The sequence below is a fragment of the Balaenoptera acutorostrata genome, chromosome 11 (genome assembly GCF_949987535.1).
Source record: "Balaenoptera acutorostrata chromosome 11, mBalAcu1.1, whole genome shotgun sequence".
In the NCBI taxonomy this organism is placed as follows: domain Eukaryota; kingdom Metazoa; phylum Chordata; class Mammalia; order Artiodactyla; family Balaenopteridae; genus Balaenoptera; species Balaenoptera acutorostrata.
In genome coordinates, this window is record NC_080074.1 from 16,712,585 (window position 1) to 16,846,988 (window position 134,404).

The window sequence follows — 134,404 nt, forward strand, 5'->3', positions numbered from 1 at the left end:
AGTACATTCCCTCTCAGAGCTTTGGTTTCTCATCTCTACAATACGGGTTAGAACGCATAACCTATCCTTATTGTAAGGATTCAGAGGTAAGTACTGAAATAACACCTGGTATGTAGTTAGTATTGAACAACAATCACCACAACAAAATATATCGTGTTATTGAGTTTGAGGGTACGAACATTTGGGACATTCTATAGGCTTTATAGGTCAAGGCATCTCTTGTTTACTCTTCCCAGCTGTCATCTCATTTCAGCTAACTCTGGGCCTGGGAAGATCTTAACTAGGCTCCTCTCTCTCTTCGTGTACCTAGGAACACCTCTCTGTGAGCCCATAGGGAAGGAAGTGGGCTTTGAGGTCTAATCTACAGAGAACCAAATTCTCTGCCCCCCAAACTGTCTCCCCAACTGGCCTCCCTTGGTGCCAATATCTTCACCATGACGGGGACTTCTCTGGCCCAGGGGCAAGAGCTCTGGCCTTACTACAAGAGGGTGCAGTCTGCAATCTGTCTCTGCCCTGGAAGGTCCCAGGAAGGAGCCTCTCTGAATCCAGCCTCCTCTAGCCTGCTGGAGCCAATGCTCCCTTCCTTCCCCCCAAAGTTGAGAGAAACCAAAGGGGTGCGCGTAGGCCCCACCGGCCCGTATCCTGTCAGTTGAGTCTGACGAGGTTTGGCTGCAGAATCCCTTCACCTGCTCAGGCACCCAGCCTTCCACTCAGGTCCAGCTGACTTTCACCCTGTAGAACTCTTCCCCAGCATCACCAGATCTTCTGATTTTTAAAAGATAAGCTCAAATATCTGGATTTAAAAACACAAAATAATCTCCCAAGTTTGAAATGTTAGCAAACACTTATTTTTCCTTCAAGACCCTTTCCAGCTCTCACCTCTTCTGGGGGGTCGTCCCTTGTCCTCCAGTCTCCTCTGTGCCACCCACGCCCTCTGCTTCTCTCCACCATCCTCATATCTCATCACCTTGTGTAACCTCTTGTGGGATGCTTCCCCGTCCATCTCTCACACTTGACCCTGAGTTATTGAGGGTGACCACCTGGTCTGACTCATTCACTTTCCCTGGGCCCAGCACAGGGCCACGTACAGAGAGATACTCAATAGACTTCTACAATGAATCGATGAGTCGGCGACTGATGAAGACCTGAAGCAAGCAGATGTTATCTTATGATGCAGAACTTGCAAACCCAAGGACCAGGTTGGTAGAAACAACAACAAAAATCCTTGAAGCTGGCTGCATTTAAGACAACAGGCACCTGGCTGTTTGTAACGTGAACCATCTACTTTCTGCCCTGTTATGTGGGTTAAGCACACTGCCCCACGAAACACACCGGGGGCTACTATTCTGCCATTCTGACACATCCCTATGTGACGATGGATTATACATTATGCTCTGTAAACCAGCTACGCTCAAGTGCAAAGCTGAGAAAAAGAAACAGTATACAAATGACATAGGTTGCTAGAGTAGCCAGGATATTGGTGATGTTCTTGCTATTAAAAATGTATTATGGGGACTTCCCTGGTGGTGCAGTGGTTAAGAATCCGCCTGCCAATGCAGGGGACATGGGGTCGATCCCTGGTCTGAGAAGATCCCACATGCCACAGAGCAACTAAGCCCGTGCACCACAACTACTGAGCCTGCGCTCTACAACTACTGAAGCCCGCGCGCCTAGAGCCCGTGCTCCACAACAAGAGAAGCCACTGCAATGAGAAGCCTGCACACTGCAACAAAGAGTAGGCCCTGCTCGCTGCAACTAGAGAAAGCCTGTGCGCAGCAACGAAGACACAACGCAGCCAAAAAGAAATAAATAAATAAATTTAAAAAATGAATTATGGTTATAATGAAAAGTTTGTTTAGTTGGAAAGAATTTTGATAGTGAAACATGCAGAAAGGTACAAAGAATATTACAACAAACATTCACGTAGCTGCCACTTTGAACTGCTGTTGACATTTTATCTTTTTTCCCTCAAATCTTTTTATATGAATGAAATTTTAAAATTACAGATACAGTGAAAATTCTCTTCTGCCTTCTTCCTTGGTCTACCTCCTCTACCTCCTTCTTCTCCCCACCTTACCCTCCTCACACACCACAGGCACCGATATCCCTCGTTTGGTGGGTCTCCTTCCCACCTTTTTTACAGTTGGCAATGTCGTTTAGAATAATAAATAAAAATGAGAGAACAAAATCATTTTGCCTTTCTCTGTCCAATCCCTATTCTTTTAGATACCAGGATGAGAGGCTTAAAAATCTCAGTTTTGGGGACTAGAATATTCTAGTAGACATCACTAGGAAGAGCATGGTTCTTAGACCTAAGAGGTGCTGTATAGGCAGTGTGGTATGTTCAATGGGATTAAATGTGTCCAGTGCAACCAGAGAAATGATGATATATTCAAAGTTTACAACATGGTGGGTACTTTACTATTTTTTATTATTTTTTATTTTTTTGTCTGCACCATGCAGCATACGGGATCTTAGTTCCCTGACCAGGGATCGAACCCATGCCCCTGCAGTGGAAGTGCAGAGTCCTAACCACAAAACCCCAGGTAAGTCCCTGGTGGGTACTTTAAATATGTAATCTCATTCAATCTTTCCAGAAGCCTGTGAGGAAAGTATTTCATCCCCATTTTACAGAGAAAGCCGAGGCTTAAGGATGTGACGAGATAGCCCATGCAACTCCACTAACAATCATAGCTGGATTTGAACCCAGGTCTGTCTGACTTTAATGCTCCTGTAGATGGCAGCTGAGTGACACAGGCTGTGAACGGATTCAGGCCTACTGGCCAAGGTTCTTGTTCTCATTAAATAGAACTTCCACTTGGTTCTCTGTTTTCTTTCACTCACTCAGAATTTTTCTGAAAATTTCTCTCCTTAGGGCAACATTTTCCATCACAGAAGGTGATTTGTTTTGGAAATATTCGAGTAAAAACAGCTCTGTATTTCTTGCTTTCCAGAGAATGGAAAAACACATGCTATTCAGTTGTGTTTTTAATAGCTACTTTGAGAAACAACACGCAGACATTCACATAAATTATTTCTTGTTTGTTAATCACCCCAAATGCCATCCACAATGTTTCCAATGAACAGCTGGGAATGTGAGTTAAGAAACTGAGTGATTTCTTAACATATTTACTTTCCTTATGAAATCTGTATCCTTTGCTTTAGAAAGATAAATGTGTTTGTGATTTCTCAACTTGGAGTTATTTAACATTTTCCAAGGACCATCGGACTTCCAGGTGATTTTGAGGGGCATTCAAGTAGACATGGGATCTTCAACTTAAAAATCTCATAAGACAGGCAGAGATATAGAAAAATATATGAACGAATAAATGGCTAGTATTCTGCAGTTAAGAAAGTGTTCACATACAGTATTTCGTCCATCATCCTGGAGGGTGGGGGAGCAGACACTTATTCCCATTTTACAGAAGAGGCAGGTGGGACGCTCAGAGCTTGAGTATCTGGATTAGGTAACGTGACTGGTGAGGGGCAGAATTACCCCTTCACCCAAGGTCTCCGGAGCCATGCTCATCCCCCAGGGAGACGGAGTGATGCGGTTTGAGTCTTGACTCTGATGCTTACCAGACAATGTGCTCTGAACTTCACGTCTTCAACTGTAGAAGGAAGAACTAGGAAGCCTATAACCAGAGGGATGGGAGAAGAGTCAGTGAGCTAAGGAGAGACTTGAAAGAAGATGTCTTAGGTCAGGCTCACCAAGTAGTCTAAGCAAAAGGGGGGTCAATAGGAGCATCCTGGGGTGTCTCATGAAAACCAAGTATGAGCTCTCTTTCTTTTTCTCTCCTCCTTCGTTGCTTTTCTTCAATCCCCAACCCTTCCCACCCCGATGGCTTCTCATCTCTGCTTTTCACTCTGCCAGTCTCTTTTCTTCTTCCTTTCCTCCCTTAGGCTTTCTTGGTTTCTCTGGACACGGGACATGCAGTAGCTACCTCAGCTCTTACCTGTCCTCTTGGTTCAAACACCAACAGAGAAGAACCAGAATTTCTGAGTACCACTTACACATTTTAAAAAGACAAGATCTAATTGGCTTAGCTGGGGTCAGGGTTCCTGGAGAGGAGCCATGGGGCCATGGGGCCATGGGTCAAGTGGTCAACAAGCATTTAATAATCGCTTAAGTACGGGCAGTGTGCTTACTGCCATGACCTGATCAGATTTTTAAAACCATTGTTAATCGAGTGTTTCTGTAAGTCAGGGATTGTGCCTTGCACCAATTTCATTTCATCGTCACAGCAACCCTTTGAGGGAGACATTATTACCCCCATTTTTTTTAACATATGAGGAAATTGAGGCTCAGAGAGATGGAACCATTTTCCTAAGACACGTAGGTAATAAGAGCCAGAGGTAAGATTTGAACTCAGGTCTATCTGACTCCAGAGTAGGCAAGTGTAACCACCAGGAAGTATTGCATGTAAGATATTTATTGCTTCCCTGAAGGTAAGGAATGACTGAAGGAATGAGTGACTCAATCACCATTATTTGAAAGATGTACTAGAACAGGGGAAGGTCATGTTTCCTTCCCAAGCTTTTGTGGAGGCTCGTATGCTCTGATTCACATAAGGGTCATTCTTGGGTCCCAGTGTAAAGTATTTTTTGAGCCTGTCATGGTACTTATCTGTTGGCTCTCCAACCTTCTCCTCTTTCAATCCCATCCCCAACTCAAGTAACAACCAGACCCCCGAAGGCACCCTGCCCTCCATCCTGCACTAAAGTTCCAACTTGCATCTTTTCCTCCTCAGTACAAAATAATTGACAATATAGGACTTACTAAACAGAACTAAGCCTTTCTCAGACCCTTGTATGATGGGAAGTCTTGGAGGTTTAGGTGAGACATTTGTTTCGTGACCACAGGGCAATCTAAATAGGCCTGGATGTTCATGGTTTCAGCTACTGAACCATCCCCAGACCCCTTTATGGAGCTTTGCTTGGGGCAGTAGCGGCAACCTGGTTTAAGCGGTAATAAAACCCTGGAGAAAACTCTTGTCTTAGTAGCTGATCAGAGAAGAATTCCTTTTGGGGAAAGGACCTATATATTTGTGAAAACTGATGAAACTACTTGGTGTGAGACCCCTTGAAGCTCATACCAAGATTATTAGGAACTCACCAAATTCAAGGGTGGCTCTCTTTTCCAGGCTGGGCCCAACATTTGGATCTTTTAAAATAAGTAACAAAGAAGAAGCTTCTGGACACTGGAAGATGTGACAACCGCTCAAAGATTGTTCTCCTGCCTGTCAGTATCAACTTGACCAACATTTGGCTATTACCATGCCACTTCAGTCCTCAGCTTGGGACGCATGTTCCTTTGTGACTTGTCTGAAGAAATGTCCCAGTCTGGGTAGGGGCATATCCAGAGTTTTTTCCACAAATGGATAGGTATCTGCTTCAAAGGGGGAGATGATATTTTTATAAAGTCTCCTGGGGAAAATACTATTGGAGGGATGATATCAGATAATAACTCCAAAGCCTCAATTGCGGTAGCATTAATGGTTCCCTCTTAGCCTTTTAAAATGAACATTAAACAAAAAGAATGGCCCAATGATTGAATGACTATTACTTGTAGGTGTGTTCCAAGTACTATATGTACCATTTCATTTGATAATGCAAAATATATTTTTCTGAGAAACATGCACACAGATCTTAGTGTGACTCACTGGAGGCAAAGGGAACTAGTTAAATATATTTTCTTTCCCCCCCCCCCCAAAAAAAATAGAAGGGAAAAAATCTTAAAATGTATGTTGAGTTTGAAGAGGTTCAGTCAGGAAATTAAAAAAACATGCTGGGTATTTCTAATACAGGGAATTTAATACAGGGTATTGTTATAAAGATCTTGAAAGGGCTAGAAAAACAGAAATGAGAAGGAGATGGGAAGGAGAAAAAAGGGAGGACACCTGGGCACCCAGAGTTGCTGGTGTCTTTGGCAGGAACCACTGCCTCCCTGGGGAGGTTGTTGCAGTGAGATCTAAGTCAGTTAAAGTGGTGCCTCCTTGGCCCGGGCTGGGACTGCTGAAATAGAGCTGCTTCTGCCAGAGTGGTTGAAGTCCAGACTCACCTAACTGCTGCAGCAATTCTACCTGTCAGGGTGCCAGAGCAGGAAGCTTCTCGCCAGAGCAATACCTCTCTCTTGACAAGGTGTTCTAAGTGAAGTGTTGGTTTTTATGTCTGGCTCCCCTAAGCTCACTTGAGCTCCTTGAAGGGATTGACTTCACTTTATTTGTGGTCTCATTCATTTTAGTAATTGAGTTTTTACCTGGGCACATGGCTGCCCAGAATAAAGACTTCATTTCCCAGTATTCCTTGCAGCAAATATGGCCATGTGATCAAGTTATTACCAATGGGATATGACTGGAAGTGAGAGGGGAGGTCTGCCTGCCTTCCCCTCCCTCTTTCCCCTTTCCACTGGCCAGAATGCGGACATGGTGGTAAACCATTTTGGACCATGTAGATGAAGACAACATCTCTGTATTAGTTTTCTGGAGCTGCTGTAACAAAGTACCCCAAGCTTAGTGGCTTAAGAAACAGAAATTTATGGTCTTGCCTTTCTGGAGGCTAGAAATCCAAAATCAAAGTGTCAGCAGAGTTAGTTTCTCCTGAGGGGTGTGAGAGAGGATCTATTTCATGTCTCTAGACTGGCTTCTGTTGGTTTGCTGGCAATCTTTGGCATTCCTTGTCTCGGAGAAGCATCACCCCAATCTTTGCCTTTGTGGCTTTCTCCCTGTGTGCATTTCTGTGTCCAAATTTCCCCTTTTTATAAGGACACCAGTCAAATTGGATTAGGGGCCCACCCTACTCTGGGATAAGCTCATCTAAACTTAACAAATTACATCTGCGATGACCCTATTTTTCCAAATAAAGTCACATTCTGAGGCACTGGGGGTGAGGACTTCCATGTATAAAATTTGGAGGGGACACAATTCAGCCCATAACCACCTCACAGTGGATGCTGTGCTGTGATTACCTTTTAGGACCGAAGGGTTTATACCCACAACTGCCAGCCCCTGGCTTTCAGCCCTTGCTGAGACGTGCCCTCAACTGAAGAGAGTCTTCTGCTCCAAGGTCACACACCTTCCCCGGGGGCAGACAGTAACCAATGACCAGTCTCTGTGTGTGTGTGTATAAAGGCCCAGCCCCATTACCTCAACTTGGACAACCCTGAAAAGCCATTGCAGCTACAGGGCACCGCAAAGGGTCGGCCGAGGCCTTGGTCGTGACTGTTTCACAGCCCCACTCCCCCCTCTGCTCATCCAGCCTTTTCCACAGGCGTTCATCCTGCATGCTAACCTCCATTTCTGAGTCTGTTTCCTGAAGAGTTCAAATGGCAACACACCCTAAAGAACCCAAAGCAGAGAAGAATCCTGTGTCCCTGGCCCCAGGAAGCAGCCCTATCAACCTCTACTGTTTACTGTGATATGAGAAAGAAAGAGACTGCTCCTTCATTTAATCCTGAGCTATTTGCAGCCTCTCTCACTGCAGCAGAACCTGTGTCCCAAGAACTTGTTGAGGCTCAGGGGGTGGTATGCACTGAGCAGGTGATTGTGCTTAGTGAGCTCTGATGATCTCTCCAGCCTGGAATTTCCAAGATCCCCAGATTCTGTGAACACTGCGGAGTGGGCAGTGGTCCACAAATCTGTGCATCGCACTGGAAATTAAAAAATGCTTGTTTTGGAGGTTGCCTCCAAGACCTCTAGCGTCTTTGCGGTGGGGCTCAGATGGTTGTGATGTTGCCAGCCGGGCAGCCATCTGCAGATGACATTTGGGGTGCACTGGTGTGGGGAAACTCATTGAGTTTTGCTTAGGGGACTTCTTCCAGCTCTGAGTGTCTCTCTTCCCAGCTCTGTTATTTTGCCGGGCTTCAATTTCTCCGTCTCTAGCACAGAACTGAGTTATTTGCAAGTCCCTTGCTCTGCCTACTTCAGAAGGTTGCACGAGGCCAAATTGAGACCAGATGAAGGACTTTGAAAGGTCAGTAGTGCTGTGCAAATACACAAGGTGAGATGATCATGATTGGTATTGACATTAAAAGGCTGTTTTTGGTCACAGGTTGTGCAAACCAATGCTTGACAGATGGTGTTCCGCTAATGCTCCCAGGAGTCTTGTTACTGGGGGATTTTCCACTGAATGCAGTTTTCTTTCAAAAGTTTTGTTTTGAAACCAGAGAGCCAGTGAGGAGCGTTGGTTAATCCTGGATGTGGGCTGAGCAACTCATGCTGAGCATGGGGCAGGCCCTTTAGCTAGGCCTGGACCTTTGCGTGACCTGGGAAGAGAAGCTCTTTCAGTCCCTAGGACAGCTGGCTGCGGTTGATCCAATGTGAGCTGCAGGCTTATTGCAGTTTCCAGAAGTCTCTGGGCTGAGTTGAGCCAAACTCTCTGCCTTTGTCTTTTTTTTTTTTTTTTTAATTGAAGTCTATTTGATTTACAATACCGTGTTAGTTTCAGGGGTACAGTGCAGTGATTCAGTTATATATATATTCTTTTTTTCAGATTCTTTTCCCTTATAGGTTATTACAAAATATTGAGTATAGTTCCCTGTGCTATACAGTAGGTCCTTGTTTGGTTATCTATTTTATATATAGTGGTGTGTATATGTTAATCCCAATCTCCTGTTTTATCCCTCCCCCCAACTCCCTCTCTGCCTTCGTCTTTTTTTTTTTAAATTATTTTTATTTATTTGTTTTTGGCTGCATTGGGAAGCTGTGTGGGGGCTTTCTCTAGTTGCGGCGAGGGGGGCTACTCTTCGTTGCGGTGCGTGGGCTTCTCATTGTGGTGGCTTCTCTTGTTGTGGAGCGCGGGCTCTAGGTGCACAGGCTTCAGTAGTTGCAGCCCATGGGCTCAGTAGTTGCAGCTCGTGGGCCCTAGAGCGCAGGTTCAGTCTTTGTGGTGCATGTGGGATCTTCCCAGACCAGGGCTTGAACCCATGTCCCCTGCATTGGCAGGCAGATTCTTAACCACTGCGCCACCAGGGAAGTCTCTCTGCTTTCGTTTTGATATGCATTCTTTGGGGCAAGGGTATGTGAGGGACAGGGGGACTGGGAGGGGGAGGGAGGGAAAAGAGAGGGAGATCATAGCACACTGGAGCTGGAGGGGACCTTAGAGCCATCTAATCCACTCTCTTCCTATTGCCCTGTCATGACACAAGGTTCAGAGAGGTTTATCTTGCCTAATAACGTCACACAGCAAATTAGGAGACAGCTGGGTGCAGAACACAGGATTTTAAACTTCTAGGCCTGGGGCTGTTCCCCACCCACAGAGACTGTTGACTGCAGCTTCCTGGAAGGTTCCGCAGAGCTGGGGAGTGGGGTGGAGTGCGGACTCATTTGCTTGGACCCAATTTCCCATCTCAATAGCTGGTTCCTACCTCTGATGTTGCTAGATCCTTGTTAGATTAGCTCCTCAGAAGCAGCCAAGGGCAGTGACCTGGCTGGCCCTGTTGACCCGACTTTGAAATGCAGTAGAAAGTTGATTATGGTCTGGTGCAAGGGCAGTGTGACACCTCCTGCTTCGCAACAGACTGCCCCAGCCACTGCCTGAAAGTGCTCCACTGAAAGGCCCTCTTTGGAGCCGCCTTTATAAGATTCCTCTATTTAAAATGTAAATACCCCTGGGAGGCAACACTTTTCCATCTGACCTGCTATTGTTGTCAGGGAGTCTCAGAGCTGGTCCCGAGAGAGAATTGAACTGGGTGTAGTGAGGGGGGTGGTAGGGTGACAGGCAGAATATGGAAGTGAGGACCGGGGCGTGGGAAACTCCTTTTTCTCACTGCACAGCTCTGGTGAGTGCTGGGCTTTTGGGCCCAGCCCCTGCCTGGGTGAGGGCCATTTGCCCTTCTTGCCCAGTGATCTTGACCTGACTCCCCAATTCTGAGGACTGCCTGGGAAGCCCGGGCTATCCTCAGAATTAGGCCCACCTTTGACTCCTCTCACAGGTGGGGAGCAGGGGATTTCAGGGTGGGCTCCACAGCTGAGCACAGGGGCTACAGGGGTACAAGGGCCCAGGCAGAGGGCTAGCGGACACTTCTGGCCACTTTGGGGGGCAAGGAAGGGGTCGTAATGGCCTTTCCTCTGCTCAAGGCCTCAAGGTACCCTTGGTGGGGAAGCAGGGGTGGGCTCAGAGCTCCATGATGGCCACGGGAAGTCTTGAGGAGGGGTCTTTGCAAAGGCAGGGGAGGTCCCTCTCTTCCTAGTGTTATTTCAGGGGAAACCAGAAGAAGCCCTGACCCCTAAATATATCCACACCCCGCCCCCCCACACCATTGGCTCTGCCTTCTCACCAATGGATCAGCATTTCTTTGAAAAAAGAAAGAACATTAAAAAAAAATTTGTCATGAATATCATAGAAAATCTAGAAATGCATAAAGAAAAAACAAAAACAATCATCTATAATCCTATTGCCCATAGACAAGCACCGTGAACATTTTGGCTTGTGTCCTCCCAGGATTTGGGCTGTGAGTGTGTGTGTGTGTGTGTGTTTGTGTGTGTGCATCTGTAAATATATGCGTATGCATGGGTGTATATGTATACATGCGTTGCGTGTATTCAAACGTGTGTGTAAATATGTCTCTATGTGTGTATGTGTATACACGTGGTTGTGTGCATGTGTATATATGTGTATGTGTGCGCGTGTGTGTAGGGTCCAATAGAAATAGCCCACTTCCCCATCTGACGTCTGAACTTCTTGGGAGAGTCTGAAGAGCTGGGACGGAAAGTCTATGAAGAGAAGAGAAGGGAGAATTACAGAGGTGTGGGCAGAGTTAAGGAGCAGACACGCAGTGGTGTGGCACTCTAAGGCTAGCAACAGCTGGAAGGACTTACCTCCCCTGTGGATGCCAGGAAGGCAGAGGGATTCCATTTAGAGAAGCTGTAGCCGTGGAGGGGGTTATAGGGCAGGATCCCTGGCCACAGAAGGATGCAGAAGTTGCTAGCCGTAGGGCACTTGTCATCCTCCGACACTTGCTGGTGCCTCCCAATGGCTGCGCCCAACTGAAAGCCAGAAGTCAAGGGGAGTCAGCCTCCCTGGGTGAGAGAGAGAACAGAATGGATAGGTGTTGAGTGGCAGGTGCAAACAATAGGCAACAGAAACTTCCTCCCCTGGGGAGGAGTGAGTGAGGAGTGGCCAGAGGCTGACTTTGATGGTGGAGCTACTTCATAAGCAAGTAAAAGTCAGGAATGGGGGAAAAAGTCCTTCTTCCTCCCCTTCCCCTCCCCCAACTGTCTGTCTGTCTGTCTCTCTCTATCTGTTTACCTATCTGTCATGTCTATCTGTCTCTAAATTCTTCTAGGAGAAAACTGTAGGTGGTATGAAGTAGCAGCTAAGTTCAGGCTTTGAAACCAGACCACTTGGGTTGGCGTGCTGGCTGGACCACTTAAGAGCAGTGGGGGAAAAAAAGGCAGTGAGAGTTTGAGCTGGTTATCTCACTGCTCTGAGGCTCACTTTCTGCATCTCTCAATGGGACCAGTAGGAGGATGAGATGAGTGAATACATGTAAAATGTTTAGAACAGTGCCTGGAATATAGTAGGTGTCAGTTAGTTTGTAGCTATGCCAACAGCCCATTGTATTAAGACCTAGTGAATAGTTGGGTAACGCTTCCTCATGCAAAGAAAAAAAAAGAGCCAGTCACCAGGTCATGGGAATGGGGGCGGGGCTGGGGTCGGCTTGCCCTGTCTCCAGTGTCTCACCCCACGTTAGATTCAGATTTCCCAGTCAGGGCCTCTAGAGGGTCTTTCTGGGCACTTCTATTCTAGTTCAAGCCTTTGAAAATGAAAATCCTCTGGGGGTAGGAGCTATTCTCACCGAGGTGCTAAGAGTTTCTCAGATCTTGGCAGGTAAGGAGGAGACATTAGTGGCTCAGACTGGAAAGGAGGAAAAGGGGAAGGGAAGGAGGAAAAGGAGGAGGAAAGTGCTGCAAAAGGCAGGAAGGAGCACGTGAGACGCCAAGACCAGCTCTTCTGGACCAGGGTGCACTGGGTCCCTGTCCCCTGACCCCACCAGGCTGCCTTCCCACGGGTCTGCCCTGCCTGACATGCAGTGGGGCTCAGCGGTCTCAGCCAGGCCTGCCTCAAGGCCCTCTCTGCCCTTCTTAGGTAGCAAGTCATGAAAGGAGCCTCCTCAGTTTCCTCACCTGTAAAATGGGAACAATAACCCTTCATTTGCTTGTAGTGAGGTTAACTGCAATACAATAATGCATCTGTGGAGCTTGCTTGAGTGCCTGGCACAAAACATGAAGGCAGCATATGGTCATGTAAAAGAAAACCAAAGGACCTGAATAGACATCTCCCCAAAGAAGGCATACAGATGAGCTATCAGCACATGAGAAGATGCTCAACATCATTATCATTAGGAAAATGCAAATTAAAACCACAATGAGATATCACCTCACACCCATTAGGATGGCTATTATTAGTATTACTTTTTTTGTGTGTGTGGCCGTACCGCGTTTCTTGTGGGATCCTAGTTCCCCGACCAGAGATGGAACCCATGCCCCCTGGAGTGGAAGCACAGAGTCCTAAGCACTGGACTGCCAGGGAATTCCCTAGGATGGCTATTATTTAAAAAATGGAAAATGATAACTGTTGATGAGGATGTGGAGAAAATAGAACTTGTGCCCTGACAGTAGGAATGTGAAATGGTGCAGCCACTGTGGAAAACAATATGGTGGTCCCTCAAAAAATTAAATGTAGAATTACCGTTTGATCCAGCAATTCCATTTGTTTTTTTTTTTTTTTAATTTATTTTTGGCTGCGTTGGGTCTTCGTTGCTGTGTGCGGGCTTTCTCTAGTTGCGGCGAGCAGGGGCTACTCTTCGTTGCGCTGCACGGGCTTCTCATTGTGGTGGCTTCTCTTGTTGTGGAGCATGGGCTCTAGGTGCACAGGCTTCAGTTGTTGTGGCTCTCGGGCTCAGTAGTTGTGGCACATGGGCTCAGTAGTTGTGGCTCGTGGGCTCTAGAGCGCAGGCTCAGTAGTTGTGGCGCACGGGCTTTGTTGCTCTGCGGCATGTGGGATCTTCCCGGACCAGGGCTCGAACCCGTGTCCCTTGCATTGGCAGGTGGATTCTTAACCACTGCACCACCAGGGACGCCCAGAAATTCCATTTCTGGGTACACACCCAAAAGAAATGAAAGCAGGATCACGAAGAGGTATTTGTACACTCATGCTCATAGTAACATTAGTCAAAATAGCCAAAATGTGGAAGCAACAAAGTGTCCAATGATGGATGAAGGGATAAACAAAATGTGGTACACACGTAAGATGGAACATTATTCAGCCTCAAAAAAAGAATGAAATTCTGACAAAAGCTATAATACAGGTGAACCTTGAAGACATTATGCTAAGTGAAATGAGCCAGTCACAAAAGGACAAATATTGTTTGATTCCGCTTTTACCAGGAGACTAGAGTAGTCAAAATCACAGACAAAACGTCGAATGGTGGTGGCTGGGGGGAGGGTGGAAGGGGAGTTAGTGTTTCATGGGTACAGAGTTTCAGTTTGGGAAGATGAAAACATTCTGGAGGTGGATGGTGGAATGATGGTTGCACAACAGTGTGAATGTACTTAATGCCACTGAACTGTACACTTAGAAATGATTAAAATGGTAAATGTCATGCTATGCATATTTCGCCACAAAAAAGTAACCAAACCAAACCAAACTAAGGAAGTTACAATAACAACGTTATTGTTAACAACAATTACTGTTATCTTTCTGAAAGTGGATCTTGTTTCTTAACACTCTTGTCTTTCCCAGCTCAGCACAGTTCCAGGCTCTAATGAACAAAACTATTGGTAGTTATAAGATCATCTCCTCCTCTTGGTCTTCCTTCTCCATTTCCTTCTTCTGGAGGGCAGGTCCTGGGTCTTTTCCCCATTTATTTCCAGAGCCTAGCACAGTGCCTGCTTACTAGAATTTTTTTTTTTCAATGAAAAAATGACAAAGGCTATTCCTAGGAAAAGACTTGTCTCTGTTCTCTCACTTATACTCCTAGAAATGCATCTTGAGGTTATTGATGTGGGTTATATAAAGGCAGCAGAGCCATTAAGAAGCTAATAAAATAGACAGTTCCTCTCTTCCAGAGGGATCAGAGCTATCTCAGTTTATTGAGATAGAACCTGATAGGTGAAAATCGAAAGCTTTGAGGCAGAGGAGCCAAGACTTGGTGAGAGAACAGCAAGGTTTCATCCCTTTATAGAAATGCTGAGTCCTTAATCACTAACCAGAAAAACAGACAAGTGTCCTTTCCAAGATTCAAGTCACTTCCAAAGAGACTGGCTTCATTCCCTCAGGAATAAGAGGCTTTCCTGGCACTTTGTTTTATTCATTGAACATTCCTTTGAAATGTTCTAATTTTGGGATACACAATAGTCATTTCTTGGTAGAGCAAGATTTATCTCAGGGTTTGAGAGCTAGTAGGTTAAAACCCTTGGAGACTGGAATGAAAGGCCTGTTTGCCTGTCTGGCTTATTTTCACAGAGTATTTGGAACCACTGTGGTCCTTTCTCATCTTGTAGACCATGTGACTCATCTTTGGAGTGAGAGGAAAAAAGGAAGAGGCAGAACTGGGGGTCTTTGACCTAATTGACAAGGGCAGCAGATGGGCCGCTTATTGCCTCACTTTGTCCTTAAGAGGGTCTGTGTGTGGTTACTGCAAATTTCACTACTCTTCTGTGCACACCAGGGTTGCCAATTGTGTTAGTTAGCTTTTGCTGTGTGACAAATGACTCTAAAACTTAGTGGTTTAAAACAATAGCCATTTATTCAGCTCCTGAGACTGGCTGTGACTGGCTGTTTCTCTTATCTAGGCCAGGTATGACTTACAGCTGTTGGGTTCACGCATCTGTGGTCAGCTGCGAGATGGCTTGGGGGCTGGCTGGTCTAGGGTGGCCACAGCTGGGCTGGCTCATCTCTGCTCCATTTGGCCTCCCATCCTCCAACAGGCTGGCCCAGCCCAGGCTTGTTCCTGTGGCAATTGTCCAAGGCCGAGAGAGAGATAGTAGAAATGGACAAGGTCCCTTGAGGTCCAGGCTTGGAATTGGCTGGACGTCACTTCCACTGCACTTTATTGGTCAGAGTGAACAATAAAGCCAGCCCAGATCCAAGGAGTGGGGAAATCGATTCAAGGAAGGGAATGATGGCAGGCCCGTTTTTTGTAAACACTCTATCATTCTAACTTTACAAGTTTGCTATCATCTGGGACATCAGGTGAATGGGAGAAATAATGACATAGCACTTAGCACAGTGCTTGCCATTAGTCATGCTCAGGAAATGCTGAATAAATAAATAAAAACATCTTATTAGGCAGAGAAGATAAAAGTAAGAATAAGATGCAGTCCTTGCCCTCAAGAATCTCAGAGCCAAGAGGGAAGACAGATGCATAAACAGATCATTCTGATACAGCATGGTCAATGTGGCCTTAGCAGTTTGGATGGAGTATTGCAGACACTAATAAGACACAGGTCCCCCTCATCCAGCCTGGGAGTGGGGTATGGGGAAGCCAGAGGCAGTGAAGTAGAGTGGTTAAGAGTATAGTTTCCAGCCATCTTGCCCAAGTTGAAATCCAGTTCTGATGCTGGATGTGACCTTGGGCAAGTCACTTGACCTCTCTATACCTCAGTTTCCTCATCTTTAACATGCAGATGTTAAAAGCAGTGCTTACTTCATGGTGTTTGCATGAGTTTTAAATGAACTAATATTTGAAAAGCACTTATAACAGTGACTAGCATATAATAAGCATTGTGTGTTAGCTATTATTACTATCAATTATTTTTAATAATTAGTAGGTATTAGCCAGATGGGGGCTTGCCAGAGGTCAGAGCATTCTAGATGTTGGGGGTCTGGTGAGACCCTACTGCATTCTCCTCCCTTTTAGCTGTGAACCAACTGAGAAATGAACACAGGAATCAGGTAGAGGTGAGAGGGTCAGTTTTATCCTGCTAAAGGTGAACGAGAGATCTCAGCTTGGCTTTGAGGATGGTGTGGTCTTCCTGGTCCTTTCTACAAAGCCGGCATATATTTAGTGTCCAACAGGTTATTATTTATGATTCCACCTTGATGTTAACTACTGGATTTCCTGGGCTATAACTGAATTTTGAATCTACTGGAAATAAAAATTCTGAGAACCTTTCTTGCTTGCCCCCCCCACCCCCCTTTTCTCTTTTTTTGTGCCTCCCTCCACAGAACCTGAATATGCCTGGCATTTGCTTTCCCAGCCTGCTTTGCAGCTAAATGTAACTATATGACAAAGTGCTGGTGGAGGGGGTGGGCTGGGAAGTATTTTCATCTCTCATAAAAGGAGAGACAGACATAGGAAGGGGCTTACACCACCCCAACGCTTCTTACTTTGAAAGCAATAGTATGAGAATGTGATGTCTGGAACTATGGCAGCCATATGCGACCATGAGGTAATAACCCAAGGAAATTAAAAACAGAAAACCAATAAACTAAGAATGGAAGAGAAGAAGAATTGAAAGAGCCTGTGTCCTTGATGTCTTTGTTGAACTGCTGAGCCAACTCTGGAACAATGTGCCTCCAGTCTTCTTGTCATGCAAGGTAATAACATGTCTTCATTGTTTGTCACTTTTACTTCGTTGTTTTGTTCCTTGTTGTTAAAAGCATTCTTATATAAATCCTCTCATTACAGGAGGAAGGTGCATTTTCACTAAGGCTGTTCAAAAGAATGTGCCACATACTAAAAGTTTCTTCCCAGAAAAGGTGCAGCAAGTGTACTCCCCCTTTATGGTGACTACTCTGAAATGGACACCATTCATTTTGGATTTATGTGTTTTAATGAATTAAAAAAAAATCAGTCTCATTTCTTTATAGTTACACACTTGGGTTTTAGCTCAGCTTATTTCAATATTTACTTAGCACCAATTGTATCAAGCATAGTAATAACACTAGTGACACACAATGAAAAAGAGACCCAGACCCTGCCCAGTCCAGGGGGGGAGGATAAACAGATAAACAGATAGTTTCAAAAAATAGAAATTTCAATGATGATATGAAAGTACAAAGGAGGGGAAGCAGCCACATGGTTGGGGGAGATGATGGGGGTAGCAAATCAAACCAGGAAAGAGAATATTTATAGATCACCTACTATGGGGTGTACAGAGTATATGAATGCGTGGCTTTTACCTTGAAGTCCCAGTTCTGGAATCCAGATCAGCTCATGAGAACTGCCTTCCTGCCTCATCTTTTCAACATCAGCAGATTAAGGTAGATTAATTTATGCCTCCATAAATGACAGAGAGATGGGTGGGGGAAGCACAACCAGCATGGGCGCTAATCAACATACCTAGGATCAACATATTAAGGTTTGCTTACCTGCATATAGCCGATCAGAGCAAAAGTGTGAACAGCAGCACTCCAGTGAAACCAATCACAGAAAAGGAGCCTGGGAACCATGAGCTTTCAAAGCTGGACGGCATTTGTTGACACGATGGGGGCTGTGCGGTGCCCCCCTGCATGCCCCTTCCCCACTGCCCTAAGGAACCCTTGGGAGACTTTCGTCAGAGGCTCTGAATCATGCTTTCATGAGAACTCTTGTACTGGATCCAGCCCACACTGATGGCTGAGACAATTGCTGAGGTGAGAGGGAGAACGTCCATTCTTACAGGTGAGTGATTCCTACAGGTACCTTCCTGGACATTAAGGCACCGATAAGGCCTTTTATCCCAAAGGAATATATGTGTTTGCATTAAGGTGAAGGTTTAGTCTAGACAGTTTAGATAATTTTATATTGGAAGATCTTTTAATGTTAAGTAATCTTGTGTGTGTGTTTGTGTTTGTGTGTGTGTGTGTGTAATCTGAAAAGCGTCCTCTGATGGGTTTCTACTTATGACAGAGCCAGTGCAATGAACAAAGCCCAGCTCGCTGTAGCCTTAAACCCCTGTAGCTCTGACAGGGTGCTTGTAAACGGGGACTATGCCAGATACTTCTAAAGTAATGAGGATGGAGTTTGTGGGGTCCACTGTCTCTGCCACTCTGTTTTTTATAGGTTTCACTCAAGAGGCCAGAGCCATAATCAAGGTTGGACTTTACAAATTCAGGAAAACATCCTTAGAGGACAAGATCACCCCTGGCCAACATTGCCACATGGGACTTATTTGCAAAAGGGAAGTTCTCCTTCACCTGCACTGACACTTCTTAAGCTCATCTGGCTATGCTTGAAATTCTGTAACTAGAGTTTCATTCTTTTGGCTAAAGTCAACCAGGCAATCTGCGCCTTGTTAAGTACATTGCTTGGAGAGTGAACCATTACATTTACTAGTCACAAAAGTGATGTTCTCATATTCCTTCCTCTCATTGGATGCCCTGAGCAACCCAGTAAGATAAGTTTGATGATTATACCTGTTTAATTGATGAGGAAACAGAAGCCCAAACAGAAGCCCAAATCTAAACCCTTGGCTTGAATTCCAAATTTCTATGGGTGACGTGGGCTCTTGGGTCTCACGTTGCTCATGTAAAACTTGGACACAATAATGCAATAACACAACTCTCCTGGACGTCATCAGGAAGACCAAATGAATCATGCTGCTCTTCCGCTTGTTAGTTCCTTCATTCACATTTAGCAGGTGGGCCTTCGTAGTTCTGATCTGAGGGGCAGAGGGCTACCAAGATGCATGAGGAGAAATTGCTGTCCTGTCCCAACAGTAAAAAATAACAATATCTCCCTTTAATTGAGTCCTTATTATGTGCCAGATGCAAGGCACACTTCAATATAATCCTCCCCAAATTATTTGTTAGGTATTGTTCCCATTTTGTAGATGCAGAAACTGAGGCCCAGAGAAACTAAGCAATTTGCCCAAGGTCACACAGCTAGCAATGGAGGGAGCTGGGATTTGACTCAGATCCAGAACTTTCGTTCTACATGTCCTACGTTGGACTTCCTCTGCTCTGTATTCCCTTCGGCATTGGCTGGGCTTGTTTCAGGTAGATGCAGCTGGCTGCTATGGAACAACACAGTCAAATGGAGCTCTGACCAGCAGGTAGACCCAGGACCCAAGTAATTTGGTGAGAGCTGCTGGGACATTTTAGGTACTGGGGGCCGAGACTCTGGATAATCACTGGATCTTTCTGTGGGTGGGTGTGATGAAGCCGGCTGCTCCCCAGCTCCTGCCTCACAGGAGACCCTTTCCTCTCTTCATGAACTTCCTGGGGAGCTACCCATGGTCCACTCTTTGTCAGTGTGGGGATCTAGTCCCTCGGGCCAGAGGCCACTCATCACCCGCCACGTCTGATAGGAGTGGCTGGTCCTACCGCTGAAGAGAAAGCCCGCTGGTAACGGGAGAAGGCCAGGGGTGAGAAGCAGAGTGTGAGTCTGGAAGGGAACTGACTGCTGGGTGAAAATACCCCAGGGACGCATTGACTTCCCTAAATGCCCTTCCAGCAAAGCGAAGGTGTGGAGAATCCCGTCAGCTGCTCTTTTCAGAGAACGTCAAGTCAAGGTGGCTGTACTTTTTAAATAAATTTATTTATTTTATTTATTTTTGGCGGCCTTGGGTCTTTGTTGCTGTGTGTGGGCTTCCTCTAGTTGCAGCAAGCAGGCGCTACTCTTCGTCACAGTGCACGGGCTTCTCATTGCAGTGGCTTCTCTTGTTGCGGAGCACGGGCTCTAGGCGCATGGGCTTCAGTAGTTGTGGCACGCAGGCTCAGTAGTTGTGGTGCACGGGCTTAGTTGCTCCGTGGTGTGTAGGATCTTCCTGGACCAGGGATCGAACCCATGTCCCCTGCATTGGCAGGGGGATTCTTAACCACTGTGCTACCAGGGAAGTCCGGAGGTGGTTGTTCTTTTTGAAAGAGCAGGAGGCCAAGCTGAAGCCAGGGAGGGGTTCTTTGTCCTGCCCTTTTTTTCTGGCTCACTGTACTCTAATCTGGAGGCTGAAAGCTCCGTGCATTCCATTTCCTTATAAAAACGACATCGAGACCCTGCAACGAACCACGTAGAAAGTATTTCACAAGTGACTTTCACAAACATGCCCCCCACGTTTATTTTTCATTTTGACAATGTCCCTACGATGGAGTATTGTTATCTCCCATTTTACAGGTCACACGGCTAGTGGCAGACCTGGTCCTTTAACTCCATCTTCTATTCGCTTTCCATCACATCACTTCTCCCTGGGTTCTTCAAGTTCTTCGAGTCTATCCTAGGAGCTCGTCAATTTTTCTGCCTGGTAGTATATATTTTAGGCTTTGATGATCATATGGCCTCTGTTGAAACTACTCAATTCCGCTCTTACAGCTCAAAAGCAGCCATAGACATACATAAATAAATGGGCATGGCTGTGTTCCAAGAAATCTTTATTTATGGCATTGAAATCTGAATTTCATATAATTTGCAGATATCATAAAGCACTGTTCTTATTTTATTTTTCCAACCACTTAATAATGTGAAAATCAGCCTTAGGTTGTGTAAGACACAAAAACAGGTGGTGCAGGTCCCTGCTCTATCTTTATTCGTAAAACTGGGGAGCACGCATGCCTCTCTCTTAGGCTTGTATGGATTAAATGAGATCATGCAGGGGATGCGCTTTGCACAGAGGACATCATCGCTCTTGTAACCCACCTGTAAGAGCATGAACTTCCCTGGGCTTCTGTTTCCTCATCTATAAAGAGGGAAGGGTTGGACACTTGCAGCCCTAGTAGTCTGTGAATTTCTGCCAAATTGCTTCTTAATTTTAAAAAAATTTTTGGCCGCACTGCACAGCGTACGGGATCTTAGTTCCCCCACTGGGGATCGAACCTGCACCCTCTGCAGTGGAAACACAGAGTCCTAACCATAGGACCCCCAGGGAAGTTCCCTAAATTGCTTCTTGATAAAGAGCTTTGACTGCCTGCCTTCTCCTGTTCCTGAGGACATCCATGCCTCCTGGATCGCCCCTGAATTTCTCCACTCCACTTCCATTTTTGCCAATTTTTTTTTTTTTTTTTTTCCTCAGTCCTGGTCATTAGGTATTTTGGTCTTGGCTTGCCCTGAAGTGAACTAGATTTCTTCGGCCTGTTTCATAGATATTTTCGTGGGTAGAGACTCAGCCACTTGGTGGTGCTGTGGGAAAATGTTTCTTCTCATAAAGCCACCTGGAAGTTTCTCCCAGAGTATTTCAGGTTTCAAGGGAGGAACACCAAAAATGGCACTTCTGGGGAAAAAGAGGTGTGGTTCATACCTGGGCATGAGTTTTCTGCCTTGATCCACATCCTGTTAATTTGGGCAGTCAGGGCTCTGAGTTCTGAGGTTTCAGGAATCCCGAGTGGGGTGCTTGCATTGGAGGGGCTATGGGAAGATAGATATGGGGAGACTCCCAATTCATCCGAATTCCTGGCTGTTTCCCAGATGTCCCCTCTTCTGTCTTGTTGGGGAGGGAGTCAGTCTCTCTCCTCTCCAAACAAAACATGCAATTCTCTTTGGAGCCATTCAAATGGCCTTTATCTTTCAGTGAGCTGACTTTTTGTGATTTTTATAGAACTGCTGTTTGCGAGATGTGATGTTGCTTGGATACTAGCTGTGGTGGAGCCAAAATACCTGAGTTTGAGTCCTGGCTCCCCATTTGTGAGCTGCCAGAACTTAGATAAGGCACTCAATCTCTTAGCACATCAAATGTACCTGGGGAAAGTAAAAATCTCTAATCCCAAGTAAAATATCGTTATGAGAATGAAAAGAAACCAGTCGTGTGAAGGCATTTTGTAAACTGTCAAGCAAGATACTGATGGGAGGTATTAGAAACTTCCCGAGGGCAGAGGACTCCATTGATTACTCTTGATCCCCAGTCCTGGCACAAGGAGTGCATCTTACAGATGCTCAAGGAACATTTGTTGCATGAATAAATGAAACCGGTGGATACAGAGATCATGAAGGGAAGGGGAGACTGGAAACGTGCCTGTTAAATTAAGGGTTTCAAAGGATGAGGCTGCAGGGGGAGCTGGAACAGCAGACCCTTGAGAGGAATTTGGGGCACCTGCCTCATCTGCTGGGAAGGCAGCTAACGCATCCCTCACCAGCTGGCTCCCTCGGCAGCCTGGCTCCGGTTGGGCCCAGCTGTCAGGCCCCGGGCTGTCTAAGGCCTGGGGAACTGCTCTAGAGCAGGTGGACCAAAGAACTTCTGCCATCACAGGCAGGCTGGTGACATGCCTGGAATGCCCTCCCTCTTGAGCCTGCTTTTAGAGCTTAAGTCCCTGGTGACAGTAAACATAATGGACGTAGGGCCTGACACTGAGCTGCCCTGGGTCTTGGTAGGGCAGAGCTGAGGGACCCATATCCCAGGGTTAGAAATACAAACAAAAACAGGACAGGTAAATATAGGCAATTATGTAGGATATCTAGAGCCCAGGACAATTTTTCCCTGACCTAACTTTTTTTGTTTGTTTGTTTGGGACAGAATTACTTGGGAAACTGTAATTGCTTTACATGGTTGTTATAGCTGATAGAATAAATTTAATAATATTATTAATTAAACAGTAAGATAGCAGCTCCCAGTTTGTCAGTGCTTACCACATGCCTATGTAGGTGTTATGCTTAAACACTTCATAGACATCATCTTATTTAGTCATATAAGGTAAGCATTAACCCTGCAGGATCACATCACACAACTCTAAAAGGTAAGTATTACTACGGTACCCATTTTACAGACGAGGAAACTGAGGTTTAATCTTTAATGACTTACCGGGGTCATGGAGCTAGCAGATGAAAGAGCTGGAACTCAAATTATTCTGACGACATATGGTGACCACGTGGGGGAAGGATGGCAGAAAGGAGACTGACTAAAGAGCTATAGTCCTTGCTTTGTAGCTCTTGTAGGCGTCTTTCCTTAGCCCTTGTCAGAGTCACCTCCCCTGTCCCTCTCCAAATCACTTCCCTCCCTCCTCAAGCCTATTTTCAGTACAGTGGTTGCAGGGAGACTTTTCAAACCCAAATCTGATTATGTCACTGCTCGCATCAGATTGGTCAATGGCTTCCTGCCTGACGCAGAATAAAACCCAAAGTCCTCCCACCACTCCACAAAGCCCTAGAGGGTTGGGTCCTCTGTTAAACTCTCCAGCCTCAACTCCTACTCCTCTCCTCCTGTTCCACTCTACTCGCAGTGACCTCCTCACTGTTCCATCAACATGCCAAGGATATTCCTGCCTCAGGGCCTTTGCACTTACTAGACCCCATGGCTGGGAGGGTCTTCCCCCTGATATCCATATCGTTCCCCAGAAACCCAGATGGTATATTCTCTCTCTTCCTTGGAGCCTCTGCTCAAATGTCACCTTATCAGAAAGTCTTTTCCTTACTGCCCTCATCATTCTCTACCTCCTTACCTTGCTTTATTCTTCTTGCTAGCCCTTACCGTTACCGGACATGTAATACATTTATTTGTCTATCTATAAACCGAACGAAGGCAGGGGCTTTATTTTTGTTCACTTCTGTATCCTGAGTACCTAGAATCATGGTGAGCCCATGGTAAGCACTTAGCTCACGTGACTGAGTGCATTCGCCCATGCAGGGAGCGAAACGTAGAGAATTCTTTGTATCTCCCCAACCTGCCCAAAACGCCCCATGTAACCTCAAGGAAACCCAAAGGCTCTTCCACTGTAGCCAGTTCTTCCCACAGGACCCCAGTGCATCCCTGCATGTGACACGTGTACTCTCTTGACCTTCTGGCAGCCACTCTTTCCAGGGTGGTATGGTATTGTTTGCTCCTGCTGGAGTCCTGCCAGTGTTTTCCCTGTTGATGGGGAATTTATCACATTTCAGTTTCTTTTTTCGATAACAGAACCTTCCAAAGAATCCCCGCTGTTGTATTCCCACAGGAAGCCAGTACCTTATTTTTCAGTATAAAGTTTAGGACAGAGAAAACAAAGCAAAAGGAGCTGCTGCCAATTGTCCACTTGCCCCCATTCTCTTCACACGTGCGTGAAGAAGGGAGGAAAAGAAGGAATGTGCCGGGAATGTAAAACTGAAATCTCCAAAAGGGATCGCAAATTGTCAGCCCCGAGGGGCATCTCGCCTGATGACAGGATTCCACAGAGAGGCGAAGGTACCTGCCCACAGTACCACCTCTGGGTACAGCAGGGGCCAGGAGCCCTGTCTCTTGTCCCGTTGGTTGTCTCCATACTCCGGTGGATACCCAGAGTGATGCTTTTTCCAACAGCACCCTTTTGTCCCCTCAGTCACCAAAGAGATGAGAAGAATGGAAAGTAGGATCTCAGTCTGGGTTATTTCAGTTGAATCCTTGTAATATCAATGGATTTTATTGAAAATTCTGTTTCCTGGTGTCATCTGTCAGCCCCCCTGAAAAGGTCTTCCCTTGTATCCTTTTATACACATAATGTAATACCAGTGGGAAGACGGCAAAAAATAATAACAGCCAACATTTATTGGATGCTATCTCGTGTCATCTTGTGTTGTTCTTAGTGACTATTTTTTTTTTTTTTGCATTAACTCAATCAATCCTCAACAGAAACCCTTTGAGCTAGGTATTATTAGTGTCCCATTTTAAAGATGGGGAAACTGAGAAACAAAGAAGTTGCCCAAGATCACACAGTTTGAAAGTGGTAGAGCCAGGATTTGAACTCAGCTGGTTCTGATTCTGGAGCCTACGCTCTTAACCACCATTTTTACTGTTTCTCTAGCCACTTAGCTGGGAGACAAACACAGCTTCTGTTTTGATTTATGAGGAAATTTTAGTTTTTATTTTAAGTATATATTCCACTTTCAAATAGCCTGGGCTCTCCCAAGAAGTTTGGTGGCTGGAGGTCAGTTGAATGCTGTAAATTGTGTTTATTACCCACAGACTAGAAACTTCAGGAAGATGAGACTAGGCCTGTCTCGTTACAGTGCGTTCTCAGCCCCAGATGCCTGGTATGTAGTGAGAAAAAAAGAAATATTGTTGAATGACTAAATATGTTTCTTACTAGTTTTATGACTATTGAATACTACTCTTGTTTGATCGCAGATACTTGTAACCTGGGAAAAATTAAAGGAAAAACTCCTGCTCCAAATAATAAGCTTTCTCCTTAAATAAGCAAGTGGACAGAGAACATAAAAGTGGCATTTTGGGTTCCAACTATTCAGATGGTTGTTATAATCTTCCATTTTGCTTTTTATATGTAAATACAGACAGTATAAGCTCTATGTATTAGTTAGGGTAGTACTAGCTGATGTAACAAAGAAACCCTCTAATTTCAGGGGCTTAACACAATAGAAGTTTACTTCTCACTCATGCACCAGTCTAATATTCTGGTCAGAGGGTGACTTTATTCTTCAAGGTGATGCAGGGACACAGGCTTCTTTCATTTGCTGACTCCACCATCTTCTGGGGCCTTGGAGTCCTCTGCTTCCAGCTAGGCAAAGTGGGGAAGGTATACCCATTTTTCAACACCCTGGTCTAGAAGTAATGCACATCACTTTTGCTTATATCTCACTAGAGATAACCAGTCATATGGCCACACTGGGATGCAAAGGAGGCTGGGAAATATATCCCCAGCGGAGCAGCTGTGGAAGAAGCATGAATATTTGGCGGGCATCTAGAAATCCGCCACTGTGAAGAATAAGCGCCTGCCTGGGTTGCTTTTTATTGTAGGACGTCTACCAGACAACATAAGTTAGAAATGTCACAACCTTAGGTAACATTCCAAAACCTCATCTAGAAAAATGGAAGACTCGTGTCAACCAAGGCATATGCATTCATTGACATGAGCTGGGATGTCAGGCAGTTTGGAACGGGGGTCAGAGCAAAGCCTGATCACAGGTAACTTAACTTCTTTGAGACTCAGCGTTAACAGCCAAGTGGGGGGATCGTAACAGCCAAGTGGGGATCATAACACCCATCTTGCGGTTTTATGATGATTAGAGGTAATACATATAAAGGTCGTGGCAGACAGTAGATAAACCGTAACTCGTATTACTATGTTTTCTGAACAAAAAGATTTCTCAACAGAGCAAACACTTTTTCTTTTAAATTGCTTTGAAAAGAGAAAGTGTAGTAAAGAACAAGTAGGGAGCCTTATGTAAATATAGGTTGTAGGACAGTGTGGATGTCATGCTTCCAACTGCTGATGTGACAACATTGGTCCCATATCCAGAATGAAGGCAGAAATCAGAGTCTAATCAGGCAGTATGATTAACCTGCTTGTAACTGCCTGAATTCTAGTAGGAGCCCTAAGAAGACGAAAAATAAGTATAATATTAATAGCCATGACTTATTGAGTGTGTACATTATGGCTCTTAATCCTCACACCAACCCCCTGGGACATACTGTTACCCCTGCCAATACCTCCTGTGTTATTACCATTGCCATTTTGCAGATGAGAGAACCGAGGGGCAGAGGAGGAAAAGAATTGTCCAAGATGCTCAGTTACGCGTGGTGGAACAGGGATTTGAACCCAGGCAGTCTGACTCCAGAACTCAAGTTCTTAACCAAGGAGCCTGGGATCTTGTTGGAGGAAATGCTTTATCTATGTGAACACACTTGAGCACAATGCATGAGAACATTGTGCTGAAGTGTGGTTCGAATTATAAATGCTATAGGAATTCAGTCTGGAGAGGAACTCCCTGTGCTTGGGCATGACTGTGTGCCAGGCATTGTACTGTTTCCATCTTTCCCATTTAAGGAGAGGTAGCACAGCATATGTGGAAGAAGAACATACACTTTGGAACTGGACAGGTAGTGTTTAAATCCCGGCACTGCTATTTACAGCCTGTGTAATCCCAGGCAAATTACTTAACCTTTCTGATATGGTTTCCTCAACCGAAAACAGGGTTTCCTGTCATAAAATAGGTTTGGCACATGGTCGGTGTTATTCATGCAACAAATACTGATTAAGTCCCAGGCACTCGGGAGCATCTCTATCAGCCAGAATAAGCAACGTTACGCTGCTATAATAAATAACCCCTGTATCTCCCTGGTTTAACATGTGTTTAATATTTGCTCACACTACTTTTCCAAGGCAGGTTAACTGGGACAGCTCTGCCATCTTTACAGAGGCCCAGGCTGGATGACGGAGGCCCTATCGCTGTACTTCATGGTTGTCACGATAAGATTGCCAAGACTGAACTTGCAGGATTGTCAAGACATGGGCATTTGCCCATTGGTCCTTAAAAGTTTCTACCTAAAAGCAATGCACATCACTTCTCTCATTCCATTGGCCCATGCAAGTCATAAGGCCAAATCTAATTTCAAGAGGATGGGGTAGTAGATTCTTACCATGTCCCTGGGAAGGGAAAGAAAGACTCAGAAAATATTTGGTTAACAGTTTTAATTACCGCTACAGTCACGATCTGTTTATCTGTAAAACAGATCCACTAATCTATACTTTAAGAAGAAGAAACTGAAGCTCTGAGAGATTGAGTCATTTGACCAAGGTCACATAGCCTATCCACTGGGAAGCCAGGCTCAACCTGCATGTTACTCACTCTGACTTTTTCATCTACATACACAATGTCTACAGACTTTGTATAAAAGCAGAATAGTTGCAGGATCGGGGCAGGGAGGCCCTGCAAGCGTGGAGGACAGAATAGGAATTGAATAAACACGGCCTTTGTGTTTGTATTAAGCGATAACCAGTGTGCTCCTGGGGAGGGCAAGAAGGGACAGCGGGGTTTATGTCAAGCATCAGTAGAAGAGAAGTTTGGACAGAGAAGAATACCAAGCACGGGAGTGTGGCACAGAGAGGATATGATGACTGCGGTGTTATAGGCCATGACTCTGGCAGCAGGGAGGGGGTTTGCGGGGAGGACATGCTGTTGCTGGAGTCCACGGTAAGGTGATAAGGGACAGACAGGAGCGAAGACAGCAGGAATGCAGAAGGGATGAACCTGAGAGCTGCAGAGGAAGGGCGAGCCCAGCTCACTGGTGAAAAAGTAAGAACCACCAAGCCATCTGCAGAACGCACCAGACATTCTTCATACCTCACTCTTCCCATCCTAGTCTGGTATACTGCACCATTTATAAAACAAATTACCTAAGGCTTCTTTTCCTCTTGCCTTCTTCTTCATTTCTCCTTGCTGCTTCTTAGAAGAACGGGGCAGTCTGGCTGCAGGCGTAGGCCCTTCCTGCCTGACCCTCGCTTGTGGGGGGTAGAGTGCCTGGTACCAGGTCCAGGATCTGGCCATTTCAGTTAAAGGAAATCTCTAAAGGCCCAAGGGGCCGAGAGGCCTGCAAGTCGCCTCTGGCTTCAGCAGGCCCCAGGCCCTGCTCCATTCGAGGCCCCTGGTTTGCCCACCTCCAAAGGCAGCCTTGGCGGGCAGGGTGGGCACCCAGCTCTCCTCCTCTGTCAGCCGTCGCCCTCCTCTCTCTGGATGGTGTCGGAGGGCGGCAGTGCGGCGGCGGGCCCCAGATTCAGCCTCCTAGCCTCCCTCCCTCCCCGACTCCGCCTTTCTTTGGGGAGGGCGCGGGGCCGGGCGCAGCGCGCCCCTCTTGGGGTTTTCGGGGGCGCGCAGCTGCCCCGGGCGAGCAGCCCTTCCGCTGCCACGGCGGGGGTCTGCGAGGCGGGGGTGCCAGCCCCGGCGGGGCGGAGGGGGTGCGCACCGCGGCTGGGCAGGGGTGGCCGTGACTCACCGCTTGTAACCCAACACCCGCGCTGCTCCCCTCCCCCAGCCTCTCCCCCGTCTCCGGCCTGGCGGCCGCGGCGGCACCCAAAAGAAAATGAAGGGGCGCCCGAGCCCGCGGCGCCCCCGGCCGGATCGCGAAAGGGCCCCGGCGGCCCTCGGCTCCGAGCGCTCTCGCCTGCCCGGCCCCGGGGCTCGGCGAGCCGCCGCCGCCAGGGCGCGAGCAGGAAGGGAGGCCGAGCGGCCGGAGCAGGAGCAGGAGTCGGAGGAGGCGGCGGCGGCGGCGGCGGCGGCGGCGGCGGAGGGCCCGCGGTAGTTGCGGCGGGCGAGCCCGGGGAGGGGGCGCCCAGGCTGGGAATCCCCCGTCTCCCTCCCGGCCGAGCGAGGACAAAGCCCGCCGGCCGCCGCCGCCGCGGCCTAAGCGGCGCGGCACAAAGGGCGAGTCGCGACACGCACCCATCCCCCTCCCAGCTCGGGGTGGCCCCGGGTCCCGGGAGGTGGGGGAAGCCCCGGACGCCCCGCCCCTCGCCCCCCTCCCCCGGGGCCGGCCCGCGCTCGCCGCCTCCGCCCCCGCCCCGTCTGCGCGTCCTCCCGGGGAGGGGTCCGGGGGCGCGGCGCCCCACATAACACTCCCCCTCCTGCGCTCGGAGCCACCCCTCTCCCCTCCCTCCTGCGAACACCACCGCCTCCCCCGCCACCGCCGCCACCTCGCCCGACGCGCCGCAGCTCGCCGCGGCTGGTGGGCGGTGCGCGGATCGTGCGCGCCGGGGGCGCCAGATGTGCGGTCCCCGCCGCCGCCAGTGACCCAGCCGCAGCCCGGGCGGGAGCCGGCCGCCTACCCAATGCTGCGGGGGCGACCTTGAGCGCGCCCAGGTTTCCCTCGGCGGGGACCCAGACACCGCGAGCGCCGTGCCCTGTCCTGCCCTCTCCGGCCCGGCTCGCCCCGCGTTCGGACATGGAGGGGGCCGCTGCGCCCGCGGCCGGGGACGGCCCGGACTTGGGGCCGGGGGCTCCGGGCTCTCCCCCGGAGGCGGGGGCGGGGGCGACAGCAGCCCCCGCGGCGGCGGCCCCGGAGCCCAGGAAGCCGCACGGGGTGAAGCGGCATCACCACAAGCACAACTTGAAACACCGCTACGAGCTGCAGGAGACCCTGGGCAAAGGCACCTACGGCAAAGTCAAGAGGGCCACCGAGAGGTTTTCGGGCCGAGTGGTGAGTTGGGGGGAAACCCGGGGGGCTCGGGCTAGACGCGGCTGGGGACCCAGCGCGCGCGCGGCGGGGTCTGGGGCGCAGAGGAAGGTCTCTTGTTCGAGAGGGGGCTTCCCGGGAACCCCCAGACAGATTCCTCACTCTCCCCCCAGCTCCCCGTGGCTCAGGCGTGTCTTTCTCCCGAAACACTTGTTACATCCTGTCTGCGCATATTTTGGGGGTTTTGATCCCAGCAGCAAAGTAGTGTTTATGATTTGCAAACACTTTGCAACGTCGGGACCGTTGGGGTCTCCCTCGCGGGCACGCATTCATTCTTTGGAATGCCTTATTGCTTTAACTCCAGACAGAACCACAAACTCAGCTCGGAGCTGGTCCCCCAAGCCCCATGTCCTGTAGATGAATGAGACCCCCCTCCCCTGCATCCTCCCACTCCCCGTTACCGCGATGCTGCTGTCACTGCAAGGGAGGACGGACTCCTGCCTGTTTTTAAGAGAGAAGGTTAGGGGACAAAAGTAAAGGCTGCTGCATGCCTGAGGGTTGTGACAGTTTGTTGCTGGCTTCTGGGAGGACTGAAATGCCTAGGGCATGGACAGCCATACGGACGTTCAGTTGCCGACTCAATTGCATTTCAGGCCCTGGCTGCAGGGCTACTACATTGCTTAAGGGGTCTGCCCCAGCCTCCCCACTCTTTGTGACAGCTGAAACCCTGCCAGGGTCCCAAGACCACTTACACAGCCCCAAGTAGCGCCTTGAGTGCCTTGGGGTCTCTGCATTGTCCCAACCTCGGTGTGTTGTCATTTTCCTTTCTGCAGAACTGGCCCTTGAAATCCACACTTTTTGTGGCTGGAGGTTTGGGTTCAAAGTGACTGACTGTTGCAGAAAGATTTTGTGTGGTGTGTGGCAGGAAATTAACGTGGTTCTTTGATTTGCAGCATATCAGATGGATTTTAATCAATTTGGGGCCAAAGTCAGGAACTAATTATGGGACTCCTTGTGTACACTTTTGGGGGCTGTTTCAGGGCCCAGGTTGCTTATAAACTTAACAAATGACCACAGGGAAAAAGCAAAATGGACTGTTGAATGAAGTGGTAGGTTAATGTCAGGATTTTTCTTTTGCATCTTTGCAGGGACAGTTCTGTGGACAAAATGGGGCATCAGTCAGAAAGTTCAGCCCCCAAATTCTCAAATATTTGGTTACCTGGATAACTCCCTCATTCTAGGCTTCACTCTTTGGGTTGATGCGGCTTTATCCTATAGCCTAAAAAAAGTCTGTTATAGGTTAGTTGGAAATTTGAGAGATTGTACCTTGTATTTTTAAGCTGTCGCCTATCAACAAATTCTATAGCAAGCAAGTCGTTGAGAGGGCAGGTGCCATTTTTGTAGGTTGAAAAATTTCAAGAGGAGATGGTCGTAAAGATGACCTTTGAGGAGCACACTTGCAGGTCTGTGGAGAGGAGGCTGAGAAACGTGCACTTCATTCATGCTTTTCGTCTGAGGTGATATTCCCCAGGCTGGATGTTGAATAAGCAAAAACTAAGCCTAGCTCCTTGCTCATGTTGTCTTAATAGCTGTTGAAGAATCGCGCTGGGAAGTTGGAAAGCGGAGTAATGAAAACCAGACGCAGTTGGAGCTGCAGGTTGAGGATGTGAGCTTGTGAGGGGTTGAGTGGTAAGGGTGTGTCTGGGACTTGTGAGGGGACAAAGATACCAGAAGCCTGGGGAGCTGCCACTAACTGCAAGAGTGAAAGCTTGTCTTATGGCAGACATCTTTCTGAGCTTCACTAGGGCCTCAGGTATTTGTCTTGCTGTCTGATCCACGGACTAGGTTAGAGTGAAAGGGATTGCATCAGTAGACGGGAGCCTGCCTTTCTCTTTTGGTGGGTGTCTTTCCCTTTATTTGCAGAAACTCTGAGCATTCCGTCGGGATTTAGTCGAGTGGCCACTAGGGGGCGCCCTGAGAACGGAAGAGGCTCATTTCACAGCCGCAAGATTTGAGTCCTGCTCTGGTATTGTCCAGCCCTAGTTCAGTTTCCCATTGTGCTATTCACTTCAGCTCCATCTCATGTTTTACTCAAAAATTATGCAAAGATTTTGAATCTGGTAGCATATCCACATCCAGAAACTGGCAATCCCCATACTGCTTTCTACTTGATAGATAAACTTAGGATGTTAGCAAAATCATCTGGTGAAAACCCTGCATTAAGCAGATGGGAAAACCGAGATTGGGTGAAGGGAAGGTCTTCCTTGGCCTCAAGTCCTTCCCCTGCTGAGCACACTGCTCACAGATGGTGTCAGAACTTAAGTGAGAAACAGGACTTGTCAGGTGGAAAATTCCCTGTGCCTGACTGGACAGAAAATAAAACAAACATCAAAAAAATTGGTCAGCAAGTTGTTCTTGCCTGTACAGTGCTTGGTGACTCAGAATCTGTCAAGAGCCGCAAGGAATTTTCATCTGAAGTGTGAACTTGGAGTTTTCTTCTGGTTCCAAGGATGCGCTAAACATCCACAATTTGCTTTCGGGGTGCAGTTTAGGAGAATTCAGAGCACGCTGTCTCAATTCTACCTTTTAGGTCTTTGGGTAGAATTGTGAAGTGATGTTTTATTTTCGTTTGTACCCACGCCCTTCAGAGCACTTCCCAAGAGGAGCTGTGACTTTCAGCTCCTTTGCCAATGCAAGTGGCGGAAATCGGGTGCTGGGTGTCAGGCTCCATGAGATGCTGTGAAATCAGCCCCCGCTGAGGCAGAGAAGTGTTTAAGAATAAGAATGTTGTGGCTTTTAATTGCACGTCTGCAAGGGCCTTCTGAATCAAACAAAATACCATGCAGCATCAGCGCTCAGTGAAAGGCAGTTCCGTACAGAGTTGCAGAATCTGGAACTTGGAGTCGGCTGGTCCAGCCCCTGCGTGGTCCAGGCATCTTCCCCTCTTCATCCCAAATGTAGTCTTGCTGCAGCTGCCTGAGCATGTCCGCGACAAAGGACTCAAAGTGGCTTCTTCCAGAGATTAACAAGCCCCACAAAGGAGGCACTCTTGCAGAAGGGCTAAGAGTCCTGGCTTACATTCAAGTCCTGACTGATCCCTGACTAGCCTTGTGACCTTGGGCAAGCTATGTAACTTTCAGAAACCTCCACTTCCTCATCTGTAAAATGGGCTAATATAGTACCAACTTCATGGACTAGTTGTGAGAATTGAATAAAATAACCTATAGAAAACCTCAAGAAGGGAAATTAGCAAATTTACTTTCCTCCTTTTTAGCAGATGTTTTTTCTCATATCATTTGGACTTTCATTTAGATTTTAAGACCATCAGAGAGGCATGATGCATTGGACAATTAACTCACTCAGAGAGAGGAAGGAGAAATCATCAACTTTTCAGGTTAATTAGGGAAGTGCACCCATAGGAAGGCACGACAGTCAGCCAGATTCTGATAGGATCTGAACACATTTCTAAGGCCTTGAATTTGGTCTTTGTTTATTGCACAACTTTTGTTTTGATACAGTTTCAGGCAGGGCTGTGTAGTGAGCCCCAATGTTATAACATGGCATTTTCTTTGAGCCAAACTCGCTGGACCCTCAGGCTGCACAGAGCATTGCCAAAAAATTCAAGGGCAAAAACAAACAACGTTCTGGGGAGAGGTGTTACGCGATCACCTCACCGTCAAGGGCTAAGTTCAGCTCTCCCTCTGCACCAGGTTAGCCCCTGTGAGCAGTACGTGACGTGGTGTGAGCAGGAAGCAGGTCTCCGGGAGGGGTCTGGCATGGGAGTGGCAGGGCTGGCGGGCAAATCGTGCCCCCAGTTTGCCGTGGTGTGTGGGTGATGGGGCATCCTTGCCCAGCAAAGGAACTGATTTGACTAAAAATGGGTGTTTTAAGCACTGGCCCAAAGTTATTGATAGCCTGGTGCTGGAAAATTGCAGATCAGGGGTGCCAATCAGTAAGCTGGCCTGCTGAGCCAGGGGTGCATTGCTGTCGTACGCATGGTGGCTGAGGTGCCACGTTGCAGCTAAGGCCCAAACCCCGTTTCAGGGAGTAAGGGACTTTGGCAGACACGTGGTCCAAACTTCCCATCCTTGAGGCGGGAAGAATAAGGTACAGAGTTGTTAAGTGACTTTTCTGAGGTTGCACAGCTGGTGAGTGATGGGCTGTGTCTAAGAAACCTGATTCTTGGTTTGGTATTTTTCCATCACTCATTTAATAAATCTTTACTGGAGCAAGACACGAGCCTCACTCTTAAAGAGCTTATAATCTAGTAGCAAAGAGGAAATGTACTTACAACTATTGAACTAATTCTGCTCAGTTTAACAAAGATTTATTACCATCTGCCATATGCTTCTCACCATGTTAAATTCTGGGACATACACATGGATAAGACCCGAAGAACTTACAGTCTGGTGGAAGAGACAGAGTGAGCAGTTGCTAGGCCATGGGTACCTCTTCTATACAGGAATTGATTACTTCTGGAGATTTTCAAGTTGGAGTGTAGCTCATTGAAGATCAGTTCATTAAATTGAGTTCCATGCTAGACGGGAGCACCCCCTCCTGTACTGCTGCTGCCGCCGCTGTTATCATTACCAGCAGATATTTTTGAGAGTTTGTGGTGTGTCACGCTGTGCTAAGTGCTTTACAGACATCTTCTATTGTTTGATCGTCACCACGATCCTAAGAGGTGCGCACTCTTGTTAGACCCATTTAACCAGTGGGGAAAACAATGCTTGGGGAGGTTAACTTGCCCAGGATCAAACAGCTAGGCAGTGTCAGACAAGTTTATCTATTTTGAGACCCATTGCTGCTGGTGAAATGGAAAACCTTCTTTTTGATGCACAGCAGGTGACCTCTGGATTTGGGTGCGGTGTTTCACTCATGTGCCAGAAGATTAGCCATGGGGAGATTCTTCTCCTGGGGGGGTTTCTTGTTGTTCAGGAAGGGTATAGAGAGAGGGGATACTGTAGGATTAGGGAGGGCAAGGGCTGTTGAAGATGACCCTTGATTTGGGTTTCCGAAGACTGAAATACGGAAGCTTTCGGGCAGAGGGCAGATTCCAGGGTGAGCAAGCCAGATCTCTTGGAATGCAGGGTGTATGCTGGGACATAGTGGGAGGCAAGGTTGGTGATATGGGATGGGGGGAATAATAATAACATTTAATAATAGTAATGATAATAATAGCGGCTAATTCTTCTTGAGTGCTTGTAACGTGCCAGGTACATTTAACTAATTTAATTCTCGTGACAATCCTGCAATCGTCTCATTTCCCAGATGAAGAGACAGAGTCACAGAGAGGTTCGCTAATTGCCAGGGTCACACGCAGCAGCAGAGCCAGGGTCTGGACCCAGGCAGCGTGAATGCAGAGACCTTGGCCAGCTCCCTTCCTCTAGGTGGGCTGAGCTGGGCTCTGATCGCAGCGGGGCTCCGAGCCCATGGGTCTGGTGTGCGGGCTTGGGGCAGGGAGCCAGCCTGGAGGTTTTCGCAGGAGTTGAGCTATGAGAAGATAAGGATCAGCCCGGTGCTGGGGGAGAGAGACCTCTGCTTGTTGGGCCACGGGTCTGTTTTAATGAAGCAGGTCAGGGAGCTCTCCTCCTGGGCACACACTTTGTTCTTTGTGCCTTCAGCAGCCTCAGGTTCTGGAATCCCTAGGGGGCCTCGGGAGGTCAGCTGGTTCACTTCCCGGCCCGCAGACAGAAATGCACCCACCCCACTCCAGGACGTCTGATCTCACTTCCTCCTGGGAAGCCGCAGGAGATAAGAATTGAGTTGAGGTGTCTTGTCTGCTGGGAAGCCCCGTTTAACCGTCTTGGACCTACTGTCTGTGCCTAGCAGTGTGCCGGACACATAGTAGGTCCTACGCAAAGGCTTGTAGGATGGCGCAGAAGGGAATACATTGAGCGAGGGACTGTTTTAGGAGGTGTGGAGGCTGGAGGTCACCACCCCTGACCTCAAGGAGCTTTCCGATTTGTGGGCAAGGAAAGACAATGGCTGGAAATGAATGGCGGGTTACGTAGCAGAGTCTGCAAAGCCAGGCAGACCCTTCCCTGCACGAATTCTCTTTCTGTTACATTTGCTCATGCGCTTGTTAGGGGGAGAGAGGCTTCCTGGCTGTGGCTTCCTGTCCTCAGTGGCTCCGGAGTCAGACAGCCTAAGTCTCATTTGTCTTTCCCACATGAAAGTCCTGGAGCATCTGTAAGTTATGATTTGTGAAGTATCTGCTTTAAAGCAGAATGCATTTATCATTCCGCTGGCCCAGACGCCACTGTACAGCGCAGGAATGAGAAGATCCCAGGCCCCGGCACAGGAGGGGCTGGGCCAGATGACCCACCGTGAGTGGAGTCTGGCTGTATTGATAAAATTCTCTGGAAGTGGTCCAGAAGCAGCCAGATGTTGACTTCACGGCGAGGCTCTCCGGTAAGCTGTTAACTGCATGTTAAACCGGGGCCGGGCTGAAGATTCCTCGTGATGAAGACACATCCTCCGCTGGGGTTGGTACCCCTTTTCCTTTCAATCTGGCAGTAAACCGGGTGTATTTCATGAGGGCTTCCTAAAGTGCCCAGGATAGTGGGAAGTTTCAGAGCAGAATATGACCTGCCATCGAGGTCCCAAGAACTTAGTTGGGGCGTGTGATGAACGCATCTGGAATAGTCTGAGAATGATGCAAGGGAGTATATAAATGAGGAGAAAGAAGTCAAGGCTGTACAATCAGGCAGGCTTGGGTTCCTGTGCCCCCCTGTGGATCGGCAGCTGGAGGATCCTGGGCAAGACGCACGTTTCCTCTGAGCTTTTGTTTTCTCATCTTGAAAATGCGGCGACCAATATCCGACCAAGTGGGATTGCCATGAGAAGTAGGATTTGGAAGCTTCCAATGCAGATCCTGTGCATAGTATCTTGAAAACCAGAGCTAGTATTACTACCTTGTTGAGAAGTACTAGCATCGAGCACCTGGTGGCCTTCTTATACCAGGTCGTGGCTGTCCCTGCTTTAAACCCTCCCATGGGTTGCTGGGGACTTAAACTCTGAATCTGCCACATCCTTCAGGTCCTGACTGGCTGTCCAAACTCCCATTCCCTTGTTCTCCTGTCTTGGCCCTGTGTCGGTTTCCTTCAGAGCTTGTGGGTTTGATGCTTTGTCTGTATACAGCCTCCCCTTCCTCCCCCGTTAGAAGGGAGGCAGGGTCACTGTCTGACCACGGCATCCTGGCCTGTAGCCGGGTGCCAGGCATACAGTAGGTGTTCAGTAAGAATGAATGAATGAATGGATAAATGAATGCATGAACGAACAGCTGCATCGAGAGTGCACCAGCAGTCCTGAGAAAGGGGGGAAGGCCCCTTGGGCCCCCATCCTCCTGCTCTGGGTCACCCCTCTCCTTACCACCAAGTGGACCGCGGTGGAGGGCCCAGCGCGGCCAGGTGCGTCTCCATTGAGGCTCTGAACGGCTGGAGGGAGGAGGAGGGAAGCGGGTTCCCACCCCTGGCGGCTGCTCCCCGCGGTTCTTTGGAGCTCTGTGGCCTCCTTGGGTCACTCCCGCACTTCCGGGAGTCACCCGCCCCCCATCTGAGAATCCCCGGTGATCAGCTCTGCAGAGTAGGCAAGCTGGAGACACAAAATGCATTTGCAAGATTTTCAAAACATTTTCTCCCTGGGCTGTAAATCAAGTACTTAAGGAATTGTAAACCGGCTGGAGTGCAGAGTTTAATGTATGTCTGGAAAAAACACCATCGTGATTTGCCTTTTAAACTCGAGAAAAGAATGCCACTTCGCTTACTTTCGTTAGAGGTATTGAGAGGCAGCTGGAGATTTCCAGTGGGAGGGTGCTAAGAGGCTGCTGCGGTAGGTTCCCTCCTTCCCTGGAAGGGGAGGGGAAGGGCGGTGTCCAGATGGCTCAGGGCGCAACTTGCAACTCTGTGGCCAAAGGGAGTTTAAAAAAAGGGAGCTGCTTCTTTGTCAGTGTTTCTTTAAGTCCCCAATTCCCTCTTGCTGGTGTCATGCTCCTTGTAGTTCACGTGGCTCGAAAGCCACGAAAGCAGCTGATGGGTGCAGGTTGGAAGGAATCCTTGCTGGCTGTTGTCACTTCATTGTGAGTTGGGCTCAGTTCATGTATGATTCACCCCAGCTGCCAGTGACACTCACAGGAAGGTGGAAGGGAAGTGGACGATCCAATCCAGGAATCCAAAAGGGAGTGTGGGGTGGTTCTGAGCCTGTCTCTGGAGCCAGGCGCCTGGGTTTGAGACCCTGCTGTAACCTCCTGTGTAAATTTGAGATGGCCAGCTTGACTCAGTTTCTCCATCTGTGAAATGGGAGTGGTTGTGAGGATAAATGAGTTGTATGTCAAGTTCTTAGAAAAGTGTGTGGCCCACAGAGAGTGTTATCCTTGGAAGGAGCCCTCTTGGGAAAGGCAGGATGGGGTCTCAGCTGTCTTTGTACCTTGGGCAGCCTGGGCACAGGGCATCACAGAGTAGGTGCCCAGGTGTTGAAGCCCCTTTCTTCACCTGTAAATCGAGGGGCCAAGACAAAATGCTCTCCGAGGTCCCTGCCAGCACATAGGAAGAGAATCCTGGGATTCGCTGAATGCAACTGGTGAAATGTAGACTTCATTTCCTACTGCCTGGTTTTTGGCAGGAGGTCCTGTTGCGGGAAGGGGAAGTATCGTCAGCTCCCAAAACCTTTTTCAGATTGTTAGGTGCAGGCTTTGTCAAGCGTAGGGAGAGTCGCATTTCCATTCAGCTCAAGGCAGACATTGCTTTTTAAGCATGTCTATGAAGTGAGTTCTGGCCTAGGCTCTATGTGAGTTAGACCATTCTCATTTTCAAAGAACCTAATCAGTTTTCTCATCTATAAAGTGGGATGATAATAGAACCTGCCTCCTGGGTTGTCAGGGACAGTGCCGAGAGCTGTGCCTGACATGCAGCCAGTTCTCAATAAAAATTAGCTGTTATTATTTGGGATTCAGAGGAAGGCAAACTCATATATTCTGCTGGGTTGCTTGGAGGGATCTTCACTCATTCCTTAGCTACTTCGAGTTTAGGGGACTTTGTTTTTGGTCCCAGTGAGGCTGGAGGCCTGCAGCTGCCTCTGCTGTCCATCGTGCATTTGGGTCTCCCAGTGCTTTTAGCAGCGACGGGGGGCGTTCAGCATCCAGGGAGCTCCTTCAACCTGGGGACAGGTGGATGGAGGCGAGACTCCGGGGAGGAGGAGAAGACTAAGCAGGGGGCCCTCTCCCCAGTGGAAGGCATGTTTTTGGCATCCTCACTTAAAAGGAAGAATTGACCAGTATGTTTACTAGTCTTTCATCCTTAAAGATGAAATCGCTCTATCAGGCTCACCTCTGTGGAGCACTTTATATTCACCCGGCCTTGGGGTGGGTGTGTTGCCTGCATCATCTCACTGAGTTCCGGGTCGTTCTTAGACGCCCCCCGTCCCAATGAGAGAGATGCTCTCACAACCCCCATCTTCCTGCAGAGGGAACTGAGGCCCCAGGGACACACTATTTGTGACCTGGGGATGATGGCAGGAATGAAACTCACGTCCGTCTGAGCTCTCGGCTACGACCCTAGACGGCTTCCAAGGAGGAGAAGAAATAGCTGTCATTTTTCCTTCTGCCTCTCCCAGGTTGCACGTTTAAACACATTTATTCAAATATTTGCTGAGCTCCACCGCTGTGCCAGGCCCTGTGTGGGCACCAGGGGGGTGGCGGGGTGGGGCTGGGCAACAGCAACAGGGAACAGCCTCTGCCCCGAAGGAGCTCAGCCACCTCTTGGTTCTAGAACGAGCAGCTACCCCTTGTCATTTCTGGATCCCCAGCCTCTGTGGTCCACGCTTACCCCTCCTTGCTGGTCCATTTAAGGACACTGATTCCCTATCGTATTTTTTTTTCTTGGTGTGCTTTAGTCTCTTAGAATTTCATCCCTTACATCAAGTACATTCATTATGCAGCCATGACTTTCTCAGTATCAATTAGAAGAGAAGACAGCAAACTTTGAGAAGCTCTCAGTGGTCCTTGATGTAACGCTACTACCTTGTCTAGCTCTTGGTAGATTAGAAAGTGAATTATTTCTCCAACTAGCAGAAGCTGTGGGAGGGAAGAGGCTGATACTCGGGGTGATCTGGTGAGCTCAGAGCCCAGCACGTGAATGTATTTGGGTGGAAAGGCAGGGCAGTGATGCACCTGCTCCAGGGAGAACCCCGCTTTGCATCTTCCTTGTGGTTAATTGATATCTGTTTCCCAGGCAGAATCAAATGGAATGCTTGCGGAAGGAACCAGTGTGTGAGTGGGTGTGCAGGCAGCTCGTGGCAGAAATCCTGGAGAGGGGAGGAATGAAGTGGAACTGTCCACTGAGTCGTATCCACCTTCTTGAATATGTAGGGAGGTCCAGAGCGGAAGGAGGATCCTTTCCCTAATGGTTGTAATAGCAAGAAACATTTATTGAGTGGCGCGTGTGAGCCAGGCACTATTCTAACTAACTACTTTACGTGCTGCCTCTCCTTTGAGCTTGTATTATTAGTACATTCATTTTGTAGACCAGGAAGGATAGGCTTAGAGAGGTCACAAGACTTGCCCGAAGTCACAGAGCTGGGATCTAGGGCTGGGCTGTCTGACTTCAGGGTCAAGTTTGTAATCATTGGGCTCCATGGCCTCTCATAGGCGTGGATCCTTGGAGACTTCTGCAGCTTCCTGCTTGGGTCCTTCACCCACATGCTGCGGGGTGGACTCCCACTGAACCCAGACTTACCGCTCAGAGAAGTTGTGTCCAGGCTTGTGAAAATAGCAATTGGAGGAACTTGGTTCCATGAAGCCAATTATTCCGTGTCTGACTCGTTTATGTCCCCCCTGTGCCTGGTTCTGTGCCCGGTGCACAAGAAGAAGGCACTTTGTGTTTGTGGAATGGCTGTGGAGTGTTATGAGTCTGGGGATGTTGTCAGGAGGCTTGCGGGCCAGTCCCACCATCGCCACAACTTGAGCTGTGTGACTTTGGGCGAATTACGTCCCTTCTGTGGCTTCAACTAATTTCTCTGTGAGATGAGAGCTCTGGGACTGATTTGGAGCTTACTTTCCAGCCCCATCCAGTTTCTGCATTTAGTGAGTCTTCAGGTCTTGTCCCCAAATTGCTTCAAAGTGGCAGTCACCAACTCTTCCCTTGTTTGTCCTCCTTCACTGGAAGGCAGGCTCTTCCAGGGCATGGATTTTCACCAGTTTTGTTTACTGGTGTTATCTCAAGTGCCTAGCATGGTGCCTGGCAAATCAGTATTGGTGACCTGCCTGCATGCATGCCTGAATGAATGATTGCAGTCTCTCTCTTGCTGATGAAATCTCAGCATAGAAAAAATTCTGGGGCTAAAGCCTAAGAAGAAAATTAAGGAGCAAAAGTACCATTTTCCAAGAAAAACACCATCTTTTATAAAGGCAAGATGCAGCCGAGACGGGGAAAGTTTATTATCTCTGCTAGCCGAGGGATTAGGGAGTCAGGCAGGATTCCTCGATTTTTCATCATCTGGTGATGCTTTTTGCAAACCACAGAGAAAACAAAACAAAAACAAAAACTCTCCCATTCCTTCCCCCCACCGCCCCAGTGCCTCCTTTAACTTCAAGCTGAAAAAGCACTTGCTGCTTGAAACAGCTCACGAAGGAAAAAATTATAACAAATATTTTGCATTTCTCTGGTGGCGGCACAGTCTGAATTCCTTTCAGCCCCACAATGAGTTCTAATTTTATGAAATGTTTGGATTAGCCACCAATTTTCCGGTGGAATTTAGGAGGCTTGTATCCGTACTTATGCTTGAAGCGAAGAAATCTTGTAAAATCCATGCAGGGCCCAGTGGGACGTTGTAGCCAAGGACAAAATGACCATCAGCGGAACGGTGGGGAAGAGAGAGATCTCTCTGGCAGCTGTGGGCAGGCTTTGTGGATGGTGGTGTGTTCTTGAACCACAGTCTCTGGGGCTTGGCCGGGCTGCATACCACTTCCAACTGATCATGGCCTATAAAAATTCCAGCCCAAGTACAATGCCTTGTACCTGACCTTGTTCTTTCAATTCCCAGAGCCAGAGAACGTTAGGGCATCTGGTAATTGGGTGAGAGGCATTTGATAACACATGGTGCTCTACCCGCCTTCCTCACCCTCATAGCACTGAGTGCCTTGTGTTATAATTTCCAGTCTACTAATCTCTTTCCGCCCCTAGACTTGTGTTGTCTCATGCGGACACACGTGCCTATTAAAGTTAATATTAATTACACTGAAATAAAATTAAAAACTTAAGTTCCTTGGGCATACTAGCCACATGTTAAGTTCTGGATAACCCTATGGGGCTAGTGGCAGCCATCGGACAATGCAGGAAAGATCATTTCCATCATCATAGAAAGTTCTAAAGGGTGGCGCTGCTCTAGAGGCCGAGTTTAATGACAGCAGGGACATGTGCCACCCGTTTCCTTGCTTTATTAGCTCCGTTCACAGGACTTGTCACCATCTTTAATTATCTCTAAGCAACCTCATTCATCATCTTCTCTGCATCTCCAGTGTCTAGAACAGTGCCTGGTATATAGTAAGCATGGTGAAGATATTTAGAATAAATGAATGAAGTTGTCTGTCTGATTTAGCATTGCTTTGCATGTGCCTGCCACCTTCAAAACAACTGACTGACTACTTATTGAGTTGTAAGTCTTGAATGGATTCATCTGATATTCGTTGAGCACGTACTATGTGCAAGCCTCTCAGGCTATGATGGTGGGCAAATGGACATGACCCTCTAGTTAAGGACCTTAGCCAGTCTAAGGGCTCTTAGATTTGTGGGGACATGGGAGTCTCCTGGGTGTGCCAGTTAAAATGCACCATCTTTGGCACCCACCCCAGAGAGCCTGGTCCAGCAGGGCTGGGGTGGGACTTAGGGAGACCTGGGAATCTTCAACATTTTAACCAGATAACACAAGGGAAGGTGATGGGGTTGGTCCATGGTCTGTCCTTGGGAAACACAGTAATGGAAAGCTCATTGTATTCATCTGAGGATATACCACCCCACTTTCTTCAGTCCACACCTTCTTTTGTGATAACTGGAGGGCCCTAAGACCCCCACGCCTTTATATTGGAGCCGTAGTTTGAGGTCTCTTTGCCTGTTATTTTCCCATGGAGTAATAATAATAGCAAACAGTTGCATAGCAGGAATCGTGCCAGGCGGTAGTCTAAGCACGTTGAGTCACTGACCTAATTCATCCTCATGGTAACCCTCAGAGAGGCACGGCACTGTCATCCCCATTTTACAGTGGATAAACTGAGGCACAGAAAATTAAGTCGCTGGCCCACGTTTGCACTACTTGAAGGGGAATGCCAACGTGGAAGTGCTGCAGGGCTGCTGCTGTCAGTCACTGGACCTTGAGCTGCTGCCCCCCAAATGCCGAACGTGCCTTTATATCCTTTTCTGCCAGGTGCTCAGAATCAGAGTCAGGTATATTTACGAAATGCCTGTTTAGGGGATTAACACGTGTGGGCCTTAGGAGCTCTGTTGATCTACAAATGCCCATCCCTGGCCTCAAAGAGCATAATTCATTCAGACATTCCCTTGGGCTTACTATGCCTCAACCCTGTGCTGCCAGGTGTAAGAGGCTTGCAGCTAACAGGAGAGACAGAGGCAGAGGCAGGGACTTCCCGAGAAAGTGCCACACCCAGGTTAGGTCTTCCTCTCGACAGGAAAAGCAAAGCAAATCTTACAAGCTAGGTGTTCCCTCATTTTGCTGCTTGTGACTCTCCATTCTTTGCATAGTTTTGCTGTAGAATAATATGCCTACTTCACCAGTAGGGGTTCTGAGTGTGTGTATTTTGTATGTGTGATGGAGGGGATCCAACATAAGGAAAGGTGTGCCTCCCTCCCGTCCTTTTCTTCCCCACCTAGCAAGGCAGGAAGACCCTTAGAGTTGGGAGACGCCCAGAACTCCTGACCCACTTGGGAGAACCTTGAAAGAAGGGGAGCGAAGGGAGAGGAGAGAACATTTGTAGAATAATCACCCTCCATGAGGCCGTTTACGTGCATCATCTTATGTCACAGCAGCTCTGTCATGAAAGGACCGTTATTCCCACTTTGCAGTTAAAAAGGTTGATGCTCAGAAAGGGTAACTGATTTGCTCAAGTAAGCAAGGTAGCGCCAGAGTTAAAAACTCAGGTCTGTCTGACCCCCCTGTGGGCTCTTTTGGCTACACCGCTTGTTCCCAGTCCCGGCGGAGCATTAGGATCACCTAGGGACCTTTTAGCAGCTCTCTGCGGATGGGGCCCGGGCAGCACCATCTTTTAAACAGACGCCTAGGTGCACGGCTGGAGCTGAGACCATGATGGAGCTTGCTGATGACAGAGGCCCAAGGGTCTGCACTCCTGAAGGTGTCCCATCCATGCCTGGTCCACCTGGGACCTTGCCCACAGCAAGGCGAGGCCCCTCCCCTACGTGACTCCCAGCGTGCTTCCTCCAGGGAGGGCTGGTGTGTCCAGAGCCATCCCACTGGACCTGAGCCGGGGACCTTTTGCTCTGTTGCATCAGAGGCTGCCTGTAAATCAGCAGCTGGCTTGTTTTCTTGTTAGGCTCCAGTTGTAGTGACTTTTGTGTGTCTGTTTATTTCAGGGAAATAATTCCATCCTGCAAAATCGATTCCCTGGGGGCTACAGAAGTACATTTGGAGGGACTTCTTTTACTGGGGTGACCCGAAATGTCCTCTTTCAAAAGAGGCTACAGCTGTTCCTTTTCTCCCAAGCCCTGTCTCACTTTGCCCTCTGACACCATCCTCTCAACCTCGTATTTTGAAGGTCTCACTGCAGGGTTCTTACTTACACACATTTCTGCATGTGGCCTATTTGTTAATAATAATAATTTTAAAAGGGGCTTTGCAGTATGTACTGTATATTGGACAGTATTGGGCATTTTTTGTATGTTGTCTCATTGCATTTTGCCTTTTCTTGGCAGTGATGAGAATAAACACGTCTGAAATCTGGGGATCTTTATCCTCAAATGGAGGAAGTTACAATTATACCATGATTTGCTGGCGTTTTGGGAGGATGAGGTGCTCCATGGACTGTAGAGGCTGCCATATTGGGGCAGTTGGCTTGGCTGGGATGGCGGTGGGGAGTTGGCTAGTAAAACAGAGGAGGGTGGGAGAAGCAGAGAGCAGCCCAGCGGCCCCTAGGGTTTAACGTGACATGAGCCCAGTCAAGAAAGTGGAGAATTCTTGTTAATCTGATGCATTGGGTAAGTGGAAATACTAAAAGGTTATAATAGAGAGCTCTAAATATAGTTTTCCAGGTAATTGACGCTCGCTTATTTACAAGCCAGTCTTTTAAAAAATTATAGCCATTTCTTATGGAAGTCTTTCTCAGTTGGATGCACACTTTCTTGCTTTCTTAAGACAAAGTACCTTGAAGGTAGTTAAACCTTTTCTCGAAGTCTTTTTGGGAACTTCTAAATGGTTCTCAGTACTGTATTTTGGAGTTCTCATGTCTGCTATTTATAGCTTGTCTATCTACTCCTTCATCAGCTTCCATGCCTTTTTGTGACCCTTTTTAAATGATAACATTTTTCTTTTCCCTCTAGCAAAAATAATGCATGCTCAATACTGAAAACTCACAAGACACAGAAAAGTTAAAGATGAAAGGTAAAAGCCAGTCGTCCTGTCTTGATTCCACCAGGGAGGCTGTCTCCAGTGGATTTCTAGTTCCGTATTTCCACTTCCCGACAGCTTTGCCATGACAAGCTTGTTAGAATTGTGTTAGCAGGAAAACATTGGGTGACCATCTTCAGGGGCTCAGTGGATGGATTCTATGCCATTTCTTGGGATGGCTTTTCTAAGAGTTCGTTTCCTTTCTCATACAGTCTTCAGAGCTGAATGGGCCCTGACAATGAATCTAATGAGATTCCGTTTTCTCTTGTAAAAGAATGAGCCATTTTGGGGAGAGTTGGCCTGGCCAGGCTCACTCAGTTAGTATGTGGTTGAGCTGAGTCTCTTGATTCAAGGTCTCATTGGGTGGGCGCATTTCCCATTTCGCCACATCTTCCCTGTGTTCCGGAGGGACAAGTGACTTTGGAATAAAGGAGCTATTGCTATATTTGGAAAACTAAAACCAAGAGAAAACCTACCTTCACCTCAATCATCTAGGTTGCTCAAGTGACAGATTTTTTAACTTCTTTTCTGAGGGAGTAAGAAACAGAATGTGGCCTCCTCTTCAGTATGCCAGGCAGACCCTCTGTCCTTTTGAACATCAGTCTTAGATTAATACCGAGATGGACTCAGAAACACACTTGAAAGCAACTTGCATTATTATCCGTACATAGCTTACATTTTATGACCTGCTTAAAGATGCAGGGAGCATAAATCTTGGGGAGGACCGTCTTATTTACTTGTTCTTCTTTTCTGCAGATGGGATGCTTGCATCAGAGCCTGGCTGGCTTCAGATGTCTGCTCCAGGATATTTTAGCTGAACTGTATGAGTCCATTAAACAAATGTAAGAGTTTTTGGGAAAGGAGGGCTGTGTCTCAAACCAAATGTTTTACATGGAGAACATCTGGGGAATATTGGTATTTGTGTGTACAGTACATCAGAAAGCAGCTTGGCGGGGTTCAGCTGGGATGTTTCTGGCCTGCGGTTGCTGGATTTGACAGTTGTGTTGTAAGGGAATGGTTCTTATGAAGTGTTGCCATAAATGCAAGGCTTGGTCCAGGAAGGGGTGTCCTCGTTTAGCCGTGCACTCAAATTGCTCTGATTAGCTCCCCAGCCAGATCGCCCACGACATTTGAATAGTCTGATATCTGAGCTAGTTTTCCCCAGGGTTTAAACAATGGAGAAAAGAAGCATCACAGTGCCAGGACTTGGGGTGTTTCTCCTTTACCCTGTGGTTGCATGGATTTCACGACACTTGGAAACAGGTGTGGCCCAGTGGAAGTAGTATTGGCCACAGAATCCAAGTACCTGGGTTGGAACTTGGGGTGTTGCCCTTATGACCTGTGGGGACTCGGAGAGTTCCTTTCTGCAGGATCAGTTTCTTTCTCCTGCAAAATAAATAGCTTGTCTCATGGGTGGTAGGGAGAGTAAAATAAAGTGAGATGGCACTGTATACACCGGGGGGGGGGGCGTCATTTACACACCTTGGTATTGCATACACGGGTTTGCGGTCTCACCCGCAAGTATAGAATCAACGTGGACCAGAGTGGAATTGGGAATCTGACATCAGCAACTTGTAGATTTTGGCCCAGATTGGTGGTAGTGGGTGGATGGGTGAGCATTCTTATAAAAATTATGACTGATGAGATTCAGCATGTTTGATTCAGTTCAACTCAACACATGTTTATTGAATGTCTGTTATGGGACCAGACTCTTCCCTAGTTGTTGGGGACGCAGGGATGCATGAGGGTTCCTATCCTGCCGTCTCTGCTTCCTATTCCTGGTATTGACCGTGAATGACTCTCCCTCTTGTTAGATTATGTGTTGACTGTGAGTTAGGTAGTACAGACAACGACTGGCATATTAGTCTGCTTGGGCTGCTGTAACAATACTATGGCCTACGTGGCTTAAATGACAGAAATTAGTTTTCTCACAGTTCTGGAGGCTGGAAGTCTAAGATCAAGGTGCTGGCAGGGTTGGTTTCTGGTGAGACCTCTCTTCCTGGCTTGCAAATGGCTGCCTTCTCCCTGTGGCCTCACATGGCTTTTCCTCAGTGAGCACGTGCTCCTGGGGTCTCTTCCTCTTCCTCCAAGGACTTCAGTCCTGTTGGATCAGGACCCCACCCTTATGACCTCATTCAACCTTAGTCATCTCCTTAAAGGCCCTGCCTCCAAATAGTCACATTGGGAGTTAGGGCTTCAACATTTGAATTTGCTGGGGGGAGGGGAAGACAATTCAGTTTATAACAACTGGTAATATTTTATAGGGTAGAACATTATTTGGCAGGGAATATCGTTGGACTTCCTGTACCTTTCTTGCAAGATCGGTCAAAACAACCTGACTGAACCCCCAATCAGTTAGAAAAAAAGGCCAAATTCCACAATAATTTACTATGTCTTTATTGGGGTGAGAGAGGAAATTATTGTAAGAATTAATCTGGATGGATCCTGAAGATGGTGTTTCAACGAGTACCAGTCAAGTGAAGTAGTCAGAGGCCCATCTTATGGAGGGGATGTTGGAGTGTAAGGCACATGACATGAGTGAGCAAAGAGGACAGGGGAGATTCTCTCCTGGCTCTTGTCAGGGATGGGAAAATTCATACTCTGGGCAAAGTGAGACTCAATTCTGCTCTTAGGAGCATGAGGGAGACTTGGGGGTGGAAATGGGGGAATGAGGCACGGAAGGACTTCTACATCAGTTTCTGCCTGTGATCTCACAAAAGAACACTTTGCTGGGAAGGGTCTCAGAGTCCTAGGAAGAACATCTCCTTGACCAAACTGTAGGTCATGTGTCTACCCATTGGCATGGGGAGGGTGAAGTATCTTGACTGGCAGTCTCTTTAACAGTGGGGTAGGGGTGGTCCCCAGTGCAACAATGTCAGGGCGCTCCTACTAGTAGAAGGACGAATGGGTGCAGGGCAGGGAGAGCCTGTCCATTGCCCTCTCCATGGGATTGTAAGCAACTTGAAGGGTAGGTCCATGATCTGCAGGACCTTGATCAGTACCTTATCTAGAGCAGATTTCCCAGGATTGCTTGCTGGAGATTTGGCTCACTGTTGCATCATTTTAGAGATGCGCTTCCCAGACCCTCTGGTCTGATTCTGCCTTTTGTTCAGCTGTGTTGCCTGGCCCCGAAGAGAGCAGCAAGGAACACCAGTGGATGTGCTTTTGAGGATGGGAGTGATTTGAATAAGAAAAGACTTAGGGTGGGGACAAGGCGGTGGAGTGTGGCTTCGGTGGCGCCTGCGTCTCCAGAGACTCTGATTCAGCCTTTTTTATAGACACCCACTAAATGCCAGGCACTGTGCTACTTGCTTTGTCAGTGTTGGTACCGAGCTTCAGAGTGTGGTCTTTGGGTTTAGCGAGACCCAGCTCTCCTGTGCATTAGTTGTGTGCCCTAGGGCAAGTTACTTTACCGTCCTCAGACTCAGTTTAAATTCACTGAGAAAGCAGAAATAATGTTTTAGTAAGAATTTCATGAATGAGCTGTTGAGAGGTTTAACAGGATGGTGCCCAGTGCCTGGCACACAGTAAGGGCTTGATAACTGGTAATTATCATGATTACCACTAGCTATTGTCGTGAATTCTCTCCCAGCCCTTCTGGAGTGGGCACTATTATTGCTCCATTTTAAAGATGAGCAAGTTCAGGCTCAATGATTTTGGGACAAGCAGGGATTCAACACTTGAGAGTTTAGCAAAGTCAAAGAAGACTCAGTGGCAGGGGGTTGGGGGCTAGGCTGGGTGGAATCAGATGCCCTATTATTGTTGTATGGTTTTATAAAGGTCCTTCTTAATACTTGGGGGCCATCCCAGCAACAGCTCTTTGGCATATACAGAACACCAGTTACCTGCTAGGCACTGGAGATGTTGCAGTGAATAAAACAGAAATGGTCTCTGTGTGAATGAAGCCTATAAGTAATGGTGAGCAAGGTTATGAAAGGGGACCTATATGTGCGTTTCGGGGGCTCATTGCAGGGGGGTGGGTGCGGAGGAGGGGGTCAGCTGGAGAAGTTAGTTGCAGACAGTAGGGTGTGGGGGGATCCGGGCAGAGGAAATGACAAGCACAAATGTCCAGGGGCATGGCCACACCCAGCCTGCTCCTTAAGTCCCTGTAATGACCACAGACCCCTGCCCCAGTCTCCCTGAAGGTAGGCATTGAGTGATGGGTGTGGGTGAGGCCCATGGAGGCAACCGGCCTGATGGCGTGGCAGGAAATGCCCACCTGGGACTGAGCATGCGCCTTGGGGGTTGGGCTGGCAGAGCTGGGTGGGGGCTGTGCCTTTGTAGCTGGAGGTGCTTCTGTGACAACATCCCTGGCAGCAGGTTGGTGGGGCGGTAATTAGCGGGCTGACAAGCATCCAAAGGGATTGTGGGGGGGGGGAGGGGGCAGGGGGAGGATGGGGGGAAGTGGAGGGGGAGGGGGGTCCAGCGGGGCAGGGGAGGGGCTGTGGAGCAGGGATAATGGACACTGAGAGCTGAGAGCTTCCCCTGGAAGGAAAAGAAGCTGCTGCTTGTGAGGAGATGATGAATGAGGCCTCTGGGGCGGGGGTGGGGTGGGGTGGGGGGGGGTGGCGGGGACAGACTGCATCCCGGGCTCTTATTCCTTCCCTGTCTGATCTATTTTTTTTTTTAACATCTTTATTAGAGTATAATTGCTTTACAATGGTGTGTCAGTTTCTGCTTTATAACAAAGTGAATCAGTTATACATATACATATGTCCCCATATCTCTTCCCTCTCTGATCCGTCTTTGCGCTCTAATTGCTATACGCCCGTTTTCCGCCTAAGAGGGATTCTGTCAGGATAAAAATAACCTCTGAGGACTCTTCTCTTTCACTTATCTTTAAAATCACCCATGGTTAAAATTTAAAATTTAAAGCCATGCCCTTTAATTTGTGTGTGTGTGTTATATGTATCCTACCATCTTAAGAAATTAAAAACTTTTTTTTTTTTCTTTGTTCTGCTCACCTGGCTCAGCTAAACTCAGTTGGCTAATTTCCTTTCCCTTTGGAAAGCTAATGTTTCTTTGGTCTTTTGTGTCCCTTTTTCATTGGTTCCCAAGGTCAGTGATTCAGTGGCCGCCTGAAGTTAATATTTAAAAGCAGTGTTTTCAGTGAATTAAGAAATAATGGGATAAGAACCACCCAGGTATGCCTACTCATGCGTGATATCAAATCAGGCTTTAGATATTGGAACAAGGTTCCGACTGAATTGGACTGAAAAGTGTCCCCAGCAGGTCTGTGTGAGGACAGCCCCCTGGCGTCAGATGGAAATGAAATCACACATCGTGCTGTGAAACGGGTCCTATATTGCCAGCACGCTTAGGAGTGGCCGTCACCTCTGCCCCACGCCCCCATCTCAGTTTATTAATAATGCAGCAGTTCTGGGGACTTTGCTGTGCTGGGCCCTGCCTCACATGTAGATGTGAATTTAAACCCTTTTTTTTTTGGTGGCAGTTTCAGTCCTGCTGCTAGCTGTGGTTTGGAATTTGGTTAGGAATCCCCACCCAGGGTATGATGTATCCAGGAGTGGAGTGGGAATCAGGACCCTTGTTGCCGTTCCTGTGCTGCTGTTAGCTTCGTGAACTTGGGCCTGTACTTTAATCTCCCTGGGACTCGGTTTCCTCATCTGTAAAACGAGGGGGCTGGCATAGAACATTCTGGGGCCCTTGTAGCTCTAACATCTGCCGGTGATAATGTTGCTGGTTATGCCTTCTCGCCCTTCATCATATACACAATCTGATACGATCCCCACAGCAACCTCGTGGGGTCGGTGCTCTTGTCACCTTATTTGCAGATGAGGAAACTGAGGCTGTGACATGTTTGTCCGAGTACCTCCCTGTGCAGGGGGCACCTGGGCCAAGTTCCTGTGACTGATGACAGGGCCAAGGGGCTGAGGCTGGCTTTCTTAGCAGTTCTGGCTGGGGCTCTGCTGGGCTTGGAGCTTGATAAATCAAAGTTGCACAATCCTAAGCTTATTCAAGCTGTGGTGTAAACAGTGTCAGGGTGATCAGATGCTACTACTTGAGGCTGTCCAACTTAGAAGTAACCTCAGCCCTCTGGTCTGGTCTGTCCTCTCCCCAGAACTATTGAAACCTGGAAGAAGAGCCGTTGAACTTTAGATTTCTGAGTTGGTGTTGCATTTGGCTTTCAGGAATGCGTGAGTCCAAAAATAAACCCCTGCTTGGCCACTCGAGTCCCAGCTGAACAAGCCTTGCGTTTTCAGTATTTTTGTGACGCTGGTGTTGCCTGTGTAGCATCTCTTGTGCTACTGGAGACCATTTCCTGCAGGGGGCCTTGGGATCGTTTCTTAGAGATTTCCAGCGGATCCCCGTAAGAGGGGGCTCCTCACAGCCCCGGCTAGACCCTCTCTCACAGAGCAGGCAGGATGGGGGGGCTCCAGAGCTCACTTCCTCTCTCCTCCTCTGGACATACTCACTTTGACCAGGCGTGGGAGCTCCAGGTGGCCTGCAGAGCATGAAGTAACCCATGAGCAGCCAGCTTCTGTGGCCTCCGGGCTTCCACAGGCCTGCCTCGGGCTAGGATGAGCCAGATGTCCTCTGGGAACAAACCTTCCCTTTCCCAGGGGCAAATTAATGCAGGTCACTGAGTCCCTTCAAGGAAGTAGCTTGTTTTAAATTTCCCTCTTTATAGATAGGCAGTTCATGAATTTTCCTTTATCATCTAGCATTTAATATGACTGCATAGTATTTAAGTTACGGGAGGAATGCCATCCCGGCCACATTGACTGTTGTTTAAGGTCAAACTTCAGGGTGCAGCAGAATCAGCGGGGAAGCTTGTAAAAAGTGCCCATCCCAGCTTGTCCTCATCCTCGAATTCAGTAGGTCTGGGGTGGGCCCTGGAATCTGCATTATGGCAGTCAGCATCCCCCTTTCCTCCCCAGACGGAGGATCTGATGCAGGTGGTACGCCAACCAGCCTTTGGCAAAGTGCTGTCTCCTGGAATCTAACTGCGTGCTCGGGGTGGGCTTGTCGCTTGCTCTATCGTTGCTGCTGGCGCTAACTTTCCATCGGTTCCTGCCCGGTCAGCCCTGGCCACTGTCTCCTGTTTACAAACCTCAGTGCCATACAGGGAGTGTAGATCTGCCTGCAGTTTCTTAGTCATTAATTCCACTTCCCTTGTGGCATCGACACATGCAATAATGACATTCTTCGCTCAGCCCTTGAAGGGGGCAGGTCCAGAACAAGGGATGACTGTATCTGTAGATAGAAACATCCCAGGCCCTTCTGAGGACCGCCTAAGTGGGCCCTGGCCCCGTCAAATAAAAATCTGCTTTGCTGTTTCAATTCTGGAGATAGAACACATTTTTCACGGCAGGAGAAAAAATAAATCAGGGTCATCTGAGGAAACACCATCTCTTATGGGGAGTTTTGGGAAATCGAGGCTTGAGAGCTGATTTACACAGGATTATATGTTCAGAACCTCTTACAAGGTTAAAAGGCTGGTGGTGGCGAATGGTAGGATGCTGTTCTTTGACGAAAAAGGTCTTTCTTCTGTATGCTGTGCTCGCTGGCATCAGGATGCCTCCCCTCAGAGCCTGCTGATACAACTCTTGGCTTCCAACCTGCTTCTGTCTGAAGAAACATTCATGCATCGACATGAATCAACAGGCCGGAGAGGAAGAGGCCCACGGGCCCCGCGGTGGAGCTGCCTTGGATTCCCATGGGGCTGGTGCATCATGGCAACTTGCTAGAGTGTTGTCCTGAGTTGGCCAGACTCCTCACAAAGAGCTGGGGGTCATTTAATGAATTAGGGGCTTTGGCTGCAAGGTGGCCTCCTGGCTGGTGTCACCGTGGTGATGGCCGGGCACAGCCTTTCTAAGTGAAAGCCGTCTGGTGATCCTGGGGAGCTTTGGACCCATGGGGCCCATGTGGAGCTGTGCCTTGCCTTGAACTCTGACCGTCAACCAGGCCAGAGCAGGAACGCCCTACGCTGGCCTCCAACTTGACTTGGCTAACCATTCATTTCCACTGCACGTGGCCTCTGGGCCCCTTGGTAAGTAAAGGTCCCCTGAGCTGCCTCTGACTCAGTGCCTTGCAGCTCCCGTGGAGCGGTGGAACGTGGCCGGGTGTGAGATCACACCTGTGAATGGCAGGGAAGCTTGCCAGCTCCTGTTGCCGGGATTAGAACTCAAACTTGTTCTCACTAAGTGATGCTAATGCCGTGTTTATGGCCCTGTTTCTTCCCTGCTGCTCAGTCCCCAGCTCCTGACCTCCCAGGACCTCACATGGGACCCTGTAAAAAACTTCATCTGCTTGGAGGGGGCCCATCACACTGGGCTTTGGAGACTGTTTGGGATCCTTTGAGAGATTCTGTCACCTGCCGTGTTTGCCGTCCGTCCCAACTTTATCCACAGCCTCAAGAATCAGCAGCCTCTGGGCTCAGCCTGCCTGGGTTCAAGTCCTCGCTCCATCTCTTACAGGCAACGTTTATCTCCTCGGTGCCTTGGTGCCCCTGTACAATGGGGTTGTAGTTAGGGCTAAATGAGATAAAGTCCACTGGCACCTGGTTAACACATAATAAATATTAGTTACTGTTATTATTAAGAATATCGCCGCTGCTTTAAAAATGTTGATATGTTAGGCCAAAGACAAAGCACTAAGATCTTGCTACTCAAAGTGTGGCCCCTGGGCTGACATCACTGGTGCATCACCTGGGTGTTTGCTAGAAATCCAGAATCCCAGGCCCCACCTTAGACCTTTGGATTCAGAATCTTCATTTTGACCAGATACCCAGGACCCCTTTGAGAGGCACTGTTCTGGAACCCTCTCTTTAGGCTGACAGATGTCAGTCAATGAGCATCATGGGAGGTGGCTGTGGAGGGAAGAGGGTAGTGATTCTTTTGGTTGGAGCCTCAAATACACACAGTCTGCCCGGAATTTTCTCCACTCCCCAAAGCAGCCCGGGAAGATGGCTGGCTGCCCTGCAGCGTGCAGGCTGGATATTAATTAATTTTAACCTGTTCTTGCCTCAGTACAAATGTGGGGACGGGGAGGATGTGTGTGGGACGAATGGGGAGGGGAGAGGCCCGTGTGATGATGTGCTGTGGGCTTGTCAACCCTTTAAATGTGGCCTAAGACCCTGTATCGCTGTGTCGTTCTGACAGGCCTCGTTATAGTCACTGCCGTTCAGTGAACACCTGAGGGCCGGGCACTGTACTTACTTCTCCTCCTTACAACAGCCCCAATAGGTAGGACTTGCTGACCCCATTTTACAGATGAGGAAACTGAGACCTGTGAGGTTCAGGTTTGCCTGAGGTCATCCAGCCAGCAAAAGCCTGAGCTTTCATCATACTGCTCTGCTCCCCATAGCCCTGCCTAGATCCCCGAGCTCTTAACATTCGCAACGGCCACTGTGGAAAAGGAAGCCCAGCAGGCTGCAGAGCAGGTAGTTTTGGGTGATTATTCAAAAAAGGAAAAACGACCACTGCAGAAGAGAAGGCTGTTATGTTTAACAAGGGATCAGCATTGGCTGGGCTGTTTGCCTCTTAAACAGTCAGACACCGCAGGGCAGAATTTGCAGGTCCACAGCCATAAGGTTTAATCATTAAACGATAGGGTGGCCTCATTTATAAGGCACACGGTGATGTCTAGACTTGGGAACACTTAGGAAAGGGGCTGGGCTGTGCGTCGGGCTTAAAACACCTGAGTTCCCAGCTTCAGTCATTTTGAAGGCAGAGTGAAATCTCTCCAACTCCTGCAGGAACAAACGACTTTTTTTTTGGAGGGTGTATGATTTCAGACATTTGGTAATCTCTTCCTGCTGGGCCCTTTCCTTACCTCTGTCTTTCTTTGTAGATGTGGGTGAAGATTGAGGAAAACTGGGGGGGAGGTTTGCTCCATAATATCGGGCATCTCTGTGTATCTCTTTGGTAGCCTTTGGCCACAAGGGTAATTACGTAATTATTGTGTGATTTTTGCTTATTGCCCTTGTCCCCTTGTTCCCCACCCCCCCCCCCCTTGAGAGCTGGGGCAGAATCATGTTGCATCATGGTATCTCAGCACTGTGCTTGGTACCAGGTGGGCGCTCAAAAGGATTAAGTCAATGAACAGTCAAAATCCAGAAAGGCTGAAGTGGATACCGTGAGTCAGACTTTTGTCTCTAAGTGGGAACATTTGATTCCCCTGTTCACCTGGCAACTATTGGAAGGAGAAAGGGGAAATGGTCCTGAGGTTGCTTTTCGGGTTCCAGTTGTTCGTCCTCCTGTCTGGTCTCAGACTCAGGAGCCACGGATGCACATGTGGGCTCAGCTGTTCTGAGCTTCCAGACAATTCTGATGAGGGTACAATTTAAAGACCCAGGAGAGAGATTCTCCTGCCCTTTTTGCACTTTGGGAACAAATGTGGTCTCCATTCCCTAGACCTTCACTTGCTACCCCACGAGGAAGCAGGAGGAATTCAAGTTTGTTCTCGGGTTGGAGAAAAGGAAGGAAGGCCCTATTTTTGGGGTATTCTCTCTGGGTTAAATGTGGCTGACATTTATTAAGCCCTTATCCTGGGCCAGCCATGTTCTAAGCCATTTAATCCTCATAGGGACCTGTGAGGCAGGTCCTATATTTTCCTGCTTGACAGATGAGGAAACTGGAGCACAGAGAGGTTTTGCAACCTGCTCAAGGACTCAAGGCCATGTCCTTAACCATCATGCCATGCTGCCTCACCGTGTGCTGGCTCAGTTTATCCTTCAACTTCACAAAGGAGGCACTGCATTACATTACAAGAGCTGCATTTATAGATCTCGTTCTCCTTTTTAAACAACTCTTCAAAAATGTGACAACCATTTTTAGCTATCTGGGTCCTATGGAAACATCCTGGGAACTGGATTTGGCCTCAGGCTGAATACGCAGCAAACAAAGAAGCAGGATAATTTCAGATGGTGTGGGAAAGGTATAGGGAGAGTATAAGGCCAGGAGTGTCCTTATCAGGTAGAGGGGTCAGGGAAGGCCTCCCTAAGGGACCGTGGAGCTGAAGCTTGAATGATAAGGATGTAAAGATCCGCGGTGTGTAAAGCACTTATCACAGTGTCTGTACCATATATTAAGTGCGTCGTGAATGCCGCTATTATTTCTATCCTTATTGCTTTCGTGGTTGGCCATTCATTGGATCTATGACCTTGGGTGAGTCATCTCCCGCTCTTGGGAGTTGAACTGAATGTCTTCCCTCTGGCCTTGACAGTTGCACAGTTCTAAGTGATTTCTAGCATTTGTCTCCCACCATGCCTTTGAAATAGGGGGCAGAATGAGCCCTCTTTTACACTTTCAATAGAAGATTCATTGTCGGAAGAGGGAAGCTTTTGTGGAGGGACAACCACCATGGCTATTAACATTTATGGAGCCCTTTTAGTTTCCTCAGTGCCGAGTGGGGTGTGATTAGAATGTGGGCACTTTCCTTTTCACACTGGGCTGGAAACATCCCTCTGGCAAATACACCGTGGGACCGTTGGCCTCTCGCTCCATGGTTGGGGGTACTGACAAGTCCACTTATTTTCTCACCCCCCAGAATGTCACTACCCTCCCCTGACATTGGATGGTGAAAGAATTTATTTCTATTGTCATTTGACAATAGGGCCTCCCCAAGGCCAAGTTCAGCCTGCTGTATAATCAAAGGGGTAGTTTCACCACTCAGCCCATCTTTAGTTCTTGGAGGAATGTAGGAGTTGGTCCAAGAGCCACCCACATCCTCCACGGTCCTCCAGAGCAAGCTCCCAGGATCGCAGGCCCTGCTCAGATAAAGTAAAGCCTTCAAGTCATGTCTTTACATTTGACGTAAGCAAAGGCAGGCATTTCTTGCTGCATCCTGAATGGGGCTGTCGTGAGGGCCTGGGGGAACTCGGGGGCCTGGCACCCTGGTGAAAGGGGGCCTTGAAGCTGGAAGCTCATTCATCTCTGTGCAGCCTCCTTGTCTCCAGCCACGTGGTCCACCCACACTCTAGGGAGGGTGCTACCTGCCCCTGGGTTTACAGCAGGGCGTCCTGTGTTTCCTGTTTGCTTTCCCCATTCCTCGATTGCCCGCGTTAAGTAGGATGCCAAAGAAATCCTAAGTCATCTTCTTGACGTGCCTGTCTTGGTGGTGCTGTTTGACTGGATTGGTCCCTCCGTTTTTGCTCCAATTCTACTATCACTTCCCTGGTCTGGCCTCTCATCCACCTAATAACATCAACCCCTGCCCCCCTGCCCTTCTTCCCTCCTTCCCCCTTCCCTCTCTATGTACCTGCCTCCCTGCCCACACCCAGTGTTTTCTCAGGCCTGCCACGCGCCAGGCATGGTTTTAAGCGCTGTAGAGAAAGCAGTGAACAAGATCCCCACTAGTGTAGGGTCAGGTAATGACACCAATACTGATTTAATGACAGCTGGGGAAAGGTCTGCAAAGGAGAAATCCGGGGACCTGCTAGTTGATTTAACCAGCAAAGAGCAAAATCAAGAATAATAAGAGCTTCCTAGGTCTTGTGGCGTCACAGATGGACTGGTTGTATTTTAGAAACATTTCCATGTGTAGCGCTGCACCGGGATCTGGTGCCCAGTCGGAAACTGCAGGTGCTCACAGGTGTGAGTGCGTTCCTGCTGCAGCCGCCCATGCTTGACCCTGCGATAGGCAAGGTGTGGCCCTGGGCTGCTGCTAACAAGGACTTTTTCCTCCAGAGCGCTTCGTGCCTTTGCAATCCGAGGGGTGGTTTTACTTCCTTTCATCCAGGAAAGGTTGCTAAGGTGAGGGTTGAGGTCACAAGAGGACCAGTTTGGAGGGAACTAAGCAGGCTTTCAGAGCTGGCAGCAAATCGATTGGCAGGTTTCCTTGTTACCCATGGATAACCCCCTCCGCCATCGTAGTTTTTGCCCCCCTTAGAGCCAAGGCGGATTAAATTACCAACCAACTTGTTTATGAGCGGAGATGAATTCATTGGCAAACATATTTCTTCCTTATTAGATTCCCATTGTCCTTTAATGTCTTTTTATTTATGTGTTTCTTTTGAGTAATTGCTCTGCGCCTTGGCCCTGGCAACTCTCTGCAGTTTGGATTTGCAGACAACATTGGCACGGAGCTTTTGGAATCAACTGGGGCTGGGCAGGGAGTCTAGCTTAACTTCCTTGGTTTTACTCTGATTTTTCTCAAGCAGGGCCTTTTGGTCGTATCACTTGCTATCAAAGGTGCCTTAGTGAGAGGAAGGATGTAGGAAGGATTTGGCTTCTGAGCAATTGCATCAGCATAGCATAAGCTGGAGTCTTAAAACCCAAGGTTTGAGCAGAACTGGCCTTGAGACAGGCCACTCAGTAAAGCCTTTTCTATCCATCACTGCGGCAGCTGCATGGTGGGGCTGAGTGATGCTAATTTCACCTCTCCATGTTTAGTCATCGACACCCTGTAAACCAAGCTCTCCTTTTTTCTTTTTTCAAAGGATCAGGATTCCTAGAGTAAATGAATCTGGCTTCGTGAAGCAGCCCTCTGCTTTGTGGAAAAAAAAAAAAAAAAAAAGCCACCATCCCAAACCCAGGCTGTTAAAACCTGATGTTTTCTGTTGTCTGGAGAAGGGTGTTTTTGCTATAAATGAAAGATGTGACGGGGGTATTTCGAAGCTTTGTTTTGGTTATTGTCGGTTCTGCCAACAAGTAACATCTGTATTTATTTTCCAAACTCTCCCAATGGCTGATTTGCATCTGTTTAGTTCTCTGAGTAACATTTCATTTCCTGACTTTATAGGTTGCTATAAAATCCATTCGTAAGGACAAAATTAAGGATGAACAAGACATGGTTCACATCAGACGAGAGATTGAGATCATGTCATCCCTCAACCATCCTCATATCATCAGTATTTATGAAGGTCAGTGATTTTTTTTTCACCCCCGTATCAGTTACCATTTCTCATACCATGGGGCCTGCCAAGATTTTTAGGTAATTGCCCTTCTGGGCAGGAGCCAAGTATTTTTCCTCATGATGCAAAAATAGCCGGGTGTTATCTCTTATTTGGTTACCTTGAGTGCAACCAGACACATGTAGCACAGCGCACTTTGGTCATAAAATAGCTCTGGCTGGTGCCTTCTTCTGTCTTCCCAGTTTCTTGGTGGTTGCTAAGCAACCCACCTTATTGAAAACCAGTATGTGAGACAGCCATGGTTTCTGGAAAATGGCAGTTTTCTGGGTGGCCAAGTAACGGTGGATCTATTGTAAATGTCATTCCCCAAAGCTGATGCTTCAGGGGTGGTGTCATGAGTTATTCAAAGTTAGCCTTTCTGAGTTAGGAATTAACTTCCAGCAGGTCCAAGAAATGCCAAGAAAGAAGAGGGATCTGTTGGTGTGACAGATTCTTTGCAAATGCAGTTCAAGTTGTTGGTGTTTGTAGAAGGACAGGGAGGGGAAAAGCTTATAAAGGTGCTCATGCTTCAACTCTTCAGTTCCTCGTGGGAAGAAATGGAGAGTATAAACTTCCCAGTCTATCATTTAAAAAAATATCCTTTAAAAAATTACACAAGCAACATGTATTTATTGCAGAAATGATTGAAATACAACTGTTAAAATTTTAAAAATAATTTCTGTTCTCTCAGTTTGATAAATGGCTCTTTATACATATTTATATTTCTAATCTACTTTTCTATATCTGTATGTGGTTTTTATCCAGAGTTAGATCATACTGTTTATACTGGGTTTTAGCTTGATTTTTTTTCATTTTTTATACCATGCATCTCTTCCTATATCAATAAATATTCCACTATAAGGACATTTTAAAAGGCTTTATAGTGTTCCATTTATGGACATACCATAATTTATTGGATCTATTTTCTTTTGTCAAATATATAAATTGTTTTAAATTTCTGGTTATTATAAACAGGGCTTTAAAGACTCTCCTTGTACATCATGTTTACATTCATTTCTGATTATTTTCTTATGAAAAATCCCTAGTCTTGGATTTACTGAGTCAAAACATTTCTGTAGAATATTTTTTAATAGATGGTTGAGTCAGAAAAATAAACCTATTTTTAATTTCTGGTCTGTTCATCATAACTTATACAGTAAGGGCTAAGAGGAAACCAGATGGTGACCCTAAAGTTTTTCTGATATTTCAGTTTTCCTTCTTCTGGATCCCTGCTGGTTTTTGCTATGCTTTTTTTCCACTGCTATTTCTATTTTTGCTCCTCATGTAGAAGTAAATGCTGGTAATATCTTTTATCTTGATTTTTCTAAAGCTCATTTTTGGGACCCTTGGAGATAGGATTTTTAAGGGAAATTTGCATTTATTCAGTCACTTATTCATTCCACAAACATCTCTTGCAGTGAATCTCAAACTGCAGTCCCTGGGCCAGCAGCATCACCATAAATTGGGATTGTTAGAAATGCAGAGTCCCAGGCCCTGCCCAGGACCTGCCGTAGATATGTAAACAATATATTCTGGGACCAAGGAGGCCCAAGCTTAGAAGTTTTCATGGAAATATATGGCATCCAAGCTGGGCCTTGAAGGAGTTTTTTAGAGGAAGAATTGACAAAAGTAGAATTCCAGGCTGATAAAACAAATCTGAATATGCCTGGTAGTTGAGGGGAATTTCCAGAAGTGAGAAGTGAGTGGAGATACAAAATGCAGGATGAGAGTGAATTTTGTTAAATGTGGAGTGGTTTTGCTCTGTGTGGCCCGGTTGCCATGGAAACCTGAAGGCCATCTTGCATGGTGTGGACCAGTGTGGGTCACGTGCTCTGTGTGCAGTTCTGTGAGATTTCTTAGCCTAGAGCTGGAGGCTTCTTTACCAGGAAGCAGAGTTTTAATCCAGCATGAAGTTTCCAGTTCTTTATTTGAGAGACGGTCTGTGGTCACAGAAGTCTGGCATCAAGAAGCCTACTTCTTTACTAGCATCATGCCCTCCTTGACCTTGGGAATCCTTCAGGCTGAATGGGGAACAGGAGTCTGTTCCCCTTCCAAGGGAAGGCCAGAGATGAACCTCAATGGAAGAACATCCTATTATCCAGGTCAAGGCCTTAGTCCAGCCCCTGCTGGAGGCTTCAAGAAGAGAAGCCCTTGCTTGTAACTTTAAACATGGGTATCAGCATGAATTAAAGTTCTTTGGGTGACTAGAAATAACTTTCACCAAGGCCTCAGGTGAGAGCTTGGGCTTCAATTCATAAAACCCTTAGAACTGGTTTTAGGGAGTCAGGGAAGAGCTTGAGTTCTCACACCAGACGTGAGAGTTTGAGCAGGATGGTGGGCCTTTCAGTGCCTCAATGGCTGCACCTATAAAATGGGGATAACAATTCTACCCCCTCCTAGGGTTTGTCAGTAGGATTAAATGAGATGATACATATACTGGTAAGCTCATAAAGGTCATTGTTATGAAGACTCCATAATCATCCTAAGTAGTTCTTAATCTGGGGTCCATTGACAGGATATTTCATGAGTGAGCTACAGGGGGTCTGTAAATCCTCTGAAATTAAGTATGTAACTATGTTGTCTAAGCCACTAGCTACAGATGGATATTAAAATTAATTGAAATAAAAATTCAGCTCCTCAGACACTTTAGCCACATTTCAAGTGGCTCAATGGCCACATTTGGCTAGTGTCTGCCATATTGGACAGCATCGTAGTTGTGGAAACTGAGGCTCTGGAAGGTTCATGACTCCCTGGGTGTGTTTGTTTGCTAGGGCTGCTACCACAGACTGGGGGGCTTAAACAATAGAAATTTATTTTTTCTTGGATTTGGAGGCTTGAAAGTCCAAGACTAAGGTGTCAGTAGAGTTGGTTTCTTCTAAGGCCTCTCTCCTTGGCTTGTAGATTGCCATCTTCTCCCTGTGTCTTCACATCTGTATGTGTCTGTGTCTAAATTTTTCCTTCTTAGAAGGACACTAATCGTTTTGGCTTAGGGCCCACCCTAATGACCTCATTTTAACTTGATTACGTCTTTAAAAACTGTCTCCAAATAGGATTGCATTCTGAGGAACTAGGTGTTAGGACTTCAACATAGGGTTTTTTGTTTTTTGTTTTTTTTGCAGTGGGACCAGGAATATTCAGCTTATAATACTGGGTATGCTGGCTAGTTGGTGGCCCTGGCACACAGGTCTTCTTACCCACTTGTTTTTTCCCTCTGCCAGGCCTCAGCCCTGTATTTCTGACCGTGTGTCTTGTTTTGCTGGCTCTGCAGCCCACCACTGTGCCCCAGGCATCCCCCTCAGCCTGGCCTTTTCCCTCCTTTTCAACCCTGGGGTGTGGCAGGGGCAGAGCAGAGGTAGCAATGGTGGTGGGAACTGAGTCTGTGAGTTAATACCCTGGTCCCTCTGTAGCTCACAAAGTGAAAGGCGAACCTTCTCCCTGGAAGCTGATTGGTCGTTTGATGGGCCAATCAGGAGCCTTAGCTGAGTGCAGAGATGTGTTAATTTTCTGAGTGAAAAATCAGTGCCCAGGCATCTAATTGGCTGTTTGGACATTAGCTAAGTGAACTTTACAATTTCTTCTTCAACAAGGACCTTTGTGATTTAAAACACACACACACACACACACACACACACACACACACATCCTAGCAAAAGCAGCAGTAGCAGTAACAATAATAGCAGCAACATGACAAAGCAATGTTGCACCTAACCCTGTACGTTTAGGCCCTTTGGGGTTTCCTGTGGGGAATGCACCATTTTGGACTGTACAATCAGGTGATATTGAAATAACTAGTTCCAGAGGAATAATTCATTCATTAAAAAAACTAAGTGCCTACTATGTGCCAGGCCCTGTTCTAGGTTCTAGGAATGCAAAGGTGAACAAGACAGGCTCTGGGCTGTGGAGCTGAAATTTAGTGAATAGACAAGCGAACAGATAAGTGACTTTTGAGCTGAGACCTGAATAGAATGAGAAGTGAGCCCTTCGAAGACCTGGGCATTCCAGGCAGAGGGAACAGTATGTGCAGATGCTCAGAGGAGGGAAGCAGCTTGTGTTGTGAGAAGTGACAGAGGGCCTGTGAGACCGAGGGACTGAATAGGGTGGCAGGAGAGAGGAAATTGGAGAGGGCCAGATTTTGACCACATTGGCTAAAGGAAAGAGTATGGATTTTTTACACCAGGAGTAGGGGGATGCCACTGGTTTTGAGGAGGGAAGTAACATTTTAAAATTAACACTTGAAAATAATACTAATAATAGCTTGGAGTTATTGAGTGTTTACCCTGTGCTAGGATATGTGTATGTATGATCTCATTTAATCCTTATATCCATGAAAGATGAATTGTTAAGATCCCTATTTTATGGTAAGGAAAATTCAGCTTGGTGGCTAAGTGCATTTTCCAAGGTTATACCAACTACTAGTAACTGGTAAATCGGAGAGTTGAACTTAGCAACACTCTGAAGCTTGTGCTGCTGATACTAACCAGGTATTTGGTGGTCTGCAGCGACCCCTAATTGGGGGCAAGCCTTGTCCTAAACCCTGTGATACAGATAATTCCTGGCCTTCATAGAGGTTACTGTCTTAAATATGTGAGAGTATTAAATCCCAGCTTGGTGGGTATTTTAGAGAATATTTCTGCATACATGTTAGGAAGAAGCTTGGGTCCCCAGTCCAGTAAATTCATAGGTCAAGTGTTTTCTAAGCTGCAGTTCATGGAAATGTGAGTTATTTGTATATCATTCACAGTACCTGCAGGCTCATAAAATCTGCAGCTTCACTGAATCAGTGCTGCTGTTCACCAGATCTCAAAAATAATTCCTTTTAAATGTTTCTTTCTCAAACCAGATCCTGGGGTTGCTCTCCTATTGACACGTAGGTGAAGGTGATTGACCCTCAAATTTGTCAACTCTGTGTAAACACACAAACCATAACTGGCTTCTAATGCTAAGTAAATAAAAGAGGATAGACATACACCTTCTAGCGTGTGATGCTAAGGGTAACCTAATCGAGAGAGAAAAGGAAGAAAGAAATCTCTGGCCCCATCTTGGGATGGACCCCTGTTTTCAGTCAAAGGAATTCCATTCTCTCAGCAGGGAGGTAATTGACAATAAGGAAAGAACAGCTGAAAAGGAAGTGCCCCGGAGCTTTCAACTTGGTTGCCTAGGATGGAAGAGATAAAAACGGTTTTTGCCTGGGGTTCTGATTTCAGGACCCAAGTTCAAACATCAAAGGCACATTGTCTCACCCCCATTTCCCCTTTGGAAGCCCAGGAGACTCAATCTGCAAAACCACGAACCAGCATCTTGCTGCACAACACTTAGGGAAACAGCACAGTCCAGCATGTAAAAGCAAAAAGGTGGGGAGTGGGCGAGATTGGGCCGGTGCCTTCACTTTTATGCTCTTGGTTTTTTTTGTTCCTGGAAATCTCTTTTCTTGGCCCTGCAAGATTACATCTCTCTATCTCGGCCCTTTTTTGCATTGTGATATGCTGGACTGGCCAGCCCTTTCATCACATCCCCTGTCTTAGGTAAGGGTGAGCCTGGCTTTCTGGGACAAAGTAGGATGGCTGTTTGGCATTTGTCAGCTGTGATCTCTTGCCTTTGGGAGAGTCTCTCAAACTTCAAAAACACAGTAGCAAGCAGATGTGTTTCTTTTAATAATCATGTGAGTTTCATGCCCTGGCTCCTTGAGCCTTAAACCTGCTGCCCATGAGAAGACGTAAAAGAGTCTATATTCTACTGAATTCTCTGAACTCCTACTGTGGAGACGTTTTGGATGAGTTTACTATCAGTTAAAAGCTCCTCCCAGCTTCTTAGAAGTATACATTACAATATACTTTTTTAAGCTACCTGTGCCTTATGAGATTCCGACAGATCTTTCTGGAAGGGGATATAGTTCTTGCCTCTAGGTGAAAATCACTGCTTTAAAAATCTAGGCTCTGGGGCTTCCCTGGTGGTGCAGTGGTTGAGAATCTGCCTGCCAATGCAGGGGACACGGGTTCGAGCCCTGGTCTGGGAAGATCCCACATGCCACGGAGCAACTGGGCCCGTGAGCCACAACTACTGAGCCTGCGCGTCTGGAGCCTGTGCCCCGCAATGGGAGGGGCCGCGATAGTGAAAGGCCCGCGCACCGCAATGAAGAGCGGCCCCCGCACCGCGATGAAGAGTGGCCCCCACTTGCCGCAACTAGAGAAAGCCCTCACACGAAAGAAATAAAAAAAAAAAAAAAAAAAAAAAAAAAAATCTAGGCTCTGATGACGGGCATTCCCGCCTTCTCCTCCCTTGCAACTTGTGGCCAGAGGCAATGGGGCCAGTGCAAGATGTTTCCACAGAACCCAGCAGAGGTCCTGGAGTGAGAAACTTTTGCTGCCCCTGGAAGAGAACCCCTTGAGGATGGCAGGATCCCGATAAACTGCCGAATAATACACTTGAGCGCGATTCTCAGAGGGTGACCCAGGACCAGCAGCGTCAGCATGTCCTGGGCCCCATCCCAGACCCACTGCATCAGAAAACCTGCAAGTGGACCTGATGTTCTGTGTGATAACCAGCCCTCCAGGTGACTCTGATGCACTCAAGTTTGAGAAGCACCATATTAGAAAAACCCCTGCTCAGTAAGTTAGAAGCTAAAGCAGGGCTTCATTGCGAGCATCAGTGATTTGGAAATACCTACAATGGAAGCAGTTAACATTTTTTTTCTCTGGCTCAAGTGACTTAATCCAGGGTTTTCAGGCAGCAGGCAAATCCTCATTTAGGCTCCGAAGCCAAGGGACAGCTGATTTGATCTAACAAGGTCTGTGGGTCACTAATACTACCCCGTGTTCTTATTCATTTGCTTACTTAATCATTCATTCATTCAGTCATTCATTTTACAAAGATGTATTGAGCACCTATACTCCAGATACTGGTCTAGCAGGGTGACTATGTATGCATTGTCCAAATGGGCTTAGATTTGAATGAATCAGTTGCTTTGCCAATTGCTACTGTGTGACCTTGGGGTAGTGACTTAACCTCTTTGAGGCTTGGTTCCCTTAGCTATAAAATGGGGTCAATAGCTAGCTACTTGATAGATAAGATTGTGAGGATTAATTAAGATAATGAATAAAATGGCTAAGCATGGTCCCAGGTACATGCTCAATAAACCATACTGATCATTCTTGATGTGATGTTAGTTAGAGATCCGAGAGGTCCTTACTGGCTGGAATAGAAACTTCTATTGGGAGGTGGTAGCAGAGAAGGTTGAGGCCAGATTGTCCATTTCAGTGATTCTGAACTCTGGATGCACATTAGAATCTCATGGGGGCGTTTGCAAGAAGAAATGCTGATGCCTGGGCCTCACCCCTAGGGATTTCAATTTAATTGGCCAGTCTGAGAAAGATGGGCTTGATCCTCCAACCAGGAGGAAGTGAGCCCTGCTCTAGAAACTTGTCTTGGTCTGATCGTTTGTCATCAGTGGATTCCAGAGCAGAACATGTGTCTGGCAGCTGTCACCAGTGAGCCGTGGGCGATACCTTTGGGCTTGGGTTTCCTTCCTCAGCCATTTGGTTGCTGCCCTCGTCAGGGACTCAGAGCCCCGTGAAACAGTTTGTTGAACTTGGCAAAGTGGTGTATTATGCTTGTGTTTACTCTCCTGAACCCATGGCGAATTGCTGAGCATTTTAACACACTCCCTCTGCTGTCAGATTCACAAGTTCCACATGAAGTCTCTTCAGACTGCATCCAAATGAAGGACCCACCCCCTGTTAATCACACAGCTCCAGAGAGTTTTCTTCACTTATAATCAGACAAACAAGCTCTTGGGCTGTGAATCTGTCCAGTCACGTTTCTAATGAGTTTCCTATGAAGTTAGCTATTTGACCTTCGAGTGTATTATTTTCATTGTTTTCATTTGATTACACCCAAGTCATTTTTCTAGAGGCTGGAGATTAGAAATAAAACAACCCAACACGAATGCTACTCCCTGGCTGTCCTGCCTCGCCCTCTTGGGTTTCCTGGAATTCAGTATTTTCTAGTGCCTCAAATAACACCACTTGTACTTGAAGCTAATTTTTAAAGAAAAAAAAAAAAAAAAAGGAACTGTATTACCATGTAACTTAGGGTCTTTTGAAATGAACTGGGATGGCTCTGTTAATTTGCCGAGGCTGCAAATTAGGAAGGCTCATGGAGTGTAGAAGGGGGGTCTCTACAATGACCATACCCTACAGAGGAGATTTGGATATTGAAAGGGGGATTGGAGTAGATGAACTATAACTTCTAACTTGCAGAGTTTGAGGTTTTTTTGATTTGGGAATTCGTGCTCCACCCCCTCCAGTGACTTCTGACAGTGGGTTCATCTGGTAGGTACGGCTCCAAGATTGACATCTTTGGAACACCACTGGGGACTGAAGAATGGACCGCAGTTAAGAGAACCAGGCTTGCGGAGTCCTTTGATGTCTTTGAGTGTTAGTTCACTCTTTCCTCTGTTCTCCTACCCCTCTCCCATCCCTCAAGGGCACAAATGCAATCTCAAGTGTGGATTCTGCCAATGCAGATCCACAATAATCCTGGATTTGATCCAGGCATGTCTTCGTTTGTTCTTCTTTCTTAAACTAAGATTTGCTGCCTAATAATAACAGCTGACACTTACATGTCTGCTTACTGCTGCGTGCCGGGGTAATCCTCACAATGAGGGTAGAAGCTTCATTTTAACAGATGAAGAAACTGAGGCAACAGAAAGGTTAAGTAACTTGCCAAGGTCACTCAGATGGGTAAATGGCAGGACCTGGATTTGCACCCAGGTAGCCTGGCTTCAAACCCAGGTAGCCTGGCTTCGAGAGTCAAGCTCTTAAGCTCTGCACTCTGTTGCCCAACGAAGCAGACTAGAATTTAGGGTTGACAAGATAGTCCTGAGCCATACCTCAGGGTCAAGCAGTGGCTAGAACCAGAGGTGTGATGACCACAAGTTTGTCTTTTCCACCCTAAGTGATAAGGGTGGGATGAAACCATATAACAAAGCCACCTGTGAGGATTTTCATGAGAGGGAGACTAAGGCTGTTTTCACAGAGGGTGGGATTTCTGTCCCTTCACTGTGCAAATTGGGGGAGCATGCTTTTTTCCAGAAGTTCACTGTGGAGGAGGGTGGAGTCCAATGGTTGGTCCTACATGGCGCCCTGATTCCTTCTCCCACACAGCCCCTCTATCCTGGTCATGTCCCCTGCCCTCCTAGTATTTGCTGTTGGTCTCCCCAGATAGCACTAATAAATGGTACTTGGCCAGCCTTTGACATCTGCTCTTCCTAGGGTAGCTTATACACTTTCTTTCATTTCGTCTGCCTTCTGTGGAGTCCACTGCTGGCAGTGGGTGGCCTGCTTGACTCTGGTTCTCCTTGGGCATGCCAACCGACATCCAGAAAGAGTTTTGGTTTAAGAAAAGACAATGAGTGAACTAAAGAGCCTTTCATTGTCCAAACCAGGAAACACATTGCATCAACTCTGACCAACTCACTGATGTTGGGAGAGCTGCCAGTCTAGGTTAATTTTCTCACTCTCACTGCCCTGGGCTTTCAGACTTAAGGGGTTAGAGGACCATTTTATGAAGCTCTGAGCCCATGAGGTGTCTGAAATTTAGTTCTGGGGAGGGAACTCTTAAAGTATGAATCTTGTATTGACTAAATGACCCAATTAGGCTGCAGACAATTCTTGCCAAGGAAAGATCACTCCATTTATGAAATGAAAAAGAAAATGACTTTCTGGGAGGATCCTCCTGAACTTTAATAAAGGAGCACCCTGAGGCGTAGAATGGTACTTCTATCTGAGGGTTTAGGAAAGTAATAAAAATGCTGCTAATGTGAGGAGGCCCTGCCATGGAGCGAATGGCAGCATCCTGGAACTGATTTAGGAGATGGAGTCGATGGAAGGCAAAGGCATGAAGAGAATTCTGACTGGTCCATTCTAGGCTCTTGGCCTTTCACTTAAAACCAGCAGACAAGTCTTCCTCTCTTGAGGTAACATGTTAAGCAGAAACAGAGCCTCCATTTTTTATAACCTGCTTCTCATGGAACGTCCTGTTAATTGATTCTCACCCTCTCCCTCCCCAAGCCCATTTTCTTCCTAAATGGCCTCGTATTTGGCTCTAAATGACCAGTGGATGGTTGAAATCCCAAGATCTCCTCACTCATCGGCGTCTCTCCCAGGTCAGGCCACTGTTTTTATCATATGCATTTTCTCAAGTTATACAAGTTGTGTTATTAACCCCAAGGGAGGGAATGGTTAGGAGTTGGGTAAGTAGCGTGGTTGTGAAAGCCAGACAATCAGAAGGCAGAACTGGACTGTCAAACTGAACATCTGATGAAATTCAGAATTAATTGGGAGAAGTAGCTGTTACTATAGCAGCCAATTCCAACTCTCCCTTGAAATGGAAAATAAATGGAAAACAAGAAGAATAATTCAAGTTGGTATCCGGGAAGAAGGCCCTTCTGCAGAACAGTAGAAGAAAAAGGAGAGAGTCTGGATAGTTTAGGATATGCCGAGACAACGGTAAAACCAGCTTGTGCGAACAGAACCCAAGGTGTTTTTGATGGTTCAGTTCCACGCCTGTTTTCTCTAGGAATCTCCTCAGGCCCACTCAGGCTGCCTCACCCATCGTTCTCGCTGCTCATCTGGGGACTTAAAGTCTGTATCCCACAGGTTAGCATTTGATTTATTTTATAAGTACTAGTTTTATACAACTAGATAGCAACTCCTTGAGAACAACGACCATCTTATGCTACATTTGTATCTCCTTTAACACATAGCAAAATGTTCAGATAAATGCTTCAGAGAGGCTGATAAACAAGCATTGTCAGAAAAGGGAGTGATGTTGGTTCTCTTTAATGAAGGAGAATCTTTACTGAGTATTAGGCAAGGAGAGTAAACCTATGATGGAGGAAAGTGGTGGGGAGTCATGGCAAGAACATAAGCTTTCAAGTCACCCACATTTGGGATCACATCCTTACTGGTTATCTGCCCAACAGACATGCATACAGAGGAGCGTCAAAAGACACACACAAGAACGTTCATAGCAGCATGATTCGTAATGACCCTCACCTGGAAACAACCCAAATGTCTCTCGCCAGTAGGATGGATAAGTAAGCATGCCACACTCACAAATTGGAGTACTCTACAGCAACGAGGATGGACGATCTTTGACTACATGGAATGGCATGGATTATTCTTACAAATATAATGTTGAACGAATGAAGCCAGATGCAAAAGAATATACTGTATGCTGCATGATTCCATTTTTAGAAAACTCAAAATCCAAAACGAATCTATGATACTGGCTTATATACGTATCCTTGGGGAGATGGTTAGTGACTGAAGAGGACGTGCGGGCCGCTGGCCACATTGTTTCTAGATCTGAGCGCTGGTCCTCTGTTTATGAAGTAGGGATGATGTTAATGTCTCACAGGATTGTTAGTAGTGGATGTGACAATGCATGGCATGCAGTAATTGCTCAGTAAGTGGTAACGACGGTGGTTATGAATCAGCCTTCTAGGAGAGGAGAGAGCACTGTCTGGGGAGGCTCTTGGGGTGATGCGAGCCCTGCACTCTTTCATGGGTCCAGGATCCTGGATGCTACCCTGTCCCTTGTTCCATCTGTTTATTGTTCTTGGCGACGTTTGGTCACGTGTCTGTCAAGCTCCTCGTGGGCGTTCAAGGCCTCTGTGTTTCGTTCCCAGTCTGTTGCTTCTTTCTCTTGTCTTAGTCCCTGGCACCTGCCCGCTCTGGTGGTCCTGCTAACGGCGCTCCTGTCCCCCCTTCACTCATGTTGCTCCTTCTGCCAGGCTGACCTTTCCTCCCCTTCTCACCCTGGTAAAGATTTCTTCCAGTATCCCCAGTGCCATGCACGTCATGGGTGCTTTGTAAAGTTTTTGTGGCTCTACTAAAAACCTGGGTATGCACCACATGGACCTGGCCCCTGCGCTGTGGGCTGACTCAAGTTGAGCTCAGTTTCTATTCAGGGGTTTAATCTTCCTGGTAGGCTTGGCATGTCAAGGGCCATAGTTTTCCCTACCATTCTGGAGCCACCGGGCTTCTGGGTAGAACTGTCTGGCCAAGAGACACAGGCTTTCATTTTTCAGAAAGGAAACCCTTCCCAACTGGTGGAAAATAAGCTTTTGCTTAGTGACTAATAACAAAAACACAGACAAGATTTCTGGGCTTATAAATAACCAGTTGTAAAAGTGCCCAAGGGAAGCAGCCCTTTTTGCCAGAAGAATGGCTGAGTGTTCCTGTCACCTGGCGGATAGGGACCTCACCGCGGGCAAGGAGTTGTGGGCCGGGGGTGCGGAAGCCGGTCATTCTTCAGGACGAATTCCCAAGGCCTTGCTGTTATACCTTATAAATCCTGGGCTATTCTGGAAAAATCATAGCTGATCTCTAAGGTTCTTCCTGCTCGAAAATCCTGTGATTCTGCGGAGCCAGAGCACGTTTTAAAGAGTGATGCCGGCCGGGAGAGGAAAGTCTTAGGGTTTCGTTGGCCAGAGCTGCCTAAGAGGCAGATGAAGTAATTATGAGAATAGCTCCCATTGATTGAGCAGTGGCCAGGGCACCGTGCTCAGGGTGCTAGGCCCATGAGCTCACTGAATCCCCCCATTACCGTGTGAGGAAGTTGTTAGCCTCATTTGACTGAGGAAGAGACTGAGCTTCAGAGGGGTTGATGTATATGGATAGCAGTATAGGGGCTAAGAGGGTGGAGGGTGCCATCGGACCGTGGGCCCAGGCCTCGAGCTTGCTTTGTGGCCGTGGCAGTTATTAACCTTGCTGTACCCGGGCTTTCTCATCTGTAGAACAGAGATACTCATAGGACCAAAGCCATATGAAATAATTCGTGCAAAATGCCATGGGTACAGTGCCTGCACGTAGTAGGCCTTCAGTAAATGCTGCTGTTATTAGGAAGGGCTCAGGAAGCTTCATGTATATTACCACATGGCCTCCTGGATGAATCACTGATGCCCCAAGTCTAGAAATGTTGTTTGCATTTAGCTAATTTAGGGTTGCAATCAGGGCCTTGACCCTGACTCCAGCTGCTTCCTGCTGGAGGACTGGGGGTGGGATCTCAGAGCCAGGCCTGGCCCCGTGGACAGTTCTCTTGCCCGGCTGCCCACCAGCCCTACCAGCAACAGTGAGGCTATCACCTCGTCCATCCATTGTTTCCCAAACTGGCTCCCGGTTAGTTCAGTAGGAGTACTGCAGTGGCCAAATCGCCCTGCAAAACTCAGAGTTAAAGAAACTAGGTTCTCCAAGGGGTGATCAAGTATTAGCATTTTCCAAACATTTTACCTATGTTTTACCATGGAACCCTTCTTTTCCTCCAGAATGTCTTGTGGGACTGGTGTTCCATGAAACATGCATTGGGAACTGTTCCCCAGCCCCCTCTCCAAATGCAGTCAGCAAAGAGGCAAGAGTGAACAGAGGGGAGATCATTCAGAAGGGGGTGGCCGGGGACGTGAGACAGGTGGACAGGGTCAGGCTCTGTTTTAGAGGTAGGACCAGCAGGACTTACTGATGGAGGCTGTTTAGTAAACTATTCGACATATTGAACTGTGTTGAACTGAATTGTGTTTACATCTCCTTGATACCAAGTTAGCGGGTTGGAAAGGGATACATCTGGTCACTGAAACGGTCCTTTTGTCTGCGTGCAGCCAGTGACCCACACCTTCTGATGGTCACTGAAGGGGCCAGTGGCTTTGACCTCCTTCAAGGATGCATCAGACCAGACTCTTTGGGGGTGTGAGGCTCCTTGTTTATTTCCCCGTCAAAGTACCTTCCCTCTTCCTCCTCCTCCCTGCCCCCACTGGTTTTTAAAATTAGAAAACCCGCTGCCCTCTCCAGGGCCTATCACTCTATCATTTTTAGAGGCTGAGCCGTGCATCTTGAGGCAGCTTTTCCAGTTTCCAAAGTTTATTGTTAATGAAAAGCGCACAACAGGCTGAAATCCCTGGCAAGAGCCAAAGCTGCAGGGTACACCGAGGCCAGCAGATGCAGGAGCAGCCAATTTTTATCTGGCTGTTCCCTCTCCTCCTCCTCCCTGCCCTCCTCCTTCTCCCTTCGTTTTATCAGAGAGGTTTGGCGGGACTTGAAGGAGCCAAAAAGGAACTGGAGGAGCCTGAGCTTCTAGCAGCCAGTGACAAGGTATGGGAGGACAGGGGACCCAGGCTGGGAGCACGTTCCAGTTCATCGAGTGTGTCTGGCTTAGTGCTAGGCCCTGGGGTCCCATAGTAGTGATACCAACAATAATAACTAACATTATTGAGTGTATGCCATAAGTACAAGCCTTGTTGTAAGCATTTAACATACCTGATATCAATAAATCCTCCCAACAATTCTAGGAAGTACTTACTGATATTATTCACATTTTACCATTGACTAAAGTGTGAGGCACAGAGAGGGTAAGCAACTCCCCCAGAGTCACACAGCAAGTAAGAGGGAGGTCTAGGAATCTACTTAGGAGTGTCTGATTCCAAAACTACAGTTTTTACCTCTCCAAGTCCAGGCTCACAGTCCCGGCAGAGGAAATAAATATGTAAATCAACAAATATATCCACACAGTTCGAAAGTGCTGTGTTGCAAGTATCCATTATGAGAGGTAGAAGGGAGGCAACATGGGCATCAGATTTGAGTTCATCCTTGACTGATGAGTTAGAGTGTCCCTGGCAGGTAAGACAGGTGGGAGTAAAGGCAGAGGGCAGAGCATGGAGGTGGGAAACAGCAGTGTGTTTGTGTGTGATTGGGAGAAACAGTGAACAGTCTGGCATCAGTGGGCATAGGGGGCCTGACAGGCTGTGGTAGAAGCCGACGAGATGGAGGGAGGTAGGTAGGGGTCCTTCAGGGAAGGAGGGTCTTGGGTACCCTACCAATGTTTTTATACCACATCCCTTGGAAGGATGGATTTCAACACAATTATTATTTTGTCTTTGCTCAAAGGACGTCTTATGTGACAGCCCCAACTATAAAGCAGATAGCAGTGGAGTGGCTTTGGCTGAGGTGGAGCTGAGGACCTAGAGCCCGTCCTTCATGATCTCCCCTGACCTAACCTACCCCCATGGGCATCTGCCTGGAGCTCCTAGGACTCAGTCGAGCAGAGTTTGAGCATTACTGCTAGAGAATATCAGGTCTGGGGAGACAGAAGCATTTAGTGCCATGTAGTTATTTAGTATAATGATCCAGAATGCATTTATGAAGTTTTGAATTCCCTCATTTAATAAATATTAATTGAGCCCCTTTGCCAAAAGGCATTGAGTGCTGGGGATACATCAGTGAATGAAATAAACCAACCCTCATTTAGATTCTAGTGAGGTAGACAGAATAAATGCACAGACTAGATATGTAATAGGGCTAAAAGGGGTCCATAGGACATGTAGGACCTGGTGGCCACATTTGGAACTTTGGGTTTTATTTTGAGTGAGATGGAAAGTCTGGAAGGTTTTGAGCAAAGAGACGACAAGTTTCGCCACCCGTTTTGGGGTCTGGGTAGCTGGTCCATATCAAATGGTTAATAGATGGTAGTCGTGTTTGTTGTTCCCCATCTACAGGGAGGCAGTTCTGGTGGGAGGGTCTTGCGAGAAATGAACCTGGTAAAGGGAGTAGCGGGGTCCTCAGAAGAGAGAGGCACGTTCCCCGTAATATTACAGACGCAAGTCCCGTAACAGCAGCGATGATGTCATTGCCCACCTGGCTGGGAAACTTGCCCATCTCCTCGTGGCGCTGTGGACTGATTTGTTTGTCCAGCGACATCTCTGTTGTCCCCTCTCGCACGGTCTGTAGTCATTAGTGAGCTTGTCAGTTGAACAGGGTGTTTGTGTATCGCCGTTTCCCCCCGCAGTGTTCGAGAACAAAGATAAGATTGTGATCATCATGGAGTACGCCAGCAAAGGGGAGCTGTACGACTACATCAGCGAGCGGCGGCGCCTTAGCGAGAGGGAGACCAGACACTTCTTCCGGCAGATCGTCTCCGCCGTGCACTATTGTCACAAGGTACGGCCGGCCCCACCACAGCTTTGGTCATGGACGGTTTTCATGGCATCACGTGATTCTGTTCATATTATGAAGGTGACATCTGTTCATAGCAGTATGTATGGAGAATTCATAAACGAGAAAGAAGAAAGTCACCATCACCCAGAATCCCAAAATCCAGGGATAACCCGCTATTGACATTTTTGTTTGTTGTCTTCCAATCTTCTTCCCCCTACTCCTCACATTTATTTTTCATTTAAATTTTTAATTTTGAATCATTTTAGATTTACAGCAGAGTTTCCGAGATAGTACAGAGAGTTCCCATGTACCTCTCGCTCAGTTTACCCTAATGCTAACATCTTACAGGACTGTAGTACACTTGCTAAAATGGAGACACCCACATTCGTTTATTGCTATTAACAAAACTCCAGATTTTACTCGGATTTCGCCAGTTTTACACCAGTGACCTTTCTCCCTTCCAGGATGCAATCCACATGCAATCAATGTGGTACACATTGCATTTATTTTTACATTTCTGTCTTGCTTTTTCACTTAGGATTTTAATCTAAACATTTTCCTATGTTACTAAAAAGTCTCTGGAATTATTGTGATTGTTGGACACTTAGGCTGGTTCTAATTTCTGGTTATTAGAAATAGCGATTGACATCTTTATACATTAACCTTTTCTCTCTCATTTGAATAATTTACTAAAGAGAAATTCCAGAAGTGCAATTAACGGGCCATAGGTTCTGAACCTTTCTATGCCCTGGTTTCTTTTCCTTGCATAGGTTATATCCACAGAGGTTACATACACACATGTACAATTTTATTGCAACACAACTAATGGGATGTGCTCTTAATCCAGCCAGTTTAGCTACCCTTGGTCTCTGGAGAAGGGAATGAAGTACACAGATAGTTCCAAGCCATACTTCAACCAATTATTATTTATCATTTTAGTACTGATTTCCATCCCATTCATACTTTCCCCCAGAACTGTCACACCTGGAACAGTCCTTCACTTTGAGGACAGTAGTGATTTGAATCCAACATGCCATCCAAAATAGAGTCAGCTTCTTCATTTAAATGATTGCAACACGGGGCCTTCTGGTTTGTTAAATATTCTGGTTAATTGAGAACGACTCTGGAATGATCATCTTCTAATTACTTACAATCTAAAACCCTTAACCCATGTGGACATTATTTGACTTCTCTCTGCTGACTCGAAAGGCACTGATGATTCAGGTCGTACAGTGTTTTGTATTTTATCATCAGGCATCATCATAAAGCACCACAGATCCTGTTTTCATTATTTGAAGTGTGTGAAACTTGGATTTTGTATGAAATGGGACTTTAGTAGGCTCATTCCATCTTATGAAAACTGGGAATGCAACAGTGTAAACCAAACTACTCCCAATATTTAAAATTAAACAAAATCAGCTACCTTGCATTCCGTATCTTTCCTCCAGGAGCCCTGGTTTGTGCATTACTGAATCCCTGAAGGTTTGGGTTAGAAACAGTGGTAGAAATACATGTTTTCACCTCTCCAGTCAGTGTTTTTAGAGATACTAGGAACTGTCAAATAGAAAGGAAAATAAGCAATAAAGTACCAGCTGTGAACATGCAGATTCTGAACTAAAGAAATCCTGAATGAAAGACAAAGAATTCCTAGCCAGTTGGTTTTCTTGAAAGGGCAGCTTCAATTGCCAAGGTCCTTTATGCTGAATGATGTTAAAAATGTCCTCCCAGCCCCAATAGCTGGTTCTTTCAGTTCCTCTTCCCCTGCTCACCCATCCCCTTAAAAGATCATTGGGTTTTAAAAAGAATTGAGCAGGACAGTTGTTACTGCTGTAGAGACCAACAGCCTATATTGGTTAAGGACTTCTTTTCACCATTCAGCTGGCTGTCTGCTTGTCACTGGGCTCATCTGCCAGCTCTGCCATCATTTGCTTGAATGGAAAGGTCCCGCAGTATGGCAGCGGCTTGCTTTGGTCTCAGTGGCCTCTCCCACCTTCACCCTTCACTCCACACTGAGTCCTGCCCAGCCGAGAGGAACCTTCCCTCCCAGCTGCTGAGGAAATAACCCTTGGGAATGCTTCTGTTATCCTCAGGACAGATGTGCATGGTTTCCTGGGTCAGAACAGATTGAGCCAGGCACTGGGGAGACAGGTAGACAGACAGACAAGCAAGGTCTGTGAGCCCCACATTCCGAGTCCCCAGCAGAGAAATCTGCTGCTTCCCTGGGAATCGCATCACAGACAGACAATGTTTGCCACTGCCTGGGACTATATGGCTTTCACACAGTGGAATTACATTCCGACAAAGAATCCCCCCGCTGTTTTACAGGCTCTGGGGGAGAATGGATTCCTGTCATTTTTCCCTTAACCACACAGCAAGTGACTAATGCTCTCCTGTCGCTGGTGCTGTGCTGGTCGCTGGCAGGGAGCTTCATGACAGTGAGAGAGGCCCTGAAGGATGGGGGCGAAGACCACCGGCGCTGACGCATTTCTTTAATCTGTCAAAGATTTCCCTTTGCTCACTCTCCTCCTTCCTCCCCCTCTCCCACTTTCTCTCATCCCAACTGCTCCCATTCAATTCCCTGCCTGTCTTCTCATTTCAGAATGGTGTGGTCCACCGGGACTTGAAGCTGGAAAATATACTGCTCGATGACAACTGTAATATTAAGGTAAAGCTCTTGCCTCATTGATTGATACGCCAGACCTGGGGATTACAGCTGGTTGAAGGCTTAAACTCTGCTCCAAGCTGCAGCCTACGAATAAGGCGGCCCCTTCCTTCCCGGCAGGCGGGTAGGGAGAATCACTGGGTTTGAGCCCTCAGTTCAGTTCCAACGGTTGAATTCATTCAACAAGCATTTATCGATCTCCAACTACATGCCAGACATTGTCCTAAAAGTTGGCTAGAATACAGTCCCTGTCCTCGGGAAGCTCAGAGTCTGTAATTAGCACCATCAAAATACTTACAACAATAACCTAGTGCATTTGTATTTCATAGCATCCTTGCCCGGTATCACTTAAATTCAATCTTCATAGCAATCATGAGATAGATACTGTTATTTACATCATTTCACAGATAGGGAAACTGAGGCACAGAGACATTAAGTAACTTTCCTGAGATAACACAGTGGTAGGTAGTGGAGCTGGGGTTTGAACCCATGTCTCTCTGACCCACTGAGCCCAAGTTTGAACCATTCTGCTGGAATTTGCCCGCAGGCCCGCAATTTATTATCTGTCCCTGCCACTTCTCTGTCACTTCCACCCCCTGTCTCCTACTTCTCCCTCCCAACTCCTCCCCGCCACCCCCCTCACCCCCCCAGCTGTGGAATTGGGAAGCCGACTGAAATGGTGGCGGTGGTGGCTTTTGGGAAAGAACATGCCAGCAAGTGATGGGGCTGACTCTCACGGGGAGTATTATTGCGGGCTGCTGACGGAGCTAGAGAAAGCTCTCCTGGCCGACAGGGTTCAAGTGCCTCCTGCAGAGCACTCCGAATGGCCTTTTGATCATGGCTGCAAAGTAAGCAAATACGGTTTCAAAATAAACTGGAGCTTGCCGCATGGGTTTCATTATGAAATGGCCTTAGTACTCCCAGCACCAGGGGTCCCTCTCATTGGCCGCTGGTGACGTTAGTGCCTCATCCCTGGCCCCTGGACCAAGCATGGGAGTGACCTTGCATCATCCCCTTTTTTTGTTGTTGTTGCTCTCAGTTGAGGGAGTGCATCACAGGGAGACTGTTTCCTTGCTGGGACGGATGGAGTTGCTTTGGTGTTTGGATACTGGTTGCAGATCATGGTGGCAACCATTAGTCACCATTGTCCTTTGAGAGGCCCCTGGAAGCCACATCCGGGTGACCTCTTGTTTTTTGTGAGTGGTTGACCGTGATCACATATTTCTCTGTAGCCCACAGAGTAAGGAGGAAACAGTCGGTCAAATTAGTCTTTTTAGGAACAGGAAGTGAAATCTCAGGGTCTCTCTGTTTCTGGCAAAGTGGTTGGATTATTCCAGAAGGAGCAGTGGCTGCAGAGTTAGAAAATTCCATCCTGTGTGGTTTACTAGCTGTTTGACATTGGGTGAGCCACTTAACCCTGTTTCCTCAGCCATAAAATGGGGAGAGGGTAATGCCCATGGGCTTGTTTTGAGGACTGAACAAGATGCTCTGCCTTTAGCTTTATCTGAGCACTGTGCAGTGAGTCAAGGTTAAGAGCAGTGGCTTTGGAGTTGCATGGCCTGGGTTTGAAGTGCAACCCTGCCCCTTACTAATGGCAGTGTTTCAGATTAATGATTCACATATCTAAGCCTCAGTTTCCTTATCTGTCTAGTACGGGTGCCAGCCCCGTTCTTTGGGGCTTGTTGTTTAGCTGTTCATTTTTAAATGAGTATTTGCTGAGTCGTTACTATGTGTCAGGCCCTGTGCCCAGTCCTGGACAGTCAGTGACAAACGTGAGGATTTTAGACAATATGTGGTCGAAGCACTTAGCACTTACCTATTAATATCCACGGCCCCAGCTGACAAGGCTGGCCGTTGGGGAGGGAATTGAACAGGAAGTGAGCTCTCTGAAGGTGCCGGGGCACGGTGGTCAGGCCACGGCTGGAGAATTAGGTTCTGGTCTGAGGGACACATTCTAAGAGTTTGTATCATCCACCCTGGTAACTTTCTCTGCAGATTCTTCCTGCCACCTGCCCCCGAACTCTCAAAACGAAATGTGGTCTTTACAAGGCCTGGAATGTGAGCCTCTCGCTTGGGGATCGGGTTCTGTGGTACAGCTTGACCTCATGGTCCCATGATGTAGTCCCAGAAGTGATAAGGCACATAGCTTCCTACAGAGTCATAGAATTCTCCGATGGAGGAGAAGAATGGTCACCATTCTGAAAGCAATTGTGCCAGGAACAATGGGCAGGAGCCTGGGAGAACGGCTCATTTGCATAAAGCAAAAGGGCAGTCATGTGGGGCCTCCCAGCTCCCAGGACCAAGTCCTTCATCCCAGGGTCCCTAACCATTAGGTAGGGAAATAACAGGTACATAGAACATTATAAAAAGTAAGGTTTTGGTCCTTTTTCCTTAGGATTCTTAATCCTTAAGAATGTCTACTCCTGGTGTTTACCAAGGTAAAAACACACACACACACACCCATCCACCCAAACCTTCCCTTTCTCTGACGCTGTTCCTTCCTTCTGCTTGTTCAAGGAATCCTATGAGGATCTGAGAATCCGAGAGCTTGAAAGAACCTTGAGGGTCATTTTCCAACCCCTTGTTTTAATGATTATGGCCCAGAAAGTCTAAGTTATGTGCCTGCCCAAGGTCGTACACAATGAATCAGTACGTCATTGTGTCTTTGTTTCCTTGGAATGCGGCACAATGCTTGTCACACGCGGTAAGTCGGTACTCTAAGCTGTTCGATTTTGGAGTGAAGGGATGACAGCCAGGATTAGAACTCACATGTTTGACTTCCAGGCAGATTCTCTTTATATCATCTCACACCCACTTCCAGGGTTTTTGAAAATGTGTTTCAGCTGCTGTTGGTCTGTCTTCCGGCTGCATATGCTCGGCTCTTCCTGACTCAGCATTTTGCTGGAAACATATTTAGAAAGGGCACTCGTAGCAAAGGCAGGCAGACACATGGCCACAAGCTGGCCTCCATGTCCAAGAGAGTCCATGTCATCAGTGTCTGCACCGGGGGACCACTGACCCTGAAGGTCTGTTACCAACCAGCAGAGCATGAGCAGTGAGGTGCTTCTCAAAATGTGGGTCCATGTTACGTATTTCGAGGGTGGAGGGCTTTTGCCCAGAAAGCCTATAAAAATGCTCCTGGTTGAAACTTGTCGCTGCAGTTTTGGTGTGAGCCATGGCTCTTGTTCCTCTCCCCTGCCCTGCCTGATGTTGATTTGCAAAGAGCACATCTGGCGCTGGGAATTATTTTTCTGGCCACTGCGCGAGGGTGTGGCTTCTAAAAATATTCACACAGTCGGTCGGCAGAAAGAATGAGAGCAATGTGCTTCTTTGGGTTGCATTCCGTACTTTGCGGAGAAGCATGTCTACCAAAATAGACACCCAGCACAGCATTAATTTGCAATTAATAAAAAACGGGCCAGATTCACATCCCACTCTCTGGGAGAATGGAATGCTGACAATTCCCATAGACAGCTCCTGTAAAAGTGCCTGACAATAAGAAGAGGGCCAGGCACCAGGGTCAGCAGACCTCCACAAAGAGGGCTGGGAATTTGGTGAGCTCCCAGGGCTCAGAGCAGAGGGACATAGGGGAAATGGCCCCTTGCCCCTGATGACAATGGAAATGCCTGCTGCTGTGGATAAGAAGAGCAGCTTTGAATGGCCAGGGCTAAGTCAAGATGGAAACCCCGAGGCTTAACAAGACCAAGAAGGGCAGCTCAGGGTACAGGCTTCTGGGCTTTGATTATATGAATGTGAGGATGCTGCATTCATGCATTAATGAATCCATTCATTTGTTTGTTCATTTGTCCACTTATGTGTATGTGTGTGTATACATACATATCCATGAATGCCTGCATTCACTCTTCCATTCCTGCGCTTATCCATTCAGCAAATTGAATACCTCCCATGAGCACTATTTATTTGACCACAAATATTTACTAAGTTCCTACGGTATACCTGGCGTGGTGCTGGATGCTGGGAATTTAATAGTGAACCAGATGGCCAAGTCCTTGTCTTCTTGGAGCTCAGAATCCAGCTGTTGTTAAACCAGCAGTAATAATGAGCCATGAGAAGGATACAGAGGTGAATGAGGAAGTTAAGGTACCTGTCCTAATGGACTTAGAATTCCATTTGGGGACACAAGCAATAAAAAAATATGTAGTGTAATTCTCTGGTGGTGATGAAAATCCATGCAGGATGAGGATGGGGAATGACAGGTGTTATTTTATCTAGGGGGTGGGGGATGGGGGGCAGTCGGAGAAGGTCCCTTGCCTAGTACACAACTCCTCAAATCCACCAGACTTTGTGGCCTTTGCACACACAGTTGCCTCTGCCTGGAATGCTCTTCCTACTGCTCTTTGCCCACCCCTCCTCAGAGTCTCAGCTTGAAGGCCTCTTCTTCCAGGAAGCCTTCCCTGATCCTCACCTCTTAGGCCCAGGTGGCTCTGCTGTGTACCTCATAGTCCCTTTGTAATCTGTCGTGGAAGTGCTGAGGAGGAAGTGGTGGGTCTGCACTATGGGCAGATCAGAAGGCCTTTGCCGAGGCAGTGGCAATTGAACTGGGTTTTGAAGGATGGCTAGGAGTTTGATAGTAAGGAATGTGATGATGGCCTTCCAAGGGGAAGGAGCAGCAAGCACAGGAGCAGGGCAGGGCATGGAGGCTAGACAAGGAAAGTAACCTTTTTGGAGCCCCTGCTAGAAGCCAGAACCCTGTGGCAGACCTTCCACATGCCTTATTTCATTTGGTTCTCAGAATGTCTCCACTGGGGTGGGTCTAATTACCCCCATTTTACAGATGAGGAAGCTCCTGCAGCTAATAAGCAATGGGGTTGGCTACAAACCTAAGGTTATTTGACTCCAAAGACCAGGCACCTGATAAATTCTCTATTACACCCACCCAAATTTGCCCTGAATCCAACACGGCATCCTCACACTCACAAGGGGAGGCCACTTTTTTCATTCTTGCTTCAGCTGGCCTTACCTTGGATATATAGGCAGCCTGCAGACAGCTGCACCTGGGGGAGACTCTCCAAGTGCTGATGGTGGCCACGGCCAGGTTGCCTGAGTCACCGTGGCCAGAGTAGCCATGCGGGGCTGCCAGGGTCGAATGGGCTGGGTGGTTGCATGTTCACATCCCCTGAGAGGCTGCTTCTTGGAGGTACCTTAGTGAAGAGCTTCCCCAGATGGCTTGGGGTCCGTTATTTCCCACCTCTCTCAAGAGGAGGTGTGACCTTAGATCTGACGATGCAAGCTGACCCCACTCACTTTTGCTCACCATTTCACTCCGTACCTTCACTTCCTGACAACCCAAGCGAGGCTGTCACGGGAAAGCCACAGCAATGAACTCCAGGGCCCGACAGAGCTATGGAGTGTGTCTTTCTGGAGAGTGACACAGAAAGCCCGTTTCCTCCTCAGCCACCCAAGAGCAATAACTCCCCTTTACGTGGAGCTTTACAGCCAGTGCATCTCTTCACCCACATCTCAGGCCGGCCGCTTTCCTGCCCTGGGCCTCAGCTTCCTCATCTGCAAAATGGAGATAACAGTGGAACCTTGCTCATTGGGTTGGTGTGAGGATTTAATATGCGCAGCGCTCACAGAACAGCGACTGGCATGTAGCAATGCTGCTGTTATTATTATTATCTCATTTAATCTGATTTTGCTTTTCACAACACCGTGTGGTCGAGGCTATTGCAATTCCCTTTTTTTTTTTTTTTAAAGACTTATTGATTGATTGATTGATTGATTGATTGCTATGTTGGGTCTTCGTTTCTGTGCTAGGGCTTTCTCCAGCTGCGACAAGTGGAGGCCACTCTTCATCGCGGTGTGCAGGCCTCTCACCATCGCGGCCTCTCTTGTTGCGGAGCACAGGCTCCAGACGCGCAGGCTCAGCAGTTGTGGTTCATGGGCCTAGTTGCTCCACAGCATGCGGGATCCTCCCAGACCAGGGCTCGAATCCGTGTCCCCCGCATTAGCAGGCAGACTCTCAACCACTGCGCCACCAGGGAAGCCCCCGCAAGTCCCTTTTCCAGCAGAGGAAACTGAGACTCAGGTGAAAGCAGTGATTGCTAACATTGACCGAAGGCCTACTATGTGTAAGGCGTGGTTTAAGGCACTTTCCGTCTATCAATTCATTTGATTTCGTATCCACCCTGTGAGGTAGGTTACATTATAATCATCACCACCCCCCCCCACCCGCCATTTTACAGTTGAAGGAACACAGGTTCAGAGTGACTGACGTGCAGCGAATCCCCTGGGGACCGTGTGACAATGCAGACGCTGACTCAGTAGGTCTGGGGTGGGGCTCCCAGCTGGTGCCGATGCTGCTGGCCCAGCTGGTAGAAGGCGAGGCCCGGATTTGAACTCAAACCCAGCATCCCTTCCTTCTCCTGTCACACAGTGCAGCCTCTCATGTTGGACATGCTTGTTTCGGAAATGAATGATAGTCATGTCTCTTGGCTCCTTGGTGGGCACTGGCTCTGAGCAAACAATTGTTAAGTAGACCAAACCACCAGCATTCTCCTAACGGCTGTAGTTTATAGAGTCAGCCAGTACCAGGACTCTTCCAGGGGCTTTACGTGCATGTCTTCAATCCTCAGAACAGCGTTAGAGGTGGGTTCTATTATTATTCCCATTTTGCCGATGAGGAAATTGGTGGCAGTTCCCACCCATGATCTAGCAGTGCCAAGTCCAAGGTTAGCCCCAGGTGCTTCTGGCTCCACAACCTCTGATCTGTCCAGTGCACTTCCTCTCAGACACTGCAAATGACTGTCAGACCGTTGCTTTTATTATCATCAACATCAGCATCCTTTCCCAGTGGTTAATCATCAGCAAGCTGATCCTTCCTTTTTCTTTCTTTTTTTTTTAAATTAATTTTTATTGGAGTTAGTTGATTTACAATGTTGTGTTAGTTTCTGCTATACAGCAAAGTGACTCAGTTATACATATACATATATCAACTCTTTTTTAGATTCTTTTCCCATATAGGTCATTATGGGACCTAGTTTTTCTTATTTTTTTATTTTTTAAACATCTTTATTGGAGTATAACTGCTTTACAATGGTGTGTTAGTTTCTGCTTTATAACAAAGTGAATCAGTTATACATATACATATGTTCCCATATCTCTTCCCTCTTGCATCTCCCTCCCTCCCACCCTCCCTATCCCACCCCTCTAGGTGGTCACAAAGCACTGAGCTGATCTCCCTGTGCTATGCGGCTGCTTCCCACTAGCTATCTATTTTACATTTGGTAGTGTATATATGTCCATGCCACTCTCTCACCCTTCCTTTTTCACTGGGTGAGCTCGCAGGGATTATTCACAGTGATCCGAGGTTAATCCTCTTTTAAAAAAATGGTGGTAAAATATATGTAACGTAAAGCTTACCATTTTTAGGTTTTCGGTCCAGTGGCATTAAGTACATTCACACTGTTGTGCAACTATCACCACCATCCATCTCCAGAACTTTTGCATCTTCCCAACCAGAAACTCTGTGCCCATTCACCACTAACTCCCCGTTCCCCCCTCCCCCAGCCCCTGGCAACCGCCCTTCTACCTTCTTCTGTCTTGATGAACTTGACTCCACTAAGTACCTCACATAAGTGGAATTATATAATATTTATCTGTTTGTGTCTGGTTTGTTTCACTTAGCATAATGTCTTCAAAGTTCATCCATGTTGTAGTGAGGTTAATTCTTTTGAAATGTGAATAATCACTTCCCACTTTGTATAACTCTGATTTTCATCCAGCAGGGCACACCTCTAGAAAGGCTTGAAAACAACAGAAACTCCAGAAATTAAGGACATGAGTGTTGATATCCTTTTCAGAGTCTAGACTGAACTGAATAGCCCAGTGTGAGGACAGAGGGTGGTTCTGAATGGGGCAGGGCAACAGTCCATCACCAGCAGGGTGGTTACCTTTCTCCAAAGGTTACCAGTGTATCGGCAACACACAACTTTGAAAGCAAAGCTGGACGCCTCCTTGGTGGAGTCACCCTCGATACACGACTGATGTTCTGTTAACAGAGAATCGTACAGAACCCAGTGTTCACGTAGCTGTTCTGTCTGTGACCTTCAGCGGAGCTTCTTAAGTCCTCTAGCCTTCAGTTGCTTCACTTACAGAGCGAGGGACAGGATTAGTTCACCGCTTACGACTCTTCCAGGTTGGAACCATTTCTGGGATTCCTTTTTGTTTTATTATGTTTAAAATCATTATTTCCCAAATTTCCCAAATGTCTTTTCTTTTGTTCTCTTCATGGATTTTGCCTTTTCCTAGTATCTTCTGTGCTATTTCACTTTAATACTTTTATTTAGTGCAATTCACTTAAGAAATCATGTGTATTTGAAAAAGAAACCTTACATAATTACCTCCAATGGAAAACCAGTATTGTTTTGAGTATCATGAAGCTAATAAAGCTACCCAGGTGGATTTACAGGTGGGACACGTATTTGAGCTCCAACTTTGTAAAATGCTTAAAATAGTAATTGGCACATACTTTATGTCATTTAATTTTCACTATGACACTGTGGGGGTGGATACTATTCCTACCTCCATTTTACAGATGGGAAATTGAGGCTTTGAGAAGTTTTATAACCAGTGGCCATTTCCCGTCTCATAAGTGATATAAGCTCCATACGGCGTGGAATCTTAGAGCTGCAGCCCAAGTTTAAGTGGCTCAAGGATGGAGAACTGTGTGCGTGTGTGTGTGTGTGTGTGTGTGTGTGTGTGTGTGTGTGTGTTAATATTTCTTTTCCACTGAAGTGCCAAGAACATGGACTAATCTAGATTTCTATTAATCTTATGTCAGCAACAATGACAGTTTAACTGGGAGAGGCTGATAAACATCAGTCTGTGAGGATGGGAGTGGGCCGTAACATAAACACACTTCTCAGAAGGGCTACAAAGAAAGCAAGGATGCCCAGACTTGGAGCACTCCTGGTGTGTGTGTGGGGATTTGCACGTGGTAGTGGCGGCTGCCTCTCACGTGTGTGTGTGTGTGTGCCTGTGTTTGGAAGCTCACGCAGTGCCCCGGATGCCGCCGACGTTCACAGTGCTGTGTCGGTTCCTGCCTTAGCCGACTTCCTGGGATGTTCCAGGGCTGCAGCTGGTCCCTTCCTGTCCTGATTGACAGGGCACACTTCATAAAGCTTCCAACCAACTTCCTGCAAGCCAGTCAGGGGGCCTTGATAAGAAAGCGGAATTCAGGGCAATTAAGTGCAAGCTGAGCCCCGAGAATGCGTTTTCTGAGGGCGGTTGTGCGCCAGCTGCTTTCGGTGCCATTCCGTTCATTCAGGGGTGACTTTTACAAAGTAGCCTTCTTCTGGGCGCTGCATTCAAGACAGAGCCTCAGCTGGGCTGTGTGTGAATCACTCATCCTATTTATAAGCTTCAAGTGGAAATCAGTTTGGGGCAGGGCAGAAGTCTGCAGAGGCTCAGCGTGGAAGGCTGGCTTAGACTGGGTGAGATTTGCAGATTACCCAGGGGCAGTGCTGGGCAGTGGTTTGAACCTTTAGAGACACTCGGTTTACATTGTTGCTTGCTAGGTAGCTCTCCTGAGACGAATAACCTAATTTCCCTAAACCTCAGTTTTCTCATCTGTTAAGTGGGTTTAAAAAAAATTATGATAGAATATCCATAACATAAAATTTACCATTTTAACCACTTTTAAATGTACCATGTCAGTGGCATGAAATACATTCACATGGTTGTGTAAATGGGATTTTAGATAGGATTAGATTAGAGAGTGTAAGGTGCTTAGAACCATGCCTGATAATTGGAGGTTGTTCTGTAAGTGGTAACTAAGTTTACTATTATTACTTTGTATTATCTACTAATTGTCTTGTGCTTTTCAAAATATAATGCCTATTCTGGTGACAGGTGTTTCTTGGGTGAGGGCAGGTGCTAAGCGCAGTGGATGTTACAGAGATGAGGGGCAGATGTGGAACCTGCCACCTGCCTCGGGGGACTCAGCCTAGTAGGCAAGGTGAATTTATATACATATAATATATATATTTGTATATACATATGTACATACATATGTAAGTACATATGTAATGTATATTATATGAATGTATGTGATATATGTGATGATATGTACATGTATAATATATACATTATACATATATATGTGATAATACATATATACGTGTAACATATGTACATTATATGTATATATGAATAGGTGCACACACACACACAGAAGAGCGCTGCCATAAAGGATAGCAAAACACTTCAAGAAACCAAAGGAGAAGAGAGTGATTCCAAGGGGTGTGCGATACAAGAGAAGCAAGGTTAGGGAAAACATTTGCCTGGAACTTGCAGACAAAGATTCAAGGCACTTTTTCGTTCACCTTGATTAATTCTTTTTTTTTTTTTTTTAATTAATTAATTTATTTATTTTTGGCCGTGTTGGGTCTTCGTTTCTGTGCGAGAGCTTTCTCCAGTTGTGGAGAGTAGGGGCCACTCTTCATCGCGGTGCACGGGCCTCTCACTGTCGCGGCCTCTCCCGTTGCGGAGCACAGGCTCCAGACACGCAAGCTCAGTAGTTGTGGCTCACAGGCTTAGTTGCTCTGTGGCATGTGGGATCTTCCCAGACCAGGGTTCAAACCCATGTCCCCTGCATTGGCAGGCAAATTCTTAACCACTGCGCCACCAGGGAAGCCCGATTAATTCTTTTTTTAAAAATCATTCTCACAATAATCCTGTGATCCAGAAGAGGATAGGGATCATGGGTTTCCATTTTCTGGTGGTAAACTGAGGCTCAGAGTAGCTAAGGGACCTGCTCCATGTCACACAGATGGCTAGTGGCAGAGTTTGGGCTGCAATGTGATGACTCAGAACCCGGTGCTGTGGGTCCATTTCATCTAGGGTCCCAAGGTGGGCAAAATACAGTTCTGATTGGTGCGTAGGTCTATAAAAGGTGGTGATGTCCAGTGAACAGGTAGGTACGTACACCACTGTGGATGAAGGCAGTGAGATTTTAGGTAGGCCACAGACGGACGGGTCTCAGATTAATAGTTACACACTTCAGTGTTCATCAGAAACATCGAGCATGTGATTCTGTGGGTATTTCTCAGGACAAGTCTACACTGACGTGGAAATAGAGTCCTTGCAAGGAGTGATTTTCAGTAACAGAGCATGCAGTGGGTGCCAGGGACTGCAGTCGGGGATCACTGGCCCAGTTGTGCCCACTGGTCCTTTCATGAAGGCTCAGGGCTGCAGAGAAAAGGGTGACCCAGCTGGCAGAGCCACGCAGGGGCGCCTCAGCTGCTTTGGTCCGTGTGGTGTGAGCTGAGCCAATGCAGACGCTGACTGTAATGCTAACAGGCTCCCTGGGTCTTGCTCCTCTTTGTAGATTGCCGACTTTGGGCTTTCCAACCTGTACCAGAAGGACAAGTTCTTGCAAACGTTCTGTGGGAGCCCGCTCTATGCCTCTCCCGAAATTGTCAACGGGAGGCCTTACCGAGGGCCAGAGGTGAGCAGCTTGCCTGGTGTGTATGGTGGGGGGCTGGAGGGGAGAAAAGAACTGAACCTAGGAATACTTAAAACAAACAAACAAACATAAAAGCAAGCAAACAAAAAACCGTTTCCTTATATGATTATAAAAGCCATAATATACACACCTGGGAGAAAAATCCAGAACAGCCTAATAGAGAAAATAAAGTTGCCTGCAATCTCCCCACAAGAGATAACCACTTAATATATTTATGTGACTTCTTCTTAGGCTTTTCTTTCCAGTGTAGATCTTGTATTTCAAATAATTGAGGTCACTATATATGTGTATATCTCGCCTTTTATTACTAACTTAAAATTGTGACTTTTCTGAATTTGTTATTACTAAAAACATGGTTTTTAACGATTACATAATGTTTTATTGTATGAATATACTGTAATTTATTTAATCCCTTCCCTAGCGTTAGACAGATTGTTTTCAGTTTTTCCCTATTATAATAAAACAAGCAAAACAGAAAGCAAACAGCCTCACTCTGCAGTGAATCTTTTTGCGTGTATTTTTGACAGCATGTATTTCTGATCAAGGAAATACATTTTAATTGCATCTTCTGATTCATGAGAAATACATTTCTCTGTGTGCCTAAAGCTTTCAGGGCCACTGTAAGACACAGGTATGTGAAAATGTCATTTTGAGAATGGGAGAATTGTGACTGATTATTCATTTTTAAAGAGATAGTTCTATTTATAGAGAGATTCATCCACTCAGGATCCTTTAAGTAGCAGCCATTCAGTGGGTTGAAATGTTTCCTTCCAAATATTTATCTGTTTGAGAGTGTTTGGGGCAGGGCTAGAGGGTAAAGAGATGGATGCCAAGAACCTCCATCACTTGCAGTGAGGAGAAAGTCTTTCCGAAACAAGAATGTAAGGGAGGAGCCTAAGATCCAATTTACAACATTGCAGAAACTTGACACTGTAAATTTATCACAGATAATGAATGCTGCTTTGATCCTCGATGATCTGTTTCCGAGCTTACAAGCTGGCAGCCTGTGATCTTGCCAGCAAGAGTGCTTTATTTGGCCATCTTTCTAAAAAAAATTGAACAAACATTTAATAAATGGGAGATTTCACATAAAAGTCTGTTTTCTGACTTCTCTTGAAAAACCAAAGGATCTAGCAGTGCTGGGCCTATATTACTATGTGACAGCAACTAGCCAGAGGAGGCTGCCTGTGTAAGATGGGTGAATGCCCTCTGCGGTTTGTCTTCAAACCAACACTCCACGTGGTACCCCACTGTCTCTCTTTCTTTGTTCATGTTTGTTGTCTGCCTGGCTCTTGTAAGCATTTGAGTTTGCAACCCCTGAGCCATTTGGAGAAGGTGCAGGATTCCTGCATTAGGAGTCAAGAACCCCATGTTCCAGTCTTACCTCTATCACTGGGATGGGGAGGGGCCTCTGGAGAAACCATTTAACTTCCTTGGGCCTCAGTATTCTCATCTGCCAAATAGGGCTGAAAATAATCCGGGGCCCTACCTGTTTCACAAAATTATAGTGAGGATCAAAGAGTATCATCTATTCAAGAAAGTTCTTCTGTGGGTTGGGACCGTTGGTCTCAGTTTGCAACGAAAAGGTCAGGCTCTGAAACAGGCCCCAGGTGCACTGCATATCAGGTGTCAGGCTGTGGTGGGAACCTGTCTGCCAGGTGCTAAATTCCATTCCTGGGGTCGTTGAGGGTGGCTGCTCATGGTCTGTGATGCTAATGGTTTGGAAGGGAATCCGCTTCCCAGCTCCTATATGTCCTGTCTCTCCGCTCCAGGTGGACAGCTGGGCCCTGGGCGTGCTGCTTTACACTCTCGTTTATGGAACGATGCCCTTCGATGGTTTCGATCACAAAAACCTCATTCGGCAGATCAGCAGCGGAGAGTACCGGGAGCCCACGCAGCCCTCAGGTGTGTGCCCACGGAGGGTCAGCGGTTAAGCCGGGCGAGGCCAGCTCACACTTTCTGCTTTTGTGTCAGTGTCTGTAAGGAGACTCCTGCTTTTCCTCTTTCTTCTCCCCAGATCTTTGCCTTCTGGCAGAGCTGGCTTATTAGGCCGCTTTCCCCAAACCTTCCCACTGTGATATTTCCAGAACAGTTGTTCTACTCTGCAGGCTAGGAGTCCTGTTTGCTTGCTGTGTGAACTTGGGCAAGGCCCTTACCCTGTTTAGATTCGGTTTCTCCACTGTAAATTCACATTTTGGAAAAGGTATTAGGTGAAGTCCCTTACGGTCCACGTAGACATAAAACCCCCTCAGTAGACTCTAAGGGTGGCAGCTGCTCTTTTGCACACCTTGCCCTGGCCGGGGGGTATGGCCCATGGGTGCTGTTTCATGACCTGTTGCCACAGAACAAGTCTATCCCATCCCGCTCCCACACCCAAACAAACTCAGCAGTGTAAACAACATCTATTAGCCGTTATCTCTTGATTCCCTGGATTGGTTAGAGCTTTTCTGGCCTGCCTTGGGGTTTCTCCTACAGTTGCAATCAGACGGTAGCTGGAGTTGGGGCCAATTGTGGGGACACCTCGGGGCCCCTCCATGTGGGCTCTCTCCCCATGAGCTGCCTCCCCAGGCCTCTCTCTCTAGGAAAGAGCGTGGACTTCTTACATAGCAGCTCAGGGCTCGAAGATGGAGGAAGAAACAACTGCCAGGCCTTCTTAACGTCTGCTTGGAAGCCAGATGATGTCACTTCTGCCACGTTCTATTGGTCAAAGCGACCAAGGCCATAAGCTCCATCTCTTGATGGGAGAACATTGTGTGGGTACAGAAGGGGTGTGTACAGGTGGCCGTATTTGGAATGTGGTTAACAGACACTTCGTATATTGCAGTACGCGCATCCTACATGTGTATATATACACACACACAGTTGATTCTCATTATTTGCCGCAGTTGTGTCCTATAACGTTGCTATGAGCACTGAGTTTGTGAATAATGAAGCACTACTCATAGGGAAATACAGGGCTCGACTCCTGGGAGCCTCTGTTCACAACGTTTTTGTCAACTGATCAATCCATATCCTTGTTTTATATATATTTCTGTTTAAAGACGCCTCATTTAAAATATATTGTTGATTGATGAACATCGAACTTACGGCCAACAGCACTTTAACTCATGCCTGAATGAGGCTGATCTGACTCATATGTTTTCTCCGTAAGGTACATCACTGCCTTCTTGCCCTTAGAATCCCCAGATAGCACTTCAGCACCACGCTTGGGGGCCATTTTAAACAGTGAAATCACCAATAAAAAGTGCAAACATGTGAAAAGCATGAACTAAACGGACTGTGAAAAGCACACTTGCTTACAGCATGAGAGCAGAAACAAGAAGGCAGTGCCTTGTCACCTGGTTCTGCTTCAGCTGGGAACACACATGTGCATTGGGGGGGGGGGCAATTCACATTTTTTGCCACTTTGTGGAAAGCACCTTGAGTATTGATTTGGGGGTTACAAATACATTTTAATGAGTAGGCGAATTTACAAATACAGAATCTGTGAATAATGAGCATTGACTATTTTATATGTATAAATAGGTATAGATATGCAGATATCTATATCTATACATTTTTTCAATAAGCTAACCCGTGTTTTTTGTTTGTTTGTTTGTTTGTTTTTAGAAAATTCAGGGTGAACTCTATGGCAGCCTCTTTGCCTGACCAGCTAACTTGTGTCAGCACAGTTTCTGGTACACTACAGGGGTTCAGAAAATATTTATTGACCGAATGAATGAACATCCTGTTACTTTTCAGGGGTGCGGCTCACCCTTGGCTCTATTGCCAGGTCCCGGCCAGCTACTCATTAGCTACATAAGTAGCTGAGGGGAGGTGGCGCCTTCCCAGCATATAATTCAACCCCCATTTGGGGAGCACAGTTTGATCTTAAAAGGCAATTTATAAGCTGTGAGAGTCTGTTGGTTCCTGTGGCCTCCTCAACATCCCTTTGGGGCTTTCCCCTAATTCTTTGGCAGCAGAAATTGACAAATGGAGTTTTTCAGACAGGCGGTAAGCGGATAGCAGATAGAGATCAGCTCTCTGATCTGGCAGCTTGGTAGGCTATGGCTTATGTCAGAGAGGGAGCACTGAGTGTGGGATTCAGAGCCTGGCCAAGGCCCGGGTCAGGCCAGCCTTGGGGACGGCCCCCCCTCTCAATGCCCAGGCGTGCCAGGTATGAACACCTCTCCATCCTTCTCTGTCTCTCCCTCTCTGATGAGAAACCTTTTCCTTGCCGTCTCAGCCCTAAATTTCCTTTTTGTGCTGACACATTTTCCTGGTGACCTGAACGCTGTGTGTTTATATAAACCTAACTTTGGAGGACTAAAAGCCATGGTAATCTATACCTGTTTTCCCATTTAGTAAAACGATATCCACCAAAGGAATGGTGGGGCCCTGCTTGGGGTCGGGTCTGGATTCTTTCCTGGTTACCTGGCCTTCCCCATTTTATAAAGATCTGAGTTGATGGAAAGTCAGCAGTTTGACGTTCCGTCAGTAGCGTGGAGAAACATGCCAGGCTGTGATAGCCCACTGGCCTGTGGCTCTGAGTCTTGATGACGCTTCCTGATGTACAGTGTGGAAGACTACGGCTTCCTGCTCCACAGCGTGGCTGCAGCAGGGCTCCGCTTGGATTTTTCCTCAAATGAGTGCGTCTCCTTTGCGCCCCCGGAGCGTCAGCTTCGGAAAGCCCACAACTCCCGTAAAATGTATTGTCCCTTCTGCTTCTTCTCCCATAGATGCCCGAGGCCTCATTCGGTGGATGCTGATGGTGAACCCCGACCGCCGGGCCACCGTCGAGGACATTGCCAACCACTGGTGGGTGAACTGGGGCTACAAGAGCAGCGTCTGCGACTGCGATGGCCTTCACAGCGCCGAGTCCCCGCTCTTGGCCCGCATTATCGACTGGCACCACCGTTCCACAGGGCTGCAGGCTGAGGCTGAAGCCAAAATGAAGGGCTTGGCCAAACCCGGGGCCCCCGAGGTCATGCTGGAGCGGCAGCGGTCGCTGAAGAAGTCCAAGAAAGAGAACGACTTTGCTCAGTCCGGCCAGGACTCGGTGCCTGAGAGCCCATCCAAGCTGAGCTCCAAGCGGCCCAAAGGGATCCTGAAGAAGCGGAGCAACAGCGAGCATCGCTCTCACAGCACCGGCTTCATCGAAGGCGTCGTCAGCCCTGCCTTACCCCCCGCGTTCAAGCTGGAGCAGGACTTGTGCCGGACTGCTGTGCCCCTGCCGAGCGCCCCCGAGGCGGAGGTGCCAGCTAAACTCAGCCCCAAACAGTCGGCCACGATGCCCAAGAAAGGCATCTTGAAAAAGACCCAGCAGAGAGAATCGGGTTACTACTCGTCCCCGGAACGCAGCGAGTCTTCGGAGCTGCTGGACGGTAACGATGGGCTGGGTGGCGGCATCCCCTCCCCGAGCCCCCCGGATCCGGCCAGGGTGACGTCCCACAGCCTCTCCTGCCACAGGAAGGGCATCTTGAAACACAGCAGCAAGTACTCAGAGGGCACCATGGACCCGGCCCTGGCCAGCCCCGAAATGCCCACACTGGAATCCTTGCTGGAGCCCGGCATCCCTGCCGAGGGCCTCTCCCGGAGCTACAGCCGGCCTTCCAGCGTCATCAGCGACGACAGCGTCCTGTCCAGCGACTCCTTCGACTTGCTCGACTTGCAGGAGAATCGCCCTGCCCGCCAGCGCATCCGCAGCTGCGTCTCTGCCGAAAACTTCCTCCAGATCCAGGACTTCGAGGGGCTCCAGAACCGGCCCCGGCCCCAGTACCTGAAGCGGTACCGGAACCGGCTGGGAGACAGCAGCTTCTCCCTCCTCACGGACATGGACGATGTGACTCAGGTCTACAAGAAAGCGCTGGAGATCTGTAACAAACTCAACTAGCTCCCCAGGGTGCAGGGGTGGGTCGGGGTGGGTACGAGGGGGGAGTGGGAGCGGTGACTGGGCTACGGACAGAGCTGGTTACCTCTTTGCTGGCCATGACAACAGACTGAGAAAGGATTGGTGCTGTCTTGCTTTGGCCAAATTTGCAGCCGTGAGCCAGTGCCTACGAGGGAGAAGTGGGCTCTTGGCCAGTCCTGCCAACTGCCAGTCAGAAGTGGGATCCTCATTGGCATTTGCTTCGCGGCACCTCCTAGAGTCCAGGGGAGGTGGTGTTGGCCAGCACTTAGGGGGTGGGGAGGGAGCATATGGGAGAGGAAACGTTTCCCTAGAAGTCGTCCACGTGCTTCTGGAGGAGGGCAGGACAGACTGGGGCCATGTGCTCTGAGTGAACTCAGAGCTCGCTCCTTCTCTCCTCACATTAGCAGGCTTGGTCTGACTGCAGGGGGTGGGCACGTAGATTTCAACTGAGCTTGAATCGGTAATCGATGGATAAGGGCTGCTGGGTGTACTGGTTTGAGTAGCCCAGACAGTGGGAAGGAGTGCTGTGATTGAGTAGTAATGGCTGCCATGGGGATGGGAAGGGGTGCAGTAGCACTCATGCTGTGTAGCTGCCATCCTTGACCTGGCTAAGCCCTGGGAGTGCTAGTGTAGATCCCGTGGGACCTACGTTATCTCTTTCATGCCACTGGTGTGGCATTTGTTAATTTGCTACTCTACCTTGAATGGAAGACAGGGCCTTGGTCAGAGAGAGAGTGCTCTGAACACTGCTGTGGACTTAGAGTCAGCCCATGGTGATTTTTTGGCTTTTTGTTGTCTGCCTCTTCTTTCCTGGTGTCTGCCTGGCTCTTCAGCACAACCTCCAAGGGTAGACAGGGAAAAAGAGGTGGTGTCAGAGGTCAAAACTATGGTGTATCACAGAGCTCGGAACCCTCTGTGGTCTTTTGCAGATGAGTGGAAGTTGATCCACACCAGCGAGGGGACAACTTGTCAATTTCTTTAACGTCTCAATATTAACTGGAATGCTGCCTTGTGGGTTCTGACCTGCGTGAATGTTTTGACTTGGATGTAATACCGTCCATAGTCCCCAAAGGAGTAACTCGCTCAACCATTTACCTTGTTTACTCATAGCAAACGGTTTCCCCATCCACTAAGTGTAGAATCCTCAAAGGTAGGTGAGTTTGCTTCTAGGGAGTTAGTGTGTAGGTGGGATATTTGGATGAGGAAAGGTAAGTCAGGCAGAAGGTGTTTCCCCCTACGAATCTAGGTATTCTGTGTCCTACCTGCCTAGAACTCCTAGGCTTTAGGGGGAACGTTCCAGCCACTCAGATGAATAAGGTGCTTAAAGAGCAGAGGGTGTTGGGAGGAAGCAGACAGGAGAGGGAACACTTCCCTGGAAGTCCTCCAGATGGTTCTGGAGGAGGCAGAAAAGAGGTGTGACAGGACTCTTAGCTTGAAAAGTAACATAGCTAACATAGTGTAACTTCTAGACACCCGGATTACAGGTGATCAGATGTCACGCCCACAGTGGGGCATCTTCAGATACCGAGTTTGGAATTAATGGTCTTATTTGGGAGTTTGGGACAACTTCAGATTCTACTGGCCCCAGCTAATTGAAACTCTTGTTTCAGGATGGCTGACTTCTGAAAGCCACCTAGACTTTTAAGGAGAACTAGTCTTGGGGGTATTTTGGGGGAAACCAACAGATAATAGTTCATGGGGAGATGAGAAGGAATTCACCTTCAGGTACTAAGAACATTGATTAGAACGAAACTGCCCTTTTCCCTAAGGAGATGGCTCCTTTTCTCTCCTTGTCACCAGCTCTGGGGTTTTGGCTTGTGCATCCCTTCGGGTTGAGCTGAGTAGTGTGATATGAGAAGCTTTTCGGGTTTCCTTTCCTTCAATTCCACCTCCTTCCTGAACTCCAAGATAGGTTCAAAGGGAAAAAAATTCTGTAGCTAGCAAACTGTGTATGGGGCGTGTGGGTGTGCGGAGGGCATTCTGCGATCTCTAAAGCTCCCTCCTTGTCTCATTTTACGCAACCTTTTCTGGACAGCCTGCACTGCCACGCTGCTGGTCCCTCATGCGTGGCAACCAGCCTGGTTGGTAGCTGTCAGTATGACTTACATGTAACACCTACCTACTGGTTGGTGTATTTCCCTTTTGCCCAAGTGATTGTGTCTGTTTGGTGTTTTCCATCCTTACAATCTTCAAGTAAAAATGACACTATGAAAGAAAGTCATTCTACCCGCACCCCCAAAACACATGTATGTTCTCTTTTGTCAATAGAACCAGACAGTGGATTGTGGTAAAGACAGTCCTCCACTCAGAGGAAGAGACCCTGAGTTGAATCCTGGTGTGCTGGTGGCCTCAGGCACCTGCAGCATTTCCGGGGCTGAGTTTTCCCTTCAGTGAGGGCTGGAGGGGTAGATTAGCTGGTCTCTCAGGCCTTGCCTAGTTCTGACATTCTGCTAACATCCTCTGATTCTAGACGTGATGTTGACTCTGTCCTTTTAAGGAAAAACTTGGAATAGAGGGACAAGCCCTCAAAGCAGCTCCCTTGCTTCCTGATTAAGTCCTATCATCCCTTCCAGCCAATCCCAAGCCAAGGAAATTATGCTTGATTCATTTCCATGGAATTACAAGTGAGAGACACTTTGATGACCTGGTGGACCAAGCAGGAGATTCAAGGTCAGCTCTCCTGGTCCTTTCCTTGCCTCTGTGGGCCTTTCAGTGTCTTAGTTTACACATCTGCCAAAGAAGTAGAATTATACTTCTTTTTACAGGTAAATTTCAAGGCATGATCAGTTTTCAGGAAGTGCTTCAAGACGCCAGGCAAAATGAAAATGCCAAGTACTCTCTGAATTTCCAGCCCTGTTATAAGGTGTTGCTTCTGCAGATGACAAGGAGCATCTTTCAGGGTGGGACTCTGGTGAGTGCTGGCCACGCCTGCTGTCCTGAGTACAAATGTGAATGACTGACTGACTGCTTATTGCCAAACTGGAAATGTTCTGTAGGGATTTACTGGCATGGTATCATTCCTAGAAGAAAAAAAAAAAAAGAGAGAAACTTGACTGCACATTTTTTTAAATCCGTGTTGTGACTTTTATTTAATTTCTATTTTTTTTTTTTGGTAATAAAAAGTTGACTTTTTTATTTGAATTTGTCTTTTTTTATTTATTGGTCTGAAAGGCATTTCAAAGGTATTATAATAATATATTGGTGTAATTTAATCGGTGCAACATGCTTTATGGCTCCAGTCAAAATTGGTTTTCATTCATTTGATTGGTTTGAGCCCAGGACAGCCTACAGGGGGAAAAAAAAAAAAGCTGGATAACCACCCAAAGTGTTTGTATTTTCATTGGAAACTGATTTGTTTTTTGTTTTTGTTTTTGTTTCTGTTTTTATTTTTAAATTAAATAAATTGCCATGAACTGAACTGAACTGGGACCTTGCTTCTTTATTTGGTTGTTTTTCTCTTAGTTAAGAGAATGACAGAATGGGTATAAGTAACAGAAACCCACCTGTTAGCTTAAGCACAAAAAGGGAATTTCTTTGAAGCTCTCAGAAGAGAAAATGTAGCTGGCCGTGCAGGTGCAACCAGAAACTGGAAAAGTAGGACCCAGGCCCTCTTTTCTGCTCCTCCTTGCATGCCAGTTTCATTCTTCTCCTTCTGTAGCCTCACTTTCTCCTCCCTGGTTTTATGACCCACCTTGGCTTACCCCATAGCTTCCAAATTTACATTTTCTCAGTTCTGGTTTCCAAAAAGTTGACACTTTTCCCACGATCTGGACTAGAGATGGCATCAAAGGTTAACCCTCAGCCACGCTCGCTCCCCACATGTCAGTTTCCTCTGCCTGCCCCCTGCCTCGGCCTCCCTCTATCCCAAGGGCAGACAAAGCCATCATGTGGTTGCTCTGAGTCCAAATCATTGGGCCATATTTCCTAATGGGGAAGGCCACTGCTCTGCCTATAATAAAATGCCGTCCTTTGTCCCATTTGCCATTGTTTTTTGTGCAAACAGACCCTCAGGAAGCTCTTGGAAAGAGGGATGAATAATAGGATAAGATTGAGGAGTTCCTGGATCCCAGTCACGATATCAAATGACATCCAATCCTACCCCTAGTCTCTAATATTAGAGAGTCATGCTGTGCACTGAATATCAGTGTTAGGGATCCACGCAAGAGAAGTCTGACTTTCTAACGAAAGTGCAACTTTCCAGTTTGGAGGTGATGATTGCTACTGAGTCAAATTTCTTCACCTCTTTGGGCCTCAGTTTTCTCATCTGACTCATGGGTATATTAATTGCTACCTTTGCCAAACTCTGACAGGGCTTTCAAGAAGGAAGGAGAGAATTTCTGTGAAGTTAGCCTGAGAGTAAAACTCATTATGAATGGGAAACTATAGTCCTTTCTTTACAGGGCAGTATTCACTGACTTTTAAAATAGGACGTTTGAGACAATCTGCCTGGTCTGGAGACTCTTAATTCTTGCTTTGGTCTCTACTGCTATTAGCAAATGGGCCTGTCAGTCATGCAGGATAAGAGACTAACGGGAAGTTCACCTATAAGTGAACCCCTTTGGTTAAATGCTGGAGAGGGTGTGGAGAAAAGGGAACCCTAGTACACCATTGGTGGGAATGTGAATTGGTACAGCCACTATGGAGAACAGTATGGAGGTTCCTTAAAAAATTAAAAATAGAGATACCATATGATCTAGCAATTTCACTTCTGGGCATATATCTGGAAAAGGTGAAAACTCTAATTTGAAAAGATATATGCACCCCAATGTTCACAGCAGCACTATTTACAATAGCCAAGACATGGAAGCAACCTAAGTGTCCATTGACAGATGAATGGATAAAGAAGACGTGACATATGTGTATACACACACACACACACACACACACACACACACACACACACACAATGGAATACTACTCAGCCATAAAAAGAATGAAATATTGCCATTTACAGCAACATGGATGGACCTAGAGATGATCATATTGAGTGAAGTAACTCAGAGAAATACTACATGATATCACTTTATGTGGAATCTAAAAAATAATACAAACAGAAACAGACTCACAGACATAGAAAACAGACTTATGGCTCCCAAAGGGGAAAAGAGAGGGAGGGAGGGATAAATTAGGAGTATAGGATTAATAGTACAAACTACTATATATAAAGTACATAAAGGATTTACTGTATAGCACAGGGAACTATGTTCAATATCTTATAATAACCTAGAATGGAAAAGAATCTGGAAAAAAAAACTGAATCACTTTGCTGTATATCTGACACACAATACTGTAAATCAACTATACGTCAATAAAAAAGTAAATAAAAAAATAAAAGCGAACCCCTTTAGAAAGACATAATTTGGCAGTCAGATAGGAGGAATAGCATATGCCTGTTCTAGAGGCTGGACCAAATGTGACATGTAAGGGGTAGAGAGGAAATAGGGGTGGCTGGATTGGCACAGCTGACATGTTGTCAACTGATAGGTCGGTGAGGTTAATGGGAAGTGGTCACTTTGAGGAAAATCAAGAGAATTAATATTTATTGAGCTTCTACATGGTGCTCACTTCATCCTGTTCAGTGGCAAGTGGTATAAATCCAACTCAGACCATGTTAAGTAATAAGACGAATTTACTGCTTCTTGCAACTGAGAAGTCCAGGATGTATGTCTCAGGCACAGCTGGATCCAGGAGTTCAAGTGATGCCCTTGGCCTCTTTTTCACTCACTCTCGCTGGATGTGGGCTTTATTCTTAGGCAGGCTCTCTCTGCATGGCAGCAAGAGAGCTCCTGGTAGTAACAGGGTTATGAGGTCTTCTTACTGTGTGATCCTAGAGTCAGAGAGAGATTCTTACTATCCTAGCATTTATGTGCCAAGAAAAGACTGTGATTGGCTTTTTGGGGTCATTTGTCTCCCTCTGGCCCAGTCACAGAGTCCAGGTGGAGAGATGCTCCAATTGGCTAGTCTCGATCCTGTGCCTACCCTTGTGGTATACTTGAATGACAGCTTCCTCAGAATCACAGAGTTGGGGAGGGCAGCTGTCCCAAAAGAAGGGATGCAAGCCTGACAAAAAGTAACCCATGTTAGTTACAACTTTGGGACATTAATTTCCTCATCTATAAAGTAGCATTAAATGATTCCTAACTTTCAGAGTTATTGTGAAGATTAAATAAATCACTTAATACAGGACTTGACACATACAAGATTTTTAATTTATATACAAAAGATCAGGAAAGACAATAATATACTATAGAAAGGAGATATATTTGTTAGGAAGATTTTTAGCTGTAAAAATCAGGTATAACATCAGCAAATTCAGCTGAAACTGGTTTAAACACTACAGGGGCTTTATTAGCTCATATATTTGGAATTTTAGAGATATGGTGGATTTCATGGTTACTTAGGTCTAGGGGGAGAAATGGATAATAAACAAGTAAACAAAATCCCTCAAAATTACAGATTGTGTAAGTGCTATAAAGGAAATGGAGAGGGTGCAGAGTCAAGAATTAAGGGAGGAGATACCTCTTGTATAAAGGGTAGTCAGGGAAGGCAAACCTGAAGAGGTGACCCTTGGGGAGTGGTCTGAAGATGAAGAATTAGCTCTATGAAGAGTGAGCATTCCAGGCAGAGGGAACAGTACATGCAAAGGCCTTGATGTCTTCAAAACAGAGCTTTACAGGGTTAATATCTGGTCCATTTGTATATGACAACCGTGGTCCAGGAAGTCTGGCGTTTTGCTAAAGGTACGTGGCCACGTTCTAACGTGAACTGGCTGTGATCATTTATGATTTTGTGTATCCTTAATTACAAGTGGCTGCTTCCTTTGACAGGTGGTCCCCAGATGAGACACATGCAATTTTAAAAGGAGAATATGTTTTCACTGCAGAAATTCACTGCTAATTTACTGAAATTTGTGGAGAGGATGTTTTTAATCCACAGAATCATGTGACGTTTGGGGTATGGAAGTGGAGAAGGAGTGATGCCCTATAAAGACCAGAACGTGTGGTCTAAGGTTTTCATGGCCTAAAACCTGCCCCAGGCTATTGCAACTTTCTGGTTCCAGGAGGGAATTGTGTAGAAAATTAGCAGTCAATTTTGTCTGAAAATTATGACAATTATTTTCCTACTGATGAATATTTACACTGCGCATCTCTACCTGCCTGGGAATATCCACTGTATCTTCACCAGTAGTTTCCTCCATCCACTCCCTGAGCTAGTTTTCATTTCTGAATTAGTCTGGGTGGGCTATGTTATGTTAAAGTAACAAACCCTGAAATGTCAGGGGCACAATATAGTAAATGACTATTTCTTACTCTCACCAAGTGCAATACAGTTTGGGCAGCTCTTCCCGTCATGCTGTCTCCATGCAGGCACTTTCATCCCGCGGTTCTTTCATCCTGTGGTCCTGCCTTCTTGGGGTCCTTCATTTCTGCCAATGAGGGTGAGAGAGGGCACAAGTCAGGGCCTTTTAAGGAGCAGGCCTGCACGTGGCGTCCATCATTTATGCTCAAATCCCGCTGGCCAGAACTCAGTCACCTGACCCCAACCTAACTTCCTGCATAGTCTTCAAGTCTATAGTACTTAACAAGTGAAAAGTAAAATGGAATCAGATGGGCACATAACAGTGCCTGCCACAGCTTCTGTCAGTTTACCGTGGGTTGGCGGGCGGTGGTCCCAGCATAAACAGAAATCATTATTGTTAATATTCACCAAGTGCTGGCTGAGCTGCAGGCAGTGTGCCTACCCCTTAATACATCGCCTCTTTTAATGTTCCTTGTGTTCCCTTATCTCCAAGATGGGGAAACAGTGTTGGAAACATGCAGTAACTTGCCCAGGTCATCCAATGGTTAAATGTGGAGCTGGAATCAAATACAGGGTGGGCTGACCGGCTTCTGAGCCCAAGATTTTAATTGCTCTGTTGTGCGCCTGGGATGATCCTTCTTCAAGTCAGCCTCCTTGATCATATGCCCCATCCTGTCACCATCCCTGTTCACGGAAGTGGCATTTTCCTGCAGGAGCTAAGCAGATAACATCAGCAATGAAGACACTGGCCCAAGTCTGTGCATTCTCCAAACAAACATGGACAGGAGAGCAACTGTCCCCCAGCACCCCATTGGTATCAGGTTCTAGAAGACCCAATCTCAGCAGATGGAGTTAACAGAGTTGATTCAGATTTCTTAATTACTCTAGAGTGAAATGGGTTGGAAGAGTGAGTCTTTCCCCATCCTGAGAACCTGCTGTGTCTTAGAACTCAGTAGATGGGACAGTAGGTCTTCAGTGGCTGGGTCCCTTCTGTCCAAAGCTGTGTGTTCACATGTACCCCCCCCAAGAGAGCTCTACAATTCTTTCCTGTGCTGGTGTGCCTCAGGGGACCCTGCTTCTAGAGAGCTGAGAGCACAAAGCAACTTCTTGGAGCTACATGAAAACACAGGATGTCAGGCTTGGCTGCATGGACCTGCCTGGGGTCAGGCACTGCAACAGCAACTTCTATCACACAAAACACAGAGCATCGCCATGTCTTCAAGGCCTAGAGCAGGGCCATTATACAGGCATGGCCCCAGATTGGGCTTCCAGAGGAACACCTTGCTGTTAGGTGAAACTGAGGGTGGGGAACAGTTCATTTCAGAGGTAGCTGGAGAAAAAGAGCTCCCCAAAATAGCTATCCTGAGAAAGTTCTGCAAATTGGAACTTGTGAATCACTGAAGGTGAAAAAACATCTGATTCAGCAGTGCCTAGGGTATTGCAGAAGCTTCAGCCATCAGACTTCGGAGTCTAGACAAAAGGATGTGTGCAAAGCAGAAAGCCAGATGCAGACCTCTGAACCAGGCCTGCTGGTTAGCTCCAAAGAGGCCATGGTTGTGGGTTTAACCCCTATGAAGTACAGATGGTCCATGGTAGTGGGTGCTACTTAGGCTGACTTCTCATAAATACCATTTTGGGCATAATGATGATGAACCAAGAGGCATGGAAAAATGCTTCCCCTTTGAGAGAAACAACTCATAATCACATGGTAAGGTCTTTTTGGGATCCAGAATAGTGGTGGGTGGGAGGAGACAGGCAATTAACATACAAATAAATAATATGGCAGATGATGATAAGTCAATGGAAGAAATAAAGCAGGACAAGGAAATGGGGATGGGATGAGGAGCAGTATTTTTGGTAGAGTGGTCAGGGAAAACTTTATTGATTAGGTGACACTTACGCAGTAAGCCCTACAGCTCTGTATTGAAAAAGTCTTCAGCCAGAGGAAAGCAGCAAGTGCAAAGGCCTTGAGTAAGGAGTACACTTGAGGGGCTCAAGAAACAACAAAGACCCAGGTGTCTGGAGCAGAGGAAGCAGTAAGAAGAATGGCTAGAGATGATGTCAAAGAGGTAGGCGGGGCATCTTAAGCCACAGAACCCCGCTGTGGAACATATGGAGAGATTTTTTTTCTCTCAGTTTTCAAGGTATGGTCTGAGGACTGCTAGAAATCCCCCAGACCTTCCTCAACTACATAGCTGCGTGAAGACAGATTTTCTTCTTATTTTTGTAAATTGATGGCTCTAGGGTTTACTGCATCCATCTTTAATCACAGTCTACCTTCCAATATTATGCCACTTGATATGTAACATTAAAACTTTCATTTCCCCCATTGTTCTTTATGATACTGTTTTCACGTGTTTTACTTTTACATGTTTTAAAACCCACAATACATTATTACTGTTTTTGTTTTAAATTATCTTAGTTATCTTAAAAATTAAAAATCAGACCATATCTTTTATGTTTACCATAATTTCATGTTTGCTGTGTTTTCACTCCTCTGTGTTCCAAGTTTCTCTCTGGTATCATTTTCCTTCTTTATGAAAAACTTTCATTAACATTTCTTCTAGTGATGATTAGCTGGTGACAACTTCTCTCAGCTTTTGTTTGTCTGAAAAAAAATCTTTATTTCAACTTTAGTTTGGAAAGATATTCTCTGGTTATAACATTTTAGGTGACAGTTTTTATCTTTTGTTCTTTAATTATTCCACTGTCTTCTGTTTTTCATAGTTTCTGATGAGAAGTCTGTGAAAATTTTCCTCTTTGTTCTCCATGTATGGTATGTCTTTTTTTCTGTGCAACATTTCATATTTTCTAGTTATCACTCTTTGTTTAGCAATTTGATTGTGATTTCTCTTGGTACGGTTTTCTTTGTGTTTATCCTTCTTTGGGTTCATTGACCTACTTACATTTATACGTTCATTGTTTTTGTCAAATTTTGGATTTTAAAATTACCATTATGTATTCAAATACTCTTTGTATTTATTCTTCTCTTTCTGGAACTCTAGTTACATAGGTTATACTGCTTGATATTGTTCACATTTTTTTTTTTGACAATGAGGGTCTGTTGGCATTTTTTCTAGTCTTTTTTTCTTTCTCTGCTTTGTTTTGGATTTTTTTGGAGCGGGATATGTCTTCAAGTTCACTGATTTTTTCTTTGGTAGCATTTAATCTGCTCTTAATTCCATCCAGTGAAATTTTCATATATTGTGATTTTCATCTCTAAAAGTTCTCTTGGGTACATATATGAATTCAGCAATATCTCTGTATGCTGGCTGGTGGGAGTTTGAATATTTCCAGCCCTGGGTGTGCTCAGAAGTTCTTTGGCCTGCTGCTCCCTGGCAAGTTCTTTATTATGTTATTTTTCTTTGCTCAGCCTCATAGACTTTCTCCCTACACATTAGCAGATTAGTATTTAAAGACTCAAGGTATCCTTCTGCAGATTTCTGAAGCTCTTTCTTTGCACAGTGCCCTCCTCTCCAGTACTCTGTGCCCCAAATCTAGCTGACTTGCCTTCTTGGTCTCCCTGATAGCTGTCACTTTCTCTGTTTGGGTTCCCCCTCCTTGTGATTCTCACCAGAAACTGCCTCCAGGTTAAATTGTTAACTCATTTTTTCCTTTCTTTTGGAGATGATAGTGCTATGTTGCTTATTGTCTAATGTCTGAAAACAACTGTTTAATATTTTTGTTCTGTCTTGCAATTTTGTTTTGTTTTTTTAAACAGTGGGGCAAGGAGTATCCCACAGGAGTTTCTCCTTCATGGATAGAAGTAAAAGTTGAAGTTTAGTCATTTGCCCAATCACAGAAATAATTCATGGCTGAACTGGGTCTTAGCCTCAGATATGACAGACTTCAAAGCCTGTGCCATTCACTGTTATCAAAATAGTGTTCTTCTTCACCACCCCCATCCTCTTTTTAAAAACACATTCCAGAAAGAAGGCAGGTAAAAATCCAATCAGTGAAAGGCAAGTCAGTTATTCTGCTTACTGATAATTCCAGTAAAAAGGATTAGTCAGGGAGTTTGCCATTGTAGTTGGCTACTTCTCAGAGGTGCCCTGCCAAAGTGAGCTTTCACTTATTTTTTCCTTGTGAGTGAAGAATCTATTGGGGCAGCTCTTCACTTATTTGTTCATTTGTTCATTCATTCTATCATTTATTCATCCATTCAAGATTATGGAACAGCTAGCACATTCCAGGCACTAGGCTTTTCTTCATGTTGGGGAGCAAGAAGTAACTCCCAGCAGGTTCTCTTTTGCTTTCTTCTTCCTCTCCTTGTTCACTCTCCCAAACCTTTAACATGATCATGTGGGAAAGGCCCAGATGGTGACATTTTCAGGATGTCTCCCAGGACTCTGGTGAAGCTTCTAGTGGTTAGGAGAGAAGTTAGGGTCTCTTTCCCTATTAAATGTCAATACCCCTGGGAGGAATCACACATCAAGCCACTAAACCTGAGCCAGCCATGAATGTTTTAGGAGAAATGTATTAAGTGCTGAGAATAAGAATGAAGAACAACATAGGCCTCTTGGGAAATGGGACAGGATGAGAAAGCAAGGGAATTCTCACAGGAAAGGTGGCAAGGACATACTCTGAAATTTTACCTCAGGCCGAGCCACTTAAGTATGTGTCTCTTGCCTTCTTTGGTCTGGGTGTCATAACAATAAAAAACTGAGTAATGTTTTATAGGTTATAGTTTCCCCCTATACACATTTTTTCCTTGAGGCTGCCTCTCAATAGTCCCTGGAGGTAAACATTAATACTGCTGAGGAAATGGAAGCTAGGGAAGGGCAGTCATGGGCTCAAGTCATTCAGCTGGTAAATGCATGGCCTGAATCTGAACTCAGGCCATCTAACTCGAGGGCCTCTGATCCTAAAATCTGCTCTGTCATCTAAGCATGCAAAGTTGCTTGCTATGACCGAATAATCTGTCTTCATTACTCGTGCAATCAGTTGAGCATTTTGTATGTGCAACCCCTCCACGGAGCACCAAGTTCTGTGCCAAAGGTCATCTGGGCTCTTGCATGCCATCCAGATGTTTGTTGCCAATCTTGGGAATAATTTCTTCCACTTTATGACTGGTTGATTGGAATGGAAGTGAGAAGCAAGTCTGGCCAACGACTGCCCAGGAGACCAAGAAATGACAAACAAAAACATACAAAGATGTTCTCATCTTAAAGCTCTGCTCTCCATTTGGGCAACTAAATTAGAAAGAGAGGACTTTTGAGGAAAGGCAGGAATTAAAGGATAGTCTATCACCAGGTTTGCTGCTGCTGGAAAACAAAATGCAATGTATTGGGTTGGCCAAAAAGTTCATTTGGGTTTTTCTGTAACATCGTACAGAAAAACCCAAACGAACTTTTTGGCCAACCCAATATTTGCATGGTGAGGTTGCAGAGCTGTTTCTAAGAGAGGCTTAAGCAGGCCTTAAATGAAGGCTAGATGGGTTAATGAAATAAACGTATTTCCTGCTTCTCCATGATTTATATTTCTAAGGCTGCACCACACAGTAATTCAATGAGGCTGAAATGGCAAGAATGTCTGGCAGATACTTTGGGAATATGATACTTGGCTCATTGCGGTGGTTCAATTTCAGTATCTGGATATGAGTGAGATACAAAGGGACATCAGAAACAAGGTTTTTTTCTTTCTCTTTCCGCCTCTACTGCCTCAAACATGGCCCACGCCTTCTCAACTTTATTCATGTCAATATAATAGGATATTTACTGAAGGCTTCCTGAAGCTTATGGTCTATTGAGAATGATGAGGTATTCACTGGCTGCCAGTCATGGCCCTCACAGTTAGGAAGTTTATGCTTCAGTTCGTGGTTTTTTCTTTCCCTCCTGGTGTAACAAGAGACGTTAGCTTTGTCCCCTAAGTAATACTGGGATTGCTCCTCTGCCGTTTTCCAGGGCCCCCAGAACTGTTTGAATCCTCTTCCTTCTGTGTGTGGATGTGGGCCAGTGAGGCAGGAGAGATAGAGAACTGTATTAATCTTAGGAGAAGATGTTTCCTTTCCATTCTAGTAGCTTTTTTTGACTGCAAACTCTGTGCCGCTTATGGTTCCGAGGTGGAAATCTGCCCTTTTTGTCACTTCTGCATGTTCTGCATCACTTTGGGGAATAGTCCCACCCAAAGCAATGTGACTCCAGTGGGGCATCACCCAGCTGTCATTGCCTTCTACACTGCAGGGGTAAGCTCTTTACCCATCCTATCTAGTTGGAATTCCTGTTCTCCTGAACCCAGTGAGTGGTCCTGGATTTACTCCAAAACACAAACAAGGCCAATCAGTGCCATTTGGGTGATCAGGTGTGAATGTTGGGAGAGAAGGGTTTGTGTTCTTTTTCTTTTCTTTCTGGAATTATCATGAGAATGATGTAAACCTAGAGATATTAATGGTGGCAGTTTTATAACCAAGTGATAAGAAAGATGGCCTGAGAATGAAGCCAAGTGAGAAAAAAAAAAAAAAAAAAAAAGAACTAAGAAAGTAAATGAAATGTGCACTGTAGCATTGTTTGAGCTTCTGGGTTCAGCTGTTCCTAAAGCAAACACTAACCCAAGACTGCAGTTATGAGAGTTAGTCCCTTTTTTGGGGGTGCTTAATTAGTTTGATTTGGATTGCTGTCACTTGCAACCAAAGAATTCTTGACTGATAGAGTTTCTGAGCATAACCTGGGAGATAAAGCCAAAGGGAACTCTTAGTGGTACAGTGGTGATCGAGACAGACTTGGCCTCTGCCCTCATGTTGTTCATGGTCCAAGGGGCTGTCATTTCAATGGCTATATCAGTCAGAGTTCTTAGCTTCAAACATTAGAAACAAGTTCTGGTTCTTTTATGCAGAAATGGAAATTATTCAAGGCTATTTAGTAAATACAGAACCTTCAAGCGGGCCAGACGTTGAGACTGCAAGTGCAGAAACAGTTCTGTTGTAGACTTCGTTAGGTGGAGACTCCCCGGCCAGCCCCAGTGGTCACAGACATTGTCCCTTGCCCTGCCAACATCTGACAGGGTGATGCTGGGGACAGGCCATTAATGATACAATATTTGTCACAGATGCCACTGAAAATTGGAGGTACCTGCCACTGCCCTTCCTAGAATAGACTACATGTGGGGTCTGCCTGTGGGTCAAAGCTGGGCATGGGTTTGTCTAATTGGTGGGGATTGGGTCACATGCCTGTACCCTAGGGGCAAGGGAAGTGACTATCTGATTTCTACAGTAACCTCTACCTTGCACTAAGCCTCATAAGATGGGGATTTCTTTGGACAAAGGATGAGCGTTCAAAGATGTTAGGCAGCCAGGATAACAAATATCCACAGTGTTGACATATTAAGGAAGGTTAAGTTTGAACATACAGCATCTTCAGCCCCAACTACAAGAACTGTGGTGTATGCTGCATGGGAAGACCCAGGTTGGACAGACTTTGCAAAACAGGCTCATATGGCATATTTCCTCAAAAAACCAAGCAATGAACGCTGCTTCTCTTTTGTTTGCAAGTTATCTTTTGGTAGAATAATAATAATAATAATAATAATGGTGATGATGATGATGATACCAAATCAACTTCTAGTTTAGGATAGGATAACAATTTTCACTTTTTCTGCTCCAGGTTCTAACTCCATTGAGAAACCGACCCAGGCCTTAGCTTTATCGATGATCAGGCAAAATTAGAGACTACAGCTTGGCCCTTAGGCCATATGGGGCTTTTTTTGCTCCTTATCTTCAGGTGAACTTGTCTAGCTGTGAGAGGCAGAGAAGCCTCCTCCACGTGGGGTACCTCACCTGAGACCGAGGGAAGAAGCTGGGACTCCTGTGGATGGGTGTTGAGCAAGAGAGTGACCCCAAAAGGCCTTGGGTGACCTTGCCCTGTGCCCCTTTTCTGGTCTCACCAGCTAGACAATCAATCACTCTGTGCCACAGGAGAGGGTGGTGAAGAGAAGGATGAAATGTGCCCCTCTTCCTAATATTCCCTCTGTTAAGTAGAAAAGGAGTTCCTCCCCCTTTGTCAAAACAAAAGGAATAAACACTCTCCTAGTACTGCCATTAATTGGGGTCTTCCTCTGTGTCAGACACGCTACCGAGCATTTTACGAAAATTATCTCATTAAATTTTCATGAAAACCCTATGAAATAACATAAGAGCTACCATTTAGTGTTTATGCCGGAAATTTTTCTAAGCCCTTGGCATCTATTAATCAATTCATTCCTCATCAGCTTCAGGCAGGGTCCTGGTACGAAACGGGATAACTCGAGATTTTAATAAAAGGACAGTTTCCGAAGTAGCGAGGGATAGTGAGGGTGATGTGAGGAAGGGGGCGGGTCCTCTTCTCTGGAAGGGTAGGAGCTGTCATCAGGGGAAGCAGCAGCCCGAGGGGACTGTTGGGAAAGTTAGTCTCCGGCCGGCAGTCTTTCAGCCTCCTCTCAGCTGCCCAAGGACCGCTTCCTTACTGAGAGAGAAAGGGCGCACCCCACCTGCGCTGGGCCTACCACTTTGTGTGGGATTATCTTTCCCTGCTTCAGGCACGATGAGTGCTCTTTTGTCTAACAGCACGTGTGTCACGTGGCACCCAGCCAGCCCCACTGTTGTAGCTGTCCTTCCTTCCACGGCGGCACAGAGGAGTGCACATAGGCCAAATGCCCTGCATCAGCCACTGGGAGAGACCTGCCAGCCAGGAGGGACCCACACCCTAGGGCTGCCAGAACAAAGTACACCAAATTTAGGAGCTTAAAGCAACACCCAGTTGTTCCCTCATAGCTCTGTAGTTCAGATGTCTGACCTGACATGGCTGAACTCTCTGCTCAGGGGCTCAGGAGACCAATCAAGGTGTTGACGGAGCTGCATTCCTTTCTGGAAGCTCTGAGGAAGAACCCATTTGCAAGCTCATTGAGAGGTTGACAGTTCGAGTCCTTGTTTCTGTAGGACTGAGGTACCCGTTTCCCTGACCTGTGGTCTCCTCTATCTATAAGCCAGCAGTGGCTATGGAATTCTTTTCGTACTCCCAATCTCTTTGACTTTCCCTTCTGCTTTCTCCTGCTGTGAAGGGTTCATGTGACTATTCTGGGCCCACCTGGGCCCATCTTCCTACCTTAACATCAACCGATTCTAACTGAAATCACATCTATGAAGTCCCTCTGCCATTAGGGCTGGAATCTTACGGGGGCTGTAATTCTGCCCATCATCCCTTTGCCCCCCAACCCACTCTGCCATGCCTCAAATTTCTCCCCTTGCTAATGAAACAGCAGTAAAACATTGACCAGCTTAAACGGAATTTGCATCCTTGTCCTGTCTCTTTTCTGTGTCAGTAAAGCTTTGCTCCGAACAGTACTTGACTGCGTTGTGTTCTTCTTGGCGACTCTGGCACCAAGATGCAGTGGGCAGAAGTGTTTAGAACCCTTCCCTGGGACTGGCAACCTGGGCACCATACTCTGCTCCACACTGACCCTGCAGGGAGGGAACTTGGAAATGGCCACGTCACTCTTCTCCCTTCCTCTCATCTGCCAGCTCGCCCCCTCAGCCGAGCTTCAACCGGAGCCAGCGGGCAGGGATATCTGTTGATGTGATTGTCACCTTCCAAGGGCTCAGAACAGATGGCCAAAGGTGGAGAGTACATCTGGACGGGCACATGGCAGATCCTCAGCAGAGGCACATGCTATTACTGCCCCTATTTCCTAGACCAGGAAACCGAAGCTCAGAGAGGTTAGATAATGAGCCCAAGGTTATATCAGTAAGAAGTGGCAAAGACAGGCGGCAATTCAGTCCCTCTCACTGTAAAGCTTGCGCTCACCACTGTCATTCTGGCGCTGGGGCCTTTGGCTGTTCCTTACTGCCTCTGAAAAGAAATCCACAGGCTTGTGTGCTAGGCTGGAGGATGGAGATTGACATCGATTGGATTTCTACTTTGCACTGTATTAGGCGATTTACTTGCAACAGGCCTATTGAGACAGGTATTACTGATTTCATCCTATGTGTGAAGAATCTGAGCCTCAGAGAGGTTAAGTAACTTGCTTGAGCCCACACAGCTGGTTAAGGTACTAACCTAAGTCTGTTGGATTCCTGAGCCCATGATCTTTCCACTGTTTCATGGGGCAGAAGCCCCATGAAACCAGGAAGGAGAGGAAGGGGGGAAGGAGAGAGAGAGGAAGGGGTTGTTGCGTAAGATGTTTGGGAATGGTAGGTAGGAACAGAGGAGAATTCAGGTGGCGGCAACCCTCTTGGGCCTGGGAAGCATAAGGCATGTGGGCAGGCATCCCGGAGTGCCATCTGGAATTCCATAAAGTCCCCAAGCCTTTATCTCTGCAAAATCAGGACAGCAGGCCTGTGCTGGGCTGTGGCTTTACAGGGAAGCCTAAGAGCCTCGTGCTTTGGAAGCAGAGGCCAACGTGTATGATTCCGCAGCAGATGGGGACTTAAAAATCCCAGGTCGGACTGGGCACAGCCAGCAGGATCTGACTCCTTAGCGGTGCTGTCAGTATGTGTGAGACGCTTCTTCTCCTCCCTCTCGTGACTGCACTTTCCACTCCCTCTGAGTTCCTCCGCCCTCCCTTGTCTTTGCTTTCACTGTTTTTGGCTTTAACTTTTGTTTTCTCAAGGTCCCTCTGCTTCCTCCTGGGACCAGGGGGATGCATGTTCACTGTGATGTTCTTTAGGCCTTTCCAATGCAGTGCATTCAAATTAAAACCATTTTTCCCACCCATCAAACCCGCTTTTCTTCCTCCCTGTTTCCCATTTTGCTTACTGGCACCAGATAAGAAGGATGGAAACTGGGAAGAACCAGCCTTGCTTTCTGCCTGGCTTCTCCTCCCCACCCGCCTCCCGACCTCCGTCTACCAGTTGGTTTCTCCATCACTCTCCATGCTGTCTGCTTCCACTGCCAGGCCCCCCGGTTTTCACCCTCATTCTCTCCCACACCAGTTGATTTCCCCGACCGCTTTCTTTCTTCCCCACTCCCTCGTGCACACTCCCACCGAGTTGTCTTTCTAAAATGCAGATCAGACCTCGCTTGAAAACATTTTCTAGGAGAGATCAACAGTCTTAGTGTTACTGAGCAGGGGCTTGCTGCCTGATGCGCAAAGAAGCCAATATTATGGCGCTGGCTTTTGAGAAAAGAAAGAGCTGTATTGCGAGGTCGACTGGTAAGGAGACAGAAGGCAAAGCTCTCAAACCTAACTCCCCGATCCAGCGTCCAGGGCGAAATTTAAACAGTCAGGGGAATTTCAAACTTGGAGGCTGATTGGCTAGTCTCCAATCTGTCCGTATTAGCTATTCGGGCTGCTGGAGGCCAGAATTTCCTTACTGAAGCACTTCTCGCTTCGTGAAGGGCTCTGGTGGCAGCATTTCTATTCTTTGAGCTCCGTAGACTGAAGATTCCCAGGTCATCCTGGAGACCCAGCCTCCCGTCTTGCACATGTGCAGTGCCGTCTCTGTAAAATAACTCGAGGTTTGACTAATCAATCAACCCATTTAAGGATGCAAACTCCGTTTAAGCTGGTCAATGTTTTACTGCTGTTTCATTAGCAAGGGGAGAAATTTGAGGCATGGCAGAGTGGGTTGGGGGGCGAGGGGGTGATGGGCAGAATTACAGCCCCCATAAGATTCCAGCCCTAATGGCAGAGGGACTTCATAGATGTGATTTCGGTTAGAATCGGTTGATGTTAAGGTAGGAAGATGGGCCCAGGTGGGCCCAGAATAGTCACATGAACCCTTCACAGCAGGAGAAAGCAGAAGGGAAAGTCAAAGAGATTGGGAGTATGAAAAGAATTCAATAGCCATTGCTGGCTTATAGATAGAGGAGACCACAGGTCAGGGAAACGGGTACCTCAGTCCCACAGAAGCAAGGACTCGAACTGTCAACCTCTCAATGAGCTTGCAAGTGGGTTCTCCCCCAGAGCTTCCAGAAAGGAATGCAGCTCCGTCAACACCTTGATTGCAGTCTCCTGAGCCCCTGAGTAGAGAGTTCAGCCATGTCAGGTCAGACATCTGAACTACAGAGCTATGAGGGAACAACTGGGTGTTGCTTTAAGCTCCTAAATTTGGTGTACTTTGTTCTGGCAGCCCTAGCAAACTAACACGACCAGGAGACTAATTCTGAGGGAGATGCGCATGTGCTGAACGCCTGCTGCTGACCAGGCACTGTGGCTAGTCCTTCCCACTGTTGTGCCAGGGACAGGGCTCTGAGTTGCAAGCAACGGAAAGAAACTCTAGCTGATCTGAGCAGAAAAGGAATTTATGAAAGAATATGGGGCAGCTCCCAGAATCTCCAGGAAGTCTGGGAAACAAGTCTTGGAAAACGGAAAGCTTGGGGATATAAAGGAAGCAAGGTGGCCAGAATTCAGCCAAAATTGGGCCACAGAGCCTGTTTGCTGAGAAGACTGTAGCGGCCATGGCTGGACACTGCCCTCATACTGGCTTTGCCACCACAGCCAGGTCTGACCTCCGGCCACTGGGCACTGCTGCCCTAGAAAATGCAATGGCCCTGGTCAGAGCTGCTAAAATGAACTCTCCCCCTTCCCTGCTTCCGAGGATCCTTATTTTGAGATTTGAGATCCTGGGCAGGTGTGTCTGATTGTTCTGACCTGGGTCATAGGCCTAGAAGTTTCAGATGCTGGGAAGCCACAAAATGACTCACAATTAATGACAAATTATCCTACATCGACTCATTTCATCCACATAATAACCCAGCAGGGGGTTACTATTATCCTTATTTAATAGGTGAGGGAACTGAGGCCCTGGGGAGGTGAAGCTGCTTTCTTGGGTCCTGAGCTTGCACTGGGCAGAGCTAAAACTTGAAGCCAGGCCACCAAAGTCTTGAGCCCATCACTTGGGTTCTCCCCGCTGTGACTTCAGCTGGGTGAAAGTCAAGGTTCTGATCCCTTCCGAGGAAAGAAGAGGCAGGTGCATACCATTTGGTCCTTGGTCCAGAGGACTCTGGGTAGATAGACTGAATGTGGGCAGAAATGTATGTGGCCAGATACAGTTCTGACCCATTGGCTTGTGAGGCCTGGGCATGGCAGAACTTTATTCTCCCTGTTTGGTGAAATATGCCTTCTAACATCTGTTCTGAGTCAGTCCTCCTTGGTTGTTGTTGATTGTGTGATACGGCCTGCCCTCTCTCAACCTCAAATATAGACAAGGGATGTCTGAGGCCCTTCTGGTGAGAACCCCATGGGGAAGCCTCACCCTTCTGTCTGTCTTGCCCACCCACACCAGATGCCAGCTCTCCTGTCCCCTTTGCTGTCTTTCTCCACCTGGCATTGCCAGGAAATGGGACGGAGCCCTGAGAATCCCACTCACCCAGGAACAGCCAGCAGTCACAGCATTCCACCTGGTGCGTTCAGCACCCCAGGCACCACCTAGCATCCTTACCTTATCCTTTCTTCTCCTGCCCCACATTCTCTTAGCTCTGAGCCAGGCCGACACCAGGAAGAACAACAACAACAACCTCCTGTCATTTGGAGCCAATTTCCCGACTCGGGGTTTTGGGAGTAGGACCAGGCACAGGACAGTGATTAAAAAAAGGTTTGAGGGGCTTCCCTGGTGGCGCAGTGGTTGAGAATCCGCCTGCTAATGCGGGGGACACGGGTTCGAGCCCTGGTCTGGGAAGACCCCACATGTCGCGGAGCAACTAGGCCCGTGAGCCACAACTACTGAGCCTGCGCGTCTGGAGCCTGTGCTCCGCAACAAGAGAGGCCGCGATAGTGAGAGGCCCGCACACCGCGATGAAGAGTGGCCCCCGCTTGCCGCAACTAGAGAAAGCCCTTGCACAGAAACGAAGACCCAACACAGCAATCAATCAATCAATCAATAAATCTAAAAAAAAACCCCAGAAAGATGAGAATCCTTGGGTGGAGAAATAGATGCCGTCTACTACAAAAAAAAAAAAAAAAAGATTTGAGTTACTATACTGGTGTGAGGGCCAGGCTAAATGGAAACAACTAAGCTCAGACACCCGAGAGGGAACCCCAATTCAAAAGTGCCTCGGATGATTCCCCCTATAAAAGTTATCTTTGAGGTTGACTAGTGGCACTGACAAGGACTGGTTCATTTAGGCATTTATTTATGATAAATATTCAATATAAACCTATGTATTCAATACAGATATTAATATACATTCAATATCCAAATATATATGAAATAAAGATTCAATATATAAACATGATATTTGGTGCACACCTAGGGCTACGCAGTAGAGCACAGGAATAAAGCACAAGGATTGTAGAATACCTGCCGTGTGCCAAGCACTCAACACACGTGATCTCAGTCTCTAGTTACATCAGCTGCTATTTTACAGATGAGAAAACGGAGGCTGAGCGCATGAGCTAATATGAGGGAGATTGTTTTCATACCTTGTGAAGCACAGTGGATGCATGATTAAAATTACTGCTATTATGATTAATCATTATAATTCGCCATAGTAATGACTGTGAAATATAGAGGGTCAATGGTAACGGATGCTCTCTGGACCATAGCCTGTTGGGGTGACAGCCAGGAGGGACAAGATAATGGACCGGCTTCTTTATCCAAAACCCACTTCCCGTATCTATTTAGACACACCCTGTCCTAGGTACTTTGTTCACATAGCTCATCCAATCCTAACAACTATACCCTAAGAGAGCCTATTATTATCCTCATTTTACAATCAAAGAACCTGAAGCTTAGGAAGAGACTAGAAACACTAAGAAATTATTCAAGGTCCCATCACCCGTGGGGATTGAACCCTTGTACTCAGACTCTGGAGTCAGCTTGCTTTGCTGCTAAAGCATATAGTCTCCCAGCTAATTGCTAGCCTTTACCACCTGAGGGTGTAGGATTCCCAGATTTCACTAACAAAAATATAGCATGCACAATTAAATTTGAATTTCAGATACACCAGAAATAAATTTTTAGTATGAGCATATCTCATGCACTATGGCCATGTAATAGACATGCAAAGTCTGTTAAAATACCTAGCACGTAGTTTGTGCCCAAAAACCCTATTTTCCTTCTCCTAGGGCAGACACTGCTAGCTGCCTACCCAAACTCCTGTTAACTTTCTCTCCTCAGTAACAAACAGTATTTTCCAGCTGGGCACACCATCTAGAATAAGAGATGATGTTTCCTGGCTTCCCTTACTGAGCCCTTATATCTAGGTGTGACCAAGTGACTAAGTTATATCAAATGAAATGTAATCACAAGCATTGTTTGGTGCTTCTGGAAAGTTTCCTTAAAAGGGAGGGGACGAACTGTTTTTCCTTCTCTTTGATCTTTCACATTTCCCCCTTCATTTGGCCTGTAATGCAGATGAAATGACAGGCACTGTGGCATTCATATTGGACCATGATGTGACCTTGAGGCCTAAGCCATAGGGTGAGGTCAGTGGAGCAGAAAGACAGATGCCCATGTTCCCAGTGACTATGCGTTCACCATATTTGCCCTCGACTGTTTACCTTGAGACATCTTTTATGTGTATATTTACTTCTTTCTTATGAAGGTCCATCTGTGTTAGTAACAATCAAATGCAATTCATAACTGATATGCATCTATTCAGTAAACATTTAATGAGCATCTATAAGCTAGACATTGTTCTGGCTTCTGGAAATAAAAGGATGACATGTAGCTCATGGTCTTGTCAATTTCTCTTTGTTTGAAATTTAGATCAGAGCTAGGAGAAACCTCAGCAACAACTAAAGTCAACCCACTTGTTTTATTTAGGTAGTATCTGTGCTACATTTCCCCTCGTGGTCCGAGAATTTTGGAAGTCACACCTCTCAGCTCATAGCACATTGTCATAATTAGTCCCTGCAAAACCTCTCTCTTGTTTTATTTTTTCCTTCCTTTGTCCTAACACCCATGTCCATTCTCTCTCCCTTCAATAGGTACTCATTCTAATGTGATATATCCTTACATATGGGTGTGTCCTTGAGAGATACTGCTGGTGTATGTGTTTTTAATTTTCACAAATAGTATTATGCTATAAATCTTATTCTTTCCTTATTTTCTCACACAATACATTTTTTTTAAAAAAACACACAAATATTGTTATCAATAATAAAGCTACTGAGTGAAGTTTAAGATTTCTCTGCAAAATTTTTTTATTGTGGTGGTTCTTAGAATAGATCCCACTAAGGATGAATAGTTAGAATATTGTGCTCAAAAGTTTGTTTTCAATTTTGGAGTATGTCTTTTTTCCCCCTCTTTTTGGTTCAATTTATTTTTTGAATATGTAAGACACATAGTTCAAAAGATAAAACCAAATTAAAAGTTGAACTCAGAGATGTCTCCTTTCCATCCGTACCCCTCCATCCTATTTCTGGTCCTCATACTTGTAAGAGTAACTATTATTACTGGTTTCTGGTTTGTGTTTCTGGCAAATTTTTTTTTGGCAAAAGTAAACACATATACATTTACATATATATATATTCTTATTTCTCTTTCTTATTTCGTGAAATATAGTACATGTATAAACAGTGTTCTATAACTCGTTTTCTTTCACTTAATAATATACCCTGGAGTTACTCCAAATCAGTATATAGAGCTCTTCGGTTTTTTTGGCTGCACCTCACGACCCGCACCCCCCTCCCCCGGCAGTGGAAGCACAGAGACTTAACCACTGGACAGCCAGGGAAGTCTCAATTTTTTGTTCTTTTTAGAGTTGCATAGAAACCCATTGTGACAATGTACAATAGTTCTTCAACCAGTTTTCTGTTGTTGGAAATTTAGGTTGCTTCCATTTTTTATTGTTACAGACAATGCCACAATGAATAACCCTGGGTATATATTGTACTTATGGAGGTGCGTTTTCAGTGTAGATTCCTAGCAATGGACTTATTTGTCAAAGGACAAGTGCTCTATCCCTTTATGAGATATTTTCAAATCCCCTCCATAGCGATTGCATCCTTTACGTGATGAAATGCATGGGATGCCAGTTAATCCACAGTACTGCCAATAGAGTGAAATCATACCCGTATATTTGTAGCAAGCTAATAGGTGAGAAATGGTATCTTACTATAGATTTAATTGGCCTTTTTTTTTTCTTGTTATGAGTGAGGCTGTAGGTGTTTTCTGTGTTTCTGGCTGCTTGCTTATTTTGCATGTTAATACTGCCCCTTTGAAGTCTATCCACGCTGCTCTAGGGATGTATACTTTCTCGATTCTCTTTGTAGCATTGTGTTCCATAAACCACATTCATTATGTCTAACTTGTAATTTCCCCTGGCGCCAACCATTACCATAAAGCATTACTGTGAACCAGAATTTCTCTGGGATATACATACCCAGGAGGACTTAGACACATTGAATTTCACTCAGGGCTGACAGATTGCTTTTGGAAATGTCTGAAATGTTTACCTTTCCACCAACATGGCATAGAGTTTTTACTTTTTGAATTTACTCATTTTACAGATAAGGCAATGAGACCTAGATCAGGGATGGGAGGGTCACAAAGTTTGCCAGTAAGAGCCAGGATTTGAGACCTGGTCTTTTAAGTCCATATTAATCATTGTTTGCTAACGCCTTATTCTATAAAAAAATGAATTAATTCAACAAACATTTTTGGAGTGCTTACTGCATGGCAAGAAAGACGCTGGGCACTAGAGATACAAAGAGGAGGTTATAGTCTTGGGAGGGGAGATCAGTAAATAAGCAAATGGCCACAGTCAGGATTTATGTTTCCATCTGCAAATGAGCACGTGTCACATGGATGATCTGTGTGAACTGGCCAAGACAGCCTTTCTTCCTACTCTTGTCCAAGTCAGAGCAGGATGAAGGAGGCTGGTGGTTTTGTTCTTTTGTCTTCTCTAGATTCCCCTGCTGGTCACATGAACATTTTATGAGGTTCTCTGGGAATGTTTCCATATCTAGAAATGTTGACCAACTCACCAGCCATAGTAAGAAGTTCTTTGGAAAGTTCAATCCACGTATAGTTAGAAAAAAGAAATACATTTGTATCGGCACATCTTCCTCTGGCAATGTCCTTAGGACTGTGAATTTAGAAAAATTGAGTTTTTTCTTTTACAGTTTTGTCCAACTTGGCTCCCATAATTTCCCACCTTCATTAGAAGCAACAAGATGGGCTGGAGTAGGGTCTCACACTTTTCAATGCCTGGGGACTTTTCTCCAATTCCTTTTCTCTCTGTGTTTTAAAAGATACTGTCTTCTGAACAGACTATTTGTTAAATAATAACCAATTTTCTTTTTCTGCTATTTATGATTCAGATGTATAAATATTTCTGATTATAATATAATAAAATCACATTTTAGGAATTCTTATGATAGCCCTGATAGCCAGTCAGGGCTTCTAATCAGTATCTAGTAAGTAGTGCTGGTATACTTGGTCTCCAGGACGGGACTGACAGACCTCAATAATATCTAAGAACTTTTCTGGTTCCATATTTCTGACTTTATCTATCTGTCATCTATCTATATCTATCTATCTATCTATCTATCTATCTATCTATCTATCTATCTATCTATCTTTCTATCTTTCTATCTTTCTATTTATCTATCTATCTAGGCTTATATCTCAGGAATTCCTTTGATGCACCTAGGATCATTATTAAATAAATTCAGCAGATTCAGTTGATGGGATCTCAGACAAAATCCAAGTATAGTATCTTGGTTAAAACTTTGGTCTGTGAAGTCAGACTATCTGTGTTTGAATCCCAGACCTGCCATTTGCTCCTTGATGGCTGTATGATCTTGAGCATACAAGGTCATATGTACCTCTAAACCTCTGTTTATTCGTCTGTGATTTACCTCTAATAGTCATTCCTCTTATGAATATTATGGGGCTATTATGTGGATTTAAAGAGATAAGAAGTGAAAAGTGCCTGGTAGCACATAATACATGCCAACTTGTTATGATGGTGATGAAGAAGATGATGATGATGATGGCGATGATGAAGGAGAAGACAATGCCTTTAGAAGCTTTGTTTTAATTTTTACCTATGTTGCTGCCCTCACCACTATCATGTAATTTGCATTTCCAAGCTGCCTATTAAACTCTCCAAACCTCACACTGCTTGTGCCCTTGAAAGTATTGGGGCCTTTGGGCTGCACATTTCACCACCAAGTTTACTTGATGGATTTAACATTCATGGCTTTGGTCTAGATCAGTGATTTTCAACTGGGATGACTTTTTTTCCCCTCCAGGGGATATTTGTCAATGCCTGGAGACATTTTTGGTTGTCACAAGGGAGGCCAGGGATGTTGTTACACATCTACAATGTGCAGGAATGCCTCTACAATAAAGAATCATCTGCTCCAAAATGTCACTTGTGCCAAGGTTAAGAAACCCTGGCTTAGATATAATGGGGGAGGCAGTCACTGCATCTGTTTTAGGGCAGGACAAGGGGTGAGACTTTTCCTTCAGTGGCCTGGGGATGATGTGAACTTTAGTGTGGCAGACAGTGGCTCTGGCAGCCAGAGGCTCCTATCAGAGATACTTCACAGGCTCCTGGAGGGAGGCGGGGAGCTGCCGAGGAGGCTCGAGTCTCCTTTGCTTCCCAAAACACAGGCCTCCCTAAGACCTTCAGTTCAGGCCTCATCACCAAGGTGGAGTCATGTGAGCTTGAGAATAACGGCCTTCAGATATTGAGTAGCTACTGTGTGCCAGGCATGGCTTTAAGCCCTTGGAATACATGTATTATTCAATTAAATGCTCTATTAGTTGGGACTTTTGGCAACAGGTGACATCTTAAACTGGTTTCATCAAAATAAAGATTATTTATTTGCACTGGAAAAGTCTTGGCTTCAGGTATGGCTAGATCCAGGGATTCAGAAAATGTCATCGAATCCTACTCTTATTTTCTCCATCTCTTGGATCTGCTTCTCAATCAGGCTGCCTACTGTGACAACATGTCTTCTAGAAGTTCCAGTTTTATTATAATCTACCCACTTCACAATCTGAAGAGGTTCTCTCTTCCTGATAAAGTTCTCAGAATGAGAATAGGTTCACATGTTCACATGTTGGTTTCTGAACAACTCGCTGTGGCTATGGGAATTTCATGCTCAAATCATTCAGGTCTCTGTCAAATGCCGAACTTGGACTTGAGGGTGAGGTCAGCTTCACAACATGGGCTGAGACTGGAGGCAGGTGGTTCTGCAAAGAAACTCAGGAGCCTATATCCAGAAGGGGGCATGGATGCTGAGCCTGCAGAAGAAGAGATGATGCATCCATTTCACAGATGAGGAAACTGAGGCTAACTTAGACCAAGAGGTTAAGTCACTTGCCCAAGTCACAGCCAGTAAATAGAGCCACCAAGCTTCTGACTCAGGTCTCCCTAACTCCAAAGCCCCCACCTTGCCTGCTACATACTGCTGAAGGCATGCTGCACTGCATGCTTCTTTCTGTGCCCTCTCCTCATCACACTCTCCAGCTACTCCTGGTTCTGAGATCCTACTTATACTCCCAGGAGGTCTTTACATATGCATTAATCATGCTCTCCTCCCTCCACCCTTATTAATAGGGCTTTGTGGTTTTAGGGACCACCTTGCATTCACTATCTTGTTTCAGCTTGTCCTCACAATAATGCAGGGAGGTAAACAGAGCTCAGATTATTAACTCAACTGTTACTGATGTGACAACCACAGCCCAGGGGACCTGAGCAGAGAGGCCCATTGATGATGGTGGCGTGCAGTGAGTGCCTAATAATGGCATCACAACCTTGAACATTAATGGTCCCCCTACAAAGTGTTTCCCCCTATTTGTCCCTCAAAAAGCAGCAGGAGGTGAGTTAGCTCTGGATCAGATGGCAGACTCCATCTGCCATCTGATGGTGGGCGTCCTAATACTAACCCTGGAATAGACAGATTCCCACCAGGTTACCCAGTGAGGTCAGAGCTGCTGGGAGGTGGGAGAGCAGAATGAATGCTCCAAGTGGGCAATGTGGTCCTGAGAAGAAGGGAAGAGAAAGGAGAAGTGAGAGGAGGGGAGGGGAGGGGAAAGGGCTTCCCTTCAACCTCACCTATCAGGTTAAGTGCCCCCTTCTTCCCTGGGGGGAGGTGGGAGAGGGGCCGGAGAAGCTGAGAGTGTTACTCCAGGGGAGGGAAAGGAAGTTTCCCCTTCAAGGGTCAGAATTGCTTGCTGATGCAGAGGTCTGGGCTCTGAGATTCATGGAAGGTTCTAGGGAAGCTGCCTTGCCCTAGCCCTCAAATTGTTCACATACCACAGATGTTTGAGGGAAAGAGTTGGTGGGGGGATTGAGGAGGGAGGAGAGGGGAAAACACAGAGTCACTGTAACCACTAAAATCCTATCCTTTTACCCAGCGTGGTGCAGTGGTTAGCTGCACGGGCTTTGCAGTCCGACAAATGTGGATTTAAATTCCAGCTCTGCCCTTTACTGTGGGATACAGAACACATCCTGTAACCTCTCTGCATTGTATCGTCCTCATCTATAACATGGCAGTCATGACTTGGACCTTGTGTGGTTACCCTGAGATTTAAAGAGAGAGTGTCTGTGAAATGCCTGGAACATAATAGGTGCTCAGTAAAACTATGAACAAAATCCAATCTCCTTGACATGGTCTGCAGGCCCCACGTGCTCTGGCCCCTCAGATCTCTCCCATCCCATCTCCTCTCCCCTCCCTGCGGTTTATTACACAGTGTGCAAACACCAGTCTTTCTCTGGCTCCTCCAACATGCCAAGCAAGTTCCAAGCCTTTGCACGTGCTGTTCCCTCTGCATGGAGAATTGTCCGCACAAATTTTCAGCCTTATGGCTCCTTCTTATCTCTAGGCTCTCACCTCCAAGGATGCTTCCTCTCATCTCCTTATCTAAGCTTTCTCCCCCTTGAGGACCCGAGCTTCTCTCTACCACGTGACACTGTCTTATCTCTTTCATAACATTTATCATTATCTGACATTTTCTGGAATTGTTTTATTGTCGTTCTTCCATGAGGATGGAAGCTCCATGAGGGCAGAAATCTCCTCTGTGTTGCTCATGCTGTAGCCCCAGTCGTGTTGGGCACGTAGTTGTTGCTCAATAAAATCTCCTGGAGACGAGAATGATGATGGTCATGTTGGCAGTGACATTGGAGGTGATGAGGACTTGTTCATCTCCTCCTTCCCAGGCTTCAGAAATTTTTTTCTTTTCTGAACTTCCTCAGCTGCAGAGCCTCTCCCTGTGTCTTGCAGGTGTCTTGAGGATAACAGGCAGTGCAGGTTGAAAAGAAAGCAACCCACGGGAAGAGCTTTCAGAAGGAGGCAGCTCAGCTTTTGGGAAACAATGACGTGAAGCAGCGGAGTTTTCTTGGCTTGAGGCCTGAGATTCTAGAGAGAGTTTATAGAAAGCTATCCCATTATTACCGCTTGTTATTGATCATCTACGTACCTCTCCACATTGGCCAGGATCTTTTACAATGCCTTTTATCAAATTTGCAAAGAGCTTTATACATGTGTTTTATTAGCTATTATTAACTTGGCAGGGGTATACCTGTGTCAAACGGAATGCTTGCATTTTGTGGGACTGGAATGTTTTTTGTTTTCAGATGTCTGATTTCTTCCCCTCACCTGGTTGTGTAAATATCAAAGAACAAAATGTCAAGAGCAACATGAGCTTTTTGAAGGCAGGGACTACATCTGAATCATCTTTTTTATCCTCAACACAAGACCTGGTGTGTAGTAGGTACTTAGTAAATGTTTCTTAAATTCATAAATAGAATGAACATAAGTTAGTAAGTAATTGAGACGTCCCTAGTATAGACACACATCATATATGGAGGGAGCAATCATCAAAAGTCAGAGCACCCATCTGCAAGGGTTAGCTTTCCCCTCTGTTCCTGGGCTGTGGTCTATGGACCCTTCTTTCTTCCCCACACCTCTCCTCCCCATGCTAACCAGTCCAAGAACAGGAAGAAGGGTTCAACCCTGCCAACAGCAAACTTGCAGGTCTCTCTTGCCCTGAAACCAACAATCCAAGCCCAGGTGGCAGAGATGAAAATGTTCTTTTGTTAACTGGCTGTTGATCAACTTGTATATATCACTGTGTTGCAATATAATTTTTGGAATCTCAAAAGACATTTCTAAAATAATAAAAAAAATCCCTAAAAATATGTTATGTAAGTAACACATGCCTCGTGTAGAATAGTTAATAAATATAAAGAAAAAGAAGAAAACAGAAATCACCTGTAATCCTACCATCCAGACCTAATCACTGCTATTTATCAAGGATTTAAAAATATTTATAGATAAATGAATAAATAAATACCTATACATATATATATATACACCTGTAAGTTTTACCTATATATATTACATATATATATATATGTAAGTGATTTTTACAAACATGAAATCAAATTGCTCTACTAATTGTAATAGCTAATATTTATAAAGGACCTCCTATGGGCAGGTTTTACTTTAATGTCTTTGTATGTTCTAGCTTACTTAATCCTCATAATAACACCATGAGGTAGGCATTAATACGATCATCCTCGACTTAGAGATGAGGAAACTGAGTCATAGAGAGGTTAAATAACGTGGCACAGCAGTAAGTGATGGAGCCAGTATTTAAACCTTGGCAATTTGACTCTAAACTTCATTTGGCAATAGATGGGAATATCTTGCCATATTAATCATTTTTCTATAGCTATGGCTGTGAAGTTTTTATTGTACTACCCAAGATGGTAGACAGATTTCAAATCATGTGCCAAATTTAAAAAAATAAAGAAAAACTCATGATTAGTTTCAGTCCAAAATTTGAAAGTGAGCTAAGATAGTCCCATAATAGCTTGCTAGGGCTGCCATAACAAGATACTATGGAGGCCATAATTTCAGAATCAAGGTGTCAGCTGAGTTGTTTCCTTCTGACGGCTGGGAGGGAAGGCTCTGTCCCAGGCCTCTCTCCTTGGCTTCTAAATGGCCAACTTTTCCCTGTGTCTCTTCACGTCATCTTCCCTCTTATGGATCTGTCTTTGTGTCCAAATTTCCCCCTTCTTTAAGAATACCAGTCATATTGGATTAGGGTCCACCCTAATGGCCTCCTTTTAACTTGCTTACCTCTGTAAAGACTCTGTCTCCAAATAATATCACATTCTGAGGTCCTGGGAGTTAGGCCTTTGACATAATTTTTTGGGGAAGACCCAATTCAATCCATACCATTTCCCAATCACCACCGTAAGGACATTTGTCCATATAATTTATTTTTATTTGTCTTGCTGGAAGTACTGATGTTTTGCAATTGTAGCCTGCTGTGCAAAAAAATTATGAAATATGTTAAGGACTTAGGAAATTGGCTAATATATCAGAAAGTCATATGCCATGGAATTTCTAGGGCAAAAGTGTCCTTTAAATAAAGATGAAACTGATGAGAAGAATTCAGCCAATGAGAGATCAGGAGAAGATGAACAGCTTCTAGGCAGATGAACAGCTTGTACAAAGGTTCCACAGCAAGAAAAACTTGGGAGATTTGGGTGTTGGTATTCAAGAAACAGAAAGGAGGCTGAGGCGTATTGGGTGAGGGGAGAATCTTGGCAGATAAGGTTGGAGACGTAGAGAAGGGCCAGATTGTGAGGGACATTGTAAGCATGGAGGGCAGGTCCATTAGATGTCCTCCTCACCCTCCTGGACACACAGCTAGACTACATTTCCCAGTTTTCCTTGCAGTTAGGTGTGGTCACGTGACTGAGTTCTAGCCAATGGCACCTCTATTTCCCTAGTACTTGATGCTCTTTCTTCAACCACAATGTGGTTTAGCAACCACCTGTTTAAGATGGTGGAATCATAAGATGGAAGGAGGCCGAACCCTGAATCATTACTTGGATGCCAGCTGCCCATTGACCAGGAACACCTGTTTGGACTTTAAACATTGTCTTAGCTTGGGCTGCCGTAACAGAATGACACACACTGGGTGGCTTTAACAACAGGCATTTATGTCTCACAGTTCTGCAGGCTGAGAAGTCCAAGCTCAGGTGCCAGCTCTCTTGCAGATGGCTGCCTTCTCGCTGTATCCTCTAATGGCTGAGACAGAGAGAGAGAGAGAGAAAGGTCTAGTCTCTTCCTCTTCTTAGCAGGACACTAATTCCATCATGGGGGCTGTACCCTCATTATCTCACCTAAAACTAATTACTCCCCAAAGGCCCCAGCTCCAAATACCATCACACTGATGATTAGGGCTTCAACATATGAATTTGGGTGGGTCGGGGGTGGGGGAGACACAAACATTCAGTCCATAGCACAAGTGTAAGAATTAAACTTCTGTTGGGTTTTGTCACTGAGGTGCTTGATACAGCTGCTAGAGCTGCCTTAACATCTGGATAAGTAGCATGAATTTTTTTTCTTAAGTGCATGGGAGACCATTAGAAGATTTTTAGCGGAAGCACAAGACCATACAACTTAAGTTGTGGCTGATTTAAGATTTTGGATGTAGTTAGCTGACTGAGTGAGGGGCTAGTGCTAATGAAGTGAGTGAACCTTTCACTTATCCATGCATCTGTGGGTTTCACTCTAGTTTTGCAGCCAGAATGCTATCTGACCACTTCTAGAGGGACATCACGGCAGAGAGTGGGAGACCTTGCTCAAACCATCTTTCTTACTGGGCAAATGATCCCAAGTGTCCAGTGTCCTGACGGTCAGTCCCTGCTGTCTCCATTGGACAGAACTTTTGACTCCATCTCACAATCCTTCCAAGCCTACTCCTTTCCCCTCCACTTCTCCACCTCAGTAAATGGCACCCCATCTCCCCAGTTTCTAAGGTCCCCAAACCTAGGAATCATTCGAATGTCTTGCCATGGTCGACAAAGCCCTACATGGTCTGACCACTTTCTACTCTTCCGTTTTCCAACCTTGTCTCTGGCTGTCTTGTTCTCACTCACTCAGCTCCAGACGCACTGGTCTTCTTTCTGTTTCTCAGACAAAAGTCAGTCTGTCCTGGCCTCAGGGCCTTTGCACAACCTTTTCCTTCTGCCTGGAGCACTCTTTCTCCAAGTCCTTTGCATGGCTGTTCTTCTCATCCTCAGGTCTTAGCTCAAATCTTGTTCCTCAGAGAAGACATCATGCCCATGCCCCTCAACCTGCCCTCCCCTTGCCCTCAAGTCACAGGTATATCATCTCCCTGTTTCATCATCTTCCTAACACTCATCACTGTCTAAGGCAGAGCCCCAGAAAGAGGCCATGGTAACAAAGTAGGGGGAGATGTTAAGAGGACCATGTCGGTAGCTCTTGTCAGACCCCAGTGACTCAAGGCAACTCAGCGCTGTAGCATTTGAGAGAGGGGCTGGAACAAAGAGTGAGTTGAGCTGTGAGCTGCCCCAGCCTATAATGCAGTCAGAGAAGAGAGAGGATGTGATTCCCCAGACACCAGGAGGGCCAGGAGTTGCCATCGTGGGAGTAGGAGAAAGAGAGTGGCCATTGCTACCTGGTGGCTGGGAGGCGACATTGGTGAGCACATTTGAGCCCTGCCGAAGGCTCCCACAACTCACTGGGGGGAATCTGATGGTGGTTGGATCTCCCCTGACTGTGTGGGTCTGGAGCCAGAGAAATTCTGTTTGTTACTGGTACTGGGTAGAGGGGAAAATTGTGGCTAAAATGACAAATCCTCTTCTTTAAGGGAGGTGGGGTATGGTTAACTGGACTGAGGCCGAGAGAGTGGTAAGGAATGCTGATTTCACTCGGTCCTCCGCAGTGGGGAAAGGCCAACCCCACAGGACATTTTTGTGGGCCGGCTGTAAAGGATGATCTTGGTCGTGAGGGACTTTTGGGTTTATCAGTCTTCTGGCTGCCTCAGTCCAAGGAGCGTTTGGGGTGGGAAGGTGGCGGGTATGTGTTGTGATGTGGAGAGGAATCTTTGGCCAAGTAGAGGCTGGACGCTTTGAGCCAGGAAGCCCTTTAGGAGAAACATTTTCCTCTGTTCTCACATTTCCATGAGGAACTTTTGCCCCACTTTCCAGGAGGTGAAAGTATTTGGAAGTAATGCATTTCCTACCTTTGCTCACTGAATCTTCCCCCAAGGGATGAAGAGGATCTAATCTGACTGGCCAAACCAGGAGAAGGAAGTGAACATGCATAGTCACCTCTTCCCCTCTTTCTTCCTTCATTATGGTCTGTCTATAGAATCAAAGTTTTCTCCCAGGGTCCCCACATGCAGCTGCTCATGTTGTGCACTGCAAAACTCCATGTGGGCCTTTGCATAAAGAGGGCAAATGGCACTCCCTAGAGTTGAGCAGGGTGCTAGCCCTGCATTCTCCTCCAACTCCAGCCCCCAGTGGAGTAGACACCTCTGGATCAGGGCTCAGAGACAGTTTTTAGAGGCAGGTCTGGAAGTGCATCTCTTGCTGTCCAGTATAGGGCTCTGTTAGTGGCCAGAATAATGGCTTCCTACTCCCAAAGATGTCCACATTCTAATCCCCAGAACCTTTGAATATGTTACCTTACGTGGGGAAAGGAACTTTGCAGATGTGATTAAGTTAGGGATCCTGAGATGAGAAGCTTATCCTGGATTACCTGGGTGGGTCCAATATAATCACAGGGTCCTTATAAGACAGGAGGTGAGGTGATAAGGAAAGAGAGAGACTTGAAGATGCTATACTGGTGGCTTTGAAGATGGAAGAAGGGGCCGTGAGTCAAGGAATGCAGGAAAGATTCTCCCTTAGAGCCTCCAGAAAGGAGCACAGCCCTGTGACAACAGCGTTTTAACCCAGTGAAATTAATACATGTTGGGTTTCTGACATTCAGGACTATAAGATAATAAATTTGTGTTGCTTTAAGCCACTAAGTTTTGGTAATTTGTTACAGCAGCAGTAGATACTAATACAGACTCAACTGGTATTAAGCAGCAGCTCCCCTTCTTGCTGCCGTGGTGTCTGGCTCTTCTTCATGAGTTGTGCTCCAAGGTCTAGAGCTGTGTTGTTCACAGCAGTAGCCGCTAGCCATATGTAGCTACTAAAATGAAAATTAAACACAAATTTAAAATTCACTTGCTCCATCGTACTAGCCACATTTCAACTGCTCAAGAGCCACAGGTGGCTTGTGGTTACCTATTGGACAGTGCAGGTACAGGACATATTCATCGTCATAGAAAGTTTGATTGGATGGCACTGGGCTGGACATCGGGGGAAGTCACAGGAACCCCATCAGCCAGGGGGTATCAGCCGTGTTCTCCAGCCAGACAATACCAAGTTGGCAGTTTATCCTCCATTTGACTTCTGTGTTTATAGTTCTTGAGGTATTTTGCCCTGGGGGCAATGGGGCAGAGGTGAGATGAATCCCTTCAAATCCCAACACAATCAAGCGAGGACAAGGGTGTAATAGAACTGGGGACCGAAAGGGGAACTAGAAGGGAGGGGCCCAGCTGCCAAGGACCTGAGGACGCCAGGCCCAGCACACAGTAGGAATCCTTGACCCCCAAAGAGATCTGGGGGAGAGAAAATGGTCAAGTTCTTCAGAAACATAACTCAGACAACAGCTGGGTTTCTGGAACCCTTGAGATCCAGATAAGATTGGCTTGAAAACTCGTTCCATTCCCCGGGCAGTCCAACACTCTCCTCCAGACTTCTGGATATTCTTGACATCCTCCAAGCCATTTTTGTCTTGAGACTAACCTCTCTGAACTACATTAACCCAGACCTGACTTTCAGCTCCTACTTTGATTTCAATGCAAAGCAAAGCCCCCTACTCCACCCGACCCTGCCGCCCACCAAGTGTTTGAGAGACAGTGTGGCTTGGCAGTGAAGGGCATGGATCCTGAAGTCAGACTGCCCTGGCCTGTCACTTACAAGCTTTGGGACCTTGGACAACTTACCTAATTCCTCTGTGCCTCAGATTCCTCATCTGGAAATTTGAGATAATAATTAATTTATTGTGGGGATTAAATGAGTTAATTTGTGAAAATTCCTAGGACAGTTCCTGGCATGTAATACGTCCTTAAAAGGGGTCGGTTAATATTTGTTGGTATATTGAAAATTTCGGGTTCACAGAGGGAAATCTGTACCTTGCTGTAAACAATTCAAATAGCCAACTAGCCATTCCTGGCTAATTACATCTGTTCAGCTTCTGCCGCTAAAGGTTCTAATTAGCCTGCCCCTGTTTGTGGTATCTGTCTCCTGGTCTTCTTTCTCTCCTTTCTTTGGCAGGCGGTCCCCAGAGTGGGTGTCCCAAATGGCTGTAGCAGGGTAAGGGAGTTTAAAATGCAAGTCCCTGACTGCAATTTTACAAGGATTTTTTTTCAGTCCAGATTTATTACTCTTTGTGTGTCTATGCCAGGGGCATTTCAGACTAAAATAGCCATTGTTATCTATTTCAGAGGAAGTGGGAGATAGCCGCCTCCAGACACTGTCTGTGAGCAATCGGCTGCGGCTATGAGTCAGTAATTCCTGGTCCCCTTTCTGCAGGGTCTAGGCTGGGGGCTGTCCGGGAGCTAGTCTAAGATTTATTCTAGAGTGTTGCTTAAGCCCAGTGCAAGCACCACCCATCTGAGAGAGAAGACGAAAGGACCTCGAGTGGCAAATATGGGAGGAATTAGCATTGATCTTGGTGTCCAAAAGATCTAGGTTTTCCCCCCAGCTCTGCTCCTTACCAGCTCTGTGACCTTGGGCAAATGACTTCACCTCTCTGGGCCTCAGTTTCCTTACATGCAAAACACAGTAGCTACGAGGCTGCCACTATAGTTCAGTATGATAATGTATTTAAAAGGCAACAGGGCATTTAATGAGCCTGGTATGCAGTAGGTGCTCAATACACAGTAGTTATAACTTATCTGGTGATCAGAACATTATTATGAGGAAGGCGTTATTGCCCCGTTTTGACTGAGCCAACTGCCAGAGCTCACAGAGCTGACAGACGTCGGAGCCAGGATGACAGCCCGACTGAGTCCACAGGTTATGATTTTCTTTGTCTCTTACATATTACATGAAATTCACGAATGCATTCTTTTTGTAAAAACTCAATAATCAGAAGCTGAAGGGTGAAAAGTAAAATTTGTCCCTTATCTGTTGACCCTACTCTCCTCCTCAGAGATCACAACCGCTCATAGTTCATTACGGATGAGTGTTGCCCATTTTCTATGAACTTCCCCAATAATTTTCACCACGCTCTTTAAATGTGAGTGAGATCTATCATCTGTTATCTATCCCTCTATCCAGTTCTGTGGCTCATTTTTGACACTTAGCTCTATGTCTTGGAAAATTTTCTACACACACACACACACACACACACACACACACACATATATAACTTTGCATTAGTTTTGGTAACCACTATTAAGATTCCATCAAATGGCTGTAGGGTAAATTATGTAATCAAATTTACTAGTGATTACTCTATTGAGGATGTTTGGATTGTTTTTAGTGCTTCACCTTTGAATTTCACTTGGTGTTAATGTAACAGGACTTTAAATTTTGATGTAGTTGTGTCTGTCAATCTTTCCTTTACAGCTTCTGAGTTTTGTGTCTTATTTACAAAGGCCTTCTCACCATCTCAAAGTTGTAAAAGTATTCTTGCAAGTTCTCTTCTGGAATACTAAAACCCCATCATGTTCCTGGAAGCGGGGCCCAAAACGTTGTCACTTAGGAGGTGGGGTTGGTGCTCCAGCGCTGGAGATGAGAATTAATTGCCAATCACTGGTCGTGCTATATCTGAATTCATTTGTTACGGGGGATACTCTGTAGTTTTGGTTTTTATGTTGAAGTCTAAAGCATCTGGGATATATTATTTTGAATGGCATTGAGTAGGATCTAATTTTATTTTTTCCCTTGTAAATGAGAAATTGTGTCAATATCATGTATTGGATGGTCTTTTCCTTCTTAAATTGTCACCTTTATCTAAAAAGTATGGTAAGTGTCTAGATATGGGTCTGTCTCTGGAATCTCCTGTTCCAGTAATATATTTGTGGGCTTAATCATATTCATCCATCTATTTTGTTCTATTGCTCTGTACTTGAGCCAGTACTACATTGGCAAAGAGTTAAATGTCCAAACAATACAATAAGTATTTTTGAATGAGTTAATGTAATGAATTACAATGATACATGTCTCGCTTCATGATTCTTGTATTTCTTTTATTACAGTGCTAAATCTGATCTGTTAATATTTATTTGGAAGTTATCATCTGTTTTAATGAATATGGACTATGGTTTTTTATTTGCATTCTCTCCTTGTTTAGTTTTGGCACAAGTCAACAGTCACTGGTTATGCCACTGGATCATAGCTCCTCTCTGTTGCATTTCCACATATGTTAGTGACACATTTTGTTCCAGCTGTCATGACGGATCTATAGCCCTGGAGCATCAGTGAGAGGCTGTAAGTAAAGAAAACTCAGATCTTGGTCCTGGATGAAATCACTAGAATCAGGGGGTGTAGCGGAGGGGGTCGCAGGCTGGAAGACTCAGCTCAACAGCTCAACAGGAAAGCAGGCATCAGTTCTAGGGGTCAGTGTTGTGAAGTTGCCTCAAGGGGTGCCAGGGTACATTCACACCATAGGTGAATGTGTGTGTCTTTTTGTTGTGTATCCTGCATTGGTATTTGTGTATGTGTTTGTGATAAGCCTGGGTGCATGAATGTATGTGTATATGTACATGCCTGTGAACATGTGAATGAGTGTAAGCCCATGTGTGTATGTAGATGTGTAAGAACGTGTGCATGTGTCGGGGTGCTTGTCTGTGTACTGAAGATATTTCTGCTTCATTCCAAGCTGGTCAGGCAGGACAATGCAGGGATCGCTTAAGCCTTCATGGGTTTTGCGGGAGGATGGGTCAGTGGGCTTAGATAAGGCACAGTTGGAAAAGGCTGAGCAGGGAAACTAAAGCATGGGACTGGCAGTGTGGCTTTGAAAAAGCAACTTAATCTCTTTTAACCTCAGTGTTCCCAGGTAAAACATGGAAGAGGCTCACTCCTGCCCTGTCCCCTCCTCCTGTCCTTAAGCTCGAAGGGAGACTCAAATGAGCTGACATCTGTGAAAGCCCCTTACAGGTTGGAAGGGAAGGAAATGCTATTAAGCTGTGCTTTCTT

General features: G+C 46.4%; 1 protein-coding gene across 1 annotated transcript; it reads left to right on the top strand.

Moving 5' to 3' along the window:
* The first annotated feature begins 29,176 nt into the window (after nucleotides 1-29,176).
* NUAK1 (NUAK family kinase 1) lies at nucleotides 29,177-98,630 on the top strand. The gene is made up of 7 exons (XM_007166093.2): nucleotides 29,177-29,726; nucleotides 59,034-59,154; nucleotides 75,019-75,170; nucleotides 77,767-77,832; nucleotides 89,180-89,299; nucleotides 91,090-91,222; nucleotides 94,036-98,630. Exons 1-7 carry the CDS (start codon nucleotides 29,472-29,474, stop codon nucleotides 95,187-95,189), a joined length of 2,001 nt encoding a protein of 666 aa, XP_007166155.2. The 5' UTR covers nucleotides 29,177-29,471; the 3' UTR covers nucleotides 95,190-98,630.
* Nucleotides 98,631-134,404: the final 35,774 nt, after the last annotated feature.

What these genes read in the sequence shown, in the direction of transcription:
- NUAK1 (XM_007166093.2), top strand. Translation starts at nt 29,472, where the DNA reads ATGGAGGGGGCCGCTGCGCCCGCGGCCGGGGACGGCCCGGACTTGGGG. An exon ending in TATCATCAGTATTTATGAAG is followed by an intron (nt 59,155 to 75,018) that starts GTCAGTGATTTT and finishes TTCCCCCCGCAG; the next exon opens with TGTTCGAGAACAAAGATAAG. An exon ending in ATGACAACTGTAATATTAAG is followed by an intron (nt 77,833 to 89,179) that starts GTAAAGCTCTTG and finishes TCCTCTTTGTAG; the next exon opens with ATTGCCGACTTTGGGCTTTC.